General features: G+C 43.6%; 1 long non-coding RNA gene across 1 annotated transcript; it reads right to left on the minus strand.

Moving 5' to 3' along the window:
• Nucleotides 1-1,449: 1,449 nt before the first annotated feature.
• On the minus strand, nt 1,450-115,419 carry LOC142826517 (uncharacterized). Its single transcript, XR_012900700.1, has 4 exons — nt 115,280-115,419; nt 114,172-114,247; nt 88,158-88,229; nt 1,450-2,293 (listed from the first exon to the last, which is right to left on the minus strand). It is a non-coding gene; the product is annotated as an uncharacterized LOC142826517 (long non-coding RNA).
• Between the last annotated feature and the right edge of the window lie 28,760 nt (nt 115,420-144,179).

Consider the following 144,179-nt stretch of genomic DNA (forward strand, 5'->3'; position numbering starts at 1 on the left):
AACTTGTCTGCCCCCCTCCTGGCCCCAGAGCCCTTAAAGGGCCACGGGCTGGCTACACAGTTTGTTCCAGTTGCAAGGCTGCCAGCACCCAGCCAGCAGACCCTGCACCTGCCATGCCATGAGCCAGCCACCCGATGCCACCCAGCCCTTCCCCTCTTCCCGGGACGAGCCTGGCAGCTCCCAGGAGCCTGCCTGGGGCCGCAAGAGGCGGGCGCCCGCTTGGTCTAGTGCGGAGATCGTGGACCTCATCGAGGTTTGGGGGGAAGCCTTCAATGTCCACGATCTCCGCACTAGCCACAGGAACGCGGCTGTCTACTGACGCATGGCTGACAGCCTGGCCACCAGAGGCCACCAGCAGACCCGGGAGCAGGTCCGCTGCAAAATAAAGGACCTGCAGCAGTCCTACTCCCAGGCCTGCCTGCCAGGGACCGATCCAGAGGCCTGCCCCCACTTTCAGGCCCTCGACTGCATCCTGGGGGCTCATGCCGTCCATGCCCCCCAGGTGGTCATCGACCCCGGGGCAGAGGGACTGGTCCTGGACACCGAGGAAGAGGAGCCAGAGGATGCCGCGAGCCAGAAGCCTGCCCAAGACCCAGGACCCCGGACGAACCGCACAGACAACATCTCCTGTGTCGTCCGAGGCCAGGGAGGCCTCTACCTGTGAGTACCATCATGCTCCCCTTATGTGTACGGGGAGGCGGGGGGGAGAGGGAGCCCAGGGACCGTGCGCCTGGGCCTTGCCCACCATGGAGCAGCAGCTGGGTGTCATGCAGGGGCCTTGGCCTTGCAGAGGGGGGCTGGGTTTCACCCACCTTGTCCCCAGGGAGAACTGACGGCTGCTCTTGTTTCACCACAGCCGCAGCACCTGGGACTGCAGGGCGCACCACCCCGCCTGCAACAGCCACCCGCGCCCAGGCCAGCCGGCGTGCCAGAAACCAGGAGGACTACCAACGGCGGCACCTCCAGCTCATGGAGCAGCTGCTCCGCAACCAGGAGCACTGGGTCCGGGAGGACCTTCGACTGCGCCAGCGGAGTGTGGATGCGCTGGAGGAGCAGGGCCGTGGCCTCAGAGGACACCTCCAGACCCTGGTGGACCAGTTCCTGCCTCCTCCTGCTCCGGCTCCTGCGGCTGCCGCAGCTCTTGCTCCTCCTCTCACCCCTGCTGCCCCTGCTCCCTCTGCTGCCCCTGCTCCCTCTCCCGCTTCCTCCACACCCCCCCATCCCTCCTGCCCTACCCTCCACTCCTGCTCTCCCCCGAGGTCCCCGCACCCACAGTGTTGCGAGATGGGAGAGCCAGCTGGAACCCCAAACCTGAGCTTTCCCTTCCCTTCCTCCTCTTCCACTCCCTTCCAGCTCCCTCCTCCCAGGTTTCCCCCTCCCCTCTCCCACCCTTACTCCTCCCTCCCCCCACCCCAGTTATGTAAAATAAAGAGAGGGTTTTTTTGCCAAAACAGGTGTCTTTATTTGACATTAGGAAGGGAGGTTAGGGAGGGGAAAGGAAAAGGAGGGGAGGGTGGAAGAAGGCCCCAGTGGGGCATGCAGGGAGAGGTCAGTCCTCCTCCTCCTCCACCAGGAAGCTCTCCCGCAGGGCTTCCCGGATCCGGACGGCCCCCCGCTGGGCTTCCCGGATGGTGGCGGTGTGGGGCTGAGCGTACTGGCCAGCCATGCGGTCAGCCTCAGCCATCCAGGCTGGCAGGAAAGCCTCCCCCTTCCTCTCACACAAACTGTGCAGCACAGAACATGCTGCCACCACGGGAGGGATGTTGTGCTCGGCGAGGTCGAGGCGGGTGAGGAGGCACCTAAATCGGGCTTTCAGTCGCCCGAAGGCCCCCTCAATGATGATGCGGGCCCTGGTCAGCCTGGCATTGAAGGCCTGGGGGGAGGGGTTGAGGTGCCCCGTGTAGGGCTTCATGTGCCAGGGCTGTAGGGGGTAGGCCGCATCCCCCACCAGGCAGATGGGCATGTCCATGTCCCCGACCCTGGCGTGCAGCCTCTGGCACACGGAGGAGTTCCAGAACACCCTGGCGTCGTGTGCCTTGCCAAACCAGACCACATTAATGTCTGTGAACTGTCCCCGGTGGTCACACACGGCCTGCAGGAGGACGGAGAAGTACCCCTTGCGGTTCACATACTGGGAGGCCTGGTGTTCCGGGGCACAGATGGGGATGTGCGTCCCGTCGATGGCCCCCCCGCAGTTGGGGAAGCCGAGAACGCCGAACCCCCAGATGACGGCGTCTGGGTCGGCGAGGCAGACCACCCTGCGGAGCAGCACCCGGTTGATGGCCTTGACCACCTGCGGAGAGACACAGCAAAGCGCGAATCAGTGGGGTGCCCGGGTGGCTGGGAGTGTTCGTGCCCTGGCATAGCTTGTTCTTGGTCAATAGAGCCAAACCAGTCTGTACCAGCTGAGAATCTAGCCTATTTACCTTCATGGAGATGCTTGCTATGTACTGGCATGGGGATACCCCATGGAAGACTAAGAACATGTTATTTTCAAAAGCTCTTGTAGCTAGTCAGATGCTACAGCAAAAGTTGTAAGCCCTAAAGAAAGCAGTAGTTTTGGTGGAGATGGCTATTTTCATCACATATAGCTGTCTCCACTAAAACTGAAAAAATTCCTACATGCCTATATCTTTAAATTTCTACCTGTAAATTCTGCTCTCATTTATACTGGTGTAAATCAGAAGTTATTTCAGTGACTTCAAAGGAGTTAGTCTGGATTTATTCCAGTATAAAAATGAAAACTAAATTTAGCTCTTAGATTGAGAATCAATCCAATCTCACCTAATCCCCTTCTCTTTTTTTCTTATACTCATTTTTCATGTGTCTATTTAAGAATGTAAGCTCTTTGAGGCAGGGATCATACTAAGCTAGCCATTCTGTAAGATGCCAAGTACACCACAGGGTGCAGTACACTTAAAACCAATTGATGTCTGGGCCCTGCAGCTGGGAGCATGCAATCCATCTTGGAAAGACAGTCTCCTTTTACCCATCAGGGCCTAAGAGCCTAAGGGTATGTCTACACTACCCTCCTAGTTCGAACTAGGAGGGTAATGTAGGCATACCGCACTTGCAAATGAAGTCCGGGATTTGAATTTCCCAGGCTTCATTTGCATAAGCGGGGAGCCGCCATTTTTAAATCCCCGCTTGTTCGAACCCCGTGTAGCGCGGCTACACGGGGCTCGAACTAGGTAGTGTACCGGTACGAGGTGTACCGGTAGTTCAGAATAGGAATCCTAGTCCAAACTACCTAGTTCGAGCCCCGTGTAGCCGCGCTTCACGGGGTTCGAACAAGCAGGGATTTAAAATTGGCGGCTCCCCGCTTATGCAAATGAAGCCCGGGAAATTCAAATCCCGGGCTTCATTTGCAAGTGCGGTATGCCTACATTACCCTCCTAGTTCGAACTAGGAGGGTAGTGTAGACATACCCTTAATGACTTCTGGAAATGGGACTGCAGGTAGGTGTATACAGAAAAAATAATGATAAGAACCACAGTGGAAGTCTCGGTGCCTGACTCAGGCTCACAGGGATCATACTCCAGAGCTAAAAAACCAGCAGTGTACATGTTCGGGGGCAGGCTGGAGTCCACACTGAGACCTTCCCCCTTTGCTGGGTTTCAAAGCCCACGCTTCAGCCCAAGCCTAAATATTTATGCTGCTATTGCATTGTAAACCCAAAGCAGCTGACCTAGGTTCTGAGATTTTCTGCCCCTGTTTTGGGCAGGAGGCGGGGAGCCGACAGCTTCCATGGGCCCCCAGGCCAGGTACGGAGGGGCCCTTCTCTGTGCACCAGAAGGGGTAGGGCCTTGGGTGAATGGGGCAGGACCAGAGCAGCAGCTCTCTGCAATGCCCAGACCATGGCATTGCCCCACCCCCATGTCTCAGAGCTTCACAGAGAATGAAGCCCCATGCTCCAGTGTTGACTTAAAAGGACCAGGGCTCAGACCACTGCGGGCCCGGAAGGAGGGATTGGGGGAGAGCTTTCTTTGTGTCACTAGGCCCATAAGCCCCTACATCAATTAAGCACTTTTGAAATGTTTGCCTTAATTCAACATTTGGAACAATCTGGGCTAAATTCTACACTTTATCCTCAGCTCTTAGTGATATCAATGGAAGATGCAGGTATTTCGCACCTACCAGATCAGGCCAAAAGCATCCCATGATGATATTCTGGGAGGAAGTGAATAGTGAGAAGCAGAGCTCTGTTTGGCTGTGTCTAGACCACATGGTTCCATCGATGGAGCCATGTTGATTAGACAGATAGGCAAAGGCAAATGAAGCCGCGATTTAAATGATCGCGGCTTCATTTAAATTTACATGGCTGCTGCGCTGAGCCGACAAACAGCTGATCAACTGTTTGTCCACTCAGCGTGCTAGTCTGGATGCTCCCCTGCCGACATCAAAGCCCTTTGTCGGCAGCCCCGTTATTCCTCGTGGGATGAGGTTTACCGGGACTGCTGACAAAGGGCTTTGATGTCGGCAGGGGAGCGTCCAGACTAGCGCGCTGAGCCAACAAACAGCTGATCAGCAGTTTGTCGGCTCAGCGCGGCAGCCATGTAAATTTAAATGAAGCTGCGATCATTTAAATCGCGGCTTCATTTGCCTTTGCCAAAAAAACAAATCTACATGGCTCCATCGACGGAGCCATGTAGTCTAGACGTACCCTTTCAGTACAGTTCTAAGGCAGAATGGCCCAGTATCATGGAACTGAGTCTCATGAGGTATAGGGGTCTATTACTGGCCTGCTGCATGATCTTTCACAAGTTGATTCACCTTTCTATGCTTTTGCTTCCCTTCCCACCATCTGTCCATCTTGCCTGTTTACACTGTTTACTTTTACGGCCAGAACTGTCTGTCTCTATGGCTGTGTCCAGACTCAAGGGTTTTTTCGAAAAAAGTAGTCTTTTTTCGAAAAAACTTAACCTGCATCTAGACTACAGCCGCGTTCTTTCAAAATTAAATCGAAAGAACGCGGCTTTTCTTTCGATGGCGGTAAACCTAATTGCACGAGGAAGAACACCATTTTCGACGGGGATCTGTCGAAAAAAGCGGCAGCCATGTAAATGCAAATGCCGCGGGGGATATTTAGATCCCCCGTGGAATTTGCAATTCCGAAGTCTACATTAGCATACCTTTTCCGGAAAGGGGTGCCAATGTAGACACAGCCCCAGACCCCAGAGGCCTCCCAGGCGTCATCTGATGCTGTAGATGAAGCAGCAGGTGAGTGCAGAGAGGTTGTGTAACACACGGGGAGGGTACACAGTGGGTGATGCACAAGGGAAACCTGTTATGCTCAGGCTGATGCCCAGGTCACACACGGTGTTACCTTCAGAATGTCTGTTTCCCCTGTCTCAAGGAGAGAGCATGCCCTTCTGGACAGCTGTTGCACACATGACTGATTGTGATAGAAATGTAGCCGTGTCAGTCTGATCTGAGGCAGTAGGTCTGGCCCACGAAAGCTCATCCCCTAATAAACCATCTTGTTAGTATTTTAAGTGCTACATAGTCCAGTTTTTTATGACTGATTGTGTCTTCCTCTTTTCCTCCACAGCCGGACCAGCCATGCAAGAGGACCGCAGCACCCCAGCCCCACCTCCATCTCCATCTCGGGGACCTGGGAGCCGCAGACACAACGTGTGTATGCGGACATTCTGAGGCAGCATGTGGCGGCCGTGCAAGAGCTCAACACCATCCTGCGAGAGAGGGAAGAGGCAGAGGCTCGGTGGCATGATCGGCTGATGGAGGAGCTTGTCCAGCAGCGCACGTCCCTGCGTGCCACTCTCAGGGAGGTCTGCGGCTTGCCTGCTCCTGTGCCTGGTCCTGCTCCTCCAGCACCCCATGACCCCTCCCCACCAAACCCCCCTTCCACAGCACCATCCCTTTCCCCCCTTGTACCTCCCTCTCCCCCAGTCCCCCTGTCCCTGAGCCCCTCTCTCCCCCTGGCCCTCCTCTCCCCCAGACCTCCCAGTCCCAAGAGCACCTACCCTCTGTTGTCCAGCCAACGGACAGTCATGAGACAGACACCCGATCTCATGGCCATGGTGGACCCCGAACATGCAGCCCAAGCAGGAGACTGCGAGCAGGCAAGCACCGTACAACCTGATCCCCTTCTCCCTTCCAGGTTTCAAGTCCCCTTCCCCCCTCCAGGTTTCAAGCACCCCCATCACCCCAGTTAAATAACAAGGATTGTGTTAAACAAAATGTGTATTGTACATAATTTGTCATGAAAGTATATTTTCTACATCAAAAATCAACACAAGCTTTTTTCTGTTTGCAACAGTTATACAATTTTTCAGTGACTGATATTTATAACAATAAAACAGAACTTATTCTTTTGAGACAAACCCTGGTGTTTATGATGTCCACAAACAGGGTCAGGAGATGGGTTGCGGACGGAAGCTTTTATTGGGCCAGGGCCCAGTCCCCAAGCAGAAGCCCCTCAGTAGAGTCAGTGGCCTCTAATTGAGAATTGCTTCCGTAGGGCCTCCCGTATGCAAACAGCAAACCGGTGAGCCTGGCGGATGGCAGCTGTCCGGGGCTGGACAAAGTGCCTCTCCTGACCATCAGCACCTGTACCCCACCCTGGTAGGAAAGCTTCCCCTTTCCTCTCCACCAGGTTATGGAGAACGCAACACGCGGCCACCTCCTCAGGGATGTTGCATTCCCCCATGTCTAGCCGTGTGAGCAAGCACTGGAATCTCCCTTTTAAACATCCAAACGCACATTCCACCTGGTTGCGAGCCCGGTTAAGGTGAGCATTAAACTGCTCCTTGCTCACATCCAGGTGGCTGGTCTAGGGCTTCATCAGCCACGGCATCAGGGTGTAGGCGGCATCAGCCACTATGCACACCGGCATGTGCACAACCCCAACCGCAAAGTCGTGATGTGGGAAAAATGTCCCTGCCTGAAGCCTCCGGTAGAGGTACGAGTTCCTGAAGATGCGGGCATCATGTGCCTGCCCTGACCACCAAACACAAATGTCAGAAAACTGGTCATGATGGTCGACCAGGGCCTGGAGGACCATTGAAAAGTAGCCCTTTCTGTTAATGAATTGGGCTGTTCGATGGGGCGGTGCACGGATTGGAATGTGTGTCCCATTGAGCGCTCCTCCACAATTTGGGAACCCAAGGGCAGCAAAGCCGGCCATGACGCTGTCCAGATCTGCTAGACGGACGAGCCTGTTCAGCAGCTCAGAATTGATGGCCCTCACCACCTGCGGAAAGAGGCAGACAACAAAATTTTAGAAGGGGTGCCTTATCTCTTAGGAGGAGAACCCACCACCCACCTTCCCTCTCAAACACCCCGGGAATCCCCTCCTCAGAACTCCCCCCCTCCAGCAGTGCACGGTGAGTGGAGGAGCTCTTCCCACTCACACTCCACTTTGTCCTTTCCTTACAGTCTCCCTCCCCCCCCCCAAAAACTGCGACTGTCCCCAGACAATGACTTACCTCCATCAGGATGGATCCAACGGTAGACCTTCCCACTCTAAATTGGTGTCCCACGGAGCGGTAGCTGTCAGGGGTGGCCAGCTTCCAGAGGGCAATAGCGACCCCCTTTTCCAGGGGGATAGCGGGCCGCAGGTGGGTGTCTTGCCATTGCAGAGCCAGGGCGAGCCAGGTACACAGCTCCTGGAAAGTGATCTTTCGCATCCGGAAGTTGCGTAGCCACTCTCGGTCATCCCAGAGCTCCATAACGAGCCGGTCCCACCAGTCAGAGCTGGTGTCAAGCCTCCAAAAACATCTGTCCACAAAGAAGTTCGGAGGCAAGGGCAGTGGGGCTGCATGATGGACGATCCCTTCATACCTCTGGTCTGGGTCCAGATGGGGAAGTAGCCTCATGACTGTGTCATGCAGATGCAGCAAAACTTGCAGTATGATGGCGTGGGGCCATCGCCTGCCCAGGGGCAGCTCTGGCTCCATGCCAAAAAAACGGGTCTAAAACAGAAAAACCTCCAAACAAAAAACCTGCTAGGGTGTCCCAGGAAGCTGAGCACTCCAAACAAGCACTGCAATGCCTTGCTTACCTCCTAGAGGGACAGCAAAGGCAGCTGCAGGAGCAGAGCAACGGGTGTTCAGGGGTGTCACTTTAACCACGCATCTCTGCAAAGGGCAGGCAGCAGCACCCGGAAGGAAATGCTGTCCCCATACCCTAGCAGAAGCGATTCTGTGTGGCTTTTACTTTCGAAAGAGCATCCTGCAGTCAGGACGCTCTTTTTTGAAAAAGCGGATCGCTTTTCCGATCCGTGTATTGTAGTCTAGACACTCTTTTTAGAAAGCGGCTTTTTCAAAAGTATCTTTCGAAAAAGCTTCTTTCAAAAGAGGCTTGCAGTCTAGACGTAGCCTATGTGTTTGTGCCCTGCCTACTTTATTGTCTGATTTTGATTGTCTCTCTGGCTGCTACTATGACACTACTAACGCTCCAGTCCTAACAAAAAACATAAGTTCTGGAATTCACTTCTGGTACTTCCAAGAAGTGATAGTCCAGAAAATGCCAGAATGCTGTTAAAACTTCCCCCAAAAATTCTGTGAAGTTGCTGCAGCATGTTCCAGCACAGCTGGATTCCTGGGGTATATCAAGACTACATCCCTCTGTTACCAGAGGGATGTAAATTAGACATACCAAAATTGCTAAATGAAGAGGGATTTAAATATCCCGTGCCTCATTAGAATAAAAATGGCCGATGCTTTTTGCCGACGTGGCACTTTGCTGGCAAAAAGAGGCAGTCTAGATGGGGTTCGGTTGACAAGGAAAGCCTTTTCTGACTGATCCCTTATGCCTCGTGCTCGGAGGTTTACAGGATTGGTCGGAAAAGGCTTTTCTTGTCGACCAATCCCTATCTAGACTGCAGCTTTTTGCTGGCAAAGTGCTGCGTCGGCAAAAAGCAGTGGCCATTTTTATTCTAATGAAGCGCGCGATATTTAAATCCCTGCTTCATTAGCAATTTTGGTATGTCTAATTTACATCCCTCTGGTGACAGAGGGATGTAGTCTAGACCTGATACTACTATTTTTCCCAAAGAGAGCCATGCCAAAAATATTCTTGCCAACTGTGAGACTGGTGAAAAGTCTAAAACCATTTTTATTCTTCTTGTATTTTTGTGTTTCTTCAATGAGGAAAGGTTGTTTTGCAACCTCAGTACTACTGCAGAAGTGGAAAATGTTATCTATCAACAGAATTCAACATGCATTGAATTTAGATATAGGGCATTTATTATATGTCAAATGTTAAATACAGAGGTCCATACTATGGGTGCCTTCACTTGTGTGCCCAAAAAAAGGAGAACGATCCAGGAAGACATTGCAGTGTGGTGAAATTACAGAAAGTGAAATTTTGAGGGTAGAGCCACCACTCAGTTCCCCCTTCACATCAGTCAGCACAACCAGAGATCAGAGCAAAATCAACGTCTGTTTGAAGTGTCAGAACTGCCCTTTAGTATATGCCTTCTCATAGCCAGTAAAGCTAAGGCCTAGGGTCCCTGCTGCATCATGGCTTTGTGTGCTCTGAAATGCAGGGCTGGGTTTTACAGCCACTCTGTAGTACTATTCCCTTTCTAAAAAGCTTCCCATCTAAAAGCTGTTGCATTTTAGGTTTGATATTTGACATATCTTAGTGTATTGGTCTAGAATCATCCCTTTGTTTGTTGTGTCAGTAAGGCAGGGAGGATGGCCAAGGGAGCAGTCATTCCATTAAGCATTCTCGATTGCTGGCTGGGCCATTTTTCCTCTGTTTTCCCACAGACACACGGGGCAAATATATTCCTCTTTCCTGACTTAGGGTATGTCTACACTGGCCCCCTAGTTCGAACTAGGGAGGATAATGTAGGCATTTGAAGTTGCAAATGAAGCCTGGGATTTAAATATCCCGTGCTTTATTTACATCTTCCCGGCCGGTAGCCATTTTTGAAATTTACAAGTCCGGACTAACTGCCCGCATCTACACGCAGCAGGGACCCAGTAGTTCAAATTAAAGCCCTAATTCTAACTACCTCTTTAACATGTCGTTCAAACTAGGGCTTTAATTCGAACTACCGGGTCCCTGCCGTGTGTAGCCACGGACAGTTACTTCAGACTAGTGGAATTTAAAAATGGCGACTGGACAGGAACATGCAAATCAAGCGTGGGATATTTAAATCCCAGGCTTGATTTGCAACTTTGAATGCCTACATTAGCTTCCCTAGTTCGAACTAGGGGGCTAGTGTAGACATGCCCTAACAGAGTTGATCAGATCTCAGCAACACTTCTTTCTTCCTCGTTTCCCATGAAAAATGCATAGTGTGAGAAAGTTTTTCTCTTCTCCATCCTGCTAAATAGCAGGGAAGAGAGAGAACCTCATGATGCAAAAAACACAGCTCATTTCCTACTCCTCCTGAGTATTAGGGACACAGTTGTAAATTACTATTCCTCTGTTCCAAAGCACATTGTAGTCAGTGAAAGTCTTTCCACAGTCTGTTAGCAACTTGGCATTAGGCCCTTAATCATGGCTTGGTATTTACTAAAATATAAAGTTTTATTATAGCTGAAGACTTAAAATTCTCATTATGGTGATTAGGAAGTTAGATGTGCCTTTGGTGCTGACTCATAGAAATTGTGGGGTTTTTTCATTGTTTTTATTTTCTTTTAATAATTGTCTCCCCATCATCTTTTTTCACTTCAACAAACACCAACATTTCTTAAGCACAGAAGAACATAAATCAACATAGCTCTGCTTGTCAAAAGCACTGAAGATGTAAACCTGATTTTCAGCAGAAAGTTTAATTTCTAGCTTGAACTCTCTCCACTGCATTTATTTCAATGGAATGTAAATATTCCTGGATTATGTTTAAACAGCCTTATTGTATTTGTTAGTGTCCTGGTTAAAAAATAATATTTCTTAAACCACAATAAAACAATCAAACCTAATCCAGATGAAATTCTCAGATTTTAGCTATTGGATTGCAAAATAAATTTGGAGCTTAAAACTTTTTTGAAATTCTTATTTATTTTTATTTATAAACAATGTACAAAAAAGTATCTGTCCTTAGCTCTTGAGCCCTTTGCAAAATTAAAAATACAATCTAATTACAAATAAATGTCAACTTCAAAACATAATGGCCGGGTCTACGCTAGGACTTTAGTCCAAAATAATCCCAAATTTGAATTTGTAAGTGGTGGAATCTGCAGAATTTGAACTCTATACTACTGCTTTTCATGAAGAATAACACAAATTTGTAAGTCTGAAATAACATTAGTGTGGATGCTCCAGTGCCACGAATTCAAATTAGTTGGTCTCAGGGAGATCTCCTTCAGCTCCCAGGCATGCTTCCTGGGGCTCTAAGTCTGAAGTAGCACATCCACATTAATGGAGTCTTCCTCAGACCACATTTGATTCTTCCCTGTAGTAAAGACACAGAACTTTGAATTTGTAAAACTGGGAGTCCATAAATCAAATTCAGTAAATTTGAAATAATTTCCTAGTATAGACATGGTCATTATGACTTGCAACTCTTGTTTGGATGCGTAGTTCCACCAAAATTACAGACTCTCATTGAAGTCAAGGGTCTGTCTGAGAAAAAATTAATGTGACAATGATTCACAGGTCCTGACCATAGGTCTGATTGTGATTATTTCAAAACATATTTAAGTGACACCTCTATTACAGATAAGAATGCTTAGCACCCTACAATTATGGATTTACCATAGAATTATTGATTCACTTTTTAAAATGTACTTTGTTTTATTTAATATTTAAGATCTGAGTGCTTATTAAATCTAAAATGTTGAAAAAGATGTCAGGGAGACAATTATTAAAAGAAAATGAAAATAATGAAATAAACCTGATTTTCTGTAAGCCAACACTAAAGGCATGTCTAACATCCTAATCGCTATAATGAGAATTTTAACTCTTCAGCTGTAATAAGACTTTATATTTCAGTAAAGAGCAAGCCAGGATTAAGGGCTTAATGCCAAGTTGCTTACAGACAATGGAAAGACTTGCACTGACTACAATGGACTTTGGAATAGAGCAATAGCAATTAACAACTGTGGCTATGTCTACAATGTAGAGTTTTTTTGTAAAAACGGACGTTTTTCCAAAAAAATTCATGGAACGTTCACAGCTCGAGTGCATTTTTGCACAAAAAAATTGAAAGGACAGTGGGGGTTTTCCGGCATAGGTATTCCTCATTTTACAAGGAAGAACGCCTTTTTGTGAAAGAGTTTTTTCACAAAAAGGTGTGTGTGAATGGGGAAGAGAGGTTTTTGGCACAAAAAGAGGAAAGAGGAAAAAGAATGATGGCCATTCTGTCCATTGCAATCAGAGCTTACTTTCGAGAGAGTGTCCATGCAGTCTGGATGCTCCCTTGTGCAAAAGCCCATCACTTTTTCGATGTGCTTTTGTAGTGTGGACGCACTCTTGCTCCAGAAGTTTTTGCGGAATATCTCTTCCAATAAAAGCTTCTTGAACAAGAAGCCTGCAGTCTAGATGTAGCCTGTGTCCCTAATTCTCAGGAGGACTAGGAAATGAACTGTGTTTTTTGCATCATGAAGTCCTCTCTTTCTTTTCTGATATGTAGGAAGACAGAGGAGAGAAGAACCTTCTCACACCATGCATACTTCAAGACATCATTAGAACACCCAAACTCTTTTACTGTCTAACTCTGTATTTAAATCTGACTTAAATGACAGCAGTATGATCCATTCCACTGTCAAACAAAACTCTTGGAAAGACTAGGTTCTGCAGCTACAGGAAGGGCTGTTCAGACATAAGACATATATATGCCTAATAACCACAACTCACGAGCATAGCTGAACTTCAAAATGAAAGCGTAATCATGATGCACTTCTTAATTACAAAACAGAACTATGTAGCACTTTAAAGACTAACAAGATGATTTATTAGGTGATGAGCTTTCGTGGGCCAGACCCACTTTCTCAGATCAAATAGTGGAAAAAAATTGTCACAACCATATATACCAAAGGATACAATTTAAAAAAATGAACACATATGAAAAGGACAAATCAAATTTCAGAACAGAAAGGGGATGGGGGGGAGGTAAATGTCTGTGAGCTAATGATATTAGAGGTGATAATTGGGGAAGCTATCTTTGTAATGGGTAAGGTAATTAGATTCTTTATTCAAACTCAGGTGTAAAGTGTCGCATTTGAGCATGAATGACAGTTCAGAGGATTCTTTTTCACGTGCAGTCTTAAAAGGTCTTTGAAGCAGGATGCAGGTAATAAGGTCATTGAGACAATGTCCTTTCTAGTTGAAATGGCAAGAAACTGTTTTTTCTTTGTGATCCTGTCTAATATCTGTTTTGTGTGCATTGATTCTTTGGCAAAGTGTCTGAGACGTTTGTCCAATGTACATAGCAGATGGATAACAACCACAGGACATACCACACTAATACCAACCCTGGTACCTTCCCTTGCAACAAACCCCATTGCCAGCTTTGTCCACATATTCACTCCGCTGATACCATTATTGGACCTAACCAAGTGAGTTATAAGATCAAGAACACATATTCCTGCGCATCCAGAAATATAATTTATGCTATCATGTGCCGAAAGTATCCGTCTGCTATGTACATTGGACAAACGTCTCAGGCGTCTGTTCTGAAATTTGATTTGTCCTTTTCATATGTGTTCATTTATTTTTTTGATTGTATCCTTTCGTATATATGGTCATGCCAATTTTCTTCCACTATTTGATCTGAGGAAGTGGGTCTGGCCCACGAAAGCTCATCACCTAATAAACCATCTTGTTAGTCTTTAAAGTGCTACATAGTCCTGTTTTTTGATTCCGCTACACCAGACTAACACAGCTACATTTCTATCACTATTCTTAATTACAGGACAACTTTAGGGTTGGGGATGATTGCTTCTGGCATTATATCCCTTTGTTGCTTTAGAACTCAAGTATAAGCTCCTGCCATTTTTAGTTATCTGTATAGTGTAATTCAAACGTAAGGTTCTGTATGGTGTAATTCAAATGTAGGGTTCTGCATAAATAAGATTAATCAAAACAAAATCAGTATAGTGACAGACTGTGAGACTGCACCAGCAAGCAACAAGAGCCAATCCAACATCCACTGAACAGCCATTTCTGCTCCACCTTTCAGGCAAGATCAGGACCATTATTTTAGTTCTGTCTTACAATGAGTTACATTCCCTATACTCCGTGGCTTGATAACAGGCTGTTAATCCTCTTACATCTATGTTGGGCTTTTAATTTAACAGAGATTCATGGTGTCTAAATCTTGTTAGCAAGGCTGTTTCCTTGTCTCAATCAAGTTCATAGTGGACATGTGCCAGTATCACAGCACACTATCCCAATTAAGGCCTTTTCTGTAACCTTCTGACTTCGAACTGAATCTGAAACTTTAGTTTGGAATTTCTCCATCTATCCCTTCAATGCATGGATTGTCATGGGAAGGCTAATGGCAAAGTATGCTATTGCTGTCAGTTAGGTTAACCATGACTGATTATGATGTGTGTGGAATAATAAGTAGTTGCAATTGGAGTTAATTCATTTACACCAACTTTTTTTTAAAGACATTTGAGTTTTCTAGATGACTGTAGGGAATGGAAATGGAATCTGATCACTTTGTCTAAATCTGGTACAGGTAAGCAGATGCCCACGTTATTGGTAATTCCCATCTGACAGCTGTTATTTCCAGATGACAAATGTTCAGTGACCTGTATGAAAGGTGTTTGTCACCTCAATCTAGTTTCCTCATGCACAAATGTACACATCACAAAAACCATAACCACAACTAATACTGATTGTAAATCAGTAGAAGTGGGTCTACCAAATTAATATAAAGTATATTGAAAGGCTATATTGCTGGGCTTTTACTGTTTATGCTGTAATTGTTCAGGGGTTAACAGAGGAAATTTGACTTCAGAACCTTCAGCAGCATTCACAGACAAAAATTAGCAATATCTGTAAAGGGGACTCACTCATTTCTTCAGTAAAACAATCCATACAGAAATGAGGTAAGCCAAATTAGCATTAAAATTACATCATCTGAACCTTGTTGAAGGGCACGTTTTATAAGTTTAAAAAAATAACTAAATCAGATACATCTGAAAAATTATAACTCCCACTTATAAGATAGGTATTTAGCTCTATATTATTATGTGGAACATTCCCAAAGTTATTTTAATCAGTGGAAAACTATTTCCACATTTCTCAGGCTTGGTCCTTGGAGTCAGGGAACAATTCCTATGACTCTACAGTGACCCCTTTGGAAAGTTTAAGGATAGCTCAGACTGGCTTCCCAGGAAGGTGTGTCCTGTTCTGCTTGCCTAAAAGGACCACAAGGGCCTCAGGGATGGCAGGGAGTAAAGAGAAATGGAGGATCCCTCAGGATCTGAAAGGGTTCTAAGGAAGATTTCTTCCCTTGAATAAATATATCAAATATAACATCCTTTTAGCATTTACTTGATATTTCCCTGTAGTTTAAATGCCAGATCAAGCTAATGACTGTGTCTTTTAAATGAGTAAATTCTATTCAAATAAGACCAACCAAAGCACTTTGGATGGTATTGCAAATAATAAGAATTGGGAAACAGCTGGCATCCAGCTATTTAGCACTTGAATCAAAGCCTATTATTTATTTTTATTACTGCTTGACAAATGTCTGTTTCTTAAAGACCAAGTATGAAGTTTATTAAAATCAGATTTAGTCAAGTGATTGTTCACTGCAGAACAAAACTATCTCACAGCACAAAAATTCTTGTACTAACACAAACCCTAGGTTGTTTACAAGGATTACGAGGCCTGCCAAACATTTCTAAATATAAGAGATGCAGAAGAGACTGCTCGTGCAATCACCACGAGACTGCTCGTGTCTTATTATAAAGATCACTTTTACTACACTATGATTTGAAAATGCGAGGCATAAACCTTCATGTGTCTAATATGCAGTGGCTGGTCTATCCAGAACACGAGATTGGCCATAATCATAATGCCTTCACCATGTGAATATATTGTATATAGCATTATTTACCAAAAATAAACCATTGAGGACCAGATTCTGATAGCCAGACTCATTTTATGTAACACTTAATTCCTTAGGTCCTAGACTATGTCTATACTACAAAATTTTTGCAGAAAAATGGCCGTTTTTCAAAAAAACTTGCAGAGCGTCCGCACCTCAAGTGCATTTTTGCTCAAGTAAATAGAAAGATCAGAGGGGTTTTTGTGCAATTGGTAATCCTCATTCTACAAGGAAGAACACCTTTTTGCACAAGAGCTCTTGCGTAAAAAGGCATGTGTGTACAGAGAAGAGGGGTTTTTTGTGCAAGAAGAAGGAAGAGGAAAAATGCCCTGGTGGCTATTCTGTCCAATCACTGCTTACATGTGAGAGAGCATCCAGGCAGTCTGGATGCTCTCTTTCACAAAAGTGCATCACTTTTTTAATGTGCTTTTGCCGTGTGGACACTCTCTTGTGCAAGAAGTTTTTGTGGAAGATCTCTTCCTACAAAAGCTTCTTGCACAAAAAGCCTGCAGTTTAGACGTAGCTAGTAATTTCAGTGGCACTGCTCAGGTGCTATTCATTATCATTTCAATATTATTATCAGAATCTGTCTATAAATCTCTAAATTCACCATCAGAAAGACTAACTTAAAAACAATCAGGCTTAAAGAATGTTTTGGTAAAGTATTGCTACTACCAAAATGTCAACGGGCCTCATTCTACACCCCCATGCACCTGCTGCTCTCTCTTACAGCAATATTCATAGAAGCATATAGATTACTACAACTGGAAGGGACCATGAGTTCTCTGCCTCATGGCAGGATCAAGCACCATCTAGATCATCCCTGATAGATGTATATCTAACCTGCTCTTAACTCTTTTGTGCAGCAAACAACATTTTAGTAGAAATACAGTGCTACAGTATAATAGAAATGGATCCAAGGAATAGGCAATGGGATTTGGTAAACTGGTGATGTGTATATACATATGCACCACTGCCCTCTTCAGAATAGTAGATCAGACCTGCTCCACTGCTTTTGAGTATATTTCCTTCTAGTAGATAAAATAAGGGAGAAGATGGTTGTAAGGCCTAATGATACTGTAAATGTTACACTCCACATTCTTTATGAAAATATGCTTATGATATGGATGGGACATAACTGAGATTCACTTTAGGCAAACTGGTCCATTTGCCAAGACAACTGACTGAAAAAGAACTTAGTGTTCTTGTGGATGCTCCAGTCAGCCTGTGAGTAATGGCTGCCACATTACTGCCTGCAAAGATATGGGTCTGAGTCACCTGGTAGTGTCTCTCCTTGCCCTTTTGGAATGGCAATGTTTTTCCACTGGAAGACAATGTGTTTCTACCTTACATGAGAGATATAGAAGGGAGTGACATCATCAAGGCTTTCCTCTGTCTCCCCACCTAAAGAGATGCTGAAAAACACCTTAAACAAGAACTGAATGGCGGGAGGGCACTGAGCTGAAGCTGGAAGGATTTCTAGCTTGTGAGTAATAATACTTGAACTCTCAAGCTGCAGGCTAATGCAGCTGCCTCTCAAGGCTCTGTGTAATCTGCCTGTGACAACATTTAGGGTGAGAAATTGCTATTTGTAGCCAATGTTGTTAGTGATTCAAGCTAGTCTGAATGTTTTGTTTTATTTGCTTAGTAATTGGCATCCTTCTGTTTGCTATCCCTTATAGTCACTTAAAATTCACCTTGTGTAGTTCATAAACTTATTTCTGGTTTACACTGTCCCCCAGTTTGTGCAATTCATAGATAGGGGTGGGGGAAGAGGCTGTGCATACCTTCCTCTGTAATGAGGGAGGGAGCAGATTTCATAACATAGCTTTGGGTCTGCACTCCAAGGAAGGAGAGCACATGTTTGCTGTGGCAAGTCCTTTAAATTAAGTCTTCTTAGAACTAATCTCTGTGTCTATGTCACTCTGCAGCTGTCTGTGGCCTTACTTGCGTGCGTGTTGGAAGAGGGTGGAAAGCCTGGCTCAGCAAGACAGGGTAAAAATGTGCCCAGACTGGCGGAACAAGCGGGCTCAGTGATATCACATCAGGTGGCATCTCTAAAGAGGCATGCTATCACAGGTATCTCACCAGGAGCAGACTTTAAAACCTTGCTCCCAGGTGGCACTAACTTTGTGTGCTGTTGTGCCTTCCCAGGAGCAATTCAGGGTGGGCAGAAACAAGGCAGGAGTTAGGGCTGGTTGATCCACAGCTGTTGATTCTTGTAGAATAAGAGAATAAACTGTATAGGTTACCTCAGCTCACCGTTGGCCGTTACTGCCCTGCAAAGTAAGGAAAGATTCTGCCATATATGTCCCCACAAAGGTGACTCATTCTGGGAGCCCGGACTAGGATTTTCCATGATGCTCAAAAAAATTGCTTGTTTATTATTTAATTGTTGGCACTCTGAAATAATGTTACAAACAAGTGGTTGTGCCAAATAATCTACAGATGTTAAAGCTTTGCATGCACTGTGTTAATGTATTACAGAACATAGCACAACGTGCCATTTCGCTTGAAAAATGAAGTATTTTAATTGGAACATATTTGTGTTTAAGTAATACAGGCACATTCACTGATCACTTCATTGATTTCTTAGTCATTTACAGTTCCCAAAAGTAAATATACCAACCATCTGTCCCCGTGTTCTTCATCGTCTATCTTGACCTTAATGTTATTTGTTTTTAAAAAGCATTTAATTTTTGTTTATTTTGGGGGGGCGGGAACTTTTTTCCACATACTTTAGAATATTTTGCCAGTAGTTTTTTAAATTAAAAAGCCATTAGAGCACTTTGTTTGGATAACCATATGGCTCAGGGCAGTTATTACAGGGTAATTCACACAACTGTTAGCCCAAGAAAGCATGGGCATTTTCCTATTGACTTTAAGAGGACTATGCGAATGCCTAGAGCTAAGCATATGCTAATGTTCTAAAGGGCTCAAAAGGGTCACAGTTTTGCTGGATGGAACCTTCATATAACTAGTGAAGTATCATAAACTTACAAATTAAATGGAAAGGAGAAACTTAGAAATGGTGATAACAAGTGACCTAAAGGTGACAGAGGACAGGGAGGGGCAGAAGTCTGGGGATGTACAGTCAGTGGGCACCTGGTGTACAGCATAAAACTCAACTCACCTGCTATGTCCTGTTTGAGTATGCACATAGGGTGTCAGCAGGTGGGTGGATTGGGAAGGATAAAGCTATTGATCTTCTGCTACATGAATCCACCATCTATTACAAGTCTGATCCAAAACCTATAAAGTCAATTGAAAGTCTCACATAGACCTCAGTGTGCTTCAGATCAGTCTCTTGGTAGCTAACCTATAACAACAGTGGGTATGGTAAAAGAATCTGAACAGTGGGTATGGTAAATAAACCCCATGAAGTAGGACATGAGCTGGGAAGGGCTCAATAGGACCTCGGGATTAGGGCTGCTATTGAAGCCATGGAACAATTATAAATCTGTTCCACCACCAAAACAGTTATAAATCTGTTCCATTCTGCCACACAGCCCACTAGAACTTTGGCCAAAGCACTGATCCCCAGGATTTGAGCAATAGTGAAAAATTCTCTTTGGAACTTGTACATATAAGCTGCAGTTATGTTTATTTATAGGTATAACAATGGTGAGATTATTAGAGGGAAATTCCACGATGGCGCATCTATGTTATTACTCAGACTCACATCATTATGTGAGAAATTTATTTTTAGATCTATAAACATTACTGTCACGGTCCTGTCCCCTCCCCCCACATACACATACCATGTTTTATGAAATTGCCTTATGGACACAAATATGCATAACTCTAAGATGCTTTGGACAAAATACCTCATGTAACCTATCAATTTTAATATCATAATCTGCTGGAGCTGTCTATCTTATTTTGGTGTATGTATTGTTCTTATATGTAAAGTTAAAAATAAGGAGTATGGAATGGTTTATGGTTTTAAATGTGCAAATGAAAGCCATCAAGAACAGTTTTAGGATAAGTTTTTACTGAGCTTTTGGTGTTAGAACTACCTATGCATTTTCTGCTATTTTAAATTGGTACTTTGCTCTGACTGTTTTTACTTGCAACCACTTAAATCCTATTGTTTGTACTTAATAAAATCACTTTTATTTACTATCAAGCCCAGTGTAAATAATTATTACACTGACTTACCTAAATAATTCATTTGAGGTTCTGAATCCCATCTGAGGAGTGGTTTCCTAGAAGCTGGGCCCAAAACTGCATTTTCCTTGGACCTGAAGAGTTTCCGTGCCTGTAGTGCTCTTTGGGAAAGTGGTGATCTCAGTTCTGTGACTTAGCTAAGGGAGACCAGGAGATCTGGCCCAGCAGGACAGGGCGGCGAGAAGCCCCAGGAAAGAAAGAGGCAAGTGTCAGTGGCCTTGTCAGTACAGTACACTGAGAAACACTCTCCAAGGAGTCTTCAGTGACTGCACCTTTTCACAATTACCCTGTTAAGTTGGAATCTTAGTCTTTGTCCAGGGCCTGAGTTTTTCACTATTACATATTCTAAAGAAAACATTACCTAAAGTTACCCTAGTCAAAATAATTATTAATTCCTGATGACAACAATTATTTGTAAAAATCAAGTGAGCTAGAGAAAAGACAAGTAACTGACACCTTGATCTGTAATACCTATTTTTGCATATTGTTTTCGATGTCAATTTACTTAAATGAAACAAAATGATTTACTTAGACCAAGATTTTCAAAAACAAGTACCTAACATTAGGTTCCTAAGTCTATATTTAGGCACTTAAAATAACTTTTGAAGATGTAGTGAATACTCAGAAGCTCCTCTTGATGTTTGTAGCCTTAATTAAATATACCAGGCTAAACTGAGATGAGTAGTTAATGTTTTCTCTATTGCAATATTACTGTGAAAAATTGCAAAAGATCTTATGTTTTTAGAATCTTCAGCAATTCCTGACTTTTAATGACACGTCCACTTTAGTAGTTCTAAAGAAAGATAGAAATATGTTAAGTCTAACATAACATTTAATGACACTGAAGAAGTGGGCTGTGCCCACGAAATCTCATGATACCATCTACATGTTTTTTTGGTCTATAAAGTGCTACCAGACTAGTTTTTGTTTTTTAAGTTTATACTGTAATACTGGGGTGAAATGATACCTTTAACCCCAATGGAGCTTTTGGCTTATAAAGGTAACATGAAAGCCCAACTTAAGATAAAGTGGCAAGTGCTCAGAAGCAAAAAGCATTGCTTTCCATTTGCATCCTGCTCAGAGCTATAGCTGAACTCTAACTGTGAGATAGAACCCACGACAATAATGTTATTTACCCTTCAGTGTGAAACTCTCACCAAACTCTTTACAGTGTAGCAAATTAAAAGGTGCTATATGAACTTAGACGATACCAATGTATTATTAGAGTACATTTCAGATAAGTAGCAGCAGTAATGGCCTGATCCAGAGCACGTGCTAAGCACTAGCTTCTTCCATTCACCAAAATGAGAGAAGCTGACATGCAACACCTCTCAAAACCAAGCCATAAAGGTCTGCAGGGGACAACTTTTTGTAGGTGGGCTGCAGACTTGGGATGTAAAATCCTTTTTAATTGGCTAACCATATAAACATATTGTTGAACTGGTTCACCAATTAAAAGGAGGCAAGCGGGGGAGCTGTTCGAGACCTGCTGGAGTGCCTCCGGCTTGCCACTGGGCTGGAACGCTCCCCCTGTCTGCAGGCATGGGCTGCTCCAGCCCAGCCGCAGCAGCCCCTGCCTATGGCAGTCCCATCAGCTAACCTTAACCAGTAAGCCTCACCCATTAAGCCTCACATCCCTACTATAGACACCACCAATTTGGTTGACTTAGCGTACCCTTTCTACGCACACACCATACTTCGGAGAGCTACTGATACTCAGCTTAACACGCAGTATGATGTGGCATGGCCAAGTGGTGCTATAGTCCAGTGGTGCACAACCCGTGTGTCTCAACCCCCAAGGGGGTCACAGATTTCTTTCCGGGGAGTCGCAGCGCTTAGATCTGGCTGGCTGGGGGCTGGGTGCGGCTGCGTGGCGTGCTTAGATCCGGCCAGCCTGTGCCTGGGCCTGGCAGTTGGCGGCCCCCGCAGCATGTGGGGTCACAGATCAAAAATGGTTGCGCACCACTGCTATAGTCTATAGAAACTGGGTTATTGATTTTGCCTTTAGCACATTAAAATGGCCACTTTACATTCATTTTCTATTTAATGATTATGTATTATTTCAAGACATACAATTGGATTGTGTGACCTTATGTAAAGCATCACCACAACAATGAAAAGGGCTAAACAAAATCTAATAATGAATTTATATAGCCATCATTGAAGTGTGAGGGCACCAGTAATATTTCTAATTGACGTCTTTCTCATCTTGTTCAGCATGATAATCTCTTTCAAGTGTGGGTGGGTGCTTTGCCTTGGGACATAACTTCTCATAGAGTTATTGATGTCATATCTGCCAAAGACTTCAATTACAGAATTAGCTTTCAGCAATCTCTTTTAGATCTGCCTTAAGAACTTACCATCCAGTTAATCAAATGTGTGCAATTTGTTGCCAGTCATAATTTCTATGGCGGGCTCTGATCTACATTATGTTTGCTTTGTCACATGCTTATAACTCATGGATTCTTTCATATTGAACTTCCAGCTGATGACCTAATTCATCTTTGTCAATTCTTCTCAATGTTCCAAAAGCACAGAACAGGAGCAGAGGCACAGGTGACTAAGAACAGTTGACTTTGCACCTTCCTAAGGACAGGACATCTTCCTAAGGTCTGCCAAAACCAGTTTCTAAACTGATAGCTGCTGTGATTCTCTCTCCTTTGCCAGACTTAAATTTGGTCATCTTGTTCCTGCTCATAAGTGCTTTGATACCAGATTTCTTCTCGGGGCAGAAGAAGCTATGTGTCCTGTCAGAATCAAGTGCACCTCTCGCAAATCTTTACCCTAAGAATATGTGAAGTGAAAATATTTGTGTTAGTACAATGCAAAAGGTTGACATTCATCATTTTTGTCATGTGCTACACAGCTTCAGTTTTTTGAAAAAAAAAAAACACGTCTGAGAAAAAACAATAAAATCTTTAAAATGTTGTCATGTGGTAGTTTTGACTACTAAACACCACATTAAAGTGTTCAGATGAATTTAAATAGTCAAAATTGCAGTCATAGTCATGTTGCAATGTTTCCAGAACTGTGCAAAAATGACACGCCGTTTGAGGTGTCATGGTTTCATCTTGCCTACTGGCTTACATCTCCATATTATACTGCATCTAAATATACATAAAATAAGCTTTCAAATGGTGCATCATGTGTGGGTGTGGGTAGATTATGTACATAAACTACCAAAATATGGCGCTTTTTTTTTTTGAGATTTGCTGCACACCCACTGTGAGCAGAAATTGCTGAGACTCAAAATCACAGTAAACTAAACTGGCTGACATGGTTCAGTTCCTTTCTGCATCCCAGGCCTCATCCAAAGCCCACTCTACTGACTCCAGTGGGCTTTGGCCAAAGTCCCCTATAATTTTCATAGCAATGGGCATCAGCCACATTTGATGCAAACCAAAATGTTTCCTTCCCACTGTATTTGCTGGCATATCAAAAAGAGTTTACAAAAAGATATCTCCCCCAAACAACATTGGATTCAATCCTCTGAGAAGTGAGCTCAGTGCAAGCACAGGTATGTACCATCTCACAGACGGTACCTGTGTCTCACAAAACTGAACCCCAAAATAGCCATAGACATTCAACTGGAAATATACTGAGCCTCTCCTTAACTCCCATCGGGGGAAGAGGGGGCAACAGAATTGCCAGGCCCATAGTCAAGCCGGAGCTGGTCCCATGCTCATGGAAGGGGTGAGATCTCGTGTGGAAGGATTGAGGCTGGAGGCTAGCCTTTCCTTGCCAGCCCTTCAGCACAGCCCGGGGCTCTGGTGGTGATGAAAGCGCCAGGGGTTCTGGCCACCAGAGTTTTTGAACATTTCCTTTCAGATCAGTTCAGCGAAACACTAACCTGCTTTTGCCTAGCAAATGGGAATTGCAGTACCTTCCCCATCGTCTCCCATTTCCTTCTCACCAAGCTATGTGGTGCATCAGGAAAGTCACGTGATTGAGTTCATTATGAGTATGTCTAGACTGCACTCTAAAATCGAAATAAGATACGCAATGTGCGAAATAAGCTATTTTAAAATTTGGCACGTCTACACGGCACCAAATTTCGAAATCAAGTACTATTTTGAGACATCCCTTATTTCTGGTGGAACGAGATTTACAGGGATGCCAAAATAGCGCGTCCGTTATTTTGAAAATTATTTCGAAATAGTAGACACATTACTTGGACGTGGGGTAGCAGTCTAGACGTACCCTATGTCAGAGGGAGTCTGGCCCACAGAAGAGAACAGAGACTAGAAGGATAGCTCGCTTACCCCAATGTAGCCTAGGGAAATACACTTTAATATTTAAATGACTCTAAATGTAATTGGATCTTTTCAACCTACCACCCTAACTGGCAGTTTTGATTACCTCAGAAGAAACACCTCAGGCTGAATGGGTGTGGGTGGAAACTGATCTAATGCTGCTTTTTCCTGCATGGTCCCTGCATGGCCAGGGTAGAGGAATATCAGTCTGGAAGCTTTCAGGAGCTCAGCCAGTATTGTACCTCTTTTATAGACTAACAGGATTTTAATATCCAGGACTGTCAACCTAGCCTTAAGTGGCCTGCAACCCCTTCCTTGTTTATTCTTCTTCATCTCCTTTAATCACTTGAGGCAGGGGTGGGGAACCTAAGGCCCAGGGGCTGGAAGTGGCCTTCAGCTTGCCTGGATCTGGCCCCTGAGGCTTGGGGCTCCCCTATGGCATTGGGAAGCCTACGCTAGCACACACAAAATCTAGTAGCCTGGGCCCTGCTGGCCTCTTGTGTGCATGGGGAATGTGGGGAGTGTCTTTCTCCTTCTGAGTCGGGAGCCACATTGGTGACAGGGTTTTGGTTTTGGTTTTTTGCTTCTCACTTGTATGATTGCCCCTGCCCCTAAAAAGGTTCCTCACCCCTAACTTAAAGCCTAGGTGCTGTGGCCCCTCCCTCTCTGAAGGGTTGGGCCTTTTGCTCTTTTAGGGTGTGTCTACACTTCACCCTTAGCTCAAAATAAGCTACGCAATTTGCGCTATGCAAATTGCGTAACTTATTTTGAGTCAATTTTGAAATAGAGCGCTATTCCGAAATGTCCCTTAATCCTTGTGGAATGAGGTTTACATGGACATCAGAATAGCGAGCCCTTATATTTTGAAATAATAGGCTTGCTTAAAAGATGTGGAATAGCTATTTTGGGATACTGGAAGTAGCCTGAAATAGCACCACTGTTTAGATGTACCCTCGGTGGCATTTACACACCGATCTGGGGTTTAAATAGGCTGACTTCTTCCATGAGTGTTGCAGTCTCTTTAAAGAAAATACAATTAAAAACAAATCTGTGAGGGTACAACCATCAGGCAGGTGCTACTGGTTCATCTAAGATACTAAAAACCAGAACTAAATTATTGGGAAAAAATATTCTCTTCCATGTCTTGTATATGTTCTCTTTCTCCAGAAAAACTGCAATTTTCCCAGATGATGGGAACTGTTGGGCCCCTCTAACAGTTTTGCAAGCTTTTCTTGTTGCTTGGCACTTTTAAAAAAGGAACTTTTACTATCTATTACTATGAGTAAGCAGTGATACCAGTGAACTCTGAGGAAGTTCTGGTTAATGTTGTTTTCTGTGAATTTGATAAGGACTCAACAGTGATTCAGTGCAGCCAACATACACACAACTACAGAATAATACACTCCTTTCAATCCAGAAATACCTAGATATTGAAATTTAGATAGAGAAGAAATAGGAATTACCAGAATCAGAAAACACCACGAAAAGATTATAAAAAATGTTTAGAGAAGGAATTAACCAAAACCCTGAATCTAAACCTCACACCTCTATATTATTATTAGGTAGGACGTACCTTCTCCTAAACTTGGAGGCTTAGACTATAAATCTGAACCAATCTATCCCAAATGTTTCCTCATTATGATTTGGTGAATCAGTTTAGCATGCGATAGAAATAATTTTATCTGCAATCTCAGATCTAAATCTAGACCCAGATCCTAATTTCCAATCTTGGGGTTTGATTTCAGTGAATCTCTAGAAAACATTCTTCAACGTTTCAAAGGCAAAGTCCCCTACTACTCTTATTGACCTTTAAGGAGTAGCCCAGTATGATTCTTCTACATCAGAAGGTTGGGATTACTGAACAGTCAGAATGAATAATGTAGCACTCTGCTCTCCATCCAAAAAAGGGCAAATTTTGACTACCCATGTTCACTTTCCTACTGCGCACTCCTGAGCTTGCATCACACATCACAAAGGGCTCCAAAGGAAGGATCAATAAAGTTAACGCCGAGTCCTGCCCAGAAGGGGCCCTGGCCGAACCACATCAGACATTCCTACATCTCAGACACTGAGGATACTGCCCTTCACTTAGCCCAGGATTCTGAGTCCTGCATTTATAGTCCTCAAATAGCAACAGAGATTTCCGGATTGTTGGCCCTCTATAATGCACCAGAAGCACAAAGGGAACTTAAGATGCCTGCATCCAACAAACAGCTGATTCCTACAGCATCAGAGGCTATAAGAATGGGGATGTGAAATGGGGCTGGCATGCCGGGACACAAACAAGAAGGGCCCTTCCAGCTGGTGTAATTTAAAGGAACCTTTGGCCATCTCTCTAATGGCTCCAGGATTGAAAGAATGGGGAAAGGGTCTCTAAGCCATGTGCAGCTAAGTGTCTAGCCCAGAGAGTTATCATTAAGGTGCTTCTGTGGAGAATACATAAATATAAAATCTTACCAAGAACTTCAAAAAATATACTCAAATTCTGCTGCTGTTGGACCAAATCACTGCTGGCAGCTGAATCTGAATCCTTTCTGTGCCCTCAAACACTGCTTAGGGCATGAACAAGACTTCATGCATGTCCCTTGTGTATCATGAGCTGCTGTTTACATGGCCTCTGTGTTGTTAAATCCCATACATTTCCAGGTGAGTAGTGTTCAACAAAGGGATTTTTTCAGTCAGCCACTAAAGTTAATGGAGTTCTTTCCACTCCCCCCTCTCTTCCCCAAACACACAAACACAAATGGGAAATTTTGACCTCAAATATTTTAATACTGAGAGAGGTGTGGTTATAAAGTTGTCCATATCTTCAAACTCTCAGGTGCTTCTTTATACTTCTACCAATTTCTCACACAAATAAAAATGAAAGTGTAAATATTAAATGATTCTAAACTAACATGATACAAAGGAAGCCAAATAAATGAAAATGGGGTTGGGAAAGGAGAAGGCTAAAAGACGTAGATGAAAAATGGATGACAATCAAGGTTTACAGAAATCTTGTTCAGCCACCATTAAACAGTCCAAAGGACTCATTAAATGCTCTCTAACCCCAATCATTCTGATCTTATTAAAATCAGTAATTTTTAAAGAGCTAAAGAAATCCAAAAGAAACAACTTTTGAGTAAGGCCAAGGCTGAGGCTTTGAGTAAATCTGAGGTATCCTTCTTTTAAAGGAAAATGTTAAATAAATTTGCCTAGCTCATGAGTCTAATGGGAATTTGCTTTCAAAATCTGGTTATTTCACTGTATGGATGATAAGTGTTCAATGAATACCCCTCTGGTGTGAAGAAATATACAGTGTGAGACACTGATACTATAGTGTTTGGGAACAGAGAGAGGCTAAAACAGTAGATTACAGACACGACCATTCTAAAATACAACTAGAGGACTCCCATGTGACACAAAATAGTAGCATGATCCTTCTAAATGTTCACTTATCTGATTTCATGTATTTTTTTGTGGGTTATGTACACCTTTGTGTGGAGAATGGGCACAAAGTCCACACTCCATCTAAATGCCATTTAAGCAACCTTAATCCAGCAAGCCAGGTCTTACTGAATTTAATGGGAATGTTCCCACTGAAATCTGGGGAATGTCTGTCAAATTAAAAAGCCCTCTGCTGCCATTTTCCCAATCACACCCAGAATCAGAACTACTGTCTTTAAATTTCTTCCAAAATTATCTTCAGCTATGTTCACCATTCAGCTAACTGACAAAATAAATCCTATTTCTTTGCATCCAGTGATGAAAATATGAAGAAAGGCCATAAACCTCCCTGGACTGCACAAGCATCTTACTGCATTTAATGTTAAACATAGTGCATCAGAAGCATATGATTCACTGTTTCTCAGGAAGCCAGTAGTCACACTGGGTAATATGAAGATTAGTTGGATTAGCCCTTAGTATGCAGTTTTTCTACCCTCAACTGCTGAGAGTGCTTGGAAAACATGCAGATTACTGGTCTGGTATAACAACAGAAGGATCAGACATCAGCTTCTTTGGTTAACCGAAACCTTCCAGTTAGATTCCAGAAATCATTATTTAGAAGTTGTGTGAGCAGAAGCACACGATTCTCTCTCATTTGTGTGACTCAGAGAATAGACTCCTATGTGCCAGCATTATTTTTATTTGTAAAGTGTCAAAATTTGTAGTATTGGACCTAGCTGGAAAACTTGGCAGAAATCCCTTTTAATTATTACCTTTATCTTCCTAAGGACTCCTTAATTTGGATTTAAGAGACACCAATATGATAGTGATTAGTTTTTAATACTTGAGAGCTCAAGCTTATATAGGACTGTGCATCCTTGTTCCCCTTTGTACCAGTGGGCAAAATGCTGAGAGGTATTTAGCACTTGCAATTCATACTGAACCAAATCCTGAGGTCCAAAGACGGAGTTTTATTTGAGTAAAAACTAAGCAAGGACTTCACAGTAAAGTCCCTTGACTGCAATGGAAGTGTCAAAAGCTGGACAAAACTCAGTGCTTTCCTCAAAGGGATCTGAAGGTCATAACCATTTTGCAGGATTGGGCCCTTAGATAGTGAAATACCTATGGGTATGTCTACACTACCCCGCTAGTTCGAACTAGGAGGGTAATGTAGGCATACCGCACTTGCAAATGAAGCCCGGGATTTGAATTTCCCGGGCTTCATTTGCATAAGTGGGGAGCCGCCATTTTTAAAACCCCGCTGGTTTGAACCCCGTGCAGCGCGGCTACACGGGGCACGAACTAGGTAGTTCGAACTAGGCTTCCTAGTTCGATCTACTATTACTCCTCGTGAAATGAGGAGTAACGGTAGTCGAAGTAGGAAGCCTAGTTCGATCTACCAAGTTCGTGCCCCGTGTAGCCGCGCTGCACGGGGTTCGAACCAGCGGGGTTTTAAAAATGGCGGCTCCCCACTTATGCAAATGAAGCCCGGGAAATTCAAATCCCGGGCTTCATTTGCAAGTGCGGTATGCCAACATTACCCCGCTAGTTCGAACTAGCGGGGTAGTGTAGACATACCCTATGATATAGAATAACCTATTCTATATAATGAAAAGAGCACTTAAAAGCCAGTCATTGACATAGAAAGGTCTCGCTGATTAGCAGACTTTGAATCAAACACTTGGGGTACGTCTACACTACAGAGAAGATCAAAGTTGGTGCTGACAATCTTCCAGGGTTCGAATTAGTGGGTCTAGTTAAGACAGCTAATTCAGACTAAGAGGGACACTCTGTTCAGTGCCGATAACCTTGCTTCCACGAGGAATAAGGGAAGTCAAAAGGAGAATGTGATCCCTTCAACTTCCTGCAGTGTGGACAGCACCAAAAGTTGAGTTAAGCTACTTTGACTTTAGCTACACAATTAACATAGCTGAAAATGCATATCTTAATTCAACCTTGTCCCGGAATGTAGACATACCCTTGGGGATCAAACATGGTTTGATTTCAGTGGACCAAACTGATTTCAATGGATCAAATTCTGTTTTGACTTACACCTCACACAAACCCAGCTAGTTCCTGGGCCTGAAAGTCACCTTTCTTACTCTGATATTGCCATTAACTTAGAACATAAGAACGGCCATACTAGATCATACTAGACCAAAGGTCCATCTAGCCCAGTATCCTGTCTTCTGACAGTGGCCAATGCCAGATACCCCAGAGGGAATGAACAGAACAGGGAATCACCAACTGATCTATCATTTGTTACCCATTCTGAGCTTCTGACAGAGTCCAGGGACACCATTCTTCTTCTTCCTAGCTAACAGCCATTCCTAGACCTCTAAATTCCTGGCCTTCACAACATCCTCTGACAGAAAGTTCCACAGATTGACTATATGTTGTATGAATAAATACTTCCTTTTGTTTGTTTTAAACCTGCTGCCTATTAATTTCATTTGATAACCCCTAGTTCTTGTGTTATAGGAAGAATTAATTAACTTTTCCTTATTTGCTTTCTCCACACCAGTCATGATTTTACAGACTGCTTTCATACCTATCCTTAGTCAGCTCTTTTCCAAGCTGAAAAGTCGCATTCTTATTAATCTCTCCTCATATGGAAGCCATACCCCTAATAATTTTTGTGGCCTTTTCAGTAGTGTTTATGCTGATATACATCACCATAACCGTGATCAGAACTGGGCCTAATAGGGTACATGGATTCAATGTATAATTTGGTTAAGAACCACATTTGACTTCTTTGGCCAAGGAACATCCCTTGTCTTTACATTTAAACAGATGATATTTAATTATCTTTATTTATTTCAGTGTCTTAGATTTATAGCTCAAATGTTCACTCACTACTGTTGGCAGCAATTGTGTTCATGAGTGGGTCAGAACCCTATAATAATGCTTCTCAGTCATTTTTAGCAATCTGTATGCACAAGCATTTTACTGCTATGAAAACAAGAAACTGCTTATAGTGAAGTAAGAAAAGTTTAGAAGGTCATTTCAACTCAATTTCTCCCCTTTGAAAATTATCTCCTTAGTTTGTATGTGTGTGTGATCAGTCTTCAAATGCTAATAAATCATTCATGAGCAAAGAAAACCTGCGTGATGTCTTCATTTCAGTACAAAGGGATTCAACTGAAGAAAAACATAAATCAAAATGAATCAACTACCTCCAAGGTGTATTTGCCGTAGCCAATCTGGGGAAACCAAATGTTTATATGCTAGAAACTGTTAAATTCAATATCAGATCTGTTTACTCTGTCTACTTTACGTCAGTGAGTTTCCAGGAAAGCTCTACAAGCTTAGGAGCTCTTGTGTAAATGGCTAAACAAAAAATGTGGAGGCTACCAGTCTGCAGGTAGAAAAGAAAAACAGAACTTCCGTTTGTGGAACATTTTGGGAAAGCGTTTCATAATTCATCTCTTTGACATTGAGTGAATGTGAGTATTCATCTCATCATTCTCTAATAAAACTTTATCAGTTTCTGTTTATATGGAAAATACTCCAGAATAGACACTCCTTTTTCTGTACTGGTGCCCTGTGCCCCAAGCAAGTATCTAATATGCATGGCCTCACAGTGTCGTTTCCATTAGGAGGAGAAATCAGTTATACATATTGGGTAGTTCTCTGGTGCCCATTACCTCTCAAAGAGAAAACAGTTTCTTGCCACTTTAACCAGAAAGGACACTCTCTAAATGACTTAGCCACCTGCATTCTGCTACAAAGACCTTTTACATCTGCACTTGAAAGGGAATCCTCTGAACTGTCATTCATGTTAAAATTCGACACTTACCAACAAGGACTTAACAAGTCTTTGAACTTTCTCACCCATTACCAAGACAGTTTCCCCAATTATCACCTGTAATACCATTAACTCACAAACATCCCACTCTCCCTACTTTTAATATCAGCAATTCACAGACACTTACCTTCCTTCCTCCCCCTTCCCACCCCCCCGCATCCCCCTTCTGTTCTGCAATGTGATTTGTCCTTTTCATATTTGTTCATTTTTTTTAAATTGTATCCTTTGGTATATATGGTTGTGACTATTTTCTTCCACTATTTGATCTGAGGAAGTGGGTCTGGCCCACGAAAGCTCATCATCTAATAAACCATCTTGTTAGTCTTTAAAGTGCTACACTGTCCTGCATTTTGCTTCATTACCTCTCAAGCACCCTCTAGTGGCTGGAGGTCTCTCTGCAGGCAGCTTGCTTCAGCTTTACCAATTTTCAGGGTTCTCACCCTCAAACTATGGGAAAAAATCTTCCCTGGTTCAGCAACACCTCTCCGTGGGGCTAGATTTATTCAAATAAAACTTAATTTTAACAATCATGTTCACGCCTCCAACAAATCCATCCCAACCTTTCCCACTGGGGTTCTTGCAGCCCTTGGCTACCTGGAATCTTCTCCCCTGAAAAATTAGGGGTCCTGATGAAGCATGATCACTCCCAGACTACTGAGGCTCCTTTCTCAGTTATCCCACTTGATACCTCAGCTTTCCTTGCTGCAGTCTTCACTCTGATTATGTGTCTCTTTTCCACTCTCCCTGCTGCTTTTTAATGGGGAATCAACTCCTCCATACCAAGCTGATTCTACTAATTAAACCTCATGCCATCACAGGGGAGGTACGCAGGCCAAATGGATGCTGTGTGTCAGATTTCCATCAGTCTCCAGCCCTTAAAGGGGGCAGGCCAGCCCATTACAGGTGCAATCCTGTTTATTGACAAAGAATGTAGACAAAATCCTTTCCCCTCCTCAACACTGTACCAACAAACAAGAAGTGAATCAATGCCTCAGTACCTGTATTTGCACTCAGTTTCCGGGCAACTCCACTTACTTCCCTTTCTCCCCCTCCCCCAACTTTGTACTTGTTCAGACCTTCCCATATGGCCCAATCCCTTGGGTGGTTGCTTCCACTGCAAGATTTTGAAGTTGTAACTGCACTAATGATGGATGAACCTCAAAAGTCTGCAACTTCAATCTTGATAAGCACATAAAATGTCAAGTGTCTATCCAAATTTTTCCTCAGCTCTTTCATGCCATACCTTATCCTCATACTATCTAAGTGCAGAAGGGAGCAGGCTTTCTTGAAAGACTTCCAGGACTAGCTGCTGCCACCAGTCAAGGATGAAATCATGTCAGAGCTGAGTTGTGCACAGAATAAGGTTCTTTAGACCCTCCCGACCCTTCAATTAAATCCATAGAGACAGACCTCTGCACTCTGATGGAATGGATCTGATTGCAGTGATTGAGACTTTAGGTTTGTTTTTGAAAGTGTTCATCTGTGAGACATGGGAAAAATAACCACGCTTTTTCAAACTGCTTTGATTCAGGTTCACTCTGACTTTTGAGTTAAAAGTTTGAGCTGAACTGCAAATGGATCATTTATTAGTATTTGTAAAGTGTTTATTAAGCTTAGTTAAGGAACAGAATTCAGTTACTTCTTTTTATTTTTTAAAGTTTTGAGTAGCTGCTCACTTAAAGGAAAAAAGAAAATTGAATGATAAGTGAAAAATGTACAACAATCCTGAAATATCTGAATGAACTAGGATTTTTTGTAATTATTTGTGAATTTCTTGAGTGAATAGCTTTTGGATTACAGAAAATAGTCACTTTTTGCTTTGTACCAGTAAACTACTTATACAACTAACCAATACTTTATTAACTCTGAAATTTACAATCTCCCAGAAAGCTTTTTGCACATGCTTAACTTTATTTCTATAAGAAGTCCCAATAAATCCAGTAATCATACTCACATTACCAATATTATCTGTATACATAAAAATGTTCAGGATCAGCAGGACGGGGCCCTAATATATTGGTCCATGTCTTTGTTTCTTTTGAGTATTCATGCTAGCAATGTTTCAGTACTCCACATGAGTATTCACAGAAAATGAACAAGACATTGTAAACACCCTCTAATCTGAATTCATTTTCAAATTTGAATGAATTTTGAAAACTAATTTTAGCACTGTTCTGTAAACTGGAAGATCCTTATACTTTGAGGAATATATGAAGCAGATGGTCACAAGAGCACCTGAGGCTCTCAGAATACACACATATACACCTACCCACAATTGTATATCTTTAGGAAGGAAAAATTCTGTTTAGGGAGGTAATAGTAAATAACGTGAAAGAGTATCAAGTCACTGACCATCTCCATGACACAAAAGACTTCAGTTTTTATAACAGAAGGCCCCTAATTTACTTTTTTTCATAGCACCATAAGAATGCTAAAGGCTTCTCAAAATGGACATGAATACAAGGGGCTGCCATAGAAGCTCACAGAAGAAGTTCAGATAAAGTATAAAGGAATGGGAGGATAGGACAGTGATGTGTAGTTAGATGATATTTTGCTTATGCCTTAGCATTATTTTTGTATTAATTTTCTTCAGGGAAGACTAGGAAGCACATTTTGAAGAGGGGATTTGAAGGATGAAGACTTTGGAAAGGTTGCAGAAAGGAGGGACCTATGTTGGGAAAGCCATTAAGAAGAGACTACTAAAAATGCAAAGGCAACACTTAATTGTTTTTTTTTCTCCTTAAAGATGCAGTAAAGGATTCTTAAGGGAGAGAATGGATGCCAAATAAGCAATGACTAGAAAATTAAAGAGGCATGACAGTTTCTAGCGATAGAAATTCCATCCATTTTTCTCTTCTCAGAGTAACATTTAGGAAGATAATTTGTGTATGGATTTTAAGGATGAAGACTATGTCTTTCAGAGTAGAGTACATGGGGAGGTAAACAGGAAGGTGTCATCTAGTTCCCAAACATTAGGCCACAATGCAAAAGTAAAGCCCAGCTTCCTGTGGTCACCGATCTGATTTAGGAGCTTGCATGGTATCCTCATCCCCCCATACCGGTTGTGTGAAGTGCCAGAGAGCTCAGGAACTGCTCAGGAGAGCTGGAGACACAGATACCATGTACCTCCACCTTCCCAGGCCTGTCTTCATGTTTTCTGTTCTGGCAGTACAATGTTTCCATGGTAAGGCTGTCTTTTTCTGCAACACCCTAAAGATTTATGAGCATTTTTTCTGGGGAAATGTTTTATATATCTTGAGAGGAATTCTGAGAGCTCACCAAGCCAAAGCCATACTGCACCTGAATTTACTTTAGGTTTTGGAAACTTGGCAGAGTAGAACAAGTCCATTTCATTTATAGGCAGTCCCTCCTGGGCATATTCAGGCCTAAAATAAATAAGAGGAAATGCTAAAAAGGTCTTATAATCTCACAGTTAATTCAAAGGAAGCTATCCCCAGAGTATCTTTCCTCCAGTTTCACATAACAGCAGATCAGCTTCAAAGGGTATGTCTACACTACAGCACTAATTCAAACTAATTTAGTTAGTTAGTTAATTTGAACTAAGCTAATTCGAACTAACGCATCTAGAACTAAAGACACTTACACTGTGTGGCATCTTAGCGGAGTTCCCCAAGGATCAGTTCTAGGGCCAGTTTTGTTCAACATTTTTATTAATTACCTAGATGAGGGCATGGATTGCACCCTCAGCAAGTTTTCAGATGACACTAAGCTAGGGGGAGAGGTAGAGAGGCTGGAAGGCAGGGATAGGGTCCAGAGTGACCTAGACAGATTAGAGGATTGGGCCAAAAGAAATCTGATGAGGTTCAACAAGGATAAGTGTAGAGTCCTGCACTTAAGATGGAAGAATCCCAAGCATTGTTACAGACTGGGGACCAAATGGCTAAGTAGCAGTTCAGCAGAAAAGGACCTGGGGATTACAGTGGATAAAAAGCTCGGTATGAGTCAATGGTGTGCCCTTATAGTCAAGAAGGTTAATGGCATATTAGATTGCATTAGGAGGAGCATTGCCAGCAGATCTAGAGAAGTGATTATTACCAGTTATTCGGCACTGGTGAGGCCGCATGTGGAGTATTGTGTCCAGTTCTGGGCCCCCCATTATAGAAAGGATGTGGACGCATTGTAGAGGGTCCAGCAGAGGGCCACCAAAATGAATAGGGGACTGGAGCGCATGACCTATGAGGAGAGACTGAGGGTATGTCTATACTACAACGTTAATTCGAACTAAGCTAATTCGAACTAACGGATCCAGACTAAAAAACTAGTTCGAATTAGCGTTTTGCTAATTCGAACTAGCATGTCCACATTAAGTGGACCCTGAACCGGGGGTTAAGGATGGCCGGAAGCAGTGCCGGCAGGGCATCAGAGGAGGACTTAGAGCATGGAGATGCTGTCTCAGGTTAGCCGAGGGCTGTGCTTAAAGGGTCCCGACCGCCACACCGGACAGACAGTTCTCAGGGGTGCCCCGCTTGCAAAGCAGTCCTGGCTTGGAGTGCCCTGAGTGCCCACACTGGGCACATCACAGCACTCGGCCATCAGCCCGGCTGCACTTGCCGCAGGCTGCCATCTGGGGAGAGGGGGCAATTGGGGGGCTGCAGGAGAGCTTCCACCCCCAGAAGCCCGCAGAGCCAGCCCAGTCCTCCCCATCGGGGGCTCGTGCCCCATTCCTCCCTCACCTCCTTCCACTTACCCTTCCCTAGCCCCTTTTCTTGACGTACAAAATAAAGGACAATTGTGTTCAAAAATGGAATCTGTCTTTATTGAACAAAACTGGGGGAGACTGGGAAAAGGAGGTGGGAGAGGGGAAGAGAGAGGCTGGGAGAGGGGAGGACAACTACAATGATCAGGGGTTGGGAACAGGTCCCATATGAAGAGAGGCTAAAGATACTGGGACTTTTCAGCTTAGAAAAAAGGAGACGGAGGGGGGACAGGATAGAGGTCTCTAAAAGCAGGAGTTGGGTGGAGAGGGTGCATACAGAAAAGTTCTTCATTAGTTCCCATAAAGAAGGACTAGAGGACACCAAAGGAAATGAATGGGTAGCAGGCTTCAAATTAGTAACAGAAAGTTCTTCTTCACAAAGCAAAGAGTCAACCTGTGGAACTCCTTGCTGCAGGAGGCTGTGAAGGCTAGAACTGGAACAGAGTTTAAAGGGAAGTGAGATCAAGTCATGGAGGTTGGGTCCATGGAGTGGTATTAGCCAGGGGGTAGGAGTGGTGTCCCTGCCCAAGGTTTGTGGAAGGCTGGAGAGGGATGGCACGAGACAAATGGCTTGGTCACTGTCTTCGGTCCATCCCCTCCAGGGTCCCTAGGGTTGGCCGCTGTCGGCAGACAGGCTACTGGGCTAGATGGACCTTTGGTCTGACCCAGTATGGCCGTTGTAAGCTCAGGGCTCAGGTTCGGGGGTCTCAGTTGACCCCCTTGATTCTCTTGCACACCTGCTCCTGGGTGGCCAGGCTGGCAGCTCTCCTGCCCAAGCCGGCCACTTTACTGTGCCTAGTGCGGAGATCGTGGATGAGGTCCACGATGTCCGCATTAGCGCAGGTGGGTGCCCACCTCTTGCGGTCCCGGGCAAGCTCCCGGGAGCCGCCAGCCTGGTCCCGGGAAAAGGGGGAGGGCTGGGGGGCATCGGGTGGGTGGCTCGATCCGTGCCAGGTGCAGGGTCTGCTGGCTGGGTGCTGGCAGGCTTGCACCTGGCACGGGCAGCGTAGCCAGCCCGTGCCCCTTTAAGGGGTCTGGAGCCGGGAGGGGGGCAGTAGAGTTTCCCTGGTGTTGGCCAGAGTGGCCACCAGGGAAACTTGGGGAGGGCTAGCCTCCCACTAGTTCAAATTAAGGGGCTACACACCCCTTAATTCAAACTAGCTAGTTCGAACTAGGCTTAATCCTCATGGAATGAGGATTACCTAGTTCGAACTAAGCGCTCCGTTAATTCGAATTAAGTTCGAACTAACGGAGCGCTAGTGTAGTGCCTATGAAAGTTAGTTCGAACTAACGTCCGTTAGTTCGAACTAACTTTGTAGTGTAGACATACCCTGAGGGATTTGGGTTTGTTTAGTCTGCAGAAGGGAAGAGTGAGGGGGGATTTGATAGCAGCCTTCCATTTCCTGAAGGGAGGTTCCAAAGAGGATGGAGAGAGGCTGTTCTCAGTAGTGATGGATGGCAGTACAAGGAGCGATGGAAAATTAGGACATTAGGAGAAAATTGGACATTAGGAAAAACTATTTCACTAGGAGGGAGGTGAAGCACTGGAATGGGTTACCCAGGGTGGTGGTGGAATCCCTGGCTGGGTTGATTTAGTTGGGATTGGTCTCTTCCAGATGAGGTCTCTTCCAGATCTATGATTCTATGATCTTCTACTCTACCATCAACAACTAATTTCATCATTTAAAATTAACTTGGATTAGTATGAGATTAATGAATCGCCAGAAAGGTAGGAACGCTTTGCTCAGCAGTAATCTGAAAGTTTAGTTCTCTTAGGTTTAGAAATCAGGTTGGAAATTTGTGGAAACGACTTCTCTCATTTTCAGTGTTTGCAGATCAGAACTATCAAGAGGATAATCTTCTTTATTTTGGTACTATTGTTTCCAATCTGGGTCAAAACCAGGAATTTGAAAAACTGACAAAAAAGGTAACTAAACATCTTAAAAATCTTTTTTTTTTTCAAATTTAGGCAAATTAACCTGAACTTGATCATTTACTAGTTAGGCTTTTTAAAAAATCTAAAGCAATTGTGCATTTGAAAATCTTCCCCTCATTCTCCTCCAAGGAGACTGAATAGTTTGTATACATTTTGGCCTGGTATTTTATGGCATGTCAGCACAGGGAGTTCAAATTCATTTAAAAAACTTCACTTCGTGTGAACTTTTTACACATTCCTGCTTATTACTATGATTCATACTATCTTGTGTAGTTTAAAGACTGATTAATGGCAATGTCTTTCCCTAAAGCATCTGAGGTCTTGATGATGATCAGGATCATTTGTGTTAAAAGAACATAAACTGAATGGACTTCAGTAATGAACAGTTTAGATTACACAAGAGCAATGTCAGATATCTGATTCCACTCATATGTTATCTCTTTGTTTTGGAAGATTATCCCTGGGGCTTACTCACAAGTACAAGTTTATCTAAGAAAGTTGGCAGTGTAAATCTACATCACACTAGACTGCTGTGCACTGTCCATGTGACCTTCTTTCAAAACAGAGCAGATCAAAGCAATTATAGAACATCTAATGCGTGGCAGGAGGGATCACCCAGCAGGCTCGTGCAGAGTAGATTTACACCCACCTTACCATGAGCTAGTTGCTAATTTAGACAAGCCTTCAGATAAGACTGTGTATCTAAAAGAAAAAAAGAAGAGTGGTAGATCAAATATATGGAAAGAGATGAAACTTTATAATAATCTAAAACTTTGAGTGAAGATATATTTTAGTTGACTATATTCAAAACTTGCTTTAGGAAATTGTTACTTAGCTAGAAGAAAATATACTGCAATGAAATAACAGCACCCTAAACAGAAACTATATTTAACACCGTCAGTGGAATTGAAGTAGTAGCATGGTTGAACTGTCTATAGTGATTCATAGCATTGATTCTTTTAAGCATCAGGCAAACATTATATGTTCTTAAGTCTCTCCGTTTTACACAGAGAGGTAAAATAACTTGATCAGGACCTACCACAAATCATCAGCAGAGCTGGGATTCGAATGTAGGGTTCCCCAGCCCCCCAGTTCTTATCTTAGTTTTTTAGATCAGACCATACTGCTCAGTGTGGCAATATCCAAGGTGACAGTGCATGACACTGAGCAGGAAACTTGGACTATCAGGAGCACTGCGATTAGTCTTGTGTCAACTTAGAAAAACACCAGATGGCCAAGCAGAAACATCAATGAGCACCAAAAGAATTCAGGCCTGGCTGAAAATTTTATTAAAAATCCAAGCCCTATTAACACTGGTGGAAATGTGGTATAATTGGGGAAGGGAATATGGCCTTCATGAGGGGGTGGGATGCATTACAGTAGGTTCCCTACCTGCCTCTCCCTAGAATCTAGATTGCATGTATGACCAGGATCCCAAGGAAGCCAAAATGAGGTTATTCAGCTAAGGTGAACTGAAAAGAATGGAGCAGATAACTCCCAAAGTTGGTGGATATTCCAATACAGTACTTAGATTTACCAAGGCAGCACAAAACACCTGTGACACCTTACAGGTAACCCAGAAGCCAAGAAATCATGTTCAAAGTAGCCCTGCCTTAGACCTCCACCCAGAAACCCAAGTCAAATATGATGAGTATTACTGAAAATCTTAACACCATATAAAAAGGTTCTACATGGTATCTCCCAGGTTAACAGATTCAGTTCTTACCCAAATACATACTTACAGCCAATCCTTATCAGCTAAATTAAAATGAGTTACAAAGAGATCTTCCAGAATTAATCCAATGTCCATATTCAGGGTGATCCAGATGAGACTGGAGCACTTAGTCTTACAACTTAAGATCCCCTTGCATGAATCATCAATCAGATCTAAGATGAAAGGATAAGGAACCAAGGTTTTTGTATACAGCACCAGGCCACCTCCTGACAACTTGAAGTCCTTAGGTGAACTATAGGTAATCACAAAGACTTTGGAACAGACATATTTCCTAAGCATCACCATAATTAGCTATATGGATTAACATTAGGCAACAATTAGTCTGTTTTCCACCATATGCAGGTGATTTGCTAAACACGTCAAAGAAAGCTCAATACAGTGATATCACTATATTTACAGTTCATTTAAGATTTCCTTTTGGTCTCTGAATTCACAGAATACAGTATAGACAGTATAGACAGGAACCATTTGGTTACATTGTTAACCTCCATCAGTAAATATGTAAATACACAAAACCACAAACATTATCTACCAATACATCTCTAAAGGCTGAATTTGGGTTAAGGATGCTTAACCCTTTTCTGGCAATGAGTCATAACATGGCTCCAGAAGGTAAGTTAGATGTAAATGGAGCTGGGAAGATAAAAGTTCAAAACAAAGGATGAAAACTAAACTCTCAGGGTACGTCTAGACTACAGGCTTCTGTCGACAGAAGTTTTGTCGACAGATACTGTCGACAAAACTTCTGTCGACATAGAGCGTCCAGACTACATCGCTTTGTCGACGAAGCGATCAGCTTTGTCGACATAAGAGCGTCCAGACTGCAGGACGCTCTGTCGACAGAAGGAGGCACCCGGAAGTGCTTCTGAAAGGTCACAAGGGTAGCCATAAAGCCCTGGCACTGCTGCAAGCTCTCTGCAGAGACGCGTGCTTAAAGAGATACTCCTGGATAGCCGTTGCTCTGCTCCTGCTTCTAGCTTGCCAACCTTTACAGGGAAAGCAAAGCTGCTGCAGTTTTCCTGGCTCTGGTTGCCTTGCTTTGTTGCACACCACAGCTGTGTATTATCTGGTTTGTCTGTTTGTTTGTGTGTTTGTTTGTTTGTGTGTGTGTTTGCTTCTGTGTGTGTTTGCTTGCTTGGGTTTAGACTTTTTGGGTTTTTTTGTTTGTTTGTATTTTTGTTCTTCTGTGTGTTTGTTTGTTTGTTTTGGTCTTTTGTTTGTGTGTTATTTTGGCTTCTTTGGGCATGGAACCTGAGATGCCCCTGGGCAGGCGATGGCCCCACACCATGCTGCTGGAAGCTCTGCTTCATGCTCGGGAGAGCATGCTGATCTTTGCAGAAGAGCTGGATCCTGAGGCCAGCTTTGAGCCCCTCACTCAGAATCCAGCTGCAGCCCTGCTGCCCTTGCCCCCCAACTTTTTCCTGGAGAGGCGGGTTTGGAGGCTGGACACCAGTTCGGACTGGTGGGACCGGCTAGTGCTGCAGCAGTGGGACAACGATCAGTGGCTCAGAAACTTCCGGATGCGGAAGGTCACCTTCCGGGAGCTCTGTACCTGGCTCGCCCCTGCACTGCAACACCAGGACACCCACTTGCGGCCCGCCATCCCCCTGGAGAAGCGCGTTGCCATTGCGCTCTGGAAGCTGGCCACCCCCGACAGCTACCGCTCTGGGGCATCAGTTTGGTGTGGGGAAGTCTACCGTTGGGGCCGTCTTGATGGAGGTAAGTCACTCTCGGGGGACAGTCCAGGGGGCAGTCAGGACCAGGCACAGGGAATTGGGGATAGGGTGGCACAGGCAGAAGCCCTCTCAGCCTCCCCCTGCCATGGTGCAGGGCCAGGGAAGGGATTGTCTGGGGGACAAACGGGGGAGCACTTCTCATCAGGTGAGCCAATCCCTCTAAAGCCCTGTGCTGTGTGTTTCTATTTCTCCCGTTCTGCAGGTGGTGACGGCCATCAATGCGGAGCTGCTCCACAGGACCGTTCGCCTTGGAGACCTGCAGAACATCCTGGCTGGATTTGTGGGGCTGGGGTTCCCAAACTGCGGTGGAGCACTGGACGGGACCTACATCCCTATCCGTGCCCCGCCCCATCGAGCAGCACAGTACATCAATAGGAAGGGCTACTTCTCTATGGTGCTGCAGGCTCTGGTCGACCACAGAGGACAGTTCACGGATGTTTGTGTCGGGTGGTCAGGCCGTGCACACGATGCCCGTGTGTTCAGGAACTCCTACCTGTACCGCAGGCTTCAGACTGGGGCATTCTTCCCAGAGAGGAACCTGGCTGTCGGGGATGTGCAGATGCCTACGTGCATTGTGGCCGATGTGGCCTATCCCCTTATGCCCTGGCTCATGAAGCCCTACACCGGCCACCTGGACGTGAGCAGGGAACTGTTCAACTCCCGCCTGAAGAGGGCTCGCTTCCAGGTGGAGTGCGCCTTCGGCCGTTTGAAGGGCAGGTTTAGGTGCCTGCTGACGCGGCTGGACATGGGAGAACACAACATCCCTGATGTGGTTGCAGCATGCTGTGTGCTGCACAACCTCGTAGAGAGGAAAGGGGAGGCCTTCCTCCCTGCATGGAGGACACAGATGGAGATGGAGGGGAGGCAGTTTGGGCAGCCCCGGACAGCTGCCACCCGGCAAGCCCACCAGCTGGGCCTGCGCATTCGGGAAGCCCTGAGGGAGGAATTCTCACAGGGAGGCCCCTGATTGTCCCCGGGGACTTCCACATGTGGGATTGCCCCATACCCCTGGTGCCTTCCTCCCTGCAACCCCTCTCTGCCCCACATTCACCCATTCTACTCAGTCCCCACTCACTGAGAATGGAGACAGATGATGTTGAAAAATAGAGTACACTTTATTTAACTGTTTTTTTGTAACAATTGAAAATAAATAAGTCTTCGATTCAGAGACAAAATAAAAATGCTTGCTATAGAAAATAAAGTGCTTAAAAAAAATGAGTCACTGGTGGGAAGGGGGAATGTGAACTTGGAATGGGGGAGGAAGGCTCATGGCTGAGGGGGTTGCCTGGAGGCCGAGTTCCTCCTCTTTTGGCTCTGGCGGCCTTGTCGCGCCCGGCTGCTCGTGCGGATGCCACAGAAGGGGGCTGAGCAGGAGGTGGGGCTGGGGCTCGGGCTGAGGAGGGGACAGGGGCAGAGGAGGGGGCAGGCTGAGGAGGAGGGGCAGGAGCAGGCAAAGGACCGGGGAAGGCCATGGCCCCCTGGATGGCAGCGGCGCCACTCGGCATCTGCCTCCAGCCTCCTTTCCATGGAGTCCTTCATCTCGTGAAGGACTCCAATGTGCTGGCGCACCAGCTCTAGATAGGTGCGCCAGTGCCTACGGGTGCCCTGCAGCCGTCTGGGTTGTCGGGCAGGTGGGGCGCCCCCCTCCTGGTCAGCTGGTCCGGCTGTGGAGGACAAGAGGGAAAAGTCGTCAGTCATGCATGGTCACCCTTTCCCTGAGAGGCCATGCCCTCCTTCTTCTCAGCAGGCAGTGCCTGTGCTAGGGTCAGAGGCTGCTCATGTGTGTCTCAGTAAGGCATGGTGCAGCCTGGCCCAGGCGGTGTGCAGGCCACCGTCATACCACCCCCCCCCCATCCCCATGCATCCCCCATGGCTGAGCAACACGGATGAGTGTCGGGCCACGGTCGGGGTTCCCACAGAGTGCTGAGAGGCCTGCAGCTGTGAGGCTGTCCCAGCGTCTCCAGCCCATGCCTGCATGTGGCATCCCTGCCTGCAGGAACAAGCGGTGCCTAGCAGCCGTGTGGATGTAGGGGGGTAGCACGGTCCTCCCTGAGGGCAGCCATGGTTGTGCCCTCTCCCTCCCCCCGGCCCTTGCTCAGCATGACATGTTAGAGCACAGCACCGTCCCCTTTGCTCCCGCCTGCCCTGCCCTGTGTGTGTTGGACCCTCACAGCACTCACCTGATGTTCCCTCCCCAGGGTCCGAGGTGGTCTGGGAGGCCTCCTGTGTCTCGAGGCCTGGCTCCTGGGTGCTCTGGGTGCCGTCCTCCTCCTTGTCTGCCTCCTCCTGGAGCTCCTGGTCCCCCAGCAGGTGTTCCGGCTGCTGGACAATGGGGGTCTCGAGCCCAGACTCCAGCAGTCTCTCAGGAGGCAGAGGATCCCCTGACCCCAGGATCCTGTCCAGGTCCTTGTAATAGTCACTGGAGTACGGCTTTTCCCCAGAGAGGGAGCTCTGCTCACGGGCCCGGACATACCCCTGCCTCAGCTCCTTCACTTTCGCCCTAACCTGCTCCAGTGTGCGGGGATGGTGGCCTTGTTTGGCCAGGGCTTCTGCCATTCTGGCAAAGATGTTGGCATTCCGCCTCTTGCTGCACTGCATGGCCTGGAGGGACTCCTCCTCAGCCCAGAGGCCCAGGAGGGCTTTTATCTCCGGCCCTGACCAGGAGGGTGCCCGGCGCTTCGAGCCCCGGGGTTCCCGGGGGGATGATTCCCTGGAAGGGCCGGGGGGGTTTGGGAGGGCTTGTCCCTGCGACATAGCTCGACCTGAACTGAGCAGTACAGCCCTGGTCTGCTCTGGAGCTCGCTTGCTGCCAGAGTGCTGCTCCTGGGTGCCTGTGCCTTTTAAAGATGGCTACCGGCAGGAACAATAGAGTTGCAAGTTGTGGCAGGAGTGTCCACCAGGGGTTCTCCCTAGAGGCCTTTTATGTCGACATAACTTTTCCCCTGCGTCCACACTGCTGTTTTGTCGACAGAACTACGTAGACAAAGGAGTTATTCCTCGTAGAATGAGGTTTACATACGTCGACAAAACTGCTGAGTTCTGTCGACATTATGTCGACAGAACTCAGCAGTAGTGTGGACGCTGGTATAGTTTTGTCGACAAAAGTGGACTTTTGTCGACAAAACTCTGTAGTCTAGACACACCCTCAGAGGAGTAGCCACATTAATCTGTATCTGCAAAAACAACAAGGACTCCTGTGGCACCTTAGGGTCCATCTACATAGCAGCATTATTTTGGAATAACATCAGTGCACATCTACACTACAAGCCTTTATTCTGAAATAATGTCGAGCTGGAGGACTTCTTACTCTGACTCCTGGTAACCCTCATTTCACACAGAGAAAGGGAAGGCAAAGGAAGAGTGTTCTTCCTTCGATTTCCTGCTGTGTAGTCAGCACCAAAAGCCAAGTTAAGGTACTTTGATTTCAACTATGCAATGAACATAGCTGAAATTGCGTATCTTAATTCGATCTTTCCTGTAGTATAGATGTACCCTTAGGCTGTGTCCAGACTCAAGGGTTTTTTCGAAAAAAGTAGCCTTTTTTCGAAAAAACTTCACTTGCGTCTAGACTACAGCTGCGTTCTTTCTAAATTAAATCGAAAGAATGCGGCTTTTCTTTCGACGGCGGTAAACCTAATTCCACAAGGAAGAATGCCTTTTTTCGAAAGTGCTCTTTCGAAAAAAGGCCTTCTTGAATGCAAACAGGGCTTTTTCGAAAGAGAGCGTCCAGACTGCCTGGGTGCTTTCTTTCGAAAAAGCGGCTTGCTTTTTTGAAAGTACTGCTTGCAGTCTAGACGCTCTTTTTCGAAAGAGGCTTGCAGTCTAGACGTAGCCTTAGAGACTAAGGGTACATCTACAATGCATGCTTATTTCAAAATAAGCTACTTTGGAATAAAAATTCCCCCCAGAAGTATTTCAGGCAGAGTATCAGGCTAGCAGTCACTTCCTGGAGCTGCTTCCTGAGGCTACCTGAGGCTCATGCTTTAAGGGTTGCCCCCTGTACAGTCATATCTCAGGCTCCTCTGCTTTGCCTACTTCTTGAAGGGACAGCAAAGCTATTTCACTGACTACTCTCACCACAGCATTCCTGCCATGGAGTCGGACCTGCCGCTAAGCAGTCGACGGCTTCTAGGCCTCGTGTCTCACTTCCTGCTGCAGTTACTGCAGGCTGCCCTCATGGCCCTGCAGGAACAGGACCCACAGCTCATTTCAGGACACCTCCTTACCTCTCTCCACATGCTGCTCATGCGGCTCAACCCCACCGTCCCTCCTCTGTACGCTGTGCACCACTCCTTCTGGCGCCTAGACTCCAGTTCTGACTAGTGGGACTGGATCATCAGGGAGCAGTGAGATGACCAGCAGTGGCTCCAGAAATTCCACATGAAGAAGGACACTTTCCTGGGGCTCTGTGAGTGGCTTGTCCCTGCCCTCAGGTGATGCCACACACTCAGGTGATGCAACCTGCCATCCTCCTCCAGAAGCGGGTCACCATCAGACTGGGGAAGCTCACCATGCCAGACAGCTACCTCTCCATCAGGAGCCAGTTCAGCCTGGGGAGATCAACTGTAGGGACCATGGTCCTGCAGTTATGAAGCTCTTGTGCTGTTGTCCTAGAAGGGTGATGAACTGCTGAAATGGAGTTCCTTAGGAAAGGGGGGAGTGGTGGAGGCTTCCTCCTTGGAAGGTTTGTCATTCCCACCTTCACAAAGCCCTTCTGGGAGCTGGGGCAAATTGGGAGTTGCTCCTGGTGTGTGGGAGGAGAGGGATTGGGCTCAGGGACCTCCCAAGGGTCTTGGCAACCCTGTTTCCCTGTTTTTCTCCTTCTACAGTGGTGAGGGCCATCAATGCCATCCTGCTGCACAGTGTCATCATTGTGGGCTCATCATCACCAGCTTTGCCATCATGGTTTCTCCAACTTAGGGGGGAGTATTGACGGCACCCATATCCCCATATGGGCTCCTGACCACTGGAAGGGGTACTTTTCTGTGGTTCTGCAAGCCCTCGTGGACCACCGATCCGGTTCACCTTTGAACAGCCATGCACGACTGCCATCCGGCAGGCCCATCGGGGGGGGGGGGGGGAGGCAGTGCGCATCCGAGAGGCCCTGAGGAAGAGTTTCACACAGGGACCCCAGTGACACTTCCCCTGGGCCTCCCCACAAGGGGCCTGTTCATTGCCCCTCTCCTTTCACACCCCTCCCTTCCCCTGCCTTTCCTTCCCTCCTCCCTCTCCCCTCTCTTCCTCTGCGGTTGATAAAATAAATCAGGGTATGTCTACACTACCCTCCTAGTTCGAACTAGGAGGGTAATGTATGCATACCGCACTTGCTAATGAAGCCCGGGATTTGAATTTCCCGGGCTTCATTAGCATAAGCGGGGAGCCGCCATTTTTAAATCCCCGCTGCTTCGAACCCCGTGTAGCGCGGCTACACGGGGCTCGAACTAGGTAGTTCGGACTAGGGTGCCTATTCCGAACTACTGGTACACCTCGTTTCACGAGGAGTAACAGTAGTTCGGAATAGGGCCCTAGTCCGAACTACCTAGTTCGAGCCCCGTGTAGCCACGCTACACGGGGTTCGAAGCAGCGGGGATTTAAAAATGGCGGCTCCTCGCTTATGCTAATGAAGCCCGGGAAATTCAAATCCCAGGCTTCATTAGCAAGTGCGGTATGCATACATTACCCCGCTAGTTCGAACTAGCGGGGTAGTGTAGACATACCCTCAGACCTTTTGTTTTGGAACAAGAAACTCTATTTTTTGTCATCTTCCTCCACAGCCACACCCTCCAAGATGCTGACAAAAGGCATGTCCAGACCATAGTCGGTAATGAGGGAAAAGGAGGTGACCTGCCCACCTCCCAGGTTTGTTGCTAGGATAGGTTCCTGGTTAAATATTTATGTGGTGTGGTGTGCAGCTGCTGGTAAGTATTTGCTTCAGGTTGGACGACTGAGTGTAGGTGAGGACTGGCCTGTCTCCCAAGGTCTGTGAGAGCAAAGGATAGTTTTTGAAGATTGGTTGTAGATTGTCAATGAGTCATTGGAGTGGTTTTAGCTGCAGGTTGTAAGTGATAACTAGTGGTGTTCTGTTATTTTTCTTGTTGGGCCGGTCCTGAGGCAAGTGTCTTCTGGATACTCATTTGGCTGTCAATCTGTTTCTTCCTTTTCCCAGGTGGGTATTTAAATAAGAATGCCTAATAAACATCCAATAAGTGGTTGTCTCTGTCTGTGACACTGAAACAAATCAAGTAGTGTCTTATTGCCTGGCTGTAGACAATGAATCATGGATGGAAGCTAGAGACATGTAGGTAAGAAAAGTGATCATTAGGTTTCCGGTATAGGGTGGTGTTTATGTGACCATCGTTTATTTCTATTGTAGTATCCAGGAAGTGGATCTCTTGAGTGGATTGTTGTGTTCATTGAGAACTTCTTACCAAGAATGATTGATTTGCCTCCCTACTTGTTTTTCCTACAACCTTCTATTAATGTAAACCAGGAGTGCCCAACCTGTAATGCATGGACTATATACGGCCCACCACAATATGTCATAAGGACCACAGCATGCTTCAGCGTGATACAGTCAACCTATTAGTACATACTAACCAAGTTGAACTTAAAATATAAATCAGTTCAGGTGACCTTTCTGTCTAATTAAAATATGTAGAATCTGTTTGGCCACACAAAGTTATGCTTAGGAGTATGTAGCTCTCATGTATAAGAAGATTGGGCACCAATGAGCTAAACCAAACCGTTATTCAAGAGAGACCAATAACCTTATATAGCTGCACAGTGACTCACTGATCAGGATGCAATATCCATACAATTATGATGGATCAGCATCTCTAGACCATTACATAACAGCTCCATGTTGCATGACCCAATGGAGTTAATAATCCAGGGAAATGCACTAAAAGATTAGAGTGGTATGGGTTAACAACATAATTTTCACATCAAATTAAAACATTTTCTTGATCAGAATTCAGACTAAGATTAAGATTAATTAATTACAGACCTTCATTTGCAGATCTAACAGCTGCCTTTCAGATGAATTACACATACAAAAAAAAAAACCTGGCTGTGGCTTCACAGATGGCCATCTTAAAAAAGGCAACTTTGTAGTGGTAAAATTATCCCATTTAGGATCAAACAAGACACTAAGTCAAGATTTTTCAAAGAGAGTTTTTGAAGCTGCAAAACCATGCCTATGACAATGAACATGGAAATGCTAGCAAACTTCATGTTGTTTAGTTACAGCATTTTTTTTTAATTTCCCTTAAGAGCCTAATATAATTCTATTGGGAGAAATGTAGATCCTTAATATAAGGCTGTGTCTACATCGGCATCCCTTTTCGGAAAAGGGATGCTAATGAGACACTTCAGAATTGCAAATCCACGGGGGATTTAAATATCCCCAGCGGCATTTGCATTTACATGGCTGCCACTTTTTTCCAGCTCGGGGTTTTTGCCGGAGAAAAGCGCCAGTCTAGACGCGATTTTCTGGAAAATAAGCCCTTTTCCGGAGGATCCCTTATTCTTACTTTCAAGTAGGAATAAGGGATCCTCCAGAAAAGGGTTTATTCTCCGGAAAATCGCGTCTAGACTGGCGCTTTTCTCCGACAAAACCCCGAGCCGGAAAAAAGCAGCAGCCATGTAACTGCAAATGCCGTGGGGGATATTTAAATCCCCCGCGGCATTTGCAATTCCGAAGTGTCTAATATGCATCCCTTTTCCGGAAAAGGGGTGCAGTGTAGACACAGTGTAAGTGAATAACACGAGACCAAAGAACATCTTTTCGTGTTAAATCAATATATTTGTATACCAAATCTGATTTCTAAAATTCAGACATGCAGTCCCTCTGATGTGCTCTAATATAGAACAGACCAGTCAATTCTTGTGCTAACAATAAGTAAGGTCTCTCTACATAATCACAGAACTGGAAGGAACCTCTAGTCCAGTCCCCTGTACTCAGGACCAAGCCCATTTAAACCATCCCTAACAAGTGTTTGTCTAAACTGCTCTTAAAAATCTCCAATGATGGAGATTCCACAACCTCCCCAGGCAATGTATTCCAGTGCTTAACCATCCTAGCAGTTAGGAAGTTTTTCCTAACGTCCAGCCTAAACTTCCCTTGCTTTAATTTCAGACCATTGTTTCTTGACCTATTATTAAAGATTAGGGAGCATAATTTTTCTCCCTCCTCTTTGTAGCACCCTTTTAGGTACTTGAAAGTTGTTAGGTCCCCTCTCAGTCTTCTCTTTTCCAATCTAAAGAATTCTTTCAATCTTTCCTCAATCTTCTTTCTTTCAACCCAGTTCTTTCAATCTTCCCTCATAGGTAATGTTTTCTAGATCTTTAATAATTTTTGTTGCTCTTTTCTGGACCTTCTCCAGTTTCTCCACATCTTTCCTGAAATGTGGCACCTAGAACTGGTCACGGTATTCCAGCTGAGGCTGAATCAGTTAAGAATAGAGTGGAAGAATGACTTCTCATGTTTTGCTCACAACACTCCTGTTAATACATCACAGAATGACGTTTGCTTTCTTTTCAGCAATGTCACACAGAGCACAGTTTTGCAAATGTATAAACATTATATACATCAGTGTTTTTGCAAATGTATAAACATTATATACATCAGTGGTTGTCAACCTTTTTTCATTTGCAGACACTTACGATTTCAAATGCAGGTGTGGATCCCTTTGGAAATCTTAGACATACTCTGCAGACCTCCAAGGGTCCATAGACCACAGCTTGAGAACCACTGATACACATAAAGAAATGTGTATACTGCTTGGAAAAGCAGCAGTGCAGAGTTCTCCATGTCGACTGCATAGCTATAACATGAATAGACTTATGAGCAAACACCCTTAAAATAGTATGGGCTCCCCACTGTGCAACCCTTCAACATGCTGGTTTGACTCTACCTCTACGCACAGGACCAGCCTGCTGCCTCTGTACAACTTAACTACTTAACATTGGGCTTAAGTGGGATGTAAGAGGTGCATGGGCTTTTTGTTGGCCCTTTGTGCAGGGTTAACTGTGCATAAAGTTTGTGCGTATATCACGTACAGCTTGATGTTCTGCCCACCAAGATCAAACACTTGGAGTATTTATCTGAATCTTGTGACTGAAAAGATTTGGCTGGAAATGTTGTAAGTCTTGTCATTTTTCCACGCAATATTTCTGAAGCAGCTTGGAATTGATGGCAGGAAATAATGTGATAATGTGGCAGTTTTGGGGCCATTATCTCATAGTTCTGCTTTTCTGGTTAGACAAAAACTGCAGGAGCGGAGGAGATGAAGATAAATCCACTGACCGGGGCTACTTCCTGACAGTGTCTGTTCTGTTTGGGGTGGGGTCTCTCTAGTTCATTCCACGAGGAGTAACGGTAGTTCGAACTAGGAAGCCTAGTTCGAACTACCTAGTTCGTGCCCCGTGTAGCCGTGCTGCACGGGGTTCGAACGAGCGGGGTTTTAAAAATGGCGGAGCCCCGCTTATGCAAATGAAGCCCGGGAAATTCAAATCCCGGGCTTCATTTGCAAGTGCGGTATGCCTACATTACCCCGCTAGTTTGAACTAGCGGGGTAGTGTAGACATACCCCTAGTGTCTCTGGCTTCGCTTAGTAACTGGAGGTGCCTAGATCTCCTCTCCAATCTCCTGCAGCTGGGGAGATAGCACTTACTCCCAGGTGGCGGCATCAGCTAGTGTCCCTTCTGCTCAGGCAGGGAGGTAGCTAGCTCCTGCCACTTTGCCAGTTAGCCCCAAACTGAGCCAGGTTCTCTCCTTTTCTCCACTCTCCAGGTCTGGGATTGACTGCAGGTATAACAGGGCAGATCCAGCTCGTATAGAAGATTCTTTAACAACTGGTGTGATGGCAGGCAGTTTCTCTGCTTCATCAGAAGGTCAGAAAGTTTGGCTTTGTGTACTTCTCAGACCAGCCCACTAATGGCATTATCCCCATGATTTTTCCAAAGAATGCATACTTCAAGTGTCATAGGGATTTGCAGAAGAGTCAAGAGCAACATTCTACAAGAGGATATAAGCCAGATTCACTGGTGCAATCCAGATGCTTTACAATGAGCAAAGCAGCCAGGATGTGGTGCTGAATCTGACCTTTAATTCATTATCCAAAATAGATGAGCCCAAATAACTTTTAAAAAAATCAATTTATGTACAGAGCTTTCACACTGAATGGGACTGAAGTGAATATGAATGGCCCTTATCATAAAATGTGCTGAGTATTGGCTGTTAAGTGCTCAATGTCCTCAAGTCCAGCTTCTTGAAGGCTGGGAGCCTGTAGTGTCAGTGGAGTGTTACTACTCATGTTTTCACATCTGGAGATTTCAGACTTGGTCACAAGTAAGATTAGCATATGGTCTCAGCTTTACCCTAACAGGACACTTATGCACATTATAAAATCACCATATTCTTGCCATGACTGTTCCTCTATGACAAAGCGAACTGAGTCGTATTTGGGCAATGACAAACATATGCCGACAATGTCTCCATTCTCATGCAAAGAACCAATTGGCAGATGTAAGGCATGGAAAGTTCAAGGCCGGATAAAAGGAAGGGGGAAAAAAGGATTGTGCTGGGAGTGAAGGGAAGCAACAGATGAAAGCATTGCACTGGGCTTTTATGAGATTTGATGTCATTTTGTTCCCACCCAGGACCACCAGTTTTTGATTTGTTAGTTTTTGGCATTAGTGACTATTGTCTGATTATGTTGTTCCTCCACTTCCATTCAGTGGCTTAGATACAAGGCACTAGATAAACGCAATATGATAAAAAAGTAGGTGTCTGTCTGCCCGTGAGACTGTCCAACCTGCTCTTTTCCTGGCCATAGCACTTTGCTGGGAGAACTGCAGTTCCTGCACTTATCATGCACAGGAATGGGTACAGATGGTGGTTGTGGGAATGTGATTATTGTTTCCACGGATGCCCTGTTCCTTCCATGCAGTTAACAGACTTCTTTTTTTAATGGGAGTGATAGGTTCATCTGAATCTTTCTCTCCATGTGGCTTTAAAACGGAGCCATTTGAGACATTTCCATTGTGGTTGTTGACTTCAATAGGACCACACATGCAATTAGAAGTGAGTAGAATTTGGCATGGAAATTCTAAAATTCACACAAAGTCAAGCAAAAATATGGGAAAGGATCAATGGAGAAGTAAATGCCGACTGACATCCATGAACCATAATGGGCCAGTGTCAAACAGTTAAGATTCTTCTGAAGGCTGCCAAGGAACTAAATAGGATGGCCAGAAAAATATCTTCTGCAGCTTGGCATGTGGAGCCTTTAATCATGCTTCAAAAGAAAGATTAAGTGTTGTGCTATGGATCATTACATTTTTCTGCCATATTTTTATGCAAATATTTGAAGAAAATTGGGTTTTTTATTTGCAGCATTTGGGGAAAAATGTAGAATGTGCAGGGTCAAATTCTGATCTTGGTATTACCTGAGACCTAACTCGGATATGAATGAAGCTATCCTACTTTACATTTCCTTGCAGACTGTTATGCAAGGACACTGCACATTCTGCATTTTCTTCCAAATCCTACAAATAAAAAAACCCAATTTTCTTCAAATATTTGCATAAATATGTCATGGAAAAGTGTAATGACTTAGTCTCTCCAATCTGGAGTAATTCTATTGAATGGAAACAGGTTAGGGCTAGATTTTGATTAATAGCACCAATGTAAGTCTGTTACTCTCAATGGAGTTACTCCAGATGTATGGGTGTGTCTACACGGCCGCGTTATTTCAGAATAACATCCGTTATTCTGAAATAACTATACAAGCATCTACACAGCAATTCTGCTATTTTGAAATCATTTTGAAATAACGGGCGTCTTATTTTGGCATTTGTACGCCTCATTCGGGGACTAATGCCTCTTCTGAAATAGCTTTTTTTGAAATAGTGCCTGTGTAGACAGGGCGGCTGAAGTTATTTCAGAATAAATGGCCTCCTGCCTTTCCCACAGTGCCTTGCTGGTTGCTTTGCCTTCATTCAGTCAAACTCTATAATCCCCTCCCTTCCCATGGAGCCCTTAAAGGTGCAGCCTCAGGGGAATGGGTTTGTGGCAGACAAGAGCTGCCACAGCCTTGGATTCTAGCAAAATGAGTGACGCTGTTGTTCCCACTCAGCCCTCCACTGCTCCCAGGGAGCAGTCAGACAGCTACCGGGAGCCTGTCCAGGGACGTAAGAGGCACGCGCCTTCCTCATCTGGTGTGGAGATCCTGGACCTTATTGAGGTTTGGGGTGATGAGATCAGCCTCCAGGATCTCTGCACCAGATACAGAAATGTGGACGTCTATGTCCTCATGACTAAGAGTCTGGCCACAAAGGGGCACATCCACACTAAGGAACAGATGTAGATGAAAGTGAAAGAACTCTGTCAGCTGTATGCCAGGGTCTGGGAGCGCAGCTCCCACTCCGAGGCAGAACCCCACATGTGCCCTTATTACGAGGACCTGCACCACATCCTGGAGGGCAAGGCAGTCCCTTTCCCCCCAGTAGGGACTCAGTGCTCGAGACGCCTCTCGTCATCCTCCCGGGAGGCAGAGTCACTGAGGAAGAGGAGGAAGAGGAAGAGCCGAGCTTCTCATCCCCCCGTTCTCTCCCTCCCCCCCTCTCTCCTCCCCTCTCCCAGGTTCTTTCCTCCGTCCCTCCCCAGTTACTTTGATCCCAAAAAAAATATTTGTTCAAAAACAAACAGTCTGTTTTATTGTCTCTGCAGGGGAAGGGAGGAGTATTGAAGAAAAGGCAAGGAGGGGCGATGTACAGGCCCCTAGTGAGGAGGCTCAGAGGATTGTGTCACTGGCGTCCTTGTGAGAACGCCCGGATGTGCATGAGCCCTTGATGAGCCTGCTGGATGGCAGCTGTACACAGCTGCTTGAACGTCTTGCTGATATAGTCAGCCTCCGCCCCCCACCCTGGCAGGAATGCCTCCCCCTTCCTATCACAAATATCATGAAGGACACAACATGCGGCCATGACAGAAGGGATGTTCCGACATCCCGACATCCAGCCGGGTGAGAAGACATCAAAACTGCACCTTCAGACACCCGAAGGTACCCTCAACAACCTGGAATTGAACTGTTCCCTTGAGTGTTCAAGGTGGCTGGTTAGGGCCTCATGAGCCAGGGAAAGAAAGGGTAGGCTGCTTCCCCCACCATGCACTTCAGCATGTCCATGTCCCTGACCCTGATGGTGTGGTCAGGGACAAAAGTTCCAGTGTGCAGCTTCTTGAACACACTCGAGTTGCGGAAGATACGGGTGTTATGCATCTTCTCTGACCACCCGACAAACATATATATCTGTAAACTGGCCATAGTGGTCTGTGATGGCCAACTGGACCAACAAGAAGTACCCCTTCCGGGTTATATACACAGATGCCTGGTGGTTGGGGACCCAGATGGGGATGTAGGTGCCATCAATGCCCTCCCTGCCCTTCCCCTCCCCACCGCAGTTAGGGAACCCCATGTCAGCAAAGCTGGCAACAAATGTTGAAGGCTCTGTGTAGCAGGATGGTGATGATGGCCTGCACCATCTGTAGAAGGAGACAAACAAACAAACAATCAAATAAACATAGAATCACGAGGGTGCCAGGGCCCTTATGTTCCAAAAAAGGTGGTTTACCAAACTTGCAGGAAAAGGGGGTGGTTTTGTGCAAAAATAAAATGTCCACACTGCTTGTTTTTGCACAGAAACCCCAGCGAAAAAATGGATCAGCAGAAAATATGCAAATGAGATCACAACTCATGCAAATGAGTCCCTCATTAGCATATTTTTTACGAGAAAACTCGTAGTGTTCTTAGCCACTGTGACTTTGATGCACAACCTGATGGTGCTTGAGCTTATATGAAAGCCTTCAGAATTTTTTTTACACATCTGGGGGTTTATTAAACTTATTTGATTTTTGCAATATTTTTGTGAGGAAATTTAATTTTCAGCAATTGTTTTGTAAATAAATGGAACCTATGCTATGAAAACAACCTATGCTTTTTTTAAAACAATTTTAGATTTGCTTTCAGGAATACTAAGGGAAATAAACACAAGATTCCGCAGAATACATATTTTGTGAAAGCTAAACAGATTCTAAACCATAAAAGTTCCAAGTTCTACTCTAAATTTAGAAACCATGGTTTTCATCTGGCTTCTAAATTTGGCTGAATAAGCTTTCCCATTAATATTTGAAAAAGCAAAATGTGTCTTCAGAAATCTGGATCTAGATTTGTAAGCCCATTCTGATCTCACTTTTACACCAGTTTAAAACAAATGCAATTCCCTTTATCTCATTTTGTGAAATTATACCTAATATATCTTAGTTGAAGTGAACTCAGAATTAGCCTCTAGAATGGGAAGAGCCAAAGCACTGGTGTGAAACCCAAGCTCTGTTGAAGTGAATGGCAATACTCCAAAGCTACATCTACGCTGCACACTTATTCTGAAATAAGCCATTTCAAAATTTATATTTCAAAGTAGCTTATTTTGAAATAGCACGGCTACACAGCAAATGCCCGTCGAAATAGCACTGAGCTATTTCGTAATAGAGCGTCCACACACATTGGATGCTGTATCACATTTAAGGCCACTCAGAAGCACATCAGGCAGGGCCTGAGGACAGTAGTCACTTCCCGTAGCTGTTGCCTGAGGCTGAGGCTTGAGCTTAAAGGGACCCCCTCCGCCCCATATAGTCGTGGCTCAGGCTCCTCTCCTTTGCCTACTTCCTTGAGGGACAGCAAAGCCTTTTCTCTGCCTGCTCTGACTGCCCATGCAGACACCTCAGCACTCCTGCCATGGAGCCGTACCTGCCTCTGAGCAGTCGATGGCACTTATGTCTCATTCTACACCTCATGGTGCAGTTTCTTCAGGCTGGCATGGTCCTGCAGAAGGAGGACCCCCAGCTCATTGAAGAGCACCTCCTCTCTCTCTCCATGCACTGCTCATGCATCTTGATCCCACCTGCTGCTCATGCACCTTGTCCAGGTGATGGGACACCCACATGAGACCCGCCAAGCCCCTCTAGAAGCAGATAGGCATTGCCAACTGAAAGCTCTCCTTCTTTCCCAACATTTGCCTCCCAGAGCACTCTCCCTAGAATGTGACAAGCTCTCTGGCATCATAAATACATCCTTGCTCTCCCAATGTAGAAACTCAAGGACTGATTTGCCTGCTATGTACATCCCTTTAAGCTAAAGGGACTACTAAAAATTAATAAAAGCACACTAATGTGAAAGTGGCATATCTGGGAGGAGACTATGAGAGTTAAACTCTAACAGCTACATGAAAATGTCCAATCGGTCATCTGGAGCTACCATGGGCTTCCTTAATGCCATACCAGTGTACAATGCTGCAAGGATGCTGAGCCAAAAAACCTCCAGTGAAATCCTGACTGCTGAAGTCAGTGCCTTTTCACTGAATTTCACCCCAATGCTGGCAAGATTGCAATCTAATACTTAATGTTGATATTCCTGCTTGTGATTTATGCTAGGCATGTTCTACACTTAAAATTTATACCACCATAGGTATAGTGCTCAAGGGTGCAACAAGTCCACACCCCTGATTGCCATAGCTAACTCCTGGTATAAATGGAACTAGGTCAACCGAAGAAAGCTTTCAACTAGGGTATGTCTACACTACATGGCTCCGTTGATGGAGCCATGTAGATTACCTTTGTAGACATAGGAAAATGAAGCGGCAATTATTTAAATTAAATAATTTAAATTCAAATTAAATTTAAATTTAAATTAAATTAAAATGCGTGCCGCTCTGTGCCAATCAGCTGTTTGGTAGAACAGCGCTGTAGTCTGGACGCTCTGCGGTTGACATCAAAGGCATTTGTTGACCTCCCCAGTAAACTTCATCCCGCGAGGCATACCAGGGAGGTCAACAAATGCCTTTGATGTTGACCGCGGAGCATCCAGACTACAGTGCTGTGCCACCAAACAGCTGATTAGCACAGTGCGGCAGCCATTTTAATTTAAATGAAGTGGCAATTATTTAAATCGCCGCTTCATTACCCTTTGCCGAGTAAACAAATCTACATGGCTCCGTCAATGGAGCCATGTAGTCTAGACATACCCCAATTGTCCTTCAGGGAGGTGGTGTTCTTAGCAGCATAAAAAACCCTTTCTATCACTGTAGGCTGCATCTACACTACAGCGATGCTGACATAAACTTAGGGTGCTGTAGCTATACCATGATAGTCCCTGTGGCATAGACATGGCCTTAGTGAGCTACAGAAATGTAGCACTCGGGGAATTTAATCAGACTCGAAAGCAACCATATAACTGAGACTTCAAGGCAGTGACTCAGCTTTTCAATTGAATGTTATATATCTATATTCATACTGATTCTCTCTAAGCAAAATCTGATTGCAGCAAGTCAGTCCATCTTTCTCTTAACAAAATTTCCACAAATTCTATTAAAACACATGTAAAAAAATTCAAGCAACTGCAATTCCAATAAGTTGATTAGAAGAGGACATTATGGGTACATCTACACAGCAACATCATTTTGAAATAACTAGTGTTATTTTGAAATAACTTAGTCCACATCTACAGAGCAGGCAGATATTTTAAAATACTGTCAAGCTGGAGGCCTTCTTACTCCAACTCCTGTAATCCTCATTGTACAAGGAGTGAGGGAAGTCAGAGGAAGAGTGCTCTATTTCAAAATAAGTGCTGTGTAGATGCTCCCAATTTTGAAAAAAGCTATTTCGAAATAAGCTGCACAATTGATGTTGCTCAATTTGCCTGGCTTATTTCGAGTTAAGCCCTGCTGTGTAGATGCATAATACGGACAAAGCTGACAAAACCAACAGTGTTTTTTACTTCTAGGAAAAAAAGTAAAAACAGTTAACTGTTGACATTTTAGCATATTCATTTTAAATACTGCAGCTGAAGCCTTAAGATTTTATAAACAAAAAAATACTTGCTGAAGGAAAACTTCCACAATTTGCCAATAAAAAGTAAGCATTGAATTTAGTAATTATAATGAGAAAACTGTTAAAGCTTAAGGTGGGTAGACAAATTAAACATATCTCAGCTTACAATTGTTTTGTTTTATAATTTGAATAAAAAGAAAAAAAAGCTACATTACCCTATTAAAAACACTAGCACACAAGACTCAGTTCAAAAGACACAGCCAACTTCCTTGTATATATAGCCCAACATCTGGCAAAAATTGGATAAAAATCATAATCTTTTTTGGCAGGAATAAATTGCTTTACAAAGAGGTGGGAAAAGCAAGAAAATGGTAGGGTTTTTCAGAGAGAAAATTACTTCTTAACATAACAGTCCCTACAGTATTGAATGTTTATATAAATCTTTCCTCTTAACTCTGCAAAATCTCAGTGTGCTCACAATAAGAATTATGTAGAAATTTGAACATCAGTTAAACCAATTACGACATTTTTAATTAGAGAAAGAAGGGATTTGCACCAACTTATCTACCTCCTCTCCTTTCTTACCCACTGCTTCTTCACATGCATTTTTTTGGTGTGCTATTGTTTTGATCAAGTTTCTTTTGGAGACAATAGTAATAATATGGAATAGTGGGAATGGGGAGGAGTTACATTGAGCTTTCTGTATCATTTTGCTGCCTTGGAGTTTTGTGGCAATCAGCACAGAGGAGGGAAAGTGAAACTTTATGAACATGAAATCAAGTAAGAATCTGGGGAAGGACAGGTGAGAAAAAAATAGGAAAATGGCTGCAGAAATTCATTCACACAAAAATCCCTTCAATGCTTGGCATTGAGTTTGTTTCAGTATTATGATCCTATGAGAAAGGAAGGATGGGTGTAGTTCTATGGACTTGTGGAACAATGGAATGCTCTACCTGGACACTGTGCCTACATTTGGAGCTACAAGTGTGATTCCTGGCTCACCGAGGGTGTGTCTAGACTACAGGGTGTTTTGGAAAAAAGTAGCCTTTTTTTAAAAAAAAACTTCACTTGTGTCTAGACTGCAACCGTGTTCTTTCGAAAGTAAATCGAAAGAATATGGCAGTTTTTTTTTATCGTGGTAAACCGCATTTTACGAGGAATAACGCCTTTTTTCAAAAGTACTCTTTTGAAAAAAGCCATTATTGAATGCAAACTGCATTTTTGAAAGAGAGCGTCTAGATTCTCTTTTGAAAAAGCAGCTTGCTTTTTCAAAAAATCTCCTTGTAGTCTAGACGCTCTCTTATGAAAAAGGTTTGTAATCTAGACGTAGCCATAGACATACTCATGCTAGCTTCTATCCAAGTGTAGATGTGGCCCATGACTAAAGCTCCTTTGTACAAGAGGCAGAACCATCTTAGGAGCTGCTCCAAGACACTCACAAACCTCACCACATTCTGCTCCAGGTGCTACACATATTTCTTTGACTTGCCTTTTTAAATGAATACAGAGCAACTTATGTAGTTTCTTTAAAAAAATAACTCTCCCCCCCCCAAAAAAAATCCCCAATGCCCTATTACAATAACAAACTCCACCGCAGGTACACTTCTACCCCTGGGGAGAGGGGAGAATATACACAACAGATTTTAGTCATGCTGTTTAATCCACTACTGAAAAGTGCTCAGATGCAATGTAATATGTGCTCTATAAGAGCCTACACATAGTATAAATGGGATGTCATTTCCCAGTTCTTGAGACTGTCCCCCCTAAAGTCTGTCTACACATCAGTCATTAGATTGTGAGCCCTTGGAGCAAGAACTCTTCTCTCAAGTGTTTGGAAAGCACCTTGCACATAGCAACTGTGGTGGGAAATTAATAATGGTTGAATAGTTGCTATCATCACTTGGGAAATTTTGGGGGAGTGAGAAAAACACTTTTTAGTTCCACCCAGTAAAGATGTTAAATTTAGTTTAATCATCGAATTGACTAGTTGATGGATTTTCCATCGATTAGTCGCTTAGTGGAGAAGCCTCAGCGGGGTTAGTGCCCAGCCCCGAGAGCTAACCTTGCTGTGGCTCTGCTTTTTAAATGTATTAAGAGCTGGCCAGAAGACTCTTAGTACATGTAAAAGTCTGAAGCACAGTGGGGGGGATCCAGCGTGAGCTGGGTTAGGTGATTCCCAGCTCATGTTGGGTCCCCCCAGCTGCACACCAGCCTTAAATGTAAAAAGGCTGGAGTGCAGCAGTGGGGACCCAGTGCAAGGAATCAGCTGTCTCATCTTGCACCTGGTCTCACCCCCCTCCCCTGATGTGTTTCTGATTTTTTAAATATATTAAGAACCATTAGGGTCTTAATAAATTTAAAAAGCAAAGGAGCAGCATATTGTTTGTCCCTGCATATACTTGCACACATATATGCACACACACTGTCACTTGATAATTTTGCTTGTATTAATGTTGGGGTGGCTGTTTTTCATTTGTATGCCTTTCTTCACATGCCAGCCAAAGGTTTTAAGCACAAATAAAGTTATTCAGTATCTGTATCTGAAGTTTAGTGCCTTACTTACAAAGTTTCATACATCCACTCACAGAAAACAAGGAATAGTGACCAATCACACACCACAAATAATGGATACTAGACAGCAGAAGTGAATCATTAGTAACAAATGACCTCCACCTGAAATATGTTCTCATGATAACGGTTTCTTTGCACAAGTACAAGTTCTGGATATAATAGCAAACAATCATACTCTGATCATGGGCAATTCATTAACAACGTCAGAGGGCCAATTCTGATGGATAAATTGTTCTTGATGAATAGTTTGATCAGCTCTAGCTAGAGCTGGTGGGAAAGGATTGCTGAACATGCAAGTGCATAAAAATGGGAAACAGGAGCAGAAGCAAAGAGTAATCTCAAGAAAGATCCAAAGAGTAATCTCAAGGAAGAACCCCTTCTAGTTCCCTCCCCCAAAAAAGTCTTGTATACAGAAGACAGGATTATTAGGAGTTATAGACAGATGGTGGGGTAGAAGAACCTAACTTCTCCGAGCGCCCCTATTCTGAATGGATCACAACCTCTACCTTAAGCTCTGGCAATGAAAGCAAGAGGCAAACATAAGCAACAAAAAGTGGGACCCAAACAGGAAGATGGTCCACTGATGAGGACTCTTATCCCTGGCTTGAGAGATCCAGGTTCATTTCTCTGTCATACCATGCACTTCCCGTTCAATCGTTGGCAAGTTACTTAGTTTCTCCATGCCTCCATTTCCCCACTGTAAAATGGAGATAGGAGTACATCCCTCCTCAGCAGGAAGCTGGGAGAATAAGTGTGTCCTAGATTGTGAGGAACACTGATATTACAGTAACAAAAGCCATACACAGCTAGCTTGGACAGATAGATGGGAGTTAAATCCAACAATACTAAATTGAGAGCAATGGAGATATGTGTTGGGGGGGGGAGGACATGAGAAGTCATGGGCCCTTAAAGCTGTGGGCAGGAATGGCCTGCCAGCAGGGGAGTGGACTCAGGGAGAGGGCAAGGAAACCATAGCTGCTTTGCACTCAGAGCCAAGTTGTTCAGGGGAGGGGTGGGATTGCCTCTGGAGGAAAGTGGAACTACATGGCCAAGGGAAAAAAGCAGCTGGGGCCTTTTAAGACTTTTAAATGAGAAATGAAAGTACTGATGTTTGTTTTGTTAGCTAAAGAAAATACATTCATCTCTTCATATTCCTAGGTCATGGCAAGCTGTAATTTGGATAAAGAATGAGCAAAATACACCCCCCATGCCTTCCCAGGTATTGTGTCTTTCAGAATGATTAATTGATTAACAGAACTATGGTCACCTAGTCCAATGGACAATACATTTCTGTCCTCTAATTTCTGTATTAAGCCTTCCTCTTTGTGACTGAGTTACAGCATCTTTTAGAGACATGCCACGCCAGTCATGGGATAACATTTTCAAGTGATGCAGAATATACCATTCTTGGTAAGCTGTGCCAATGGCTAATTACCTTCATTGCTAAAGATTTGCACCACTTTTACAGCCTGAGCTGATCTAGTTTCAGACTCCAAGAAGTGCCCAGTAGGTTTCAGAATGCCGAAAGTTATGGCTTATTTGATAAATGCCAGTGGTGCGATACAGTAATTATAAAACCTTTTTATTTCTGCTGCCAGGCCATCTTACAATGATTTTCGCATGAGTAGGCGATGTCTACACTACACTGTTCTTTGGAAAAAGTTATGCAAACTACAAGCTGCAATTTGTTTAGTTTTTTCCCTTTCTTTTTTTGGAAGAGGCTTTTCTTCAATTTGGCCCGTCTACACTGGCCAAATGTCAGGGAAAAAACCACATTTTTTGGAATATCCCTTCTTCCTCATAAAATGAGGTTTACAGGGATGCTGAAAAAGTGCATCTGCTCTTCCAGAAAAAAATTCGGAAGAGCAGACGCATTCCCTGGATGTGGCAGAGTCTGGGAGTCAACTCTGTAGTGTAGACATAACTGTAATGTCACTCCTGGCCGAAGACTTTCTAGAATCATTCTTCAGCTCTATTCTGCACTGATTAGGCCTCAGTTGGAGTATTGTGTCTAGTTCTGGGCACCACATTTCAAGAAAGATGTGGAGAAGTTGTAGAAGATCCAGAGAAGAGCAACAATAATGATTAAAGGTCTAGAGAACATGACCTATGAAGGAAGGCTGAAAGAATTCGGCTTGTTTAGTTTGGAAAGGAGAAGACTAAGAGGGGACATGATAACGGCTTTCAGGTATCAAAAAGGGTGTCACAAGGGGTATGTCTAGACTACATGCCTCTGCAAACAGAGGCATGTAAAATAGACTACCAAACATAGTCAATGAAGCGGGGATTTAAATATCCCTGGCTTCATTAAAATAAAAATGGCCGCCGCGCTGTGCCGGCTAAGCTGATTGTCGGCACAGCGTGGCAGTCAAGATATGGATCGGTCGACAGGGGAAGCCTTTGTTGACCGCTTCTATAAACCTCGTTTAACGAGGCATAAGGGAGCAGTCGACAAAGGCTTCCCCTGTTGATTGATCCGCATCTTGACTGCCACGCTGTGCCGACAATCAGCTGAGCCAGACAGTGCAGCAGCCGTTTTTATTTTATTGAAGCCATGGATATTTAAATCCCTGCTTCATTGACTATGTCAGGTAGCCTATTTTACATGCTTCTGTTGGCAGAGGCATCTACTCTAGACATACCCAAGGAGGAGGGAGAAAAATTGTTCTCTTTGGCCTCTGAGGATAGGACAAGAAGCCTCCCTCCTTTGCAGCAAGGGAGGTTTAGGTTGGACATTAGAAAAAGCTTCCTAACTGCCAGGGTAGTCAAACACTGGAATAAATTGCCTAGGGAGGTTGTGGAGTCTTCCTCACTGGAGATATTCAAGAGCAGGTTAGAAAGACACCTGTCAGGGATGATCTAGATCCGTGGTCCTCAATGCGCCCGCCAGGTGCTTGGGGCTGGCCTGGCCCCAGGCACATGGCGCACGGGCGCTTGCGGGGGGAGCGCGCTTTGCGGGGAGAGCGCCGGGCGCTCGGCACTCGGCGGGAGGAGGGGGGAGCACCGGCTCCGGGCGCACAGCACTCGGCGGGGGGGGGAGCGCCGGTTCCGGGCGTGCGGCACTCGGCGGGAGGGGGGGGAGCGCCGGCTCCGGGCGCGCGGCACTCGGCTGGAGGGGGGGGAGCGCCGGCTCCGGGCGCAAGGCACTCGGCAGGAGGGGGGGGAGCGCCGGCTCCGGGCGCGCGGCACTCGGCTGGAGGGGGGGGGAGCGCCGGCTCCGGGCGCGCGGCACTCAGCGGGAGGGGGGGGCGGGGAGCGCCGGCCCCGGGCGCGCGGCCCCGCCCCTGGGCGCGCAGCTATGGGGGGCCCCGCCCCCGGGCGTGTGGATGGGGGGCCGCCCCCGGTCCCCGCCCCCTGGCGCCCGGCGGGCAAACGGCCACGCCCCCTGGCGCCCGACAACCTAAAAAGGTTGGGGACCACTGATCTAGATGGTTCTTGGTCAGGAGACTGGACTCAATGACCTCTTGAGGTCCCTTCCAGTTCTGTGATTCTATGATTCCATGCTGCCATTACACTTCTGATTGCAGCACAGACATACCCAGTGTAGCAGTGGTCTTTGGAAGGTGCAGAATTGGAGTAGTTTAAACATCACAATCCCTTGATGCTAGTGTAGAAGATGTGGCTGGAAGAGCGGATGTAACTAGGACTCTTTCGTATCTAGCTGCTCTATCAGCTCTTTGGAGACCTTAGGAGGCGGCATATGTTAAAGTAGCTTTCTGACTACCGTACTCTAAATTATATCAGGAAACTATCATTCAGGACTGGGGCAGCACAAAGGTGAGGTACTCAAGAGCTGTGCTGAGTATTCCCTAGTCATAACCAACAATCTAGATCCATTTTTTGAATACAGGATGTATCTTTAACAGCTGTTGTCCTTTATGACTAACAGACGACCAAAGAAACCAGTGGAATTCCTCATTACATCTGACATAAGCTGGTAATTGCTGTCTTTTCCAAACATGCTGGCTGTGTCTACATTGGCATGATTTTGCGCAAAAGCAGGGGCTTTTGCGCAAAAACATGCTGCCTGTCTACACTGGCGGAGAGTTCTTGCGCAAGAACACTGATGTTCTAATGTTTGAAATCAGTGCTTCTTGTGCAAATACTCTGATGCTCCTGCTCAGGAAAAATCCCTCTTGAGCAACTGTTCTTGAGCAAGAGGCCAGTATAGACAGGCAACATGAATTTCTTGCGCAAGAAAGCCCGATGGCTAAAATGGCCATCGGTGCTTTCTTGCACAAAAGAGCATCTACACTGGCACGGATGCTTTTGCGGAAAAGCACATCTCTTGCACAAAAGCACATGCCAGTGTAGACGCTCTCTTGCACAAATACTTTAATGCAAAAACTCTTCCATTAAAAGTATTTGTGCAAAATCTTGCCAGTGTAGATGTAATCTTATTCTCTTTCTCAAATGACACAAAGCACTCACAAGACTAAGGAGGAATTGTGGTACTACTGTCCATGGCATTAATCACAAGTTGTTCAATTTCTTTTCCCATGAAAATAATATTATCAAATAAATATTGCATGTAGTCATCCCTTAATTGGATTGTTGCCAACAGAGTGTTTGTTAATCAATTGCCTTTGCGATAATCATTGAAGCATAGAACACTAGAACTGGAAGGGACCTCGAGAGGTCATCCAGTCCAGGCCCCTGCCCTCACGGCAGGACCCAGAACCATCTAGATCATCCCTGATAGATGTCTATCTAACCTGCTATTAAATATCTCCAGAGATGAAGATTCCACAACTTCCCTAGGCAACTTATTTCAGCGTTTAACCACCCTGACAGTTAGGAAGTTTTGTCCAACCTAAACCTCCCTTGCTGCAGTTTAAGCTCATAATTCTGACATGGCTCAATTATCCAAATTTAACAATATTTAGGATTCTGTGGCATCTTGTTAAAATGTTTGCCACTAATTATAATGTATGTTTAACAACATATTGTATGTATTTTAATTTTCACGTTTTCCAGGCACAACAGTGAGATGTCAGCTATGCTATGATAACATTAAGGAAGTATTCCTGAGTGAGTTAGCTTAATACAGCAGTACACATTTCTCCACAAGTAATCTTCATTCTAGCAAACAAAAAAATTGTGAGTGGGGGTTTTCAGTAGCACTCAGTATTGGCCTAATTCTGTTCTTATTGAAATTAGCAGGAGATTTTATCATTTTAATGATAAAGTTATACTGGCACTGAGAGCTTTTGAAAACTCCACCTTCGGTGTATAATCTTTATGGAGATTATAGGAGGTTAACTTAAACAATAAGGCTTTGAATTTATCTTAATTATATACAGTAGGAGTCAATTCAACTTCTAATTGTGTAGTAAGAGTCAAAGATTATCGGTCCACAGATTCAGAATGCTGAAAGTACTGAGTATGATATTAGTCTCCAATAATAAACACAAATGACTATGCTAAGAATATGAAATATTCTGGCCATGAAATATTGTGTCTCTGAAGCTACTAGTAACTATCTTTAGGAAATGGTTTCCATTCCTGGCCAGTCTTGTTTGGGTCTACAGTTCTGCAGAAAAAGGTAATTTTGTTTTATGGAAGAATCAGATATTTCAAAGTTTGGTTTAGTTCTAATTTGGAACAAACACTCTCCCAAATTTTGACATTCTCCATGTAGGGAAAGCTCTGAATTCCCTGCCTCTGGAATAGCATGGCATGCTAAGGAGCGAGTACGTTCAGTTTCCTAGCTCCCAGTCAATTAAGCAGGCAAGTTGCAGAGGTGCCTGGGACCTAAGAAGCTAATTAGCCAGGGCTCTCAGTGCCCCATCAGCCTGCGTAGCAGGTTGCTGAAGAGCCAGAAAGCTTGGGCTCACATCAGGCAAGCAGTAGCCTGGCAGCAAAGTAGCCAACCAGAGGAGCTGGAAGAAAATTCAGAGATGCATCTGATGGAAATCTCTCTGCTTCAGTGACATTCAGCCATCTGCATGGAATGGTTCAATACTGGCATTCTCTGAGGAAAAATGTTCCATTAAAGAATTTCCAACCAGCTTTACTTGAGACCAAAACCACCAGACCCATTCATTCAAAACAAACGATTTGAGAGAGACAATGCAGTAAGGAGAGATTTGCTGATCTTTGAGAAATCTCCAAGGGCTGGGCCATCCAATGACAACTCATTGTTACTCTGTGGTCAAAGCATGGAGCACGGCCTATTCTGCTGATCCCTAGGTGCTGGGTCTGCAGTGATGGAGAATTTCATTTCTACTTAATAAAACAGCATAAGCCCTTTGTACCACTTTTCAAGGAAGAAAAGGGGCTTAAATGGTGCTTAGACAGGAATTTCACCCTATAAGCATAATGCTGAGCAGTAAGACAACTTGGTTCTGGATCGATTGGAATAGAGCAGCAGCAGGAAAGCATTGAATGTTTTCAGAAATATATGAAGAGAGAAGCAATTTCTTCTCTCAATTACCCTTATCCAAGTTTTTAAAAAACAAGTTAAAAGCATAAGTGACACTAGAATCAGATCTACATGTTTAAGCTAGATATACACCTGATAAACCTGATTTTCACATGGACCAAACCCATTAAGGCCCATTTACACCACTTTGGTAGTGTAAAAGAGCCAGGAAGCTGGTGCTAATCATTAGAAGAATTGGGTTGTGCCCACGAAAGCTCAAGATATCATCTACATGTTTTGTTAGTCTTTAAAGTGCTACCAGACTATTAGTTGGTTTTTAAGTTTTTCTCATTCTTATTGACATTAATGCCCTCTTACACAGCTTGAATGAGGCTTAGAAATACTAGAGTCATAAGAATTTTGGAGTCTTTTCCCTTGGAAATTTTCACAGAACCATCTTCTTGACTGAGATTTAAGGGAGGGAAAAAATAAACATTTACTTGGACAGCAGTGGTATGTCAGAATACAGATGATATGCCTTTTGATGCTTATCACATGGTGATTCTTCAGGACTGACATGATCACTAATTTACAGATAGGCTTAAGGAGCTTCCTAAAGACTCTGGAGAAAAAAGCCTTTCTCTGGGCCCAAACTCTGTAGATCAATATGATCATTCTCCTGTGCTTGCAGCAGGTAATCACATTTGGATCATCACCCTCCCTCCTTCTGCTTTTATTTTTAATATAATCTTTAATGGGATAAATATACACAGAAGTCTGTGCCAAGATAACAACTAGGCTCATGGCCAACCATTGCAGCATCCCAAAGAACAACAAAAGGGTTTATCTGGCAGTTGCCCCCATCAGGCAAGGCACCTACTCCAGCAGCAACACTAAGCCAGGCATTGGTCATACAACAGGAGTCCCACATCAGGTCTATCTTCCCTCGTGGAGGCAGCAGTTTCTCAAGCAATTCTTAGGCTATGTCTACACTTGCAAGTTTTGGCAATGAAAGTGCTATTCAGATTCAAAAGTCCTCAAAACTGAAAAGGCACCAAACAGATTTTTGGTTTGGTTTTGTTTTTTTTGTACCTGCTGTTGACAACTTATGGCCACATCTGTTCCTAGAGTAAACTGGCAGAGGTTTGTCCAGAACCAGCAAGAACTTGCCAGAATCAATCAGGGCAATTAAGCACCTGGAACTAAATTAAGTGTGATTACAGAATCAAGTGAGCCAAGGCTAACTGGAACACCTGGAGCCAATTAAAGAACCAGTAAAGACTGGTTATAAAAAGCGCTTCTCTGCAGTTAGTTAACACATGAGGAGTTGAGAGGACAGAGGGAATGCTATGGAGAGTCTAGAAGGAGCAAGTACCAGTGAGTTCTAGTAGGAGCTGGGGAAGATGTAAGGAGGTAGCCCAGGGATTTTTTTAGCTGTCTTGCAGGTGGTGTTGGAGACTTTTATAAGCAGCTGCTATTACATGGCCCTGGGCTGGAACCCAGAGCAGAAGTTTGACCCAGGTTCCTCCCAACAACCAATTCTTCATTTCTACTCAGGAAAAAGACTGTCTGGGGGAAAGAAAGGGGTTTACCCAGCGCTGTATGATTTGGGGGTCCATCTAGACTGAGGAGTTTGGTACTTTTTTTATCTCATGCTGGCCAATGATGATAGAAGCTCACCAAATGGCAAGCTGGCGCCCTTAGGCTATGTCTACGTGCGTGGCTTCTAGTGGGAGTAATATGCAAATGAGGCAAAGTGTGGAATATTGCTGAGCCTCATTTGCATACCTTATAAGCCACCATTTTTTTCAGAAGAGGCTCTTACACAAGAGGAGCGTCTACACTGCCCCTTCTTGCGCAAGAAAAACCCTCTTGCACAATGCTGTTATTCCTGAAAAGTAATAGGTGTAACGGCATTGCACAAGAGGGTTTTTCTTGCACAAGAAGAGGCAGTGTAGACGCTCCTTCTTGCTCAAGAGCCTCTTCTGAAAAAAATGGTGGCCCATTAAGTATGTAACTGAGGCTTGGTGATATTCCACGCTTAGCCTCATTTGCATATTACTCGCGCAAGAAGCCGCACGTGTAGACATAGCCTTAGTGTGGTGTCTAAATTAAGAGCTGCTTTGAGTCTCTGGGGCAAGCAATCCACCTGCAAGTGCAGGACTTACCAAGTTTGAGTAGGAGTGTTGTCACATTACTTATAGACCTACTGGCAGATGATGATGACTCATCAGATTCAGATTTGCATCCTGTATTTTGGGTCACATCTACCTACTGGTGGATCATGTAGCAATGGCCCATTTTGGTGAGCAAGAATATAAAATCAGGGTAAAATATAATGTACATAAGAATGACCATAGTGGGTCAGATCAAAGGTCCATCTAGCCCAGTACACTGTCTTCTGACAGTGGCCAATGTCAGATGCTCCAGAGGGAACGAAGAGAGCAGGTAACCATTACGATCCATCCCCTTTCTCCCTTTCTGACAAACAAAGGATAGCGATAGGGACAGCTTCTGACAAACAAAGGATAGAGACATCACCTCTGCCCATCCTGTATCTTCATCCCTCTTCTGTGCACTTATTTAAAGCTGCTGATTTAACATAACAGATCTTCCAACTTCACAGTCCTATAAGTCTGATGATAATACCCATGTGCACTTCATGGTAAGTGCTGTTGTTTGGGAGCGACAAGACTTTAACTATTTCTTATTAGGGGCCACTCCAGTTATGGAGATTCTTCCCCTTCTCATAGATCTACCTAGCAACAACACCAGCTACTAGATCTGAAAGAGCGGAGTCAGAATTTGACCCAGAAACCAAAAAATGCAAAATTCTTCCTCCTGTGCAGAATGGATTCCAATGACTCAAAACAAAACATTAAAAATAATGTTTTCATTTAAACAAAAATTAAGACTATTCCATTCTCAAAGTTTGCCATAATAATATTAATACTTTAAAATGTGAAAAAGTGATTTACCACTTACAAATTATCTGCCATGACAGAAAACTGGCATAAAATATACTTGACAAATCTATGCACAGAGTCGGGAGAATATGAATAATGTTGCCCAGTAAAATGCAAAATGCATAAAAAGTTATTTAAAATGTTTTATCGATTAAATGGAAAAATCCTTAGACCTACTACATTTAAAGTTCCCTGTAGAAGAATATAATACTTAGCTAGAACTTTTAGAAATTGCATGAGAGCTTTATCATCAAGATATATAATTACCTAATTTGATTTATGTTGTAATATTTATAATGATATAGTTAGGATTGGCTAGGGAAATCAGATAACTGCCATATCACCATACAGGTTGAACTTCTCTAGTCTATCACCCATGGGACCAGACCGGTGCTCAACTAGAAAATTTGCTGAACCACAAGAAGTCAATATTGTCTAGCAGCATTAGCAACACTTTCCCTACTTACTGGACTCTTACAAGACATTTAGCAGTAAATTAGAGCTAAATAACAGCACAGAACACTGAAAGCCAGGATTGGTGGTTGTAAACAAACTTTATGAGACCACAGGAAACTTGGCCACACAATGATAAGCGGATATCCAGCTAACTTAAATTATGCCAGACCCTGGATGCTGCCAGACCAGAGAATGCCAGATTAGAGATTCAACCTGTAATTGTTTCAGATATTTTAACGCTGCTCCCAACATAATATTTTGTGATTATACTCTGGTTCATTACAGTATATTGTCTATGAGCTTTAACATCCAATGTTAGATGCCCAAGATACATTTGTTTTTGTTTATTTTTCCATGTGAAGTTTTAAGTCATGAAAAATTAGCCTTTTCACAGTCCACCGAATCAGAGATAATGTTGGGAAAGGCCTGTTACATCTTTCTTCCCTCAAGGGCTGCTATAAGATTGTTCTTTGCTGAATATTATTCACTATTTATAATTCAAGTAGATTTCGAAATTCCCTATGGGAGAGTATGTCATAGTATTCAGAGGAAGCCTTTCCTAGTCTTAATAATGGATAGAAGAGGCAGGGTGGCTCTTACCAGGCAGATAAGAAAGTTGATTGCAAGCCACATATACAGCCTTAGTCCAGGTTCCATTAAACGCCGCGGAGGACCTATGGAAACACTCTTCCTCTCTAAAATCATTGGGTCGGTGACAGTTACAGAAAGATTTTGGAACTTTCACCACGGGCAGGAACTAATGAACCACTTTTTTCTGTCTTTATTCAACAGTAGCCAGTAAAGTTACTCAGCTGTGGAAGGGATCATGCATTCCATGCCCTTATGGCTGTAACTACAACCACTCTCCTGCCTGGAACTAGTTTACCCCAAGACACATGGGGCCAGATTTTTAAAGCTATCTAGGCATTGGTAGAGGTAGCTAGGCAGTCAGGCAGTATGATTTAATGGCCGGAACACTAAACCAGCACTCCAAAGAGCAAAGGTTTAGTCCTGGCTTTGCTGCTGAGTGTTCTTAGTCCCTTCACCTCTGTGAGACTCAATTTCCTCATCTGTGAAGTAGTGATAATGATACCAGGTGGTTAATTTTATTGTAGGCATCTAAACACCTTTAAAAATGTCATGCCTTCTGAAACCCACTTGGGGCATGATGGATCAATGCCTTAAAGCAGCATGTATCAAACTGGGACCCATGGAATCTTAGGGGTCCCTGAAAGAACTCCTAAGGATCTGTGGGCCCAGTTAGTCAACTTCTCACCTTTCTTCCCAGACAGTGAATGGAGGGAGGAGGGGAGGCAGAGCCTTACAGAAGGGACAGGGGAATGGGCCCCCCACATTTTTAAATCCAAATGGGGGCCCTTGGTTTGCTAAAATTTGAAAACTGCTGTCTTAAAGCAAGCTCAATACCTATATGTTGATATGATAGAGGGGGATATGATAGAGGTATATAAAATCATGAGTCGTGTGGAGAAAGTGAATAAGGAAAAGATATTTACTTGTTCCCATATTACAAGAACTAGGGGCCACCAAATGAAACTAATGGGCAACAGGTTTAAAACAAATAAAAGGAAGTTGTTCTTTACACAGCGCATCGTTAATTTGTGGAACTCCTTGCCTGAGGAGGCTGTGAAGGCTAGGACTACAACAGGATTTAAAAGAGAACTAGATAAATTCATGGAGGTTAAGTCCATTAACGGCTATTAGCCAGTATGGGTAAGGAATGGTGTCCCTAGCTTCTGTTTGTCAGAGGGTGGGGATTGATGGCAGAAGAGAGAGATGGCTTGATCATTCCCTGTTCGGTTCACTCCCTCTCGGACACCTGGCATTGGCCGCTGTTGGCAGACAGGGTACTGGGCTGGATGGACCTTTGGTCTGACCCAGTATGGCCATTCTTCTGTTCTTCAGTCTGTCTCTAGCTTATTCTGTAAATGCCTCAGGACAGAAATTGTGTGTTCTATTACAATCTGTGCTGAGTCCTGTCTCCCATATTTGGAAGCTCAGGAGTTTGTGCATTCAAAACAGGCAAGTTCAATGGATAGATAATTGCTCCTGGTGACCACAATATTTTCTCTTTAAAAAATTACCTTTCCCCGGGTATGTCTACACTACCCCGCTAGTTCGAACTAGCGGGGTAATGTATGCATACCGCACTTGCTAATGAAGCCCGGGATTTGAATTTCCCGGGCTTCATTAGCATAAGCGGGGAGCCGCCATTTTTAAATCCCCGCTGCTTCGAACCCCGTGTAGCGCGGCTACACGGGGCTCGAACTAGGTAGTTCGGACTAGGGTGCCTATTCCGAACTACCGGTACACCTCGTTTCACGAGGAGTACCGGTAGTTCGGAATAGGACCCTAGTCCGAACTACCTAGTTCGAGCCCCGTGTAGCCGCGCTACACGGGGTTCGAAGCAGCGGGGATTTAAAAATGGCGGCTCCCCGCTTATGCTAATGAAGCCCGGGAAATTCAAATCCCGGGCTTCATTAGCAAGTGCGGTATGCATACATTACCCTCCTAGTTCGAACTAGGAGGGTAGTGTAGACATACCCCCCATTATGTTTTAGTTGCAATACATGACTGTCAACATGGAGCAAAAGAAATTCTGCTTAGAACAACAATGGCACTAGTTGTTAGCAGGTCTGCTGAGAGGGGAGAGCAAAGTGAACAACTGCCCGGGGCCTGGCAATTCAGAAGGATCTGGGGCTTCCAGCTGTGGCAACCACAACTATGGCAGTGGCAGCAGCAGGAGCCCTAGGCCCCTTAAATCACCACAGAAGCACCATGTGGCATGCTCCAGGCAGCACTAATGGCTGAGGGAGAGGGATGTGCACCATGGTCAGGGAAGTGCTGAGGGCAGCCCACTCCAGCCCCGCTCCTTCTACCCAAGGCGCCACCCCTCGCCAGGAGCATGAAACCTGCCCCCCTTTGCCCAACGGCCCAGTGAGACTGTCAGCTCCCCTGATAGTTACTTGTAATAATTTATGGTCTAAAATGAAATTATCTGCTCACATACTATTAACAATAGATTAATAGTATTTTCTAGCTAGTGGTTATTTGAGAAAATAGTACCTATGCATGTATAAAAAACACTTGCTTTTAAAAAGCTATAATTAGCATATGGTGTTCTTCCGCTGCTTTCATTTGTGTCATATGTTTTTTATTTCCCAGCCCCACCTTGTTTTAATCAAGTCACATTACATAATGTGACTCATAAAAAAAAGTATGAGCAACAATTACTAAACTTAATTCATTTTCTCATCCAGCGGTATTATGATCAGTCTACAATGGTTTCAGACTCTCGTGATGTATATGCTTATGCCATCATCATAATAGCAGATTTTTACTGCCTGTGCAGAAAACTGCTAGAAATTTTTTTCCATAAACCCTGCAAAATTCATAAACAATAATTGGCACATGGAGAGGGAGAGATTTCTTCCATTTTCCGTTAGGTCTCCTGACAAAGCGAAATGATTGTTGTGAAGCTAAAACAGCTGCCGATGGGGGAAAATGTATCATGATACTGAACAGTTAGTGCTGTTTCTTTAATTAGGAAATGTTAAGTTTATGAATTAGCAGGCATTAAGCTCTTCAAAAATTCCAGATGCTGACACAGCAACCTCATTCTCACTACAAAGAATGGACAATGAATCCATCGTCTATAAATCAGACCATTTTTTAATCTTACATAACCAATTGGGCTCCTATAACAATCTGAAATCAATTTCAAATGTGGAAAGTAACATCAAGTTACTATGTGAAATGTGGAAAGTGACCTATGAAGCCAGGCTTCATGAACTGGGCTTGTTTAGTTTGGAAAAAAGAAGATTAAGGGGGGACATGATAGCGGTTTTCAAATATCTAAAAGGGTGTCACAAGGAGGAAGGAGAAAATTTGTTCCTCTTGGTTTCTGAGGACAGGACAAGGAGTAATGGGCTTAAAGTGCAGCAGGGGAGGTTTAGATTGGACATTAGGAAAAAATTCCTAACTGTCAGGGTGGTCAAATATTGGAATAAATTGCCAAGGGAGGTGGTGGAATCTCCCTCTCTGGAGATATTTAAGAATAGGTTAGACAGACATCTGTCAGGGATGGTGTAGACAGAGCTTGGTCCTGCCTTGAGAGCGGGGGGCTGGACTCGATGACCTCTCGAGGTCCCTTCCAGTCCTATTATTCTATGATTCTATGATTCTATCAAAGGCAGTGACTGAGCAGAAAAATACAGAAAAATACAGCCCAGGCATTCATTATGATCAGCACTTTTAGATGTAAAGATGCTAATTTACCAAAGGGTGTCATTTTTGATGATCCCATCAGATGGATATTTTGCACTTAGATGATTTGCACCTGGGAATGGCACAATCGGAGCAAGTGAGCGAATTGCTTCTGATTTGAAGTCCATAGTCAGGGAGATGAAGCTTTAGACGTGACACTGGAGGCAAGCCGTATTATTCATTAATGGATTTTATGGTGAAACACTTAAAAGTGCTGAGCTCCAAAGTGAGGCGCCCCAAATCCATATTCAGGCAGCTGAATACGTGGCCTGAGTTTCTAAAATGCATCCCACCTTTCCCTCTGACATTGATGGATGAGGCAAGCGCTCAGCATTTGGAAAATCAGGATGTTTCTAGGGCTTAGGAAGGCAGTGTTGACAGCATTAGCCTATATACATTTCTTTTCATATATCATAGTTGAATTCTACATTTGAGATACTTTCTGAACTAATGTAAGAGCTGGTACAGAGTTGGCGTAGAAGGAATACCTGCTTGTAAATGAACGTGTCAGTGGCCACTGGTGACAAATGCTGCTACATACCTGCAAGAGTTAAATTGTGGGTGAAAGAGGTGAATCTCAAATAAAACACAGATTATTTTTAAATCTATTTTTCTGAAGGCTGCAATATTTTAAAACATACCTCTTCCTCCCCACTCATCTGCAGTGGTTATGTAGTTGGCACAGTTCACTATAGTATAAGGAAACAGTGGATTTTTTTAATGGAAATGTATGGAAACATGCTGGGAGTTGTTATGCATCAAAGAAAGGAATTTCACCCTGTTTGGGAAACTTTTCCACCACTTAATTTCTTTTTTCAGTTACACAGATGCCTATAATATCTCATATTCATCACAAGAAAAATAAAATTCTCACTTAGGGTATGTCTAGCCTGCATCCCTATGTCAGCAGAGGGATGCAGATTAGGCAGGTCGACATTGAAAATGAAGTGGGGATTTAAATATCCTGTGCTTAATTTGCATAAAAATGGCCGCTGTTTTTGCCCACTCAGCACTTTGTCAACAAAAAGCAGCAGTCTGGAGCAGGATCTGTTGAGAAAGCCTTTCTCAACAGATCCCTTATACCTCCTGCAAGGAAGTTTACAGAATCTGTCGAAAAAGGCTTTCTTTCTCGACAGATCCCCTCTACACTGCTGCTTTTTGCCGACAAAATGCTGAGTCAGCAAAAATGGTGGCCATTTTTATGAAAATTAAGCGTGGGATATTTAAATCCCCGCTTCATTTGCAATGTCGACCTGCCTAATCTGCATCCTCTGCCGACAGAGGGATGCAGTCTAGACATTAGTGTTGATCATGTAGAATTATGTGTGACCAAAAGAAATTGAGATTAAGAGAAGAAGATGAGAGCTATGGATATATCTACACGACAATGTTATTTAGGAGTAACTGACATTATTCCAAAATAACATAGTGCATGTCTATACTACAAGCTTTTATTCTGAAATACTGGCAAGCTGGAGGACTTCTTACTCTCACTCCTGGTAATCCTCATTTCATGAGGAGTAAGGGAAGTCAAAGGAAGAGTGTTCTTCCTTCGACTTCCTGCTGTGTAGACAGTGCCAAAAGCTGAATTAAGCCATTTTGACTTAAGCTATGCAATTGATGTAGCTGAAGTTGCATAGTTTATTTCGGCTTTCGCCCTGGTTTGTAGACATACCCTATTTGAGCAAAGTCAATTAAATCAAACGATTTTGTAATCTGTGAAACATTCAAGCCACCTCAAGGGATAAAGCCTTTTTTAAAGTTCCAAATCCAGCACATTTTGCCCTTGACTTCAATGAGAATGGGATCAAAGTCTTGCTGAACAGACATAAGCCTGAACCCAGGACTAGATTCACTACAGTGTTACTCCAGCTTTATCCTCGTGTAAATCAATGGATTTACATCATGCTGTGAAAAATCAGGCCCCAAAATTCTGGATCACAACAAACTTGAAACTCTGGGAAAATTCAGAAGTGGGTTGTGGGTCTGGATCTGAGTTTTGTGGCTGACCATGCTCTCTCTCTTTTATGGGCTGAACCAAATGTTCTAATCCAGGAATTTTCAAACTTCAAGCCTCCAAATTCAGATCCAGATTCTGCTGTATGAGGTCTCAGGGATATTCCTATAAATAGTTACTTTCTTCACCATCTTCCATGACATATCTGAGTACATGTCTGGCTCTTTTTCCTCAGCAGACCCTATGGTACGTACTTTCAGAAAGAGCAACAAACATGACAGATGTGTTGTGTCTAGGATTATATCCTGTAATATACCCCCCAACTGACTAGCTGACTGGAATACTCATAGTATCCATTACTTCTATTAAATGGATTAGATGCTCCTGTCATAGTCACATATGCCATGCCAGAGCAAATGCCGTCTGATGTTGAGTTCCTCCCTAGAAAGGAAAATCTGTCCACTTACATTCAACATGAGCCATACGATCAGCCATGCCAGGTTTGTAGCTGAAAAACTGAGATATCTTAAACAGCAGGAGGAATATCTTGCAACAGTGGATGAGTGATTCTCAAACAAAGACTTTTAGGATTGGCAGAACATAGCAAAGGTTTGGCCAAGCCAAACACCAAGTGGGGAAACACTGTGCAGACAGTTCAGTGTAATCCCAGACCCCCTCCTGTGTAAACCCATATGTAATATGCTTTATTTTAAAAATTAATGTGCAGACAAAACAAGGCTGCACATCCAGTTCACAGTCAATGCTCCTGCCAGGCAGAATGAAAGAATGAGTAACAGGCAGCAAATTTGTGAATGGTTCCAATAAGAGAAGCCGTGGTCATTAGTGGGTTGAGCCTAGGAATGGAATCCTAGAGTTAGAGCTCTGGAATCCCAGAGCAGGAGTTCTCCTAGCTCTGTCATTGAATCATTGTGTGGCTTTTTGGCTAGTGTTCTCATAGCATTGTATTCTCATATTACCTGATCCAGCCAGAGCAGCTGACTGCATAAGTCAACGTGGGGATGAGAGTAAGGAATAGTTACTTGTCTCTCCCTCAGCATTGAGGGGAGAAGGGAAGGAGGCTGCACTAGATCATATCTTGAGGTCCCTTCCAGCCTTCCATTTCTATGATTCTGTAATATTGCTCCCTCTGTCTGAGTGGTTCTCTTGCCATTTGTACAGCCGAGGCACAATATAGCAGTGTGGTTGGATACCCAATTGCTAATAGAAGAACAGCTAGCAGCTGCAGCCAGATCAGTCTTTTTTCTTTTATGTACAGTTGGGAAGTTACACCTGTTTCTTTCAGATGCAACACTTGCAGCTGTTCTCATCCATGCTTTTGTCACGTCCATGACAATAGTAGAGGAATATCTTACCTCTGTAGCCTATATGGCTAACCTGCTTGGTTGCCTATAGACATATAAATGTATTATTTCCTTATGGTTTTGATTATATGTTTATTATAATAAGCTATAGTAGGTTTATATTGGCAATTTGGCTGTAACACAAGAGATTTACAGGACACATCCTGTATGTTGAGCTACAGCAAAGTTGGTATTTTTGTCTGGAGCCTTTCACCCAGATAGCAGAGTTAGCTCACGTATGTTTGGGACCTTTCACCTAGACAGATGTTGATAAGATAGAGTGACTTTCTATGGTCTAGGCATTTCCAAGAATGATGGACGATCACTCGTTGCTGAGTATGATCATCTTCCATAGGAGTTATGGACCCTCAGGTGGCTGGTAAGGCTGATCCTTGAACCACAAATTCTATTACAGTCAGGACAGATGTTTCCAGGTACAGCAGGACGCTGTTGATCATGACTAGAAACTAGTCTCCCCTTCCTCCTTTCAAGTGATGTTTGTTGGTTGTCCAGGTTTCAAACCCATAGAATAGTATTGGGAGAATGATGGCTTGATACACAAGAAGTCTGGACACAAGAATGTCATGATCTTCAAAAACCCTGTGCCTCTTCTGTGCCACAATTTGTTGGCAGGCAAGTTCAAAATTCAGGCAGCCATTGTGTAGGACTTGTCTCCATTTTGAGCGATCCTGGGTGAGTGTCTCCCAAGTGTCAACATCAATGTTGCACTTCTTTAAGTTATCCTTTAGCAAGTCCTTTATAATGCTTCCATTGTCCACCCACATTATGAGATCCTTCTTTCAGCAGAGAAGACAGGGCCTGTTTTGGCAGGCAATGGTCTGACATCTGAACAATGTGACCAGTCCAGCAAAGTTGCTGATGGATGATAATTGTCTCAATACTGATGGGCTGTGTCTACATTGGCACCCCTTTCCGGAAAAGGGATGCTAATGAGACCAGTCGGAATTGCAAATGCCGCGGGGGATTTAAATATCCCCCGTGGCATTTGCATGAACATGGCTGCCGCTTTTTTCCGGCTTGAAAGTAGGAATAAGGGATCTTCCGGAAAAGGGCTTATTTTCCACAAGATCCCGTCTAGACTGGCGATTTTCTCCGGCAAAACCCCGAGCCGGAAAAAAGCGGCAGCCATGTTCATGCAAATGCCGTGGGGAATATTGAATTCCCCCACGGCATTTGCAATTCCAACTGGTCTCATTAGCATCCTTTTTCCGGAAAGGGGTGCCAATGTAGACACAGCCGTGGTCTTTCTCTCTTCCAGAACAGTGATGTTAGTGCGACTGTCTTCCAATTTGATCTTCAAGATCTTGCAGAGGCAGGTACTTTCAAGTGATGTCTGTAGGTTGTCCAGGTTTCAGACCCACAGAATAGTATTGGGAGAATGATGGCTTGGATACAAGAATGTCGTGATCTTCAAAAACCCTGTGCCGTAAATGAGCAAAGGCCACACTGGCACAGCTCAGACAATATTGGATTTCTACATCGATATCTGCTTTGGATGAAAGACAACTTTCAAGATAGAGAAAATGACTGACATTCTCCAGTGCCTCTCCATTGATTTTAACAGATGGGGCACATGGTACCCCTCTCCCACCTCCTTTTCCCAGTCTCCCCAGAGGTTCATCCCCCCCCCCAGTTTTGTTAAATAAAGAGAGTTTCTATTTTTGAACATGTGTCCTTTATTTTTTACATCAGGAAGGGGGGCTCGGGAAGGGTAAATGGAAGAAGGTGAGGGAGGAATGGGGCACTAGCCCCCGATAAGAAGGACTGGGGTGGCTCTGTGGGCTCCTCGGGGTGGAAGCTCTCCTGCAGGGTCTCCTGGATCCTGACAGCCTCCGTTTGACCCCCCCCCAGATGGCAGCCTGCGGCAAGTGCAGCCGGGCTGATGGCCGAGTGCAGTGATGTGCTGAGTGAGGGCATTCAGGGCATTCCGAGTCAGGACTGCTTTGCTGTCCCTCATCGAGTTAGACAAGAAAGCAGAGAACCATGAGAACTGTCTGTCTAGGGTGGGGGTCAGGTCCCTCTAAGCACAGCCCTCGGCTAGCTCTCGGCAGCAGCTCCACACTCTAAGTCCTAACCTGATGCCTTGCTGACACTGGTTCTGGCCAGCCTTAACTTCGGTTCAGGGTCCACTCAATGTGGACATGCTAGTTCGAATTAGAAAAATGCTAATTCAAATTAGTTTTTAGGTCTAGATGCACTAATTCGAATTAGCTTAGTTCTAATTAACTAATTCGAATTAAGTTATTTCGAATTAGTGCTGTAGTGTAGACATACCCAAACAGCTTCCATTCATTCTGTAGGTGATTTAAATACCAGTTGGGAGCTTCCCAGCAATTAGGTAAAACATGACTTTAATAAAGACCACAAACATGGTTGGTACAATGATACAGCCCTGTTTGACTCCGTTTTGTACTTTGAAAGGTTCGTTCTGGGAGCCAGTGCTGCTCAGAACAGTCACTTTCATGTTGTCATGAAGCATCTTTAGGACACTGATGTAAGGATGTTAAATTGCGGTTATTCACTAGTCGAGTAGTCGATGGAATTTCCATTGTCTACTCAACTAGTCGATTGGCACTTCTGCATTCCTCCTTTGAAATGTACAAGACCCCTGCAGGGGCTCTGGTACATTTCAAAGGAGGAATGTGGAACTCCACGTGCAGCCCGGGGCCAGCAGGAAGTCCCACTGACTCTGGGCTGCTTGGGCATGCCTGCTTTGAAATGTACAAGAGTCCCCAGCAGGTGATAATTGCTGCTTTCAGCTGGCTCCAATGATCCTTGATTTCTTCCAGAAACTCTGACGGAAGCTTTTCTTCCAAGACTGCTTGGAAGTGGTCATGCTTAATAGGGTCCTTCAAATCTTGAACCTTTCAGCTTGTGCCTGATCTGCTTTTTTTGCAGCCTCCATTTGGGGCAATCTTAATTTTCATTGTGGATTGAATGAGGAGATGAGTAGTCCAGCAGTCATCAGCACTTGTCAGTGCTCTTGTGAGAAGTACACCATCTCGAGCACGAACAATTACATAGTGCTTTGAATGTGGGTGTCTCCAACACATTTTTCCTTTTAAAAAGGGAGTTTGTGATGATAAGTTCATGATCAGCACACTCAGTCAAGAGCAGGATTCCATTTGAGTGGCTTTGACCAACTCCTTCTTTCCCAATTGTTCCTTTCCACAGGTGTGAGTCTCATCCAACATGTGCATTGAAATCCCCCAGAAGAATGATATTATCTTCTTTAGGGGTCTCCAATAAAATGGTTTCCAGTTGAGAGTAGAAATCTTCCTTTACATCCTCATTGGCATCCATTGTTGGTACATAGGCACTCACAATAGTTGTTGGGTTTTGGTGAGCAGCTGTCCGAGTGTCATAAACCACTCATTGATGCCTAGTGGCAGCTCAGAGAGGCACCTTAAGAGCCTGTTCTTAATAGCAAAGCCTACTCCATACAATCGAGGTTCATCTAAAGATTTTCCCTTCCGGAAATAGATGTATCCTCCTTTCTCCTCCCTCACCTGTTCTTCATCAGCTCTTCTAGTTTTGAATAAGGCAGCAATATTGACGTTAAACTGATTCAGTTCATGACCAATGATAGCTGTACGTCACTTTGATCAGTCACTGTTTGAATAGTCCATCAGGGTAGGTACATTCCAGGTTCCAAAAGTTTCTTACATTTTCAACCACTGGGGTGGTGATCCTGCTGGGTGTGACTATGCAGCCAAGAAGAAAAGAGGCAAGACTATTTTTAGGACACTTTTTCTAGCTTCCTCCCCAGGTGCGGTGAGCAGAGTGGGTCCAAAAGAGGACTGCTCAGTCATGGGTGAAGCAGCTGAGATGCTCAAACTGTCTCAGTCCTCAAGCAAGATGGCAGAATCACACACCCACAGCCTGTGTGTCGGTCTGTGACTAGGAACTTCTAGATCTCACTGTCCTGTTCCCATTGCCACTTACTGATTGCCAACAGATTTTTGATTTGTGAAGGTGTTGTTTTCCCAAAAACTAGAAGATGCCTGAGTGGGACTTCTTTTAAATTGGGGAGACTGGTGCACAACAGTCACTACTCTGTCCTTGGCAGATAGACGGCTTAAAACCAATGGCACTGACTCCACAATGACTGGAGATCCTCTGTCTGCTGCAGCCTTCATACACCTTCATAGACACTGTCACATTACACAACAGTTTCACCTCTATTGTGCAGTTATCCTCTGTCTGCTCTGCCATTGAGGACTTCCAGGATCACACTTTGTCTGGAACCTCACCCTTGACCATTCTCCCATGGGTGACCCCTAAGGGAATACATGACTCCAGGCAGTGTCGCTCTCAGGGGTCATTGGAACGTGTAAGCCTCTCCACCACTACAAAGTGATGACACATGGAGAGGTTCCAAGACACATGGAGAGGTTCCAAACTTAGCAGGTACATCATTACTTGGAAAAAAACAAAATAACCGGTTGATATCAGACCGAATAACTGCATAGGACAGAAATAATAAATGTGATAGACAACCACAAAAGGTCCATCATAACAAATTGATGCACATGTTGAAATCAATGATATACTAACCTATTTGAAAAAGACACTTCACCATTATAAGATGAGAAAACACAAATAAGGAGAAAAGGAAATTTCCTCTACTGAATATGCATCAAACATAACATCAGCGTAACATTTGATAAAAGTGGCATTCCAACCTAAAGGTGGTAGGAGAAGGAGATGTAGTCCCTGGGAGGTGCCAGAATGATGGCCATTGGTGATGATTGGGAAGGTGCAGGTGATGAGGAAGATGATGGTTAACACCCCGGGTTGTTCTAGAAAGAATGGTGTGAGTATGTGGTATGGAAATATAAATTTACCTTCCCTCTTTATCTTATGAAACTGGAGTGTTTGTGGTTGTGCTAAATGCATTAATAAACTATATTTGCAATTATACAAGTGTTCTGATAGTATGAGCATAGCATCTGTATACATCAGGGTTCCCAACCTTAGAATAATTGAATACTGGAACAAAGACCCTGTCTTCCCTAAAGGTAGTAACTTGAAATTCATAAGCAATCTTAGATAAGGCAACATCTCCATCTGCAAACTGAAGCTGGTAAAGAGTTTAGCAGCTCATTGTTATAAGGTACATCTTTCCAGAAAACCATAGAACCAGTAACTTTTGGCTTTCCACTACCTTGCTAAAAGGTACAAGGTAGAATTTAGGGTGTTAGTTTTCACCTGTAAAGTTTGAAATAGCCTGGAATCTCTGTATGTCCCTCCCTGCTCCCACAGAAGAGCCACTGCTGAGATCAGCTGATCACCCTGAAAGGGAGACCTATTCCAGTGGGGAGGAGGACAGAGCATTTTCCATGAGGCCTTCTCTGCTTTACATGTTGTTTTTTCCATAGGCCTGAAATAGCCCTATTTTGTTGCCCTTCTGGGCATGCAACATTTTGTTTTCCTGAACAAAGAGACTGGGGAGACCATGAGAGATGGACTAGGAGTAAATATATCTTCTTGATGAAGATTTATGTTAATTATTGGATGAAGGGAATGGAAATGCAAATGAAGTAAAGGCCCAGATAATAGTTTCTTTTACTCAGCTGGCTATACAATATATTTGATTTAGTTTGAAACTGATAAGATACACATGGAAACCTGAAAACTTTTTACTGAAAAGCTAAGCCGTCCAAAAATAAAGAAGAATGAGAAAGTACAAATCAGCCACTAAGGCAGATAAACTCATAACTTCCTGGCAACTGGGGAAACAAAGATGAAAGAACAGGTGGGGGTCCATCTTTGGTGAAAATGACATTTGAGCTGCCTGCCATCTGTTTATCACTACAATGATCTCACTTGTGAATATACTTAAAACAGTTTTTAACCCATTGATTCATACATCTATATATCTCTAACCATATTTAATCTCAGTCCCTTATTCATAAGTGGCTTTCTAGGTAGCCATAACAGATGTTCTGGCTGTTGGCATAGCTATTTGCATCAATATATTTGTAAATATTTTCCAGTGTATCAATGGGATTAGCCTCAGTGGTACAAGTTACCGAAAAGAAAACCCTAAAATTCTATTAGGGTTGTCCTTCTGCAGTTAACTTATTGATTACAAAGCCTTTATTGCCACATCTTATAAACTTATGAAATTTACTTATACTAATTGTCATACTAATTTCTACCAGGCCTCACTAATTCTCAGGTTTTTGTCAACCCTACCTTAATAATATTCATCCTGTATGTTCTCCTACTTGAATTTCAGCTACGTTGATTTCATCTATATCTCTTAAAAATGCAATTTTGCATGCACTGTAGAAATTCAGCTTTCATTTATATCATCTCCTAGATAAGATCATTAGTCACACCTCAATTGTCTTAATTGCTCCTACAGAAAAGGAGAGCCACTCCTTTAATGGAAATAAAGTAAATTTAGGCCAAATGTGGGCACCTGAAGATAAACGTCTAAATCAGTATTCAGATACAAAAACAAGTGGAATGAATCTGAAAGCAGCTAATCATCAACAGCTCCCGTTGACTTTATTTCCCTACGTTCACTTCTCATCAGCAGAAGCATGGCAGCTCCCAAGGGATGTGGCCATATTTCAAACTTCACACCGGCTGCATTAATCTCTGGCAGGGTGCTGAAACTGGTCTGATTGTACATTCAGATTATTTCCACCACTGGCAATCTTATGCCTCCAAAGATTTTGGCATCCACATGAATGCTGTCCATGTGGTAGCATTCCTTGGTATACACACCTGGGAATTCATCAGTCTTCCATTCTTATGTGCATACCATGAAAACTACTGAAACTGAACCTGTACTGATGGAGACCATTGCTGGTTTTGTCTTCAAATATCCTCATTTTAATCTTGTTCCATGATATAATATGGAGCAGCTGATAGAGAGGAGAATCAAAAACATCATGTTGGGGTTCTTCAGCACTCACACTTCACTTCCATACCATACAGATGTGATCCCTGTAATTCTACAGATCCACAGTTTCGTACACGTTTCATGTTCCCAACATTCCCACAGATGCCACTGCCAGGCCTGAGACATGGCAGCAGCTGCTGCTGCAGAGTCATCAACATTTTTTGAGCATTTTCTGACCCTATGCCACTTCCCAAATATGAAGGCTGCCACCTGCTGGATGTCCCATCAAGACAGATTAGAAATGAGCTGGTTGTAAAATGAAGCTGAAGGTTATTTTAAGATAATGGTCAGGGACTTTGTTTTCGATGGATTAATAACCAGACTGGAGCACATGGCATCTTTCCTGACTGGATAAGCCATCATCTGCAGTGATTCATCAACCTAAGCCAACAAGAGAACGTCACTGGTCTAGTCCTTCCCACAACACAAGAACGAGAGGTCACCAAATGAAGTTAATAGACAGCAGGTTTTAAACAAACAAAAGGAAGTATTGTCTTCACACAGCATATAGTCAGCCTTTGCTAGAGGATGTTACAAAGGTCAATACTATAACAGGGTTAAAAAAGTATTAGATAAGTTCATGGAAGACAGGGTCCATCAATAATGGCTATTAGCCAAGAGGGGCAGGGATCTTATCTCTAGGTTGTTTGCCAGAAGTTAGGCCTGGATGAGTGGGAATGGACCCTCAATGCCTGTTCTGTTCATTCCCTGCAAAGTTCCTGATATTGGCCACTGTCAGAAAACAGGATACTGGGCTTGATGGATCTTTGGTGTGACTCTGTATAGCCATTTTTACATTTGTGTGTATTTTAAGAAGATCAACAGAGATACCACATTGAGAATTTGGCTTGGCCAAGAATTTTTTTTCTGTAGGTTCCTGATAAAAGCACTTATCAGAACTACACTTTAACTTTCAAATTAACGATTAATGCTAATGTTAGAATCAAATCAATCTCAACCCCTTTATACAGTATCTCATGGACCTTGAGCCAGCTGCCTCTCCTGAGATTCTCTGGGCTGGACCCATTTTAAGAAGTTGGCCCATGACTGCAGAGTTGTTAATAGGGTACATGATCTTCAGTGGTCCCTTAGGATATACACTAACTATTAATGCTAAACTGTTTGTTCAATTTTAGCTGTGACACATGGAGTACCGTCCCAAGATCTGAAGAAAAGCTCTGAGTGTCCCCAAAATTTGTCTCTTTACAAGTCCAGTAAAAGGTATTACCTCACCCATTTGTCATGGGTGATGGGTGAAGCTGCTGCTTGGGGAGAGTAGCCCCACCAATACTCCAATCCTGCTCTGCCCAGTCCCTGTCCCCACCAGCTGGTCTCCCTCTTCTCTGTTTACCTTCTTCTGACTAAATCACAGAACCCAAATGTAGCAAATGACATTTGAAGAAATCACTTTCTACATTTTTTTCCTAAAGAAAGGTATCCAATTACAAGCACTAAATTTGGAAATAAAAAATGTCAGCCACAGGGTTTTTGTATATATACCTTGACGTTTTTCAGAGATTTATTTGCAAAAACATTGTAGGGCAAGTCAGCTGTTCTGCTGAATACCACAGTAAATATTATGGAATACATGATGCAGCTCGTCTCTGTTTTACATTTTCTTAATCAGTATTTCTAAGATTTTATATTTTAAATGTACTCAGAAGCCTTCATAAATCATTCCTGATTACTACTTATTTAATGCTCTGAAACAGACATTATTTTAAATTAATCATTCAGAGGTTTAGTGTATTCATAACAAAGTTATGCTTTTAGAGAAAGGGTACATTAATTTATTTTGTGTGATGTCAATATCAATAGACATATTTATGAAATGTCACCCCATGTTTATATTAAAAACACATATCCAGCAATTTTAGGCCTAACGAAGGATTTTATAACTTTCTAAGGTACTGATTTTGGTGGAGGGTTCTCTTAAACATAGTTAATCAAATAGTCAGAAGTAAAGAAAGGGATACTTATTTGTCCAGCTATCTGGACAAATTTTCTCTTTAATAGCTCTCTTCAACAAGGAAGTGAAAGGGGGAAAGATTACAGCAAGGATGGGGGGAAAGACAGGAAGACTTTGGAAGCAAGTTTTTGTACTATATTAATTAAAATGTATTTTTTAGATAAGAGTGGTCTTTCAAAGAATTTATTTAAAAACTGTATGTCTAAAGGTCCAAGCATTTAAAGCTAAATATGACTATTCAAATTGTGTATCTAAAATCAATGCAAAGATTTTTTTAGAGATGTGATTTTACGATCTTCTGCAACAATCTAATGAAATATTTTTTTAAAAATTAAATTAAGAGCCTGTAGACAAATATGTTCTGATTAAATACTACAGTAACACATAACTGTTTGTTAGCAAATTCAGAAACTGACAATATATACCTCCAGGTTGGCATATACCTGTTAAATGTCTTCATTATCATTCACTGCTAATCGGTCTGGCAGGCTTGAAAGCTTTTCACTTTTAAGTTACTTAGATCTCATCTGGAGGAAGACTCACCTGGCTGCAACAGCCTGCCGTGGGAGCTCGCAGGTCAGAGTAGGGATAGGAGGAGATGACAGATTGGGCACTAAGACCCAGGGAAGGCAATGCCTTACCTTGCCTCTGAAGCCTGCTGTCCATGCACCTTGTCTCTCTAATGTCCTGGGACCAACATGAATACCACTACCCTGCATAAAACAAAGCACTGACATTTCCAAATTCAATGTTTTCAAAATGTTTCATATCACCTACTTAAAAAAATATTTTGACATTTTAACAATTGATAACAAGTGTTGGAATTTCCCATAGAACAGAAGTCAATTTTTTTCAGCATTTCCAGCATCCACATAATCTTAGGGCACATAAAACTGCAGACACGCTAATGCAACTGCACTGCCATAGCACTTTAATGAAGACACTTCAGGCTACTAGGAGAGAATACTTAGTTAATCCACTTTCTGAGAGTCACTCACTATATTGACAGGAGATGGTCTCTCCTTAACAGAGTGAAGTCTATATGAGGGATGAGGCCAGTATAACTAAACTAGGTTACTCAGAGTGTGGATTTTTCACACCCCAGAGCAACATAGTTATATCAGTGTAGATTTACAGTGCTGAACAGACCTTATTTATGTTACCCATCTTCCCTTCCCAGACTTCTGCTTAGTAGTTTTGATACCTTCCTTATGTCATGGTCTAATTTAGAGTTTGATCATGCAAGCCCCAGAGCACTCTCTCAGAAGTTTACTGAAAACTCAGTGGGAGGACTCATGTATTTACAGGTAAGCATATATTAAGTGCTTTGCTGGATCACTGCAGAGCACTCAGCAACATACAGGACCAAACCATTAGCTTTTTGGCTCCTGGGACAATTCGTATCTTTTTTTTATTATTTAAAAAAAAATGCACTGAGCAGTTTTAAGCTCTGATAAAAGTGAAAGCAATACAGGGTGTAAAGAAAATTTCATAGTAGTAAATTGTGATGAAGGAAGAAGAAAGAGAGAAGAACAGGTTAAACCTAACAGATTTGTGCCTAGCAGGAAATTAAGAATGTACACTTTTAAATCCTTTGTTTTTGCTACAGAACAATTGTATGTCAGAGTTTGCTATGTGGGCTGACATTTCAAGTGACACAAATTTACATTTGTAATGGAAAACTAATCTGACAACAGATCTGTTTTGATTTTTTTAATTAACAAATAAAAAAAGCCTCTGTTTCTACCCCCACTTATAAAATTACATGATATTACAAGTATAACACGAGAATATGTGTTTGATCGTGACATGGTTTGTTTGTTTATGTATTCGCTTTGGCAAAATTTTTGTTCCATTGAAGTCAATTGTAAAACTCCCATATGAATTCAAAGGAATCTGGATTTAGACCTAAGACAATATTGTGCATAAACAATGAAGCAAATGTTTTTTTCATGGAGTGCTAATGTACTTTCCCAAAGCTCAGTGCTCAGTACAGATGAACAAAATTACATTAAAAGAAGAGCCTTTGATTGTCAGGTTTTAATTTTTTTCATCTTCCTTTTTTCATTTCAAAGGACTTCACCAAGTTTTATTTATCAATTTGAAAAATTGGAGACAAATTTAAAAAAAAATAGAAAACCAGGGGCATCGGGTAAGGGAAAGGGGTGCCTGATACCCACAGGAGCAAGGGGAGTCAGGGGGAAGTGCTTTATACTCAGAGAGGCTGGGGTGGGGGGTGAGGTAGTTACCATGTGGCAGTTCAGGAAGGCTTCTGCTCTTTGCAGTGGTTGCATGGTCACAGCTCCTTGCCCTTCTCACTCCCCTGTCCCTTGCACAGAGAAAACAGGACCACACTGAATGGTGATGGTCTAGGCTTATCAGGCGTTCTGTTTCCAACCAGAATGCCTGGTCCAGCTCCGGTCAGTAGCTCCAATCAGCATCTCTGACCAGGCAAATAAAAGTCCCATTTGTGGCACAGCAGGGCTCAGACATCCTCACTATATGCCTTGGCTCTTGAGTGTCTCCTGGAAACAGTGACCTGCCCCCCCTCTGGCTTCTAAGCATATCGTCCAGGGGGCTCTGCATGCTGCCCCCACTCCCAGTGCCAGCTCTGTGGCTCCCATTAGCTTGGAGCTGCAGCCAATGGGAGCTGAGGGGAAGACGCCTGCAGATGGGGTAGTGCACAGAGCCATTTGGCTGCACTTTCAACTAGGAGCTGGAGGGGTGACCTGCTGCTGCTTCCAGGTAAGCACTGCTTGAGGTAAGCACTGCCCAGAGCCTGCATCCCTGGGCTCCCCCTGCACTCCAAGCTCTTCATACCCAGCTCCAACCTAGAGCCCACACCCTCATCCCTCCAGCCCCCAGCACCATCCTCCAACTCTGAGCCCTCTCCTGCCCTTTGAACCCCCCAGACCCTGCCCTGAGAACAATTCTACATCCCAAACTCCTCTTCCCCAGCTCCACCCCAAAGTCTGCAACCCCAACCAGAGCCCTCACACCCTCTCTTGCTCCAGTTCAGTGCCTTCTCCCTCACTTGAAACTCTTCATCTGCACCCAAATCCCTCAGACCCATCTTTATATTAGAGCCTGCACCCCCAGCGGGAGTCCTCACTGCCCTCACCTTCTGCCCCAGTCTGGTGAAAGTGAGTGAGTGAGTGAGTGACAGAGGAGGGAGGGGAATGACGTGAATAGGGATGGGACCTCTGAAAAGGGACAGGGCTTCCAAGAAAGTACGGGACAAGGGTGTTTAGTTTTGCACAAGTAGAAAGTTGGCAACCCTAGTAGGGTCAGGAGGGGAGGAGAAGGCAGCACCCAGGGAGTACTGGCTCCCATGCCCGACAGAATCCCCCTCTTGACCCCAGTCCGTCAGTGCACTGCTGTCCACTTGCCCTGCACAGGTCCTGTCCAGCAGGAAATGCTGAAGGAGCTCTGTGCTCTAGAGCCAGGTGCTGCAGCTGCGCAGTTGGGGACTGATACAGGCTGAGTACCTGGGCCCAGCAGTAGAGACCACCCATACAGAGGCCTGTCCACTTATCCTGCCAGATGTAGCTGCTTTCTGAGTCCTACCCTTCAGCATGGCCCCATCCACTCCCACGCTGAAGGTCTGGGGTCAGGAGTCCGTACTCACAAGAAGCCTTCCATTTCCCATGGGCCTGTAACTGCAAAAGTCAGGAGGTTGTGGTTGCTGCTGCTACCTAACTCCCTGCCCATTTTGCTCCCAAACCACGAGGAGAAAGCCAACGGGATGTACTGAAGGGATGGAGTCAGGAGGGGAGTAGAAGGTTGCAATCCATGAGTGCTAGACAGGGCCCTCTCCTGACCCTGCCAGACCCTCCCTATCTCCCCATCTGCTTCCTCTGCAAAAAAAATCTGTGTCCAAATAATGCAAAAAAAATTGGTAAAACCCCAAATCTGGCTTTTTTTTTAAACTGGTAATTTTTCAGGAAAACTATTCAATATTAATAACAAAGGGCCTTAGTCAAAAGACATTGCAAGATATGGTTGGTCGAAACACCGAGTTTGCAATCCATGTATAGTGTCTGGAACCATACATTACTGCCCCATGTTTCAGAGAGGTGTTACAGAAGTCCCAGAACGCATTCACCATTGTGAGGTGTGCCAAATGGGAATGCACATCACTGCTGTCAAGAATGGCAAAGACACATTAAGCTGTTGCCAGGACAGCTGTGATGTCAAGGAGAGGCAATAGCACTTTCATGCTACCAAGATTCTTGCAATCGCCTCTTTGCTTAGGGTCTGATTTAAATTCCAGTGAAATAGAAATTTTGAAACAAAAATCTCCTAGTATTTCAAATATTTACTCTTACTGTTAATTATTTTGGTCTGACATACTTCACTTTGCAGCATGACATAATCAGGAAGGATTATAGGGAAGATAGGAATCCACGCAGAAAACAAGTTGAGTCAGAGGGCAGTATGTCAGAAGACATTATTTTCCTAAGGATAATCATAATTTATGTGCTAAGGAGTCAGTGGCAATCATTCTGCTAGGATTTAAATTCACCCACACTTTTCCCATTCCTTCAGACATAGCATAGCAGGGGACCACCAATGTTTTATTCCCTGGGCTATTTTTTGATCAACGAATGATCTATACAAAATCAATCCTCTTATGCTTTTGAATCTCTTGGAAAATGAAGCTTTTCTGAATAATAGCAATTGCCAGTTGCCAAGTTTCACATGTGTTTTTGAGCTTACAGTCCCACACTGCTTTTAATGCTTCTTGGAAGGGGTGAGCTATGTGTTCTAAAGAAAAATAGCTGCATGATAATTGTCTCTTCAGAACTATTTTCATAGATAGGTCCAGGCCATTGGGAGCTGGCTGTCAAGCATCCATAATAACTTCCCAGTTAAAAAGAAAAGAAGTCTCTCCCCAGGTATTCGAGGGTTATGGTGAAAAGCTTCACGTGAATTTATTTTTCCCATAATACATTAATCTATGAGCTAATATAGACAAAATTGTTACTGTTTGATGATGAATGACAAGTTAACTCTTCAACTGGGGTTGAAAATGACTTCTGCTAATGTATGTCGGGCCAAAACATTTTGGAGAAAACATGCTAAATTCCTTGTGAAACAAGGACTCTAGTTCATTTGCAGTTGTGAGTGGTGAATTTGACCCTGTCTATATTAGCAACAAAATCTGTTTCAATACAAGAGTACAGTTTGGTCCAGAGAGTGTAGCTGACACCCATTCTCCAAAATAGCCCCTTTTCCAAAATTAGCTTTCAAGAAAGTAGTACCAACATAACTGCCACCAGTTGTGTTTGAATCTGAGACCTCCAGAGCTTATTGTAGGAACTGCTATAGTTTGAGCGATAAAGCACTCAAGTTATGTTATAGCACTCACTTGTTCTTCTTGCTTGCTGTAAGTGATCTAAGAACCACTACATGGGACAGTGAACCACAATAGGTATGTGAGTTACACCAAGACCATAAGAAGGGCAATACAGGATCAGACCAAAGGTCTGTTTAGCACAGTATCCTGTCTTCCATCAGTGGACAATTGTAGGTGCCCCCAAAGGGAATGAACATAGCAGGTAATCATCAAGCAATCCCACCTCTGTCACTCATTCCCCACCTCTGACAAACAGGCTAGCACACCATTCCTATCCATCCTGGTTAACTGCCATTGTAAGCCTTCTCTTCCATGATTTTATCTAGCTATTTTTTGAACCCTGTTAAAGTCCTGATCTTCACAACATCCTCTGGCAAGGAGTTCTATGGGCTGACTGCATTGTGCGAAGAAGCACCAGTCCTTCTTTTTGTTTGTTTTAAACCTGCTACCTATTAGTTTCATTTGCTGAACCCTAGTTCTTATGTTATGGGAACAAGTAAATCATTTTCCTTACTCCCTTTCTCCACACTAGTCATGATTTTATAGACCTCTATCCTATCCCCTCTTAGTGTCCTCTTTTCTAAGATGAAAAGTACCAGTCTTCCTAATCTCTCTTCGTATGGCAGCCATTCCAAACCCCTAATAATTTTTGTTTCCCTTTTCTGAAATTTTTTCAATGCTAAGATTTTTTTTTTTTAGATGAAGTGACCACATCTGTATGTAGTATTCAAGAAATGGGCATATCATGGATTTATACAGACTCTTCATGTATCTGTAATATCATCTGTCTTTGGAGGTTATATGATTCCCATGACTGCAGTATCCAACCATTTCATAATCTTTAAAATATTCATCCTCACCCACAACCTTGTGAGGCAGGGAAGCACTATCACCTATCAATCTTTAGGGCTGTGTCCAGACTCAGGGGTTTTTTCGGGAAAAGTAGCCTTTTTCCGAAAAAACTTCACCTGCGTCTAGACTGCAGCCGCGTTCTTTCGAAATTAAATCGAAAGAACGCGGCTTTTCTTTCGACGGCAGTAAACCTCATTTCACGAGGAAGAATGCCTTCTTTCGAAAGTGCTTCTTTCAAAAGAAGGCGTTCTTGAATGTAAATAGGGCTTCTTCGAAAGAGAGCATCCAGACTCACTGGGTGCTTTCTTTCGAAAAAGCGGCTTGCTCTTTCGAAAGTTCCGCGTGCAGTCTAGACGCTCTCTTTCGAAAGAGGCTCTTTCAAAAGTATCTTTCGAAAGAGCCTCTTTCGAAAGAGGCTTGCAGTCTAGACATAGCCTAGGGGAATAAATAAGGATGTGTCTATACAGCAGGGCTTAACTCTAAATAAGCTGTGCAAATTGAGTTATGTCAATGCATAGCTTATTTTGAAACAGTTTATTTTTAAATTGGGAGCATCTACACAGCACTTACTTCAAAATAGAGCACTCTTCCTCCAACTTCCCTTACTCCTCGTACAATGAGGGTTACAGGAGTCAGAGTAAGAAGACCTCCAGCTTGACAGTATTTCAACATTATTTCAAAATAACTAGCATCTACACAGCAGGCAGTTATTTTGAAATAATGTTGCTGTGTGGACATGCCTTAATTGATACAGCCCATGCCTGCCTTTCTGCCTTCATCTCTTGCTGCACTACTTTCCACTACAGCTAAAGGAGGAATGGTAGCTCAGCAGCTATCATGGGCCTGCTAAAGCCTGGGTTGTGAGTTCAATCCTTGAGAGGACCATTTAGGGATCTGTGAGAAAGGGAGGGTATTTGGTCCTGCTGTGAGGGCAGACAGCTAGACTCAATGATCTCTCAAGGTCCCCTACAGCTCTATGAGATAGGTATCTCTCCATATACATACACTATTTCCAGGTAGTAGACAGAGCTTTTCTTGCAGCCTCCCCGCGTTTCTTCTTTCTTATCAACTGTATCCCTTCTTCCCCCACCGTGAACACACACTTCTAGTGTCACTGAAACCAAGAACAGCCCAGAGTTGTGAACATCTTCTTAAAGTTATCACACAATGAAATAATCAACTTTGATGCGAATGATGGCAGAATATTTAGGTTAGTTTTATTCTATCCAAGCCAATTTGTTCCTATCTACTGAAAAAGTTAAACTATATTCATGTCCTTTCCAATAGCCACATATGGCATCACACCTTAAGCCAAATGTGCCATATTTGGACTTGCCATATAGCAATGGATCCTCATCACTGGTATACACGAGAGCACTAATGTTTCAGGTTTATGTGATAGGTATTTTTGGCTTGTCCTCTCTGACTTGACTTAATGAGGAGCCACTAAAAGAATATTGGGAGCCATTAGAAAAGGAATATATAATCAGACAGAAAATATCACAAGCCTACTATGTAAATCCGGGGCAAACCTATACTTTGAATGCTGCATGCAGTTCTTGTCACACCATCTCAAAAAAAAAGATAAATTTGAATTAGAAATGATACAAAGAATACTGACAAACATGATTAGGGGTATGAAACAACTTCCACTTGAGGAGAGATTAAAAAGGCTGGGACTGTTCACCTTAGAAAAGAGATGACTAATGGGTTCATGAAAAGCATGATGGTGTGGACAAAAAGCTATTTAACCCTTCTCATAACACAAGAACCAGGGGTAACCCAGTGAAATTAATAGGCAGCAAACTTAAAACAAAGGCAGTAACTGTACTAAGAACAAGCAGGATTTGAACTTAAATAAGACCACAGGAATTGCCATACTTCATCTGGACAATGGCCATCTAGTCTAATACTTGGCCTCTGACAGTAGCAATTACTATATGCAAGAAATCTCATGATGTGCAACCCCACAAACAGCATGAAACCCTATCCACAGTAATTTTAGTCAACTATTGGTTGGCTTATGCCTGGAAGCATGAAGATGTATATATTTTATTTTTATCTTATTCATTGTAACTGTGGACTGGCTATCAATATGGTAGCTGAACTCATCAAAATGACCATGAGATATTGAAAAAAGAAGAGTCATGAGTGAAAGTAAGAAAAGAGGATGGATGGTGAGTGGTCAGGGAGGACCATGCCGCAGAGAGGAGAAGAGAGATCCTTCTTCAATACAGAAATAAAACCCTCTCTGACCACACACCTATCTCCCCACACTGGAACCCATACAAGGAATCAAATAACTACCACCCATACTTGATGAGGACCCATTCTGAAAGAAATCCTTTCTGAACTCCCTCTTCTGGCCTTCAGACAACCACACTTCTCTTAACTCATCATCAGAAAGAAAGCCCGCACAGAGCAAGACACACCAACTCACAGCAGAACCAGACCCTACCAGAATAACTGATATAAAACCTGTAGACATAGCTCTACTGCTAGAATGATTAGCACCCCCCCAACACACCTTTCAAGATCCACGGGTCCTACACATGCCAATCACATCCTATAGTATACCTCATCCAAAGCATTAAATGCCCCAATAACAACTTCGTGAGTGAAACCAGATAATAACTAAGCTCTCAAATGAACTCATGGGGTGTGTCTACACAGCACTGTAACTCAAAATAAGATACGCAATTTGAGCTATGCAAATTGCATATCTTATTTCGATGCTATTTTGAAATTGTTTATTTCATCATTCAAAATAAAGCACTATTCCGAAACATCCCTTACTCCTTGTAGAATGAGGTTTACAGGGATGTCAGAGTAGCAAGCCTGAAATAACGGGCTTTCTGTGAAGATGCGGGATAGCTATTTTGAGATACCCTGGTATCCTGAAAAGGCGTACTCATAGGAAAATAATAAAAGACAAAAACACCCCATCACCCATGAGGGAACACCTTTTTACAAAGCAATCACTCTAAAGCTGACCTATAAGTCCTCATCCTCCAAAGAAACACGCACAGTACTTTCAAAGATGAACTTGGGATCTTACATTTATAACTTTGCTAGACACTAAAAATCTTGGTCTTAATAAAGACTCTGGAATTATGAATTATTAAAACAGTCATTAGCGCATACCCCCTTAATAGCCTAACAGGCCACTTCACCTTGAATGGTCCCCTATGCGCTAACTATTTGTGTTAAATTCTCTGTTTGATCTTGTATTTAGTTGTGACAATCTGAGTACCTTTCAGAGACCTGGGAAAAGCTCTGTATAGCTCCAGAACTGGTCTTTCTCACCAACAGAAGTTGGTCTAATATGTCTCTCTAATATTATCTCTACCACAACACTGAACATATGCATTTGTGTGTGTGTACACACACACACACACACACACACACACACACACACACACTGAACCTGCTCCTCCCTCTGGCTGTCTCTGTTTTAGTCCCACTGCCACTGGGCTTAAGCCCTGCTGCTACAGGGCTTGGGCTTGGAATGCTGCCAGCAGCCAGCTGGAGCTCTCCAGGGACAGAGCTCCCCAGCCACCGCAGCCCTGTTTGTGCACCGCCCAGTTGAGGCTTCTCAGGGATGGAGCTCACCACTGCTCTGCTTCTGTTCTGCCCAGGGCTTCCCGGGGACTAGGCTGCATGGCTGCCCCACTGCTGCCACAGCTGGCTGGGGCTTCCTGGGGACAGGGCTCACCAGCTGCTGGAGGCCCCACTTCTGCCATGTCCCACCAGGGCTCCACAGCTGCCCCTGAGGCCATACCAGGGTGGAGAGCCACAGAGATGGGCTCACCAGTCCCACTGCTGCCCTGCCCAGCCAGGGCTCCTCAGGAACAGGGCTCCGCAGACATCCTGCTGCTGCCACACTGGGACAAGGCTCTGCACGGACCGGACTCACTGGTCCTGCTGCTTCCCTGCCTGGCTGGGGAGCTCTAGGGACGGGGCTCACTCCTCTTCACTGGACTCCCTGACAGGCTCACATTCCTGGATGCTGGGGCTCTCTGGCCCAGCAACATCTGTGATCCTGCCAGATCACGGATGTTGCTGAACTAGAGAGTCCCAGATTTAAGATGTTCAGTGTGAATATATATATTCCACAGAAAAAGTTTAATCAACTTTATTGGGAGCAGAATAAGGCAGAAAAAATTGGATCTATTATGGCCTATGATGTCATTGCCTATGAACTAAAAAGAAAGGAGAAAAACTTACCATAACAAAAGAGGAAATTTAACCACAAAAGTCTCTACAGTATTAAATGCTAGATGAAAAGCTGGGAAAGATTTCCACATAATCTTGGGAAGTCAGAGTTGTGGTTAAAAAATTTGTCCTTAAACCACCCCATCTCACAGCATGTAATCAGACCTAATGCACACTAAGCAAAAGTGGATTCTGCAGTGTTTATTGCAGAGGAATAGAAGGTTTGCTTTGCCTCTTTTACTGCTGTGGCATAATCCTGTAAGTGTTGTTTGCGTTGTTACAGAGAGTGGTTATGAGATGTTTTGTGCAACTGGTATAAACTTCTGCCTGTGGACACTGTAATATGTATGGATATCTACCTCACTTGTGATATTGCAACTCCAAACTTCTTTTTGACCCACACAATGAGGTAGGTCACATTATAATTATGCCTGATTTCAGAATTAATCCATTATTCAAAGTGAGTCAGCACCCAGATGAAGTTGAAAAATACATACCAATTTTAAACATGTATATTGAAGCTGCATCTATACTAAGGAGTTATTTCAGGATACCAGAATAACTCTGAAATAGCTATTCCATGTCTTTTGATCAATCCTGTTATTTCGAAATATAATGGGCTCGCTATTCTGATGTCCCTGTAAACCTCATTCCACAAGGAGCACATGACGTTTTGGAATAGTGCTCTATTTCAAATTTGGCGCTGTGTAGACAGCACCAAATTTTGAAATAAGATACAGGCAGTCCCCGGGTTACGTACAAGATAGGGACTGTAGGTTTGCTCTTAAGTTGAATTTGTATGTAAGTCAGAACTGGTACATATTGTAGGGGAAACTCTAGCCAAACATTTCTCCAGAGCTCAGTTTTATTCTACCACACCTCACTTCCCTCAGTCCTTTATTCTCAAGCTGAGGTGTCTGCTGAGAAAAGCCGCTCCACGTCTCCCTGGTCTGCTGGGGGGGGGCGCTAGCTTCGGGTCTCCCTGGTCTGCTGGGGGGAAGCAGCTAGTGTGGGGTTCCCTCACCCCGTTTGTAAGTAGGGATCCGATGTAAGTTGGATCCATGTAACCCGGGGACTGCCTGTATTTTGAAATTATCTCTAAATAAGCTACGCAATTTGTGTAGCTCAAAATGCATAGCTTATTTCAAGCTATGGGTGCAGTGTAGTTGCACCCTGATCCTCTACATTTAAATTTGAAACACATTATTAGAATGGCAATGACATAAAGCAGAATAAGCCCTGAATGACTCACCCCATAATAGGGATCTTGAAGTATTGACTTTTCATACTTGGATAGAAGTTAGATTTAAAGTTTTGCTTATGTTATGGGATGTATTTGTTTTAATTCTACTGATTGTATAGTGCTGCTTACATTTTTTTTAAACAATATAAATCTCTCCTGAATGCTCCTACTTCTATTTCACACATCAATTTAACAAAAGTGTCACCCTGAAGTAGTAATAATCCATGCAAGAAGGGAACTGTTAGCAAGCATATATTATGTGTACTATACTATATAATTTATGAATGTTATGTAATTATGCTAAAATGGATAACTGTGAATTGTACTGTGCTTCTCCCATAATGCTGTTCATTCATGCTAAGGCATATCCTACAATACTTTGCAACAAAGAAACTCAACTCCTATGAAAAAAATAAAACCTATCAGAGGTAAAAAATGACTAGTATGTTTAGATCAAGTTGTGGGGAGTACTTTTCTGGACCAGTGACATTTCAAATATGATATTCCAAAGAAGATAAGGAAAGGTGCATAATAGTACAGAAAAACAAATACAAAGTACCAGGTGATGTATAAAATACTCTAATTCATAACAGGTCTACTATAAATGCAGTCTTAGATGAATATTTTTTAATCAGGCTTATTGTGTAAGATGAATGCTTTGAGCTTGCATCCCAAAAGGGTGGTGTGAATGCCTCCTTTTGTATATTGCTTTGTCTTTTGATAGTAAACTAAGGCTATGTCTAGACTGCAAGCCTCTTTCGAAAGAGGCTCTTTCGAAAGATACTTTCGAAAGAGACTCTTTCGAAAGAGAGCGTCTAGACTGCACGCGGAACTTTCGAAAGAGTAAGCCGCTTTTTCCAAAGAAAGCACCCAGTGAGTCTAGATGCTCTCTTTCGAAGAAGCCCTATTTACATTCAAGAACGCCTTCTTTCGAAAGAAGCACTTTCGAAAGAAGGCGTTCTTCCTCGTGAAATGAGGTTTACCGCCGTCGAAAGATTTAATTTCGAAAGTACGCGGCTGCAGTCTAGATGCAGGTGAAGTTTTTTCGGAAAAAGGCTACTTTTCCCGAAAAAACCCCTGAGTCTGGACACAGCCTAAGACTGGCTATTTGGTTTCTTAAATAATTTTAATATTGAACAAAAGTTGTAGGTTAGCAATTGGCTATGTTTATGTGAAACTGTCAGTTGCAGGGGGAATAGATGGTTTGGAGCCAAGGCATTAATGACAGAGGACAACAGTTGATTGCTCTGCTGCACTAACTCACTTACATCATGGCCTTGTCCTTGGCAACATGCAGCCCTTTGTAAGCTAGGCTCCCTGTGGCTAGCTGCAGATCTTTCCCTGTGAGTTCCCTCTTTCCTCTGGAGTCTTCTCTGACATCAAGTTTTCTCTTTCTAGGAGCAGCCTTTTATCTCAGCTTTTTGTCTGTCAGCCACTTAGGGTGTGTTTATACTCAGGCCCATATGGAGGAATTTCTGAGGGGGAGATTGGGGTGAGGTTTTTCATAACTGTAAAGGAGCCAGGAACCTTTTTTGGGCTGGGGGCCACTGACCCACAGAAAAATCAGTTGTGGACCACATAAGTGAGAAGCAAAAAACAAACAAAAAATACTTTCCAAAAACCCCAACCCCTCACGGATATAGCTCCCAACTGAAACACTTCACTCCTCTGGCACTTCAGCCCCACTGGGGGAGGGGGCGGACAGAGAGGATTGAGGTTCAGAGATTGCCATAGGCCAGATTTACTCTTCTGGGGTTCCAGGGTTAGTGGATTTGTGGAACCCTCCCAAGCTCAGGGGTTGAGACAAAAACGAGGGGTTCAGTGTGTGGCACAGGGCTGCCAGCAAGAGGAATGGGGGGGTGTAGGATCTGGGCAGGAGGTGCAGTGCAGGAGGGGGTGAGGGTGCAAGGTCTGGGCGGGAGGTGAGGTGCAGGTGGGAGTGAGGGTGTGAGGTCTGGATGGGAGGTAGGGTATAGGAGCAGGCTGGGAGTAGGGTGTCTAGCTAGGGGAGGGGGCAAGAGCAAGGGAAGGTGCAGTGTGTGGCCCGGAGGGAGGATGCAGGAACAAGGGATGCTGCAGAGGGCTGGGAGTAGGGTGTCTGGCCAGGGGGGAGGGTGCAGGAGTAGGCTAGGGGGTGCAGGTTCTCAGCGGGGGAGGGGCCGTGTGAGGGGGCTGAAGGTGTGGGGTTTGGGCATGAAGGGGTGGGAGGTCACTTACTTGCTTTTGCGCCCCATGCCGGTCCCAGGAACTGCCTCCTACTGCTCCCATTGGCCGGGGGAAGGGGAGTGCTTCTTCCCTGTGGGCCGGATTGCACAGCAAGGCTCAAGGCTCCCCGCCCCCCACCCTGCGTGGGAAGCCAGCACTGGGGCTCCAACCTTGCAGAGGAAGGGGGGTGGAGCGCCAGCATGGGCTTCCCCCTATGGGGGGAAGGAGGGAAGCTGAGCTTGAGCTGCAGATCCACTGCCCTAACAGAGCCCCCTCATGCTTAATTAGGGGAACAGGGAGATGCATTTGTACCCTTTTCACCCCACCTGCATATTGGCCTGATACTGCAAAAAATTAAAAATAAAACCTGCAGCAACAAATCTCAGAGCCCAGGTCAGCTGGCCGGGACTCGCACTACAGATAAAAATAGCTCCAGCTAATGGCTGGCTTTTGAGACCAATGAAGGGGGAGGGTCTCAGAGCACGCACTCTCAAAAGTCCAGAGAGGTAGAGGCCACTTCCAGTTTTTGATGCCCAAGCCATAATAAAAATAAAAAATGACACTGATCTAGCACCAGCCACTATTAGTCATTTGTATATGTGATCAGCTGATCTGAGAGGCCACGTTCATCACGGTCTAATCTTGTCCCATCAGAATGGATATATGTTTATGGACATTTTAAATTCTTTAATATGACAAATTCTAGATAAGTTAACAAAAAATTGTCTTTTACTGAATTACTCTCTTATTTGCTCAAATTTGCAGCTCTAAGCTGTGGAGAGTGTATCACGTTTCGTCTGACAGGGATGTAAAACTGGTCAAATGTCAAAAAGTATTTAAATGTGAGGCCCCCCTTTGAGCTTAAAGCCCCAGGCCAAATGGCCTTCCGCCCTCATTAGTCCTGCTAGAGCTTACACTCTCGCCTCCTCAGGAAGTGCTACCCTGCTATTTTTAGTCCCGTAGGAAGAGCCTGAGTTAGCTGACCTGGAGTTTTGAAATGAGTCACTGCTATAGGTATAAAGGAAGGCTGTTTTTTTCAGCATAGACATAATCTAAGTCACACCTTATGAAGCAACTGTTCTGCCCTTTCATCCCTTTATCTACTCGATCACACCATCACTTAAAATTCACAATTCTATTTCCATACTGATGACAAAAATAGCCAGTCAAAATTTAAAGGAATGCATTGTTGGGACTTCACTTATAGAAATCGAATAGATTTTCCCTTACATAATTCTAATGGAAACTTGATTTCCTCTTCAAAGTCCAACATTTATTTATCAGAGGGCTTCAATTTGTTAGTGACAGATGTTTTTTGTGGAAACTACATAAGGAAAGTGTATGAAAGGGGAAAGTGCTAGCAGAGAAGTTTCCTACACATTGCATATATTACAGAGCCTTTGGGAGGACAAATGTTTACAACAGAAGTGCATGGGAGTAAAAAATTATCCCGTACAGTAGTATCACCGTTCTTTTACTGCTGAGGCAGAGTAACGTGTTAAGAATAGAATTTTCTTTCCATTTGACACACTAACTCAATTTGTTCAAAAGGAGAAGATGAATTGTCTGCTTTCATGTCCAAGGAGTTAGGAAGTAATAAAGTGATGCCTTAAAATATCAAAAATAAAGCTCATAAGTAGGGCAAATAAAATCATGCCCTCCTAAAAATCTAGTTTATCTTTTGTAACTGAAGATCAGTTAAAATCAGAAATAACAAATGTAAAAATTTTAAGGCTAGAATTTAATTAAAGGCACCTGGATAATTCAAACAGCAGTTTGCCAATGTTTTCACAAATAAACCATGTGAATTCTAATTGCTGATATTTGAATGCAGACTTATCAATAGTATTTGAGCATTCACACAAGTACCAATACATATGTAAAAATCCATGCAAATCCTAAAAGCTTCTTGAATGTTAATATAAACAATATTTCATTTGAAAACTCTTACCTGAGAGTTAATCCCTAGATATTTTTTAGTGTTTGCAATTCGTTATTATTCTTCTTAACAAGTTTGTCATCCAACCAGGGAGCAAGAACAACAATATGTAAATTAAATGCTTTCATGGTGAGAAAATATCTGAAGATTTTGTCAAAATAGATATTTGATCAAAAGTCCATAAGCTGACATTTGTTTATAAATACTACTGAAAAAAACAATTGTGTAAATCAGGATCAACCCGTGAATGATCCACAAAGAGAAAACACAGCTAAATATATTGGAAAGTTTAACTGCTATTAATAACCTAATTCACTGATAACCAGATGAATGTTTGATGTCTATAATGAGCAAATGAACTTATCTGATTCTGACTTTTCCTTGCTACCACTTGTTATGATGAGTTTTCATGTGAACTCATAGGCTACGTCTACACTGGCATGATTTTCCAGAAATGCTTTTAATGGAAAAGTTTTCCGTTAAAAGCATTTTCGGAAAAGCGCGTCTAGATTGGCAGGACCCTTTTCCGCAAAAGCACTTTTTGCAGAAAAGCGTCCGTGGCCAATCTAGACGCACTTTTCCACAAAAAAGCCCTGATCGCCATTTTCGCAATTGGGGCTTTTTTGCGGAAAACAAATCTCTGCTGTCTACACTGGCCCTTTTGCGCAAAAGTTTTTCAGAAAAAGACTTATGCCCGAACGGGAGCAGCATAGTATTTCCGTAAAAGCACTGACAATCTTACATGAGATCGTCAGTGCTTTTGCAGAAATTCAAGCAGCCAGTGTAGACAGCTGGCAAGTTTTTCCGCAAAAGCAGATGATTTTGCGGAAAAACTTGCCAGTCTAGACACAACCATATTTATTAATGGTATTTTTATTTCTTAAATTCATCTTTATTCATGAAAGTACATAAGTATACACTTAAATCCCACTGACTTCAATTGGATTTAAGTATGTGGTTAAAATTAAGCATGTGTTTAAGTATTTTACTGAATATAAATCAATGTAAGTACATACATAAATGTTTTCCTAAGAGTAGCCTATCTTCTCAGTGTTCTTGATGTTCTTTCATTACAATGTTAACCCTTTAAGAAATAATTGTTTTATTTTATTTTAAAATATATTCTCCAACATGAAAATCCTACTGTCTAAGAAATCGATGGTTGCTTACAGGCGGTAAAAACAACATAGCTATTGTCTGAATTGCACATGTATGAGGAACAGAAGTCATGGCATCTGCTTTATTTTAAGCATGTTCTCAAGTTCCTTGAAAGTCAATGGATCATAAGCATGTGTTTAAATCAATGGGACTGCGTAAAATGCATAAAGTTAAGAACGTGTATAAGTTATTGAGGCCTTAATGGGACTTCTCCAATGAGTAAATACTTAAGCAGGGTAGGCTTGCAAAATCAGGCATTTTAAACCTGCAGAATTCATGATTAAAATGATTTTTTTTAAATTTTTTCCTTTGTAACTTATTGTGATAGTATGTATTTAATTATCTGCAAAAAGCAACTGCATGTAAGCAATACAGTTTAATAAACATGAAGTACCTGAAACAGAAACTCTCAAATTTCATTTAAAATTAAGGAGCTGATTTACTAAAATGTTGTTCACTGCATGTGTGCAGGGAATGTAGTCTGCTAGGCACCAGTATAAATGTTTTAATTTTAAACTTTTCCTTAATAATCACAGTTTTTTTCATTAAATCCTCCTGATCCAGTGACAGCTCTCCATACAAAAATTCAAAGATAAAAACAGAAGTAATGTTAGTAATTTTTTTTAAAGTTTCAGTGTTCATAAAAGTAATATGCAGGCAAATTCAGCAAAGAATATTCTCTACTGACTAATCTAGATATTAGATTTCTGTAAAGCAACTGCAGAGTGATCAGATACACTGATTTTAAAGATGATTTTGACTCAGATGTTAAATAAAAGAGATCAATTTCCCTTGCAACCTCTCACATCACCCAATTAAAACTGTTACATCTGGAACATAGAAATCTCACTAGCAGGTGTGTATATTCCTCAAAGAATCTCTTCATTTCTATTGAACCTTGCTTAACAGACTTTTTTTTTCTTCTATTCCTATCTAGGAAACAAAACCCCTAAATATAAGAGACATCTATGAATGGATCCAGAGAGCCAGATGTTGACAAGTATCAGAAGGGTAGCCATGTTAGTCACAGAACAACGAGAAGTCCTGTGGCACCTTATAGACTAACAGATTTATTGGATCGTAAGCTTTCGTGAGCAAAGACCCACTTCATCAAATGCATGTAGTGCAAATTCCAGAGGCAGGTATAAATATACAGGCATAAGAAAAGAGTACCAATCAAGAGTAAGGTTAGAGATAACGAGGTCAATTCAGTCAGGGAGGATGAGGACTACTGTCCAGTTTGGCCGATGTATACGGCAGAGGGGCATTGCTGGTGCATGATTGCATACATTGGTAATATATGCAATCATGTGCTAGCTATGCCCCTCTACCATATACATTGGCCAAACTGGACAGTCCCTATGTAAAAGAATAAACAGACACAAATCAGATATCAGGAATGGCAATACACAAAAACCTGTAGGAGAACACTTCAATATCCCTGGACACACAGTAGGGGTGTGTCTAGACTACATGGCTCCATCGATGGAGCCATGTAAAGTAGTTTACCTGACATAGTCAATGAAGCGGAGATTTAAATAATTCCCGCTTCATTAAAATTAAAATGGCCACCGTGCTGTGCCGAAAATAAGCTGATCCGGCACAGTGCAACAGTCTAGACGTGGATGGGTCGACAAGGAAAGCCTTTTCGACCGCTTCTGTAAACTTCGTGAAATGTGAAATGAGGTTTACAAGAGCATTCGAAAAGGTTTCCCTTGTCAACCGATCCGTGTCTAGACTGCCGCGCTGTGCCGGATCAGCTGATTGTCAGCACAGGGCGACAGCCATTTTTATTTTAATGAAGAGGGAATTATTTAAATCCCCACTTAATTGACTATGTCGGATAAACTAGTTTACATGGCTCCATTGACGGAGCCAGGTAGTCTAGACACACCCTAGCAGATTTAAAAGTAGCCATCCTGCAACAAAAATTTTAAAAACAGACTTCAAAGAGAAACTGCAGAGCTACAATTCATCTGCAAATTTGACACTATCATTTTAGGATTAATCAAAGACTCTGAATGGCTAGCCAGCTACAAAAAGCAGTTTCTCCTCTCTTGGGCTGTGTCTTCACTAGACCACTTATTCTGGAAAAGCAGCTGCTTTTCTGGAATAAGCTGCGAGCTGCCTACACTGGCCGCTTGCTTTTCCGGAAAAGCAATGATGATCTAATGTAAAATCGTCATTGTTTTTCCGGAAAAACTATGCTGCTCCCGTTCGGACAAAAGTCCTTTTCCAGAAAAGCTGTTCCAGAAAAGGGCCAGTGTAGACAGCACAGTAGTCTTTTCCGCAAAAAAGCCCCGATCGCGAAAATGACGATCGGGGCTTTTTTGCGGAAAAGCGCGTCTACATTGGCACGGACGCTTTTCCGGAAAAAGTGCTTTTCCGGAAAAGCATCCTGCCAATGTAGATGCACTTTTCTGGAAATACTTATAACGGAAAAACTGTTCCATTTTAAGCATTTCTGGAAAAGGGTGCCAGTGTAGACGTAGCCTTGGTGTTTACACGTAGCTGCTAGAAGAGGGCCTCATCCTCCCTGACTGAATTGACCTCGTTATCTCTAACCTTACTCTTGATTGGTACTCTTTTCTTATGCCTGTATGTTTATACCTGCCTCTGGAATTTCCACAACATGCATCTGCCAAGATGTTGATATCAGCAAAATCAAAAATCAATTAAACAATAATTTCAAGGAAATCTTTAACCTAACACTATTCTGCATAATATTAGGATGTTCAGATTTATCTACTATAAATTTGAGAGAGTTTGTACATCTGTATGTCTGTGAGTCCATTTATTCAAGAACTCCTCCTAAATTGCAAGTGCTAGGACCACCAAATGTGGTATGCAGCACCCTTTCATCATAACTTAAAGCATAAAGGGTTGGTTGTGCTGGGAAAATGGAATGTGTCTGTAATGGGATTGCTTCTCATAAAACCATGCAGAAAGGAGGCAATCACCAGATAGGTGAAAGGGACTAGCCTGGGAAGCCTCCCACTCCTTAAGCTGCTCTGGTGAGAGAAGGATAGGGTAGTCCTCTCTCTTTAAGGCAGCCTGCATACTGAACCCCTCATCCTCCACCCCAAGATTTAAATAAGCACAAGCATTTTCATTTTATTTTACAAAAAACAAAATTGAGTTAAGGACCTGAGCAATGCTGGGTAAATCTTCTAGTTAAGAAAACAAAACATTAGCACTCCTGGTCTACACTGGCACCCTTTTCCGGAAATGCTTAACACGGAACAGTTTTCCGTTATAAGTATTTCCAGAAAAAGCGTATCTACATTGGCAGGATGCATTTCCGGAAAAGCACTTTTTCCGGAAAAGCGTCCGTGGCCAATGTAGATGCTCTTTTCCGGAAAAAAGCCCCGATTGTCATTTTCGCGATTGGGGCTTTTTTGCGGAAAAGACTACTGTGCTGTCTACACTGGCCCTTTTCCAGAATATTTTTTCCGGAAAAGGACTTTTGCCGAAACGGGAGCAGCATAGTTTTTCCAGAAAAACACTGACAATTTTACAGTAGATCGTCAGTGCTTTTCCGGAAAAGCAAGCGGCCAGTGTAGACAGCTGGCAAGTTATTCCGGAAAAGCAGCTGCTTTTCCAGAATAAGTGGCCCAGTGTAGACACAGCCATGAAATGTGCTCAGGTGCACCAACTTTAGGAAGAAGTAGAGGTTTGAGATAAAATTACATTGAGTTTGGTGATATTCAAGCACTTGAGCATATCAAACATGACTATCTGACCTAATCAGTTTCAAGAAGAGAAATATTTTGGTGCAGCCTGTAGCCAGACAGACCAACCCCCCATATCATCCATCTTATTTGCCTCTCTGAAGCATACAGGGCAGAGAAGGAGCAGTAAAATCAGCATAGTCTATGCTGGCTCATCTGATCCTGAGAAGCCGAAAAAACAGATATGTGGAAAGAGAGCGATTAAGTCAATAAGCTGGCCTCGAGGCTGCGAGAAGTGCCCCGGCTGGCACCCATGTTGATTCGAACACACACACAGTCCCTGGGAGAGGAATTTCCCACTGAGAAAAGAATCCCCAGTAATTCCAATTTAATTATCTCTCTTACAAGTGTAAATTAAGTTCACAACTCCCTTGTAAGAACTGGTCTCACAAAAGACAGACCAGCCCCATTTGGCATGACAGATAAGAAAGAGAAATACGTGACCCCATGGGTATAAAAGATGGGTCCAGCACACACTCACTTTGAGTGTCATTCTACCCTCTACCTGCTGGTCGGGTTAGGTGTTTGACCTCCCGAGGTTCTATGGGGACGCCCACCTCATATTTTCATCTTTCCTAGGAATTGAGGGACCGGCCCTGGCCTGACATGCTGGAGTCGAGAGGCACAGAAGGGGGTAAAAATTGTACCTGGATGTGGTCCTCTGTCTTAAGTGTACACATAGAAAGAGTAAGCTGTTACTTGGTACCATTATTTCTATTTTTCTATCTTTATCTTCTTTGTAACCATTTTTAAGATCTATATTTTGCTAGTAGTTAAGAAATAGAGCAATAGCCATTGTAACCATATGATTTATAAGCTTCCTCAATAAACCTGTAACTGTTTAAGTTTTAACCTGACTCCTTCAGTTGCTGTAACAGAACCAAGCACAATTTAAAAGAACTTCAGCTGGTCATAAAGGGACAGTTATAGGAAGAGCTTGGGCGTTTGGATCTGTGTCACTCCCAGGTGACAGGGTCCACTGGGGCACTTCTCAGCCTTTCCTGGGCTGCCCGCTGCGAAGGAATTATGAATTCTAGCAGCTAAAATCTGAAGTGTAATAAGCTCTTCCTGTACACACTGGGGCGTCTGTTAGCCTGTTTGGCTACCCTCTGCGACGGGACCTCGGTCCTAGCAGTAAAGTCACGGACGTTAAACTATTTTTTGAGGCGCCCTCCAGCCTCCTAAGCTGCCCGGTGCAACGAGACTTTGTGTCTCAGCAGTTGAAGACTTGGGTGTAACACACACGCACACACTGCCCTGACTGTCGGCTGACACAGCCTCAATATGAAATATAGGCTGTTGATAGCCCCTCAAATGCACCTGCTTTCAAATGTCACTCTATGATATAAATTTGCTAATCCAAGACAAAAATGGAAAATTGGGAATGGAGTATATACTCACATAATGAAGGATTCACACAATTCTTATATGCCAAGGTGATATATAAGACAGAATATACTATAGGAATTTCCTGCTATCTCATTCGGATAACTGGTAGTTATAGTCTTCAGACTCAGAGGCTACGTCTATGCTACGAGTTTTCTCGGCAAAAATTATGCTAATGAGGGACTAATTTGCATGAGTCAATATCTCATTTGCATATTTTCTGCAGATCCGTTTTTTGCCCTGGGGTTTTTGCACAAAAACAAGCATTGTGGATGTTTTCTTTTTACGCAAAACCCCCTTTTTCCACAGATCGGTATACCTCCTTTTTTGGGGCATAAGGATCTTGCAGAAAAAGGGGGTTTTGTGCAAAACAAAAACATCCACACTGCTTGGTTTTGCACAACAACCCCAGCGCAAAAAATGTATCTGCAGAAAATATGCAAATGAGATTGCAACTCATGCAAATGACTGCCTCATTATCATATTTTTTCCAGGAAAACTCGTAGTGTAGATATAGCCAGAGACTCTAAGGCTGTGTCTCCATTGGTGCGAACTTGCGCAAAAGTGGCCACTTGCGCAAGAGGCCAGTGTAGACAGGCAACATGAATTTCTTGCACAAGAAAGCCGTATGGTTAAAATAGCCATCAGAGCTTTCTTGCGCAAGAGAGCATCTACAATGGCATGGATGATCTTGTGCAAAAGCACATCTCTTGCGCAAAAGCACATGCCAGTGTAGACGTAGCCTAAGGGGGAAAGGAGTCATCATGATCATAGTCTGACCTCCTGTATATCGCAGGTCACAGAACCTCATCCACTCACTTATATAGATCCATAACTTTTGACTGAGTTACTGACATCCTCTAATCACACTATGAAGACTTCACTTCGTAGAGAATCTGCCATTTACACTGCTGAAAGTGACACATACCCCATGTTGGAGAGGAAGGCAAATATCTACCAATCTGGCCTAAGGAACCTGGAGAAAATATCTTCCCAACACCATATATGACCATCAGTTAGATCCTTAGAGTATGGGCAAAACCCACCAGCCAGACACCTGAGAAAGAATTCTCTGTAGTAACTCTGATCTCTCCCCATCTAGTGTCCTACTACCAGCCATGGAAGATATTTGCTGCTGACAGTCACAGATAAGCTTCATGTCACGGTAAGCAGTATCATCAATGTAGAGTTAACAATAAATTAGTAGCAATAGAGAATCCACTGTGGCCTTCCTGGTTTGAGAGGGAAAAGGGAGATTTTCTCTCATACTTATGAGTGTACCACATAAAATTATACAATTACCTAATTCATATGGCAATATGTTTCTACACTACACACACTTTCCATTTTACTTTATAACATCTGGTTTTCCTATCAAAAACCATCTGGATTTACATGTAAATTGATCTATATAAATATCATGTTGAAGTAACAGAATTATTTTTAAATGTATAGTGACCTTAATAAATAAACCCTCCCTTTTTGAGAAGAGACTTGTTTTGGGTCTTCTACTGCCATTTTGGGTCTTCTACTGCCTTTAAGTACCCAGATTACACAACAGGTTTTGTGTGAACAAGAAGTTAGGCTCAGTAAATGTATTGCATTGGAAAACTATTAGGCTTTCCCTCCATAGATATTTGGATTTATTTTGATTTTGTCTTATTTTATGTTATGCAACCCTTATGCTATGTGGTGTTGGCAGCCACAAGGACCCAGGTTCATATCTATGGATTCCTCTTAACATTACAAAATAGAACTGAACCAAGCTCCCACCTCCATCCAGAAACTTGGGGAAACCTAACATCACCCGTGGACACAAGTAGTCTTCCCCACTTGCAACACTAAGCCTACATATAACAGAAGAAACATTTTATTAGGAGGTTGGGAAACAAACCATGATTTTGGGAGACCACTGTGACAGTCCTCCTCCCCATGCTTTAGGAAATGGACTTATGGACATGAATATACATATCTCAGAATTGTTTTGAACAAATCATTTTGTGTAACCCATCAATCTTCATGTCATAACCCACTGGTTCTCTTTATCTTACTCTGTTGCATGTATCATTTGTGTGTGTAAAATTAGACACAGGGAGTGGGGAATCATTTGTGAGTTTCAAAAATGTGAATGAGAGACATGGAGGGTGTTACCCTCAACTTTTGTCCTTCAGTCTGAGCAATGGTTGGAAGGGAGGGGCCTCAATTATTTAACAAAAAGAATAGGAGAGGAGAGGCCTTAGTCTTTTTGGCTGGGCTGCACCTGAAGGAAGGGGCCAGGGACCCCAGGGCAGCTGGAAAAGAGGTTTTAGAGTGAGTTTAAGTTTGCACTGAGCTTTCAGTAGAGAATTAGCCAAGCGGTTTTGTTTGTTTTGATTTGTAACCTACTTTGTTCTGCCTACTTTCGCTTATTACTACTTAAATCCTACTGCTTCAACTTAAAACCATTTTTATTTTCCATCAAACCCAGTGTAAGCGATTGTTACCTGGGGGGCAACCAGCGTGCACATTCCCCCTTTCATTGCTAAAGGGGGCTAACCTAATTCTTTGGGGTTTGAGCCCATCTGGGGAGTGCTCTCTCAGGAGGCTGGGCCCTAAACTGCACTTTCCTTGGACCTGGAGTGATTCAGTGTCTGCACTGCTTCTCGGTGGGAGCAGGGACCTCAGCTCGGGGCCTTGGCTGGGGAAGACCAGCAGAGCTGGCCCAGCAGGACCGGGCGGTGAGGAGCCCCAGAGAGCAGGAAGGCGAGTGGCAGTGGCTGTGTCAGTTCCCCAGGAGGTACCCCCAAGGGGTCGCCTGTGACCGCACCCCATCACAACCACCACAATAGTGATTCACAAGTATGTGAACAATAAGTGAATACATGCCTCAGAGTATATTGGGAAGTGACCTTTGCCTCACCTTGCAGTATGAAAATCCAATAGAAAATGTCTGTTTAATACACCACTCCCATTTCCCACACCCCATTCATGGTCAGCGAAGTCCCAGAATCCAGGGCCACATTCTCGTGGGTTCACTTCTGACTCCTGAGGGGGTGGTTGAGTGATACCTCTGCCTCCATCACAGCTTTCACTGGTGCTGCCCCCGCCTTGCTCAATCCTGATGACTCCGCTGCTGCCTGCCAGTGTTACTGTCACCTCTGCTTGCCACTGCCTTTAGCTAAGGTACAGTATTCTGAGATTCCATCACTTAGTTCAGTCCCTACTCATTTCAGCTCCCTAACCAGTCACAGCTGATCAGACTCCATTAAGAGTGATTTTACTAAACAAAAGGGAATGTCATGGTTACTACCTCCTCTCCATTGTTTTTAACAACACTGTCTGTACACCAGGGATAAAGCTCACCCCAACACCGCAGAGCAATATATCAGTGACTGCAGCTCAACTGATCACTGTAAAACAATTGAGGCCAGGCCCGCACTGGGGCAGAAAGTCAACTTAAGATACATAATCCAACTACAAGAATAGCACAGCTAGAGTCGATGCATCTTCAGTCGAATCTCTGCGATATCTTCACTATGGGAGGTTGATGGGAGAAACTCTCCTTTCGACTTCTCTTACTCCTTGTGACCCCATGGAGTACTTGGGTCAATGGGGGCTCCATCAATGATCAATTTAGCAGGTCCTTACTAAATCCGCTAAATCAAAACCTGGGAGATGGAGTTCCAGAGCACTGATCTCCAGATAAATACAGCCAAGGTCGAAGTCTGATCAGCTGTGACTTTAAATACTGGAACAGGATCAAATACCATTTGGAATGCTTTAAACACCTGTCCCCTTCTCTGTTTTTCACTTGGGTTTGGAATTACTATTCCAGGCTTATCAAGTGAGATTACAGTTAGGTTGTCCTGGTCACTTAGGGCATATTAACTACAATGTTGGTCTCCTTAATCATATAAGGATAAACAATATTTCATTGCCCCTGCATCTAAGACCTTAGTGAATATCAACCCAAAACAGCCATAACTGATCACTTTTGCAAAGCAGATCCGTCTGCTATCACTTAAGCAAAGTGGGTATTTATGCAAATACAGTCCATTCCTGAGATCTTTTCCCACAGTTCCTCAATAGATGGCAGGAAAGAGCTCATTCAGACTACTGTTTTAAAATTATAATCTGTTACAAAACTTTAAAAAAGGAAGTGAAAAGTCGTTGGGAAACAAAAACAACCCCATTTTAAAGGGTTGAAATGGGACATCTTGACAATGTTAGAACTTGTTTTTTAATCTATTTTCTTCTCCAACACAAAGTGTCAGTGAATTCAGTATACAGTTTTGCAAAGCATTTACTCTTGATCAAATTGCATTTTCCATCTACCAGAAGTTCTGACATTTATTATAACTGTGTCTTTTGAGATGTGATGTAAGTGGAGGAAAATGAAGATTATTGGGTCCAGATTAAATGGAATTATAAATGAATGGAAGAGTTTAATTATGCTGCCCAGGGCACTCAGGATTATGAAGTGCTTTGCTACCAGCTGACCTTAGAGTGAGGAAGCGTTGTCTGTGCCTATCCGTGATCTATTCCTTGATTCTCCCAGCCACAGGCAATACAAGCACTCCCCTCTTACCTCTCACAAACTCTGCTGTCCCTCAGGCAGGCTAGCAATGAATGCACTTCAACCAACAACTTCTCCAAGCATCCCTCTGTAGAGTCCAGCCCAGGGGCGGCCAAACCGTTACAGAAAAAGAGACAAAACAGTGGTGGGTAGAGCACAAAGAGCAGGGGAAAGTTGTTGAGCAAAAAGAAAAACCCACCAAAAACGTTGCCCCTTTAACAGCTGTGTATGGCCCAAGCAGGCTTCTGTTGGCCGCAGCGTCAACTGACACAAGCAGTGTCCAGACCAGACAAGGAAAAACAGTCACAGAAGGGGAATGCAGAACAGCCACGGGTGCAGGGGCCAAGCCATGGGCCCTCCTCCACTGGTTATTTCACAGAATTACCAGATCCTGTATTCCCAAAGGAACAACTTGCCACTGCTTACTAGTTACACCTTAGAACAGTGAGGGGCAGTTTAGGCAAGTGAGTGGGCTGCAGGAGTAGCCCTTCTTATTTCAGTGGACTGCAAGATTGTTGTGATCAAGACAGCCTCCTGGGATAGGGTAGGTTTGCTAACTGTGTTTGCAAACCTAGAATTTGGGAGCTGTTCCAATTGCATTGTAGCATTGATTTGATTAAATGCAGAGGGAGCACACGGCTCTCACAATGTTGTGTACAATCAGCACACACCTCACTTCATATGCCCTTTAAATGAGCGGCACTTTTGTAACACTGGTGGGGGGAGGGGGGAAACTATGTGGTTGAAAACCAGCAGAATCTGGCAACCCTGTGTGTGGGCCACAGTAAACAATGTTTCATGGGATGCATATAGAGCCCCAATGGGCCATATGCAGCCCTCGGGCCGCAGATTGCCCACCACTACTTTAGAACATGCCTCTACTTAACACACTGTATTTAGATTTGCAGCTTAGAGAAAGCAAGTATAACTTTATTTACTAGAGAACAGAGACTCAAATTATAGCACACAGAAATACTGAAAAAAAAGAGTGACAGCTAAATAAAATTATAACCCTCATTTTAGTGCCTAACCTTGACTAACACAATGCCTTCTTGCCTAATAAAGTATTGATTAGCCAAAGTTCTTCTCACAGCATTTTTCAAGGTTGGCTGAGACCCACCTTTCACAAGACCAAGACTGTTGGCACCTTGTGTGTCCAGAAGAAAGATGCCAGTATGTTTTTCTGCACCAGTCGTTTTTGTTCTTCTTCTCTAAAACAGAATTCACGATGCTGTGAATTAGCTCTCTCTGTTAACTTGCCTTCTGAAGTCTCCACAATCTCATCATGTGCTCAGTATGCATACAGACTCCCATGGATAGGACAGCACAAGTCTCAGCAAGGAAGATAATTATCTCTCGCAGTCTGTTTAGTGCAGTGGTGAGCAATAATTTTTGATGGGGCGGGGGAACACTCCAAAATTTTGGTAAGTGGTTGTAATATAAACAGTTGGTCTGGGTCCACCACTGTGAGGGTCAAATCAAGGTGAACTGCTCAGAACCAGGGTTACTTAAAGCCCAAGACAGGGGTCCTCCTCAATAAGGCACCAAACCAGTCACACAGAGCACTTCAGCTGCCACATTAGCCAGCAAAAAGTCCCATAAGCAACCCCCTTAGACACTCCAGCTTTACTCGTGTCACAGTCAACACCACCCTTTACACAGGTGAGAGGACATAAAACCAGTTTCACCAACTCTGAACTGGGTCTACTGATCCCAAAGGACCAGCCACAGTCCCAGGTCAATTTATACCTTGGATCTTACCCAATCCTTTAGAATCTAACATCTAAAGTTTTATTACTAAGAAGAAATAAATGGTTGAGAGTAGGACTGTTAAAGAAAGCACATTACATACATCAATCACCAAGTTCTTGATTCAGAGGTACAATAAACAGCTAGCTTAAAAGTCTCTGGTGTACATCCTTTGTTAGAATGGGTCAAAAAATCCTTCTGAGCCCTCTGTCCTTAGCAAAGGTGTTTCTGGAGAGGAGAGCAGGTGCAAAGACAAAAATGGAGGCACTCCCAGAATACTTTTATAATCTTGCCCACGCAGAGGGAAATCCACTGTTCTCCTGAGTGATGGCACCTCCCCAAATGGATCTGATCACATGATCACCATGTCTTTTTTAGGCAAGCAGCCATGTCTATAAGGCACCAAACCAGTCAGACAGAGCACTTCAAGTGCCACTTTAGCCAGCAAAAAGTCCCATAAGCAACCCCCTTAGACACTCCAGCTTTACTCGTGTCACAGTCAGCACCACCCCTTACCCAGGTGAGAGGACATAAAACCAGTTTCACCAACTCTGAACAGGGTATGTCCTTCTTAGGCAAGGGGCCATGGTGTACTCCTCAGGTGTCAATTGGCAATACTTAAGAGTCATTTTCCATGCAGCACAGCTACTCCTAGAATAACCTCCCCTCACAATAGGTGGGCGACACCTACTGCTGTCTCCCAGACAGAAAACATTTAAAACACAAGTACTGAACCTATATAACTAACTTCACATACCAAAACCATACCTGTATATGAGTAGCATAAATAGAATCAGCATGAGCTTTCATTACACATCTCACTTGACCCACTTTGCACAGAATTTGGTGCAAACACACACCAGTGGGTGCAACAATTATCTGCATTTTCCTATCTAAATCCAATAACGTGAGAGTGGTCAAGGGCCGTGCTTATCAATGGAAGGAGTGCGGCATGTTGGACAGAGGATGGGTGCAGAAGGGAGCTCAGGGTAGGGGATTGGGATGCAGGAGAAAGTGTGGGATCTAAGAGGGAGTTTGGGTGAAGGAGGAAGTTCACAGCACATGAAATTTCCCCTTCTTCCCTGGTGCAGAGAGGCAGATGGAACAGACAGACACCCTGAGCCATGAAAAGAGAAGATTGAGGGGGGACATGATAGCAGTTTTCAGATATCTAAAAGGGTGTCATAAGGAAGAGGGAGAAAACTTGTTCATCTTGGCCTCTGAGGATAGAACAAGAAGCAATGGGCTTAAACTGCAGCAAGGGAGGTTTAGGTTGGACATTAGGAAAAAGTTCCTAACTGTCACGGTAGTCAAACACAGGAATAAATTGCCCGGGAAGGTTGTGGAATCTCCATGTATGGAGCTATTTAAGAGTAGGTTAGATAAATGTCTATCAGGGATGGTCTAGACCAGGCATGTCCAAAGTCCGGCCCACGGGCCAATTGCGGCCCGTGTTCCGGTTTAATACGGCCCCCACTTCCTCCCCCTCTCCTCGCTCCCAGGCGCTCTTTTGAACTGGCGCGCCCAGCGCGCCGCTTCCGGCCGCACCGCTGCCGCCCATGGCCTCCGCGGTCCTAGAGCCTGCCCTGTAGGGCACGTCCGCAGCCCCGCTCCCCTGCTCGGCTGCGGGTTCGCCCTGCCCCCGGGCCGCCGTGAGGCCGGCGTGCCCTGCGCTCTCCGCCCACCTCCGACCCTGCGGGCCCTCCGCCTTGGGGCTGAGAGTGCGGGGACGGCCCTCACGCATGTTCACTTCTTCAAATCTGGCCCTCTTTGAAAAAAGTTTGGATACCCCTGGTCTAGACAGTATTTGGCCCTGCCATGAGGGCAGGGGTCTGGACTCGATGACCTCTCGAGGTCCCTTCCAGTCCTAGTATTCTATTATTCTATGATTCTGTCCCTGTAACTCTTACGCACGTCTGTACCCTCTGTCAGTTGGCAGAAAGAGGTCCTTAGGTAATAGAAATACATTCAAAGATGAAGACATTCTGACATAAGTAAACATTCCCTAACTTTAACAGCTATTATAAAGGTATCAGATATCTGGGTGTTGCCATGTAAGTACATAACATATAGTGTATAATGTATAGGTTTTTTAAAAAACAATGGAATACAATTGAACATCTGAGTAGGCTCAAAAATCATTATGTTCTGCCAGATGCCAACTATAACTTATGAATCCCAAATCATGTGAAAGTCTACTATGGCTGGATATGAAAATGTCAACATTTTGGGTAATTTGGCTCATTTTTTGGCCAAGATGTGCTGCTGCTAGAAAGCCAATTCCACAAAAGCAAGATGAAGACATATATTTTAGAGGCTTGGCAGAATTTCAGTGGATTGGTATGTATATGAGAAGGCTCATCTGAGCAAGCTGGACATCTGTGAAAAAAAAGACTTGTTATCTTTCTGAGGTCAGAATTTGGCACTGAATCCTGTAAATCTGTGAGCATCAAGATTAAACCTAAACTTATTTGGGGGTGTGAAGGAGAGAGACATCAGATGTTTATTGGCTTTAGTAAAATTATGTCAATAATCTAATTCAAAGGAACTATACAAGTGACAAAGGGAAAAACTAATCGTTCAATCTGACAATTTATGGTAACCAATGCAAAATAAACCAAGTCTGTCCTTCTGCTACTGTCTTAGTTCATTATATTATCACAGTTTCCCCCATAGTCCTTTCCTGACTTTCTATGTAAAACCAAATGTCCAGTCCTTATAAAGTTAGCTAACGGGTTGTGTTTTGCATATGTTTCAGCTCTCAAAAATGCTACAGCTGTTGCAAATAGAGCATCAAGGAAGAAAATGATAAATGTGGCCTCTCTGGCTACAAGGGTTTTGAGGGAATGCAAGTAAAAGAAATCACATCTGAAAATCAATTCACTATGTTTGACTAACAGCAAATCCAAAAGTTCCCCTTTGCATGTTGATGACATACGTACATGCATTTATCTAGACACTGTATGTGAAGAATAAGAATCCTTATAAACTGCTTCTTCAGTTAGAAGCTTCTGTTTTGGCAGTTTCCTATAGCAACAGAAAACCTGTCAAATGTAGCCCGCTAACTGTTTCAAATGACTTAGGTTCCTTTCTGTCAACAAAGAACAGACTGACTACATTATTTCCAAATTAATTTGAAATCAACTGCTAAATTTGAAGTTTTTTAACTAAATTTTTATTGCAGTCACAAAATGGTATAATCCCAATAATATGGCTCTGTGCATTTATATGAGCTTTTTTGTGCCATTGCAAGCTCCTGCAATTAATATTAACATATTTTAACCACATGCACATAAATTGATCAGAGGACAAATATTTTCTAATTAATTTATTATGTGAGTAAATGTTTCTTTTTGCTAATGCAATTATTATACCTTTTGGTCGTTGCAAATAAGGATTTTACAAGATTTTGCTCCAATGACATTTTTACTGCAACTGGTCAGAAAAATTTGCTCAGACACTTAATTTTTCATGAATTTTTATCAGTTTCAATGAAATTACACATTCCTAAAAATTGGGAGGATAAAGTTTTTAAAATGTTAAAAACATCATGTTTTGACAATCTCAGAATTAAAACATTTGGATGTTCATTTTGAAAAAACTTTTCATTTCACATTTTACATAATTTTTAAGAAAGTCAGTTTAGCTTTAACAAATGAAATTGGGTTTGGAATTTTATTTTGAGAAAAATACTGAAATTTTGGGGTTTCATTCTGTAGTGAGCAGGGTTGGCTGCTCACTGTCCTTGAGGAAGAAGCACCCCCCTCTGAGCCTGGGTGAGCTGAGCTGGAGCCTGCCCCTTTAAGTCCTCAGAGGCCTGGGTGAGGGGCAGGAAGTATAAAAGCTAGGCCCAGAAGCTCAGTAGGGGGCCAGCTGTCGGAGGGAGCAGAGGCCTAACCTGAACTCTCTCTCTGGGAAGACTCTGAGGAGCTGGCTGAGGCTGACAACTGGCCCAGGCATTAAGGGAGAGACTTTTTTTTCCCTCTATGCCTAAACTTGGACTACGCAGACCCTGCGAACTTGCCATTGCTGGGTAGCCAGGTACAGACTAAGCGGGAGTCTGGAAGTGGCCAGGGGAAGCGGAGGATGGTCAGGTGGACCTGATCACTCTTTAATGTGTGTCAGCGTGTTTCAGGGCAGATTTCCTTGTTGACCCCGGTGGCCACCAAGGCAGCCAGTGCTAGGGCCCTGGGCCAGGGTGTGGTGTCATAGGGAGGGCCCACATCCCCCACTGCCATTCCTCATACTGGGTGGCGGTCTCCCCCTTCCAGCCTGTGCTGTGAACCAGGGCCTGGGCTGCCATTTGACTCTGGGGACTGTTTGCCTGCCCGCCTTTAGGGCCCCAGTCTTAAATGGGGCCGCTGGACAAGAAAGTACAGGCCTGAGCACTGGACAGGAGCTCAGGACTAAGTAAGTTCACTTATACACTCTCATTCAGGACAAAAAAATAATCTTAAATTTTTCATTGTATGGTCATGAAAAAGGAACACAGAAAGGCAACAAAAATGACTAAGTATGGAACAGCTTTCACATGAGGAGAGATAAAATAGACTGGGAGTATTCATTTTTGAAAAGAGATGGCTCAGAAGGTGATAGAGGGCTATAAAATCATGACTGGTGTGGAGAAACTGAATAAGAAAATGTTATTTTCACCTTCACATAGCTCAAGAACCAGGGGTCACATGAAATTAGTAGGCAGATAGTTTAAAACATTCTTCACAGAATGCAACCTGTGGGGTTAAGTGCTGGAGGATAATGTAAAAAGTATAATTGGGTTCATGAAAGAATTAGAAAATTTCATTGAGGAAAGGTCCATCAAAGACTATTAGCCAAGACAGTCAGGGCCACAACTCCATGTCCTCTTGGTGTCCTTAAACCTCCAATTGCCACAAGCTAGGCATTTCTGGGTGACAGGGAGCTGCACTCAATGATTGCCCTGTTCATTCCCTCTGAAGCACCTGGCACCAGCCACTACCAGGAGACTGGATACTGAGCTAGATGGACTATTGTTCTGAACCTGTATGGCCGTTCTTATGTTCCTGTACTGAATTAGAAAAACAGATCCAAACACATCAGAACTTTGGTATATAGTGCTCAATTTGTCAGCGATTATGTTACCAGAAGACTATACTTTAGATCTGTTACATCACAGATAGGATAATATCCCGTGGCTGCAGCCTGAAGAGACATTAAGGGCTTCTCTACACCAAGGAAATCACCCAGGAAATTTGAACTGCCTTTAGAACTGGTGAAGTTAAACACATTTTGGAACAATAAACAATATCAAGTGCCAGGCAGTCTGAACCATTTTTATTGAACTGTTTTCAACATAGTGTTGGACATCTGGAGTCTAGTCTAAATGTCAGCTCTGACTAGTTTTCAAATGGATCGAATTGAACTGGTTTTAAAACCAGTATCAGAATGGGGGTATAGGAGGAAATACAAAGAAGCCTGTGTGGTTCCAATACAGCAAGCACATTATTAACTCTCCCCAGGAAGTGACACACCTAGCACTTCTTCCAGAGGCTGAGAGCCCCACAGCGAACTCTTTCAATACCTTGCAGCACATCAGTTAGAATGTTGGGGGAACTAAGCTTAAGAGTCTTGGGACAGGCTCTATGATTCTATTTCTCTGCTTCTTTCCGCTCCGTAGCAATAGCACAAAGGAAATATGCAGTCATCACAAACATGGGATGTCACAATTCAGGGCTGCAGATGGAGGGTAAAAGGGGCAGCTGCCCAAGGCTACAGCAGCAGTGATTGGCGCTCTGGGCCCTTTAAATCATCTCCAGAGTCCAGGGTTGCACAGGTCAGGTGGCGCTGAAGTGCTGGCTGGCAGAGGCCAGCCTCTAGCCCAGGGGTGGGCAGTAAGAAAGCAGTGGCTTGCCAGGGTCGGTCCCTGGTGGACTACCACTGCTATGTTTACCTGTGCCTCCTTAGATACTGGGCAATTGCAGCTCTCGTTGGCCAGTGGGAGTGGTGGGAAGCAGCACAGACCAGACACCAGTTCCCACCACTCCCATTGGCCATGAACGGTGATCTGCAGCCAATGAGAGCTGTGATCACCAGATATGTGCAGAGGAACAGGGAAACATAAAGGTAGGGGCCCACCAGAGACTAACCCTGGTAGACTGGATCCGGCCCATGGGCCGGTATTTGCCCACCCCTGCTCTAATCTGTGCCCTTCTGTCTGCCCCACACCTGCCAGGGGTCTAGACCCATCCCCCAGCTTACCCAGAGGCATGGCAATTATGTCTGAGGCCCTGTCACAGCTATTACAACTTTTAAAAATTAAGTGAAGGGAAGGAGGTTATAAATCCTATACTTCAGAGCTAGGAGATTTGTAGGTACACAAAAGCCTATTAGGTAACTTGTAGAGGGGTTTTTGCCTTTTTTTTTAAGAACTATACAATTAGATTGGTTGTATCTAAGCCCGATCTACACTAAGAAATTTGATTGGTATCACTACATCTCTCAGAGGTATGAAAAATCCACACCCTTCAGCAATGCAGTTAAACTGGCCTAGCCCCCAGTGTAGTCAGCCCTAGGTCAATAGGAGACTTCACCTGTGGACCTTGCTATCATCTCTACGGGAGATGGAGTACCTGGGTAAATGGAAGAACCCTTTCTCTCAGCATAGATAGCACTGAATTTCTACAGCAACACAGCTACAGCAGTGCAATTACAGCACTAATGTGTTGACAAGCCCTCAGACAACTGGCTTAGCTCCTAAAAGGATAAAGGAAAACGGTCCCAATAACTTTTTTAAAACCCTAAAACATTCCTAAAATGACTTTTCTCTACCATTGTATCACATACAGAATACACGCTGATGTGATATACAAGAATCTATCAACACTTACTTAGGATGATTTGCAAAACCAACTAATGAAGCAATCTGAATGTATGCCACTAAAACATTTAATTTTCCCAGCACCAACTTGTGTTCCATGTCATGTTTTGTAGTGTTTACGTGTGTTGTATATTGGCATACATAATATACATGTTGCAGATAATCTATGTAACAAATATGATTTGTTTTGTGGCTAAATCACAAGGCTTAGACTCAAAGATATAGTTTTAGTTTCTGCTACTGCCACAGACTTCTTATGTATCCCTGGGCAACCTACTTATTTTCTCAAAATGTTAGATTACACCTAGACTTTGAGCTGGAGGTGCGATTCCCAGCTTGGGTAAATATTAGCATGCTAAAAATAGAAGTGTAGTTGCAATGGTTCAGACAGTGGGATGGGCTTGCTACCTTGAGTGCAATCTCACCCAAGACTCTAGGTATGTAGGCTGCTAGCCCATGCCGAGCAATTTTTAGAGCTTATTCAATCAAAGCTAGCGTATGTTTATCTACCTGGAAATGATGACCCCAACCCAAAGTATAGATGTAATGTTAGTCCCTACCTCTATAAAACCAGAATGACAACACTGTTTTTTCTCCCACTTTATGTCTTACTGCCTGCGTCTAGACTGGCAAGTTTTTCCGCAAAAGCAAGTGCTTTTGCGGAAAAACTTGCCAGCTGTCTACACTGGCCACTTGAATTTCCTCAAGAACACTGACGATCTCATGTAAGATTGTCAGTGTTCTTGCGGAAATACTATGCTGCTCCCGCTCGGGCAAAAGCCCTCTTGCGCAAATGCTTTTGCTCAAGAGGGCCAGTGTAGACAACGCTGTATTGTTTTGTGCAAAAAAGCCCAGATGAGCAAAATGGCAATCGGGGCTTTCTTGAGCAAAACCGCGTCTAGATTGGCACGGACACTTTTCCGCAAAAAGTGCTTTTGCGGAAAAGCATCCGTGCCAATCTAGACGCTCTTTTCCGCAAATGCTTTTAACGGAAAAACTTTTCCGTTAAAAGCATTTGCGGAAAATCATGCCAGACTAGACGTAGCCACTATGTATACATGTTGTGCCCTTCTCCGAGTGGGGCCTGTTTGTATTACCATAATACAAATATAAAGAGTACATAAATATGGGCACAATCATCTCAGCAAGCACCTCTGGCCCAGGGAAGGGAAAGTATACTCCATACACTTCAATGTGAGTTTTGCAACTTGCTTTAAAATACTATCTGTTTTTATGAGGGTTGGGGAGCAATGAAATGTCTGGTAAAAATGCTACTTATATACTGTATGTTTGATACATTAACAATTTGGCAGGACTAATTTTGTGGCTCTCTGACTTTGATGGAGCATCTGCTGCTAGAAACACGGAGCAAAAAGTAAAAGGAAACATTAAACCCATCCAAAAGGGGTGATTTCCAGACCTGCATTCTGAACAGAGTCCAACTTTTCAGAATGTGTGTGAAGATTTTTGTTCTTTCTTTTCTTTCCACCCTTTGTATATTGATATCTACAGTTTCTCTTTTTTCCATTTAACCACACTTTTGGGATTTCAAGTGAGGTAGCATCACAAAGTATTTGGAGTTAAAGACTAGGCTTGAGGACATCTGAGCTCTATTTTCAGTGTTGCTCCTGGCTTCCTTTGTCAACAAAACTGACTGGACAAAGCATGAAACATGACTTTCCAGAAGATAAACCTGCATTGTCAAGGGAATAGATATGACCTATTAGGCATTATTCACCTCTAATTTCTAGATCTCTATGATTTCTATTTGTTAGTTAATTGACATTGTGTTTTCAGATTCCATAAGTCATGACCCCACAAAACTAATTAGCTGAAGTTTTATGTTAGTAAGACAATGAAGCAATAATGAAGCACTATATAGAACACAGGAAAAAAAAGTATGCATACTTGTGGTAGTGTATGCACGTTGGCTACGTCTAGACTGGCATGATTTTCCAGAAATGCTTTTAATGGAAAAGTTTTCCGTTAAAAGCATTTTCGGAACAGAGCATCTAGATTGGTACGGACGCTTTTCTGCAAAAACGCTTTATGAGGAAAAGCGTCCGTACCAATCTAGACACGCTTTTCCGCAAAAAAGCCCTGATCGCCATTTTCGCGATCGGGCCTTTTTTACAGAAAACAAAGCTGAGCTGCGCGCAAAAGGACTTTTGCCCGAACGGGAGCAGAATAGTATTTCCGCAAGAACACTGTCAATCTTACATGAGATCGTCAGTGCTTTTGCGGAAATTCAAGCGGCCAGTGTAGACAGCTGGCATGTTTTTCCGGAAAAGCAGCTGATTTTCCGGAAAAACTGTCCAGTCTAGACACAGCCACTCTATCTCCTGTCAGGAGAATAGTGAATGTGTGGAATACGGATGTTATATACCAGTTAATAGACTAGTCAAGTAATCGGTTAGACGATTATTCTGTAGTCCTCAGGGTGGCGCCGGCAGCCACTGTATCAGAGACAGCAGCGAGGGGTGCCAGATGGGAGCTGGTCTGCAAGGGGAGCCAGTTAAAAACCAGCTTCCCTGTCGTCCTGTGATGCTGCTTCTGAGAGAGAGGCACCAGCATGGGATGGCAGCAGTACCTGTCTAGGGTGGGTCTGAGCTCCCAGACCCGGCATGAGCCAGAACTGATCTAGGCTGCCTGCCCGCCCGGCTCCTAATACACTTTAAATGCAGAGTTGCAGCATGGGTAGATCGCAGACACATCACAAGCTAGGACTGAGCCAAGCTGCCTGTTAAAAAATTTCCTGGCAGGAGAGGGAAATGCGTGTAGTCTATAGCATTAACCTATAAAGGTTTTGCTTATCAGTTAATCGACTACACTACTACATCCCTAGTGTGGAATCCACCGTTACAGTCTACCCTACTGTCTTGGGCCTCACCATGCTGGGATCCAAAGCTCAGAATCAAAGGAGAAGTCCTTGGTTTCAGGACTATGTGGCCTACCTGACTGGTGTCGATACAGAGGCCCTTGGTTTAGGGTAGTGTGGCCTAGTAGCAAGAGTCAATACAGCAGTATTCAGATACTGAGAAGTACTGCCTAGTAGCCAATGCCCAAGTGGTCCCCATAGAGAAAGGCGGGTGACAGCCTAAGTAGGGGGCCCAGGCCAACCTGACTCCACTAGGCCCCTTTGGCTAACTGTGGCAGAGTGGTCTGCCACTTAGTCAGCAGTCAGGGAATCCCACCAGAACATGCTGTCCTCACATAGATGGGAGATGCCATTCTGGGTATGTCTACACTATAGCGGCTATACATTCAAACCGAACTAGGTTTAATTCGAACTAGGTAAACCTCATTCTACGAGGACTAACGCCTAGTTCGAATTAAGTAGTTCGAATTAAGGGCTGTGTAGCCACTTAATTCGAACTAGTTGGAGGCTAGCCCTTCCCAGCTTGCCCAGGTGTCCACTCTGGGCCAAACCAGGGAAACTTTTCTGCCCCCTCTCGACCCTGGAGCCCTTAAAGGGGCATGGTCTGGAGACAGTGCTTGTGCCAGTTGCAAACCTGCCAGCACCCAACCAGCAGACCCTGTACCTGCCACAGCATGACCCAGCCACCCGCTGCCAACCAGACCGCTGCCTTTTCCCAGGACCAGGCTGGCGGCTCACAGGAGCCTGCCCAGGGCCACAAGAGGCCTTGGGCAGGCTCCTGTGAGCCGCCTAGTCTAGTGTGGAGGTTGTGAACCTCATCGAGGTTTGGGGGGAGGCCTCCAGCGTCCATGACCTCTGCACTAGGTACAGGAATGCGGCCGTCTAGGGCAGGATAGCTGCCAGCCTGGCCACCAAAGGCCACTGGTCCAGTGAGACCACTTCCCCGGAGCTTAGAACATAAGAACGGCCATACTGGGTCAGACCAAAGGTCCATCTAGCCCAGTAGTCTGTCTACCAACAGCGGCCAACACCAGCTATCCTGGAGGGGATGGACCGAAGACAATGACCAAGCCATTTGTCTCGTGCCATCCATCTCCAGCCTTCCACAAACAGAGGCCAAGGACACCACTCCTACCCCCTGGCTAATAGCACTCAATGGACCCAACCTCCATGTATTTATCTAACTTCTCTTTAAACTCTGTTCTAGTTCTAGCCTTCACAGCCTTCTGTGGCACAGAGTTCCAAAGGTTGACTATCTGCTGTGTTAAGAAGAACTTTCGCTTATTAGTTTTAAACGTGCTGCCAATTAATTTCATTTGGTGTCCTCTAGTCCTTATATTATGGGAACTAATGAAGAACTTTTCTTTATTCACCCTCTCCACACCACTCGTGATTTTACAGACCTCTATCATATCCCCTCTCAGTCTCCTCTTTTCTAAGCTGAAAAGTCCCAGTCTCTTTAGCCTTTCTTCATATGGGACCTGTTCCAAACCCCTGATCATTTTAGTTGCCCTTTTCTGAACCCTTTCCAAGGCCAAAATATCTTTTCTGAGGTGAGGAGACCACATCTGAACACAGTACTGAAGATATGACGTACCATAGTTTTATACTTCCCCTCCTCCTCCTTCTCCTGGCTTCCCCCTTCCAGCTCCCTCCTCCCAGGTTTCCCCCTCCCCTCTCCCACCCTCTCTCTTCCCCTCTCCACCTCCTTTTCCCAGTCTCCCCAGAGGTTAATCCTCCCTCTCCCCTCCCAGTTTTGTTAAATAAAGAGAGTTTCTATTTTTGAACACGTGTCCTTTATTTTTTTACATCAGGAAAGGGGGCTAGGGAAGGGTAAGTGGAAGGAGGTGAGGGAAAAATGGATAACGAGCCCCTGATGGGGAGGACTGGGGTGGCTCTGTGGGCTCCTCAGGGTGGAAGCTCTCCTGCAGGGCCTCCTGGATCCTGACAGCCCCCGATTGACCCTCCCCCCGGATGGCAGCCTGCGGCAAGTGCAGCCGGGCTGATGACCGAGTGCTTTGATGTGGCGAGTGTGGACACTCAGGGGACTCCAAGACAGGACTGCTTTGCTGTTCTTCATCGAGTTAGACAAGCAAGTGGGGAACCCTGAGAATGTCTGTCCAGGGTGGGGGTCGGGACCCTTTAAGCACAGTCCTTGGCTAGCCTGAGGCAGCAGCTCCACGCTCTAAGTCCTAACCTGATGCACTGCTGGCACTGGTTCTGGCCAGCCTTAACTTCAGTTCAGGGGCCACTCAATGTGGACATGCTATTTCAAATTAGCAAAATGCTAATTTGAATTAGTTTTTAGGTCTTGCTGCACTAATTCGAATTAGTTTATTTCGAATTAACTAATTTGAATTAAGTTAGTTTGAATTAGTGCTGAAGTGTAGACATACCCTCCGTCAGCTTCCACGAGTCACTTTCTATCTGGCTTCCTGAAGCTGCAGTCCATGGTGCATCAGGGTCTCAAAGCAATTCCCTAGGACTCAGCTGTCCACAGCTCTCCAGCCCAGATGTTGGGATCTCCAGCTCCCGTGTGCAAGAGCTATGACAGCTGCTCAGCTGAAGCCTCCACTGAAAGTCCTTCCTCTCCAACAGTCGGCCTAGATTGAGCTGGGCTGCTCCTGTTTATACTAGCATAGCACTTTGAGCATGCCTAGTACAGTGTGAGGGGAGGGAATTCTAATAAGATGGGTGAACTAATAAGAGTACCTCGTATTAAAGGAGGAGATTAACATAATAGGCATCACTGAAACCTGATGGAATGAGGAAAATCTGTGGGACACAATCATACTGGGATATAAAATATATCGGAAGGATAGAGCAGGCCGGCTGGGTGTCGGAGTGGCACTGTATGTGAAAGATAATGTAGAATCAAATGAAATAAAAATATTAAATGAATTAACATGTTCAATAGAATCATTATGGATAGTAATTCTATGTTCCAATAATAAGAAATTAGCAGTAGGGATATATTATCGACCACCTGACCAGGACAGCGATACTGACATTGAAATGCTGAGGGAGATTAGAGAGGCTACCAAAATAGAGAACTCTATAATAATGGGGGATTTTAATTATCCCCATATTGACTGGATACATGTCACCACAGGAAGAGAAGCAGAGATAAAATGTGTCAATGGCTTAAATTACTGCTTCTTGGAGCAGCTGGTACAGGAACCCACAAGGAGAGAGGCAATTCTCGATTTAGTCCTGTGTGGAGCGCAAGATCAGGTCAAGGAGATAACCATTACAGGACCGCTTGGGAATAGTGACCATAATATAATAACATTCAACATTCCTGTGGTGGGAAGAACACCTCAGCAGTCCAGCACCCTGGCATTTAATTTAAAAAAGGGGAATTACACAAAAATGAGGAGGTTCATTAAACAGAAATTAAAAGGCACAGTGACTAGAGCCAAATCCCTGCAAGCTGCATGGAAACTTTTTAAAGACACCATAATGGAAGCCCAACTTAAATGTTTACCCCAAATTAAAAAATATAGCAAGAGACCTAAAAAAGAGTCACCGTGGCTTAACCACCACGTAAAAGAAGCAGTGAGGAACAAAAAGGCATCTTTTAAGAAGTGGAAGTCCAATCCTAGTGCGATAAATAGAAAGGAACATAAACACTGTCAAATCAAGTGTAAAAATGTAATAAGAAAAGCAAAAAAATATTTTGAGGAACAGCTAACCAAAAACTCAAAAAGAAATAACAAAATGTTTTTTAAGTACATTCGAAGCAGGAAGCCTGCTAAAAAACCTGTGGGTCCCCTAGACGATCGAGATACAAAGGGAGCAATCAAGGACGATAAAACCATTGAGGATAAACTAATTGATTTCTTTGCTTCGGTCTTCACGGCTGAGGACGTTAGGGAGATTCCCAAATCTGCACCGTCCTTTGTGGGTGATGAATCTGAGGAACTGTCCCAGATTGAAGTGTCATTAGAGGAGGTTTTGGAAAAAATAGAAAAACGTAATGTCAACAAATCTCTGGGACTGGATGGCATTCATCCAAGGGTTCTAAAAGAACTCAAATGGGAAATTGCTGAACTATTGTCTATGGCTTGTAACCTATCCTTTAAATCGGCTTCCGTACCTAATGACTGGAAGGTAGCTAACGTGACACCAATATTTAAAAAGGGCTCTAGAAGTGATCCTGGCAATTACAGTCTATCTTTAGTAGCGGGCAAATTAGTTGAAACAATAGTAAAGAATAAAATTGTGAGGCACGTACAAGAACATAATTTGTTGGACAAAAGTCAACATGGTTTATGTAAGGGCAAATCCTGTCTTACTAATCTATTAGAGTTCTTTGAAGGGGTTAACAAACATGCAGACAAGGGGGATCCAGTAGATATAGTATACTTATATTTTCAGAAAGCCTTTGACAAGGTCCCTCACCAAAGGCTCTTGTGTAAATTACATTGCCAAGGGATAAGAGGGAAGGTCCTTTCTTGGATTGAGAACTGGTTAAAAGACAGGAAACAAAGGGTAGGAATAAATGGTAAATTTTCAGAGTGAAGAGGGGTAACTAGTGGTACCTCCAAGGGTCAGTCCTGGGACCAATCCTGTTCAACTTATTCATAAATGATCTGGAGAAAGGGGTAAGCAGTGAGGTGGTAAAGTTTGCGGATGATACAAAACTGTTTAGGATAGTCAAGACAGAAGCAGACTGTGAGGGACTCCAAAAAGATCTCACCAAACTGAGTGATTGGGCAACAAAATGGCAAATGAAATTTAATGTGGATAAATGTAAAGTAATGCACATTGGGAAAAATAACCCCAACTATACTTACAGTATGATGGGGGCTAATTTGGCTACGACAAATCAGGAAAGAGATCTTGGAGTTATCGTGGATAGTTCCCTGAAAACTTCCACACAGTGTCCAGCGGCGGTCAAAAAGGCAAATAGGATGCTAGGAATTATGAAAAAAGGGATAGAAAATAAGACCCAGAATATCTTACTGCCCCTGTATAAAACTATGGTACGCCCACATCTTGAATACTGTGTACAGATGTGGTCTCCTCACCTCAAAAGAGATATTTTGGCCTTAGAAAGGGTTCCAAAAAGGGCAACTAAAATGATTAGGAGTTTGGAAGGGGTCCCATATGAGGAGAGGTTAAAACGACTGGGACTTTTCAGTTTAGAAAAGAGGAGACTGAGGGGGGATATGATAGAGGTATACAAAAACATGAGTGGTGTGGAGAGGGGGAATAAAGAAAAGTTATTTATTAGTTCCCATAATAGAAGAACTAGAGGACACCAAATGAAGTTAATGGGTAGCAGGTTTAAAACTAATAAAAGAACGTTCTTCTTCACACAGCGTGTAGTCAACCTGTGGAACTCCTTGCCAGAGAAGTCTGTGAAGGCTAGGACTATAACAGAGTTTAAAGGGAAGCTAGATAATTTCATGGAGGTTAGGTCCATAAAAGGCTATTAGCCAGGGGATAGAAATGGTGTCCCTGGCCTCTGTTTGTCAGATGCTGGAGAAGGATGGCAGGAAACAAATCGCTTGATCATTGTCTTTGGTCCACCCTCTCTGGGGCACCTGGTGCTGGCCACTGTTGGCAGACAGGCTACTGGGCTAGATGGACCTTTGGTCTGACCCAGTATGGCCATTCTTATGTTCTTATGTTCATGTGGGATTAACCTCTTCCAGCCCATTGCAATTGTCCACTGTTCAATCATCCACTATTTTATCAATTGCAAAAAGATAGTTATAATCAAACTATTATGAGTGGAATAATCTGTTGGAGAAAGTCCTGATAAGCTAAAAGCATCTTCTGATAAATTATTATCTCATTAACTACAGAAAACACTCACACTATATTAGTTACAAGAGGTTCCTTTCTAGACATCTGGACATTTCCCTATGGGTCAAGGTTTCAAGTAAAGTAGGATACACAAGCCGTTATCTAATATCACACAAAGTTCCAGCTAAAATTCAGTTTACTTATAACACACTAGGGTCAGCTGAAGTTCAGAGTAAAACCAAATGGACAATAGAACACAGGCCAGCTAGGACAGAGACATTCATGTATCTCAACCTCTGCTTCAACCAAGGCCAATTAGAAGAAAAACTAACAAAAAGCATTGCAAAGGCAGGGAGATGCACACCTAAACCTCTCTGTCAAGTATCACAGGATTAAATAAACTCCCCTAGTCTCATTTGCATAAAAATGGGATAGGGAGGCATCTCCCTTAGCATACAGATGGAGAACAGAGATTTTAAGGCAATAACTGCACTAATATCTGGGCCCAGAAAAATCAATGAAGCAATGCATGATGGGAAATCTCTGTTCATGATCCCACATCTGCACACATCTAGCTCATGAGTTATCAGACCAATCTACTACTGGTATCCAAAACACTGAAGCTGCCTAACTGCATTTTGAGCTCCCTGCAAGGAATACTGCCCATAGCCAGGAACCATCTGTTCTTCTTGTCTAGCCTCAATAAAACAACTTTGATATACTCCTTTAAATCATCAATTTATCCATAAACAAATCTTGGTTTTCTGATGCCTGGATCCAAATTCTACAGCACTTCCATTGGAATTTCATCTTCTCCTGATTGTGCTAGGGGTTCTGATCTGCTTGTCTCCAATACTCCATATCCTCAGAATTACATGGGAAACCTGATTAATTTGAGCTTAATGGAGGGGGGGAGATATCGCTCTCTCTGCCCCTTGATATAGCCTCCTGACCTGCCTTATGTGATTAGTTATAATTTGCTAAACCTAACTTCTGTGATCAAATATAAGTTAGATTAAATATTGTAAATGTTTTGTTGGTTACAACCTGGAAATAAATACCTTTTATGATTAAACTGGTTTTATGCCTGCTCTCCTCCCCCATTGCTGTAAAGTGAATGAGGGATGTTTTAAGCTTCCTCATTCACTCTGTAGCAATGTTCCTCGTACCGAGGCAGAAAATAGCCACAATGCCCAAAGATCTTGTGGGGTTTGCTCTCATAAAGTGGATTACTATGAGAACAATTGCAAGAGAGGAGAGGAACATGCTGAACCTAGTGGCATATGAGGGTGGCAGCTTGAAATTGCTGTTTAACCCAGCCTGCTAAGTCCAGGGACATATAAGGGGGTAGCGTGAGAGTGCTGATTAATTCAGTCCTGTCAGATGTGCTCTTTTAATGTGTGTGTGCACATTCATCTGATTCTATGGTGGGAAGAACCCAGCCCTTGGGAACCCAGGTCCTGCAGCATAGATCCATTGGCAGGGAACCTGAAGATAAGAAAAGTAAAGTTGCATATGAAAACACAAAAGTGACCCAAACAGCACATTAATGTAATTATCACCACCCTCCCCCCCAGAAAAATAATCCTAATAAATGAGCATATCCCAAAATAATGGGCAAATTTCACTTCACTAACAGCAGTGAAATGAAGATGAGTGGTTTGTAAAGGGTTTACGGCTGGAGTACTCTGGCAATCTCCAGCTTCCATAATGGCTTATGAGGATCAGAGACAACTAATGTACTTTAGGGTAACCTTGAATCTGATCTCAGCTATGGCCAATAGAAAATTAGTCCCAGAATCAGGCAATCAGCTGCCATTATTTGGTGGACACAAAAACTGCAGGACACTAAGCCTACTTTCCCCTTTTATTATCTTTTCCTGTTTGTATTTCCCCTGGGTAAAGGATCTCAGTATGCACACTCTTACAGTTCTGCCTTGAGCAATGCATGAGGCAAGAGCAGATGCTTCCCAAAGATCATATTTCTCATCTTTGTAAAAACTTTGCCTGAAAAGCAATATCGTAAAGTACTAACGGAGCCACTTAGACATCCCTGACAAGGAGAAGCATGTGGAAGTATATTGGAGTAATGCAGCATAATCTAGAGGATCATCAGTTTGAACATACATTTATTTTAGATGTAATAAGAGAGCTGCAAATATTCATAGATTGAAACTTTGAATTAAAATCTGAGATAATACAGTATTAAAGAAATGATGCTCTGTAAATGTTTACAATAATCAAATGATGTATATACCATATACAGGCTGAAGCTCTCTTAACTGGGATTCTCTGTTCTGGCAACATCCCTGCTCCGGAAGGACCAGGAATATTCCAGGACCAGAGAGTCCCGTGGATGGCTGGTGGCTGGGAGCCCTGCAGTGGGGCTGGAACCCAGTAGAAACTGGGAGCCCACGGACACTGCGGGGAGGGGGGATGGTACAGAGGGCCAGGAGGCAGTGGTGCTTCCCGGCAGGCTGGAGCCCACCTGTGGGGCTGCTGCCTGGCAGTGAAACTGCCCAGCAAAACCAGGAGGCAGTGGGGCTGGGAACCCAGCAGTGGAATCGCCTAGCAGCACAACCAGGAGCCCAGCATCCCCATTGCCCTCCAGTGGTGCAGCTGTGTGGCAGGACTGAGAGGCAATGGAGCTGCCCCATGGGGCCGGGTTCCAGACTGCAGGGCTGCTTGGCTGTGGGGCCAGGAACCCAGGAGCGGGGCTGCCAAGCGGCGCAGCAAAGAGCTCTGCTGCCAGCTGGCAAAGTGCTGCCCGGTGAGACCAGTAGGCAACAGGGCTTCCCAGTGAGGCTGAAGTTCAAGCAGGGATGCTGTCCAGTGGTGCACCTGGACTCCAGCAGGGAGGCTGCCCTGCTGGGAGCCTGGCCAGGCTCATGCCAGGGGCTGGAGGCCACCCTTCCTCCCCCACGCAGCTCTCGCCAAGGAGCTGGGGACTTCCCTCCTTCCCCGCCCCATGCACAGCTCATTCCAAAGGTCCAGGGCTTCCCTCCCTTCCCTGTGCAGCTCATGCTGGGGGCCAGAGGCTTCCCTATCCCCCCCCCCCCCCGCCTCACCGCCCCCCACACACACTTAGCACCTGCTGCAAGCTTCTCTCTCTCCTCTCCCGACTGGCTGTCTGGGAGCCTGGGGTATCCCTCCCTTCCCCTCTCAAAAAAAGAGTTCAGGACCCAAGAAACGCTGGGTAGATCTGCTAGTCACTTATACAGCATGATTTTGTATGTCTCATTACATATACATGATAACGGTTCTGGTTGTGGTGACTTACCAGTCACTGCCATGCTACCATAAGTGAAGAGAACAGGGGGCCAACAGGATCGTTGGCCTCTGGGCAATGTTGGGGGAGTAGCTGTGGCTCCCGGAAGGGGTGGGGCCGTGGCAGAAGGGCTCTTGGCTCCTCCTGCCCCATCTAGAAGGCCAACAGAGCCAGCTGGAACGTGCAGCACAGGGCTCTACAGTGCATCCTCCAGTGTTCCAGCAGTGAGTCTAAAGGGCCTGGGACTTCGGACACCATGGTAGTGGCAGGACTCCTGAGCCCTTTAGAATCACCGGGCCCTAGAACAACTGTCTTCTTCCTCCTCCTCCCACCCCAATCAGCAGGACTGGAAGCGTATGTCTACACTACAAAGTTAATTCGAACTAACAGCCGTTAGTTCAAATTAACTTTGATAGGCGCTACACAGGCAAACCACTACTTTGAACTTAATTCGAACTAGCAGAGCACTTAATTCGAACTAAGTAAACATCATTCTATGAGGACTAACGCCTAGTTCGAATTAAGTAGTTCGAATTAAGGGCTGTGTAGCCCCTTAATTCGAACTAGTTGGAGGCTAGCCCTCCCCAGCTTGCCCTGGTGGCCACTCTGGGCCAAGCCAGGGAAACTCTTCTGCCCCCTCCCGGTCCCGGAGCCCTTAAAGGGCCATGGTCTGGCTACGGTGTCCGTGCCAGGTGCAAGCCTGCCAGCACAAAGCCAGCAGACTGGGACCTGGGACCTGACACGGTATGAGTCTGCCACCCAGCCCTCCGCCTCTTCCCAGGACCAGGCTGGCGGCTCACAGGAGCCTGCCCAGGGCCACAAGAGGCGGGCACCCGCCTGGTCTAGTGTGGAGATCGTGGACTTCATCCAGGTTTGGGGGGGGGCCTCCAACATCCACAATCTCCACACTAGGCACAGGAAAGTGGCCATCTAGAGCAGGATAGCTGCCAGCCTGGCCACCAAAGGCCACATGCGAACCCAGGAGCAGGTTTGCATGAAAATCAAGTTGGTCCAGTGAGACCCCCGACCCTGAGCTTAAAACATAAGAACATGAGAACGGCCATACAAACAGAAGTCAGGGACACCATTCCTACCTCCTGGCTAATACCATTCCATGGACCCAACCTCCATGACTTTATCTAACTTCTCTTTAAACTCTGTTCTAGTTCTAGCCTTCACAGCCTCCTGTGGCAGGAGTACCACGGGTTGACTATTTGCTTTATGAAGAAGAACTTTCTTTTATTAGTTTTAAACCTGCTACCCATTAATTTTATTTGGTGTCCTCTAGTCCTTATATTATTGGAACTAATGAAGAACTTTTCTTTATTCACCCTCTCCACACCACTCATGATTTTATAGACCTCTATCATATCCCCCCTCAGTCTCCTCTTTTCTAAGCTGAAAAGTCCCAGTCTCTTTAGCCTTTCTTCATATGGGACCTGTTCCAAACCCCTAATCATTTTAGTTGCCCTTTTCTGAAGTCTTTCCAAGGCCAAAACATATTTTTTGAGGTGAGGAGACCACATCTGTACACTGTACTGAAGATATGGCATATCATAGTTTTATACTTCCCCTCTCCTACCTCCTTTTCCCAGTCTCCTAATCCCCTCCCCCCCCCCCCGTCCCAGTTTTGTTAAATAAAGAGAGTTTCTATTTTTGAACAGACGTGTCCTTTATTTTGTACATCAGGAAGGGGGGCTAGGGAGGGGTAGATGGAAGGAGGTGAGGGAGGAATGGGGCACAAGCCCCCAGTGGGGAGGACTGGGGTGGCTCTGCGGGCTCCTCAGGGTGGAAGCTCTTATGCAGGGCATCCTGGATCCTGACAGCCCCCGATTGACCCTCCCCCCGGATGGCAGCCTGCGGCAAGTGCAGCCGGGCTGATGGCCGAGTGCTGTGATGTGCCAAGTGTGGACACTCAGGGCACTCCAAGCCAGGACTGCTTTGCTGTCCCTCATTGAGGTAGACAAGGAAGCAGGGAACCCTGAGACCTGTCTGTCTGGGGTGGTGGTTGGGTCCCTTTAAGCACAGCCCTTGGCTAGCCTGAAGCAGCAGCTCCACTCTCTAAGTCCTAACTTGATGCACTGGTTCTGGCCAGCCTTAACTTCGGTTCAGGGTCCATTCAATGTGGACATGCTAGTTCGATTTAGCAAAACACTATTTCGAATTAGTTTTTAGATCTAGATGCACTAGTTCATATTAACTTAGTTCGAATTAACTAATTCGAATTAAGTTAGTTTGAATTAGTACTGTAGTGTAGACATACCCGAAGAGACCAGTACATGGCTAATCAACATATGCACACAGACAGCTATTCCCATCTCTGACACGCTGATATATTCCCAGAGGTTTCCACTGGCATAGCTAATAGTAATGTACCATATATACTCGAACATATACTCTGTGCTCCATATGGCTGTGGTAACTTGTGCACTCAGCCGGCTCTGGCCTATCACTGAAGATTAGGGGTAGTTGAAAAATATTGTTACAATTGTTTAGACAGAACATGGAGTTTGGCTAACTGATTTGTTGGAGGGGAAAGTGGCTTGTGCAAATAGCTGTGACTGAACTTGTATTGAAAACTCCATTTTCTATTTAAAAAAAAAACAGTTTCAAATGCCCCCAGAATGGAACATTTACATTTGTATATGCTGCCACTGAGGTTCAGGGGAGTAGTAAGTCAGTTGCCTCGTCTCCCCATTTTCCTGGATAGTCCTAACTTCCTGGTTGTATAGTCTATATTTCCCATCATGAACTATAGCCAGGGACTTTTGTGCTACATTGCCTCATTTCTTCAAGAGGCATACTATGGTGCATCATGGCATATATAGTCTCTCTATCTATTCTCTTATTTAAAGACAAATGAATCAGACCACACGTCCTGTTTTGGGTGAGACAGCCCCTTTTTTAAGCTCTGTTCCTGTCATCCCAACTTGTTTTTCCAAAAGGAGGCATTTGTCCCATTTGGTCTTGCTAACTTGATCTGTTGACAGGAGCAAAAGAGTTATGTGCCCACTTTTGTCAAAAAGTGAGGCGTGGTGTGCAGGAATGTGTAGGGAAGGGCCAAGTGGAAATGCCAGCCCCCTGGCAGCAGGGGAGGCAAAGCTGGGGAGGGAAGGCATTTTTCCAGCCTGGAGAGGGAGAGGAGTAGGATCAGGGTTCCAGTCACAAGCCAACAGCCTTCTAAGGGGGGGCCCTACTGGACTCCAGTGATGGACTGACAGCCTCTTACGGCCCCCCCCCACCAGCCGGGGGCAACAGTCTTGCTTTGGGGAAATATGGATACCCTAAGAATGGAAATATGAGGTACTCAAATGACAGCTCCCATGAAACACCACAGCCACATTTTCAAGGGGAAATATCTTAGTTCACTTAACTATTTTTATATTAAATATTTGTTCTGAAAAATCTAAATTTTCTTCAGGAAAAAAAATCCCAGCTTTGCTCTAGAGATTATTAAAAAGACATTTTGTCTGTAGCTTCTGCACAAGTGTACCGGGGAAAGGGAAACTCACATTCCATTTGCTTTCCTGCATTCCCCTTTACAGTAAGTAGGGGAAATTTACCCAGTATTTGTAAATGCACTACTCATTAAATGCACTGTGTATGTTTTATTTTAAGCCTTAACGAAGAAGTAAGTTGCAGACAGCCTAAAGCCATGAATGCCTGAAATGAAATGAGATGTTTTAGTCAGGCTTTTTCATTTAAAATGGATTTTTTCACCTTCTGCCTACACAACTATATCCTTTGGTATATATGCTTGTGACAATTTTCTTCCACTATTTGATCTGAGGAAGTGGGTCTGGCCCACAAAAGCTCATCATCTAATAAACCATCCTGTTAGTCTTTAAAGTGCTACATAGTCCTGTATTTTACTTGTTTGCTTGTTAGTTTGCCTGCCCTTGTATTATTTACAAGCAGACAAAACATTTCTGAAGGAGGAAGTAAAAATGTGGAGTTGTCTTTTTGTTTAATAAGTCAAAAGTGTGTCTTCTTTTTTTGGTAAGTGGGGGACAGACAGGCAATAATTCATATTTCAACCAAGTCATATGTGCAAAATCACTTTCCTGAACATAATTCAAAATACCCTGTGTAAGCATGTTGGCTATCGCTAATGTGCTAGCTTTTTAAACACATCACAGATACTATCAACACAAATATTCATAATTTATACGAAAAATCTGAAGATAATTGAGTCATTAAGTTCAGGTATTGATATCACTTTATATTGTCAATGTGGTTCAGCAGCTACCTAAATCATTGAAAGAATTAGAAGCAACTAGACTGATATAAGATATACATTTGTTAGCACTTCAGTCTCTAGCTGGGCCTAAATAACTGATAATAAAAACAAGACTACTTTTAAGTAGTGGAGTAGTGATGGAAATGTAGCCGTGTTAGTCTGGGGTAGCTGAAACAAAATAGAGGACTATGTAGCACTTTAAAGACTAACAAGATGGTTTATTAGATGATGAGCTTTCGTGGGCCAGACCCACTTCCTCAGATCAAATAGTGGAAGAAAATTGTCACAACCATATATACCAAAGGATACAATTAAAAAAAAATGAACACATATGAAAAGGACAAATCAAATTGGTATTTATAAACCTCAACTACCCACCCGGAGAAATAAAAAAGCAAATTGAAAGAGCCAGACGAATACCCAGAAACCATCTACTTCAAGACAGACCCAAGAAAACCAACAATAGAACACCACTTGTCATCACCTACAGCCCCCAACTTAAACCTGTCCAACACATTATCAATAAACTACAGCCTATACTAGAACAGGATACCAAACTCCAAGATGCTCTGGGAGACTGACCCATAGTCTCTTATAGACAACCACCTAATCTCAAGATGATTCTTACCAACAACCACAGGACATACCACACTAATACCAACCCTGGTACCTTCCCTAGGTTGCCAGCTTTGTCCACATATTCACTCTGCTGATACCATTATTGGACCTAACCAAGTGAGTTATAAGATCAAGAACACATATTCCTGCGCATCCAGAAATATAATTTATGCTATCATGTGCCGAAAGTGTCCGTCTGCTATGTACATTGGACAAAAATCTCAGACACTTCGCCAAAGGATCAATGCCCACAAAACAGATATTAGACAGGATCACAAAGAAAAAACAGTTTCTTGCCATTTCAACCAGAAAGGACATTGTCTCAACGACTTAATTACCTGCATCCTGCTTCAAAAGCCTTTTAAGACTGCACTTGAAAGAGAATCCTCCGAACTGTTATTCATGCTAAAATTCGACACTTTACACCTGAGTTTGAATAAAGGATCTAGTTATCTTACCCATTACAAAGATAGCTTCCCCAATTATCACCTCTAATTATCACAGACATTTACCTTCCCCTCTCCCCATCCCCCTTCTCTTCTGAAATTTGATTTGTCCTTTTCATATGTGTTCATTTTTTTTAATTGTATCCTTTGGTATATATGGTTGTGACAATTTTCTTCTACTATTTGATCTGAAGAAGTGGATCTGGCCCACGAAAGTTCATCATCTAATAAACCATCTTGTTAGTCTTTAAAGTGCTTAATAGTCCTGTATTTTGTTTAAGTAGTGGCATATTGTCATCATTCCTTCCAGTGGTGGCTGGATCAGAACATGCCAAATAAAAAAATCAAAAGTTTTAGAGATCTGTGGATAAAAATGTACCTGATGTAATGCAGACTAATTATCCCTATCTAGTAATTAACCACCAGGTGTTCTGAGCAACATAAAAGAGAAGCTGATGCAACTGTTGGTTATTTATAGATCTAGTGAGGCTAAAAGGCAATATTCTCTTATTGTACCTTAAAATCTGAAGGAATACTCTGGAATTTTCTGTTCTATTTTCCATTGTTGTCCTAGGAACTTTAGATACTTGAACCAGTAAAACAACGTGATTGTGGTGTTTGTAAATGTTTGCTTTATTGCTCTGTTTCTCAAGGTTGACTAATTGGGTGAACACTCTCTTGTAGAGCACTTTGGATGTGTGGATTTTATTTGCCTTTTCACTTTGTATAGATAAATATATTTCTCTACTTGTTTGCAAGTTACTATTCTGAATTATATGTTATCTAAATATTTGACCATACCAAAATATATGTAAAATAAACTGCCCTATTTTCTGCAATTTAAAATAATGATCGCTTGGTGAAATGGGAAATCAGCCTGCAGAAAAACAACCTGTGAGTTATCAAAATAAAGGGAGATTTCACTGTAGATCCTGCCTGTGTGTATGCTTTCATATGTGTCAGTTTGCAGAGAGCTAGAGAAAAGTAGTGTGGTGGTAATAGCAAACAAGCCAACAGCAGAACTAATGAATGGCTTAGCTAGCCAGGACAATCTAATTGCCTGCATCAGCGGAATAAAAAGCAGATGGGACAAAACCTTTTGCCAGACGGAACCAATAAAAACTTATGTACTGCAATAGAATTGTGAGATTGGAGAAATAAGGTTTAGTATTTGTAGGAAATATGAAATAAACCAAAAATTACACATTGACTAAAATGAGCCTCTAATTACATTAAATATCTGAACCACTATCCCACTTCAGAGCAGCCTGGAAATAAAATGACACTTTAAAAACACTTTAAAAGCTATCTCTGATCTCTGAATCACAAACTTGAGGAACAATGTGATAAAATTAAAGCTCAGGAAGAAACTAAATTAATCTTACGCAAATGACAAACCAGGCATTGCAAAGCAGAACAACTCCACTAGCCAGGGGAGCAAATTCAGTCTGAAATCTAGAGGAGAGAGCCCTCGTTTCCCCCACAGCTAAGGAGAGGCAGAGACTGAAATATCTAAACAATCTGTCTCCCACAACACTCAAGGGAGGCAGGACAGGGGGGAGAAAAATACTTTTCTTTTGGAAACAGTTCTCTTATTCACCATAAACCTCTGCAAAATCTCATGCCAGAGAGAACCCTTAACAAAGCTTGTGAGACAAAGGACATGAAGTGTACAAAAGTATTGAAACGAACATGAAGTGAGAAGCAGCTGAGAAAACCATCCAGACAAGCTATAATTTTATCAATGTGTTATTATTCTAAGTGTCGTCTTCTCCTTCAGATTTTCCATGCTTTCCCTTTCCTCTCACTTTGTCTGGAACTCAGACTATCACTCCCTCAACTCCACCTCAGATGAAATTCTCTTCCACGTCTTCATCTTCTCTTACCTTTACCATGGAATTTCCCATGTATGCAGCATCCTCAGATCCCAGCTCTCCAGAACACATAGAATGTTGATGCCTACCTCAACATAAAGATCTTGCAAGAAGTCCAACCACTTGTTCTTCTCTGCCAATCCCAAACTCTTAGGGTACGTCTAAACTACATGCCTCCGTCGACGGAGGCATGTAGATTAGACAGATCGGCAGAGGGAAATGAAGCCGCGATTAAAATAATCGCGGCTTCATTTAAATTTAAATGGCTGCCCCGCTCTACCGATCAGCTGTTTGTCGGCAGATCGGGGCAGTCTGGACGCGCCGCGTCGACAAAGAAGCCTTTCTTGATCGGCACAGGTATGCCTCGTGAAACCAGGTTTACCTGTGCCGATCAAGAAAGGCTTCTTTGTCGACGCGGCGCGTCCAGACTGCCCCGATCTGCCCACAAACAGCTGATCGGCAGAGCGGGGCAGCCATTTAAATTTAAATGAAGCCGCGATTATTTTAATAGCGGCTTCATTTCCCTCTGCCGATCTGGCTAATCTACATGCCTCCGTCAACGGAGGCATGTAGTCTAGACACACCCTTATTTATTCTAAGATCCAGTTTTGAACACCCCTTGTTTTTGAAAACTCTCCAGATTTGCTCCATCTTATTGCATGGATCTGACCTCTAATTGTCCTTCTATAGTTTGGTTCTGATCATTTCCATGGCTCACATGGATGCTCCAAAACACGGTATTGGGTCTTTTTATTCCATTCCTCAGTCACAGAGGAAACTACCCTGGAAATAGGTTAGTTTTATCGATGGGTCCAAACCTTTTGGGCACATTGACATGAAGAGTAGAGAATACTGTTATCAAGGGTTCATAAACTGCAAAGTGAAATCCCTCAAATTCCAACTTGATTCTAAGCTAAAATACAACACTAACACTACTGCCATGGCAACAGTTGAACTACTGGTATACAATAGACTCTGATGCAATACCATTGCCACCATCAAAGTTGAAAAAGAAATCTGCCAGGTTACTCAGTCAGATGCTAGAAAAGATACAGTTTGGCATCCAAGTCCTGTAATTGTTATCGAAGAGGCAGAGATCAAAGATGGTTTTGATGTTGGTGTTATATTTAGTGTTTACAGAAAAAAGATAAGACATGGGCTACGTCTACACTGGCATGATTTTGTGCAAATACTTTTAACGCAAGAGTTTTTGCGTTAAAGTATTTGCACAAGAGAGTGTCTACACTGGCATGTGCTTTTGCGCAAGAGATGTGCCATCAGGCTTTCTTGTGCAAGAAATTAACGTTGCCTGTCTACACTGGCCTCTTGCTCAAGAACAGTTGCACAAGAGGGCTTATCCCTGAGCAGGAGTGTCAGAGTATTTGTGCAAGAAACACTGATTTTATACATTAAAACTCACGGCCAGTGTAGACAGGTGGCAAGACTTTGTGCAAAAGCAGCCACTTTTGTGCAAAATCTTGCCAATGTAGACACAGCCATGGTGTGTAACTTTCAGTATTAGGTGTGTATAGATATATTTTCAATTTCTTTCTGAAATTTTTTTTAACGTGACTATTATCCCAGTTGAGGTCAATTTTGTCTTGAATATACATCGTTGGATAATTGGAACGCCCAGATAATGAGTCAAATATTTGATATTAAGAAGAAAGTAGGTGGCGTTCCTCCAACACTTACTAGTTACCTGCAGAGAAGTGTTATTCCTTTCCTAGTTTGGGTCAGATTTCAGCTCAGCGGTATTGAAAATAGGTAGTTCTGGTGTAAACCTATTTTGACATGCAGTGTGTGCTATTAGTTTTCCATTATGGAAGTTTGAAAACCACATGTTCTGTGAAACAAGCCACTGTGACCTAGCTTAGCTTAGGAAATCTATTTTGCATGTGTTCTATGTCAAAACTGATCTAGTTCCAGCTTGACAAGTTTATTTAGACAATTAACCACATGAATGTGAGAATCCATGAACTCACTTTCAGTATAAGGTTGCCAGGTGTCTGGTTTTCAAACCGAATGCCCAGTTGAAAAGGATCCCTGGTGGCTCCAGTCAGCACAGCTAACCAGGCCTTTGAAAGTCTGGTTGGCAGCACAGTGAGGCTAACGGAGTCTCCCTGCCTGCTTTGGCTCCAGATTGCTCCTGGAAGAAGCAACAGCATGTCTCTCCTCACACTCCTATGCATAAGGACAGCCAGTGGCCTCCACATACAATCCCCATCCCTAGTGCTGGCTCTGCAGCTCCCATTACCTGGCAACTGTGACCTATGGGAGCTGTAGGGCAGTAGCTGGGCATATAGCATGCAGAGCTGCCTGGCCTCACCTCCACCT

The sequence above is a fragment of the Pelodiscus sinensis genome, chromosome 1 (assembly GCF_049634645.1).
Source record: "Pelodiscus sinensis isolate JC-2024 chromosome 1, ASM4963464v1, whole genome shotgun sequence".
In the NCBI taxonomy this organism is placed as follows: domain Eukaryota; kingdom Metazoa; phylum Chordata; order Testudines; family Trionychidae; genus Pelodiscus; species Pelodiscus sinensis.